General features: G+C 37.4%; 5 protein-coding genes across 8 annotated transcripts in view; 3 read left to right on the forward strand and 2 right to left on the reverse strand.

The window, feature by feature from the left end:
- Positions 1-763: 763 nt before the first annotated feature.
- Positions 764-74635, reverse strand: med10 (mediator complex subunit 10). 2 transcript variants are annotated; one of them, XM_066690981.1, is made up of 4 exons: positions 74369-74635; positions 73995-74078; positions 73526-73628; positions 764-2461 (listed from the first exon to the last, which is right to left on the reverse strand). In XM_066690981.1, exons 1-4 carry the CDS (start codon positions 74488-74490, stop codon positions 2396-2398), a joined length of 375 nt encoding a protein of 124 aa, XP_066547078.1. In that variant the 5' UTR covers positions 74491-74635; the 3' UTR covers positions 764-2395. The 2 variants fall into 2 exon arrangements, with proteins under 2 accessions (XP_066547078.1, XP_066547077.1); XM_066690980.1 differs by lacking the exon at positions 764-2461 and adding an exon at positions 71726-72147 and having other exon boundaries at positions 74369-74633.
- Positions 74636-77271: 2636 nt separating this feature from the next.
- On the forward strand, positions 77272-90723 carry ube2ql1 (ubiquitin conjugating enzyme E2 QL1). The gene is made up of 2 exons (XM_066690934.1): positions 77272-78787; positions 87237-90723. Exons 1-2 carry the CDS (start codon positions 78089-78091, stop codon positions 87366-87368), a joined length of 831 nt encoding a protein of 276 aa, XP_066547031.1. The 5' UTR covers positions 77272-78088; the 3' UTR covers positions 87369-90723.
- A 6994-nt stretch (positions 90724-97717) lies between these two features.
- Positions 97718-114800, reverse strand: nsun2 (NOP2/Sun RNA methyltransferase 2). Its single transcript, XM_066690582.1, has 19 exons — positions 114532-114800; positions 113905-114062; positions 113565-113669; positions 113314-113419; positions 112943-113014; positions 112480-112564; positions 110542-110734; positions 109373-109447; positions 108999-109129; positions 108772-108845; positions 108381-108511; positions 106965-107061; positions 106226-106374; positions 104010-104102; positions 103565-103700; positions 102951-103031; positions 102415-102553; positions 102140-102179; positions 97718-100693 (listed from the first exon to the last, which is right to left on the reverse strand). The coding sequence occupies exons 1-19, from the start codon at positions 114607-114609 to the stop codon at positions 100327-100329; spliced, it is 2310 nt and encodes a 769-aa protein (XP_066546679.1). The 5' UTR covers positions 114610-114800; the 3' UTR covers positions 97718-100326.
- A 743-nt stretch (positions 114801-115543) lies between these two features.
- On the forward strand, positions 115544-126253 carry srd5a1 (steroid-5-alpha-reductase, alpha polypeptide 1 (3-oxo-5 alpha-steroid delta 4-dehydrogenase alpha 1)). Its single transcript, XM_066690901.1, has 5 exons — positions 115544-116010; positions 116439-116605; positions 116936-117037; positions 119446-119596; positions 122746-126253. The coding sequence occupies exons 1-5, from the start codon at positions 115700-115702 to the stop codon at positions 122810-122812; spliced, it is 798 nt and encodes a 265-aa protein (XP_066546998.1). The 5' UTR covers positions 115544-115699; the 3' UTR covers positions 122813-126253.
- A 3659-nt stretch (positions 126254-129912) lies between these two features.
- tent4a (terminal nucleotidyltransferase 4A) overlaps positions 129913-144179 on the forward strand; it is an 18109-nt gene continuing 3842 nt past the window's right edge. Inside the window, exons 1-12 of one of the 3 annotated variants that reach the window (XM_066690624.1) lie at positions 129914-130920; positions 135032-135155; positions 135836-135882; positions 136125-136245; positions 137120-137227; positions 138292-138420; positions 140232-140445; positions 141482-141608; positions 142090-142193; positions 142772-142962; positions 143562-143702; positions 144068-144179. The exon at positions 144068-144179 is cut by the window's right edge and continues 47 nt beyond it. In XM_066690624.1, coding sequence (XP_066546721.1) covers positions 130139-130920; positions 135032-135155; positions 135836-135882; positions 136125-136245; positions 137120-137227; positions 138292-138420; positions 140232-140445; positions 141482-141608; positions 142090-142193; positions 142772-142962; positions 143562-143702; positions 144068-144179 — 2200 coding nt within the window. In that variant the 5' untranslated portion in view covers positions 129914-130138. Of the gene's footprint in view, positions 130921-135031; positions 135156-135835; positions 135883-136124; positions 136246-137119; positions 137228-138291; positions 138421-140231; positions 140446-141481; positions 141609-142089; positions 142194-142771; positions 142963-143561; positions 143703-144067 lie in introns of all 3 variants that reach the window. The other 2 variants (XM_066690625.1, XM_066690626.1) reach the window with 2 other exon arrangements.

Consider the following 144179-nt stretch of genomic DNA (forward strand, 5'->3'; position numbering starts at 1 on the left):
GGGTCGCTATATACATACTTTTGTGATTTTACAGTTGATCTAGTGTGCATTTGTTGAATCTGATTTTTAATTGTTCCCCTAATGAGATAATATATGCTATATCATCAACCACTGCTGGATGAAGGACTCCCCAAGATGTGGCCACTTGTTTCGATGTACTGGGTCTCTTTTCCAGGTCTTGCCAGCAAAGCTTCAAATTTCATCTTCCCATCTTTTATCTGGTCCTCTTCTGGCTCCGTTTTAATCTCTTGAGATGCATTCTACAGCTTCTTTTGTCCATCTTGGGTCTGTTCTTCTTGCAATGTCTCTGGCCCATTACAATTAAAAAGGTGTGTGTGTGTGTATACATGGATGATATTTTAATATTGTTACATTACTTATAGCCAAATGCTATGTGACTACTGATATGACATTCTCTACAGTTTGACTGAATTCACAGGTCCGCAGACATTCAGCCCTGGAGTCATGACCTCATGTGACCCATTGCATCACGGAAGCTTCCTGGAATCATGCCCGACTGCGAGGAAGGGGAAAAGCGCAAGGTAATTGGTTTCAGATTCTCATTTTTCTTTGGGTGGCTTCCATGCTTTTCTAAATCTGCATGCAGAGATTACATAGTATTTATTCATTTATTTTTATGAGCAATTATTGAACACATGAGGCATTAATTTAATTGTAGTCAACTGGCAAAATGGGGAATTGCAAAGCTATCAAAAAAAAATAATAATAATAATAACATTTATCTTCCAGCTGACATATCAGAATTCTTCTCTTTATTTAAACATTGGGAAAGGAATGCACTACAGACATTAATCTAGCAAGACAATATGACAAATTAGAACTATAAATCAAATCTGTTTTTCAGTGTTGCACGTTTTCAAACCCTGTATGTATTAGGTTTTAGATACTACTGGTGCCATATTTAAGAAACATACGCAAGAAGATGGAAGAACCTTGAGGGGAAATTGAGTGTTTCTATATTTCAAATGAATATTTATGTTTCCCCTCATTTTTCAATTCATCCCAGGGAATAGGAAAGGAAATGAGGCCCAACCAAATATATGAATTTGTCCACTAGATCTGCAATACCGCAAAGTGAATACTATACAGTGTCTGCTTCTGAAGTCATTATGTGGTCTCTCCTCTGGATCTCAGACACTAATATTGCAATAAGACGACACACGAGATACTCTGTACTGAGATTAGATTAGATCTGTTGTAATTTGTTGTTTTCCTCAGAGGTGGCTGTTTATATTAGTCTGTTCAAATATATCCTATGAAAACCAATGAGTTGCAAAATACACTTGGATAATGTCTTTCTTTGTAAGAAAATGGTGGACCTTTGAATAATGTTTGATATAAAAAACAATGTAAGAATGATTGCATAATCAATAATAAATGCATACATAATGTAATATTTATATTCCAAGTGAAGAACCAGGTTAAAAACTGTATATTGCCTGGTTCTTAGATGTTAGTCATGGCATTGCTAAACATTTAGGAAATCTGGAATTAAACTTCTTCCCATAGAAATATATATAATTTCAGCATAATATTGACATAATCGTTTAATGGCTTTTATTCGTTTTCTACTAAATGTAGTCAATTATTGTACCCAAAAACCTTGCCTAAAAAGTCTTGCCTTCAGTGAATTGCATCAATAATGTGATTATGATGCATAAACCTGCGTATGTAGATATATGAATGAAGTGGTCTTTACATAGCATGCAGATTTTATGCTTGCAGACTAATCCCCTATATGAAATCAGTGAAAGATACACAAGACCTCACTCGGGCACACCTGCAACAACACTATTGTTTCTCCGTGTTGTCTGATCCATTTAAAGTACATTTAAAAAGCTGAAAGTCAGTCATAAAACAAATGGAAACCTGTACAATTTGTCTTTTGCATCATTGGAAAACTGCCAGAGCATCTTAAATTAAAAACCAGCAGCAACATTGTCATTATCTTAAATACTGCTGCAGCATTTTGGTATTTGTATTCAGAAAATAAGCACTAAGTGGATACCTAGACTTTATTAATCGAGCAATGGAAGTGAGTTCGGTCTTACTTGCTGATACAACTGTCACCCCTGATCTAGCTGACTTTAATTCCTCTCATTTTGTCCAACTATATTAAACTAGTATGTGTGAACAAAGTTTATTGGGGTGAATGTTACTTTAGTTCATAGAATACAAGTATAATAATACTATACTGAGAAAGAGGGAGAATAATTTTGGAAATAGTATGTGATTTTATGACTAGCAATACCTGTACAGAGCAGTATAAAAAATATATATTGTTTTCAAAGGATGGCTGTGGACCGGGAATCATCTGTCAGAGAAGGCTGTAGTGTGTTTGAGCTGGCTGGGCTGGCAGGGTGCCATCAATAATTCAGCACGCAGGGAATACGTTTTCTTTGCTGCTTCTGCTGCTATCGCCCCCATGAGAATTGTGGGTCTAGGGAGAAGAGGAACACAGCGCACTCAGCTTAATTCCTGACAGCATGGCATTTTTGTGCAATTGCACTGTAGATCCTTCCAAACACTGCAACACCAAATACAACAATTTTCTTTTTTTTTTAATATATATATTAAATCTGAACTGCTGTTTCATACATAAATAGAAAGAAAATTGGGGACATGCATGAAATTACTGGCGTACACCATGGAACTTGATTAGTTAGCCATCATGTTATGCTCTTGATTGAATCTAACAACGCGATTCAATGCAGACGTGCTTGTGGCTGTAGACTAGCAACAGGAAAACGTCTAATTTAATAACTCTGTCATAACATTCGTGTCAGAAGTTGAGATAGAATTGTACTTGTTCCAATTTTGAATTGTATAATTACAGCGATGTTCATTTTTTCTGGGTAATAGGCTAGTGATTTAAATCGGCCTGTGTGAGAAAGCTGGGGTCATACACACTGAGGACAGGCTGTTGTCTGTCGTGCTTCCTTAGTCTTTTTATAATTTGAACACAACTATATATATCTGCTGAATGACAGATTGTTGACGATTTTTAAAGATCTCTCAACTGTATGATGGCTACGAGAAGCTAAACGTTTCTCCACGCTCAAGTGGGTCAGCCTCACCCTAGACAGACAGAATAAGGAATTATGTGGTAGTTGGGCGATCTCTATCCGTCTTTCCTGTGGTGTCCTGACTGGGGATTGGGTAGTTGTTCAGGTCCTTCGATATCTGGTTTCTTTACCACACAATACTCACGGGACTAGAGCAAAGACTTCCCAGCACTTACCACCGCAGTAACCAGCAGCTCTTCTCGAACAAAAGTGCAATTGAATACCCCGGGCCTTCATTCATTCATTCAGTCAACCAGACTGCGCTGTATGCCCTGGAACTGCCTCGACCAAGTGTCACATATGGTTTGTGGCTGTTACGCACTGTACTTTTGAGGTCTCCAATAAAGGCCAGTCACAGTTGAGCAGCGTTTATTGTGGCATCAATTTTCCAAATGGTTATATGTGTATTACAGACCGTTACAGTCATGTGTGAGGTGTTTTGTGTCATTTTAAACCATGGGTGCCATTTTTCAGGTTGGGCTGTATATGTCAGTCTTTCTCCGAATATGATAGACAGCAGTTTCTTAGGTTTTTGGAGTTAAACCTATTATGGTTTCAGTTTACACACCCTGGCCTCCCCACCAGGTGAGAAATGGAAGAATAAATAAGCATAAATCCATACATAACCTGTTCTTCACCAGTGAGTTTTGAAGCAGTATCTGACCTTCAGTGTGTAGTGCCTGGGTTGTTTATGATTGATATGTAGTCATTAGAGGCTGTGCAGTAGGGGCATAGTCCATGGGATGAAAACCATGATCTAAGGACGAGGCTATGGATTGGAATTGTACAGTAATTGAAAGCATATGGGGATGTGCCATCAAGGCCTGAATTTTAATATCATCTTCAATCTTCCACAGGGCTCCAGACTGGTAATTTATTTAAAGATATCACCATGGCTACCTTACTGTGGAAAGTGAAAGTGATTTTTGAAAAATCGATGACAATTGGCACTTAGTGCAGTACTTATTGTACACAATTGCATGCACTTTACTCAAATATTGATTACAGCTTACACACAAATACGAGAAATACCTTTATTATTCTACACTGTAATCACCTTTCAAGATCTTTAGTCATTAAAAACAATAATGATTTTAAGATTACAGTGTTAATTTTACTACCATGCACAAATTAAGCAGTTTTTTTCCCATTTAGTACCCACAGTTGAGTAAACACATTGTTATACAATACTCCACATATTTGTTTGGCTATTAAATTAACAGGCAGTTAGTTATTTAGTTCCAGCTTTAGTTTTTATGGTTAGGCTTGGGAATAACAAGCTATTCATATGTTTAAAATATGTTGCTGTTAACCAGTAATAAATAAAAACACTGCAAAAAAGTGTGACCAAATAATATATACTTGTGCATATTCCCAAAGGCATATAAGTCATGTTTACAGGAGTAAACTTGGGCTGTGCTTTTGAATCTATATTTCCAGAGAAAAAAAATATTTTGACTACTCATGAGAGCCTCTGAACATAGATAAGTGTGGTTTGGCCTGCTACTTCAATGCATACTTTAACTGAGGAGATATTTTTATTTATTTGGCATTCTATTGGCTGTGACCTGTTCTAACAGCCTTGTTAATCATGTGAACTACAACACTCAAGCCTTCAGTATGAATCATGTATACAAGCAGATAATAACGCTATTTGCTGCAGGAAAAAAAAAAAAAAAATCCTGTGTGTGATTTATATGTGCCATGTCAACATATTTCCAATCTGTTCACATTTAAATAATCCATAACCCAAGTTAAGTCAAATTCACGGTGGCAACCTGTAGATTTGTGTGCAATTGATGAATGTGCTCATGTCAAGTTGTGAGGATAATACAGACCCTGCATAATTGCAACAGCTGACTTTTTTCCTGCTGATTAGTTGAGTTGTTTTTGTTTCATTTTGTAAATGTTTGGATATCAGCTTTGCCACGTTAAAGCCTATTCTTCTCAGAGCTCACATGCTATCTGAGGCTGTTCTGTTTAAAGAAAAGAAATGACTCACCGATGGCCTTGTGCGAAATTTGATAAAGTATAAGAAATGACATATACTGATGCTGATGGATGCTGAATAAGATGTTGGAGAATACGTGTTCTTCTGACTCATTCAGAGTTCACAGCGCACACAACTATCTTTCGACCTTTTTAGAAACTCCACTTAAGCATTGGGGCAGTAAAATACAGTTGCCTTATTGGAGTTGCAAAACACCTACAAATGGGATTCATTTACATTGTCAAACATTCAAAGGGCCGGCCTGAAACATATTGAAACTATACATGAAGTAACCAGGTGTGTCTCCCCTGAAATGGAAGCAGACATGCAGACACATTTCCAAAATCTCGATCTCCTATATCTGTAAGAACATTTTCGGCTACAAATACAGAAATGAATCTACAGGCTCCTGGTCTGTTGGATCAGGCTGTCCTGTGGGTTGCCTTGGCAACACTGGTGAAGTTGTTTTGTTACTGCGGCATCTTCAGAAACCAACGCCTACTGAGATACACGGCAGGGTTTTGATATTAAAGTTAGTATTGCCGGTGCAGAAAGAACAACAACAAAAGCAGACACAGCAAATGTTGACTATCCTTTCAATTAGTGTATTCTGCCTTTCAAAGACAACAGCGCAATGCATCGATGTTTCTATTGCTGAAGTCTAAGTACACAAGGTCACAGTTCAGGGAATGCAGTTCATACACTTCCTCAGGCTACTGTTTCATAATCGGTTCACCTCAAAAGTAGGAGGGCTTCATGCCTCTCTTGTATATATGATACATACAGTTCTCAGTTGGGTAATAATACATGTTTCTGGTCCTCCATAAGACCTATGAGAGGCATTCTTGTAATTATAAGGATTTCCACAGTTACACATAACAAAATATGAAGTTGATGGGCACTTTAAATGGTCTTTATTTACAATGCATATCCATTAGCACCCACTATAACGTGATTCATTTAAAACTTCATTTTCTGCAGTGTGTCCACAACGACAACCTTTCGAGTCCTGTATGACATTGTTTTGGTCGTGATTGTTATTTTATGGGATTTTGTGCTCGTGAGTGACACTTTTCGATGTCTGTACCTCATTCTGTCTTTTACTTATTGGGCTTGTATTTGCATGTTAAAGAGCTGTGGGAGCTGTAATCTCAGGAGCTATTTACATGATACGATCAATTATGATCAGTTAAATAATAAATGTTTGTTGATACAGCACTTTCTTGGCTGAGGTTAGGTAGGACATTTGGGATCTTCATTCTATATATATTGTAGTGTAAGTGTAAGACCTTGTTGGGAAATCACCCTGTAACAACAAATGCAGAGAGGATAAGCATTAGGTTGATAGGGAATGCACAGGAGGTGTTATAGTACAAACCACACAATTTGCAGTAATAGTTAATATAACAGATGCAATTTAAATCTTAAATATTTAGTTTTACAGACTGCATAAGGTCTGTAAGGGACAGTGGGCTAATCCCACCCTAATAATAATACAATTAGTAACTAAAGCAAATGTCTGAAATTTAGACATGCTTTAGTTATTAGATTTATTATTAGTAGTAGTAGTATAAGGGTGGGATTATCCCACAGTTCCTTGCTCAGACCTGTCAATACACTCACACATGTATGCAATCACACAGAGATGCATCTGTTTGATATCACAATGCTGCCAACCTGAAGTTATGGGAGCCAGGTTCATTTGTTAGAAACATTAAAAGTGGAAGCATATGATTGTATCTGTGTCCAACAAAATGAAGGAAAAAATGAGGAAGAGAATAAAGTGAAGAGAAGAGAGGAAGAGAATGTGAGTAACATTTATAATTTAATTTGTCAATTTTCTCTTTCATATATTTTTAAAGTAATTTACATAGATATATTTAATACAATTGTGTGCAGGTCTGTCCATATTTCCAATACTGTGTTTGAACGTGCATCACAATTTACCTAGTGACCCGGTGTGCGGCCATGTTGGAGGCATACGGAGAGTAAACAAAGTAAGCGTGATGTATACAGAACCTTAGATGTCACTGAAGAAACTCAGTATTTGAACTAATTTTAGTGGTATAGTAATGCAAATACAAATATTTTTGAGGAAAAACACTCTTAATAAAATACATGTACCCAACATGTATGATTACTATAATCCTTATCAACAGCATTCTGTATACAGATTAGCAGTTATGTTAATTAAATTGTAAAAAAGAAAAGCCAATTTAACAAAGTATAAAAATACATTTTTACTGAGTTATAGATTGACTTACATGTTGAGAATGTTACTTTTGTACCTGTATACAAATCCATTTCAAGACTTGTATTTATAAAAATGCAGTTCTGACATGAAGGGAAAACATAATACATTTTGCTGAAGTTGTCACGATCTGATCTGTTGGGACAACCCATCACTTGACAATAGCTGACCATGATTTAAACGCCTGGGCTACAGGTAGAAAATGTTCGTATGTATTGATGTGTGTGCAAAATCAATATCTCCAATATGGCCGACTTCCGGATTAGTGACGTCACGTGAAAACACTGTGTTGACTGTGGTTTGAGAATTGTAAAATAAATGTATTTGATTAACAAAATAATTTACCTTTCCTCCTGAGTAGGAAAACACAAAGTTCTCTGCCATGACGGGAGCTGATCCAGGGCTGGACTCTCCCTCTCAGCACAGTGGGAGATCTTTGTCTGGGGACAGGGTTTGACAGAAGTGCTCCTCCTCCTCCTCCTCCATAGGACGGACTGGAGCCGAAACCCCCACAGCCTGCTCCACCTCCTCCTCTGGGGTGTCTCTGGCTGCACCCACAGCCACGAAGGGTGTCAGTAGCAGGGTCTATATTATGCTGCCTCCTTTCATTGTTGATACCGTCAACTCCTCCAATCTGATCAAGGCTCCGGTCCGCCATGTGGGAAGGGACAGGAGAAGGACACAGAGCGAGAGAAGGAGACCAACTCCAGCTCAGCGTCCTCCTCTTCTGTCAAGGGCGTCTTGCTCTACACATTGGTACCCAGCACCGGAGAAGCAGAGACACTGGAGGAGGACACAGAGGGACAGGAGGAGAATGACTCCTGTCCAATGTGTCCTGCCTTCCAGATTGGTGATGGAAGTAAGCCACACATTCCTTCTTAAGCAGCAGATTGACCTGGAGGAACAGTGTAGCATCTTCCCCCAGCCATCCAGCACTGGAGCAGCAGAGACGCTGGAGGAGGAGACCGAGTCACCGGGCTGGAGGAGACGGCCAATGTGGTGCGTACGTTCATGAGCCGTGCGCGCACACCGTCCTCTCGAGAGGATAGAGTTTAAATGGGATACAATACAAAATCCATTGTAAAATGATCCACCCATAATTGATTCTTGCCCAAACGGGAATCTTGTGTTCTTATGCGTTATGAAAATCTTCTGTCTGTTGTTCGTAACGTGGTGTTCTTGCTTCACGTTCACAGGACTTTGAGATGGCAGTCAAATCAACAGACAGAACTGACAAGAGCAAGTGTGCGGCCCTGCCTATAGGTAAGATCTAAACAGAAAAAAGTGGTATAGCTGAGGGTGGGGGGTAGATTTATGGAAAAGCCTGAGAGCATTGTTGTGGTTAATATTGGGGAGGGGGCTGAGGGGAAGTGGATTAATACAAGTAACTTATTTCATACAGAGCCCATAAATGTAATAGTTCCTCAACAAGATGTGTTTTTATTTCATGATAAACTGCTTAGTCTTTAAAAAAGTGGCAAACTGGAAGCGGAAAACAAGGAGGAAATGTGACTTCTGTATTTCAGGTGCTGTAACACCAGAGACTTGGAAAAAGAAATCCATGAGGAAACGCATCCAACGTTTCTTCTCCAGGATCGGCCTGACTGATGTCTGACTTGATGTGCCCTTCCCATCCCAGCGCTCAGCTGTGACACAGTGTGGGGCAGGTTTAGAGAGGATCGCTATATACCTGCCTGTGTATTCAAATTCCTTGCTGCTAAGCCTACAAGACCAGGGAGAAAAACTAGTGCCAGGATGCATGGAGGTGGGCAGTAAAGTGGCTGAGGTTGCTCTTTACCTCAGAGTCTTTTTCCTTCTATGAAAAAGTTGGTCTTGGTTTTGAAGAGCAGTTGTTTTTAATTGATTTCCATAACCTCAATCAGGCCGGGTTGGCAGTGTTTTCTAAGGAGATGCTTTAGGGTTCAGTGGGATGTGACCAGTTTGGGGCTCTGCTGGATCTTACAGGAGCCTTTGATTTAAAATGACACATTAACCTGTCATGTGCTTGACTCTGACAGTTTTAATAAGATTGTAATTGCTGGCAGGGTATTAAAAGTGTCTCACCTTTTGCACCTAGATAAAGGAGCGTTGAAAAGCCCCGAGTCGGTTTGTCGAGGACAGTCAGGTGGACTGGTGTGTTTATAATGCAACTTTGTCAGGGAAGGGGCTTTCTGATCTGAAGGATTTATTTTCATGGACGCTGTTTTTTTTCCTACACACCATCTGAAAAAAAAAAACTTTGTTCCTCTTGTTTGTTAAGACCCAAACTGATTATACTCTCAAATATATTCCTGGCTCTCTGGAAAATTATAGGTAGATGAGGCCATAATTCCAGTCTGGAGGTCTCTGTATAAACCAGCACTGCAGAATCGTTTTGGAGATTTACAACAGAGAGTGTAGCACACTGTATGGCCCCTGAATCCTTTCTGTCAGTATTTCAACCGGGCACTACGTGTGGATTTTGCAATAGTTCAGAAACAATGTCAATGTCTTTGAAAAGTACCGAAATAAAAGGGTTTTGAAAATTGAAATCTATCTGTCAATCTACACTCACCTAAAGGATTATTAGGAACACCATACTAATACTGTGTTTGACCCCCTTTCGCCTTCAGAACTGCCTTAATTCTACGTGGCATTGATTCAACAAGGTGCTGAAAGCATTCTTTAGAAATGTTGGCCCATATTGATAGGATAGCATCTTGCAGTTGATGGACATTTGTGGGATGCACATCCAGGGCACGAAGCTCCCGTTCCACCACATCCCAAAGATGCTCTATTGGGTTGAGATCTGGTGACTGTGGGGGCCAGTTTAGTACAGTGAACTCATTGTCATGTTCAAGAAACCAATTTGAAATGATTCGACCTTTGTGACATGGTGCATTATCCTGCTGGAAGTAGCCATCAGAGGATGGACATGGTCAGAAACAATGCTCAGGTAGGCCGTGGCATTTAAACGATGCCCAATTGGCACTAAGGGGCCTAAAGTGTGCCAAGAAAACATCCCCCACACCATTACACCACCACCACCAGCCTGCACAGTGGTAACAAGGCATGATGGATCCATGTTCTCATTCTGTTTACGCCAAATTCTGACTCTACCATCTGAATGTCTCAACAGAAATCGAGACTCATCAGACCAGGCAACATTTTTCCAGTCTTCAACTGTCCAATTTTGGTGAGCTTGTGCAAATTGTAGCCTCTTTTTCCTATTTGTAGTGGAGATGAGTGGTACCCGATGGGGTCTTCTGCTGTTGTAGCCCATCCGCCTCAAGGTTGTACGTGTTGTGGCTTCACAAATGCTTTGCTGCATACCTCGGTTGTAACGAGTGGTTATTTCAGTCAAAGTTGCTCTTCTATCAGCTTGAATGAGTCGGCCCATTCTCCTCTGACCTCTAGCATCAACAAGGCATTTTCGCCCACAGGACTGCCGCATACTGGATGTTTTTCCCTTTTCACACCATTCTTTGTAAACCCTAGAATTGGTTGTGCGTGAAAATCCCAGTAACTGAGCAGATTGTGAAATACTCAGACCGGCCCGTCTGGCACCAACAACCATGCCACGCTCAAAATTGCTTAAATCACCTTTCTTTCCCATTCAGACATTCAGTTTGGAGTTCAGGAGATTGTCTTGACCAGGACCACACCCCTAAATGCATTGAAGCAACTGCCATGTGATTGGTTGGTTAGAAAATTGCATTAATGAGAAATTGAACAGGTGTTCCTAATAATCCTTTAGGTGAGTGTATGTATTTCTTATCTAGTTGGTTGCAGATTAATCATATTAAATTAAAATAGCTTAATTTAATCGGATTCATATTTTTTGTCCAAATTCTATAACTGGTTCTCCCAATACACAGGTAATATTGTATTTCTGAGTCAAAAATCAATTGTAATAGACTGAAAAGCATTCACCTGACAAGTCTCCAGAGATCCATATTGCTAGCTAACACACTCATAGAAATCGGAGGCAGGGCCATAAGGAAAGTGTAGGCCATTCCCTGATCCATCTTACAGCATCTGACACCTGATCAATAATGTATTAGTCATTATAGAAAATGGATTACATAAACATGTTGAGCCGCCTTCTGGTTTTCCATTTGTTCATAGTCAGGCTATGTTATGCTTTACATACTAAAGGCTTTATTTAATTTAAAAAAAAAGTCTTCATAATTACAGCTGACCAAATGCGATGACTTAAGCTTTCAAATGAAGTTTTTAAAGCTGCCTGTATCATCAATCTAGATGTTATCAAACAAAAGAAAACTATATATTTTTTAATCTGCTCTTCCTTTATAAGACTGAATTATACTTTGAGGTCAAAATGTTAACCAACCATATGCGAGTCTCCTTGTTATGCAAGGTGTAGGACTTTAAATATTAAAGGAATGCAGCAGACTCCTATGTTCCCTCCTAGGATTTTTGTTAATGAGATTTGCAGAATGCAGAAGTAGGAGAATGTGCTAAGAAAGTTATTTTTACACTGTAATTGTAGCGTGGTTTAGTTTTGGTCTGTACTGTGTCTTTGAATTGAGTACGAGTTTGGTTTGTCAAGATGTTTTGGGCCTGCAGGAATGTCATGCACCCTTGGAGAAGTTGTTAGTGGCCAAATGAATGTGTTAATGCAGACGAACGGCATTACCAGACAGATGTATTGATTATAGTGGCTTGTTCAGGTCATGACCAGAGGTGATTCTAGGGTATGTGGGGGCCCCAGGCAGAGGTGATTCTAGGGTAACCGGGGGCCCCCCCTGCATGGGGGGTGGTGGAGTTTTCTCCCGTGAGAGCTGGGGGGGGGGGTCCCTCAGCCTGGGGCCCCAGGCAATTGCCTAGGATGCCTACCCCCTTGCAACAGCCCTAGTCATGACCAAATAAAAATAGTTTTTGTTACGCCATGACCACAACATAATTTACCTCAAAATATATGATCTTATTAACATGAGATAACGGAATTGAAGTATCGAGATCATGACATATTGACATAATAATCAAGATCCTCATGATCCTGTTCAACCACACGAATGCTTTGGGGAAAAAAAAACATCCTTGAACCCTAAGGTTATCCAAGGAATGGAAAGAACCCTTAATTTTATATTGTAATAAAGAGAATTTCTAAAATGATTTGGTCATAGCCTGAAGGACCCACTATAACCGATAGAGAATATGATACGATCGGGTGGGAATCTGCAATAAATTAATCATAAACTACCATTTATCTTGTATATTTCAACGCATATTGTGTTTATAGATTTTCAAGGAAGAAGTAAACCAGGGACAACTTTATTGTTCTCTTTGAAAAGAACAGTTTATTTTAAACCCAAGGAGACCCCAATAATTAGACAAGGTCAACGGTGGAGTAGAAGGGTGTTTTTAAACATATTTTCTAATGCCCTACATGGCTTTGGCACTGCTGAATTTGATCAACTAGGCATGAAAATGTGTAATAATATGAAAAGGTCATTAGTACATGCAAAGTCGGTGGGATCAATCGCACTGTTTTGCTGCACAGTTAACTGTGAAAGTTGGAACTCAATTCAATTGGGTGAAACTCAATTTATAATTTATCCAAAGCCCAGCTGGAATCCAATTTCATGCACTAAAAATATGGTACAAAATCCATTTTGGTTTGTACCTATCTATACCGAAAGAAGGTAAATTGCATTTTAACCTCACAACCAAATATACATTCTTTATATAAGTCCATGGTTATAACTGTAGTTGCCATTTTGCCATATGATATCACTTGCTACAGAAAGCGAACGATTTTAATTTCAGCTAGAAAACCATGACAGAATATTATTGCTTTACATTCTAACAACTGCAGATAGTATAATTGTAAACAACAGTTATTTCAAAGAGTTACCCAGAGCTGTTTTTCTGTATTTTTTCATTTTTGTAGATTTGCTCTGCACTTCACTGACTTCTTCCATTAATCATTCCCCCAGTGTTCAACTGCTCAAAGCATAAATAAACAGTGAAGTAGAGCACTACATCAAAACTACACACTAGCAGACATTTTTATATTAATAATAAAGATCTTGTTTTGCAGCTCCTTCTGCACACTACTATGACGCTCTGACTGGTGTCTAATGCCTGATTTCAAATGAAAATTAATAATCAGGAATTGCCTTTTAAATACCAACTCATTCACATGAGGAGATGACTCCAAAGGGAAATTATATAACTAACAGCATCATTTTTAAAGGGGGCATAATAAGAAGTTGGCTGCACAATCTTCAGATTACTTAATAAACTTACCCACTTTCTTAATTAAGAGCATAATGCACATATTACCAATTACACATCACTGTAACATTGCTTTCTTTCTTTAATTTATACACTTTTAACTATAGATCTTATTCACATTTTCTTCTTTCATGTGGAGACTGGCAATAGTCCAAGACAATCTAAGCAAAGGAAGAGATTTTTTTCTTTTTTTTTAATTATTATTATTTTTTTAATTATGCATTAGTATGATAAGAATGACGTTATAGACTAAAAAGAGAAATTATGTAATGAAACAAGAACTCCTGGACCTTGACTTGAACAGAATTCATTAGTGGGCAGATGTGAGGAGTTTAACATTGGACAAGTTCAAGCAGATAACCTTGTCAAGACATAGAAAAAGCACTGTCAAGCTCCAAGCAATTGCAGGGTTCTCGCCATTACTTATTTATCAGCTACACAGGCTGTTGACAACACATGCAATCATACAAGTATTTCCCAAAGCTGCCAAGAGCTTTCAATAAGCTTTTTTTCCTGCATGTAGCAATGACAATCCTTGGTGGACTAAATGCAGGAATGTTATAATATGTCGGTAAATGTTTAGTTTGGAGAGGATTGATGGGAAATAAACAAGCATTTACCTATACATTACATGCAAAAGCTTACTTCTGTAAAAGCAATGTTTATAATCTAGTTAAAAGGATCTAGTCATATGCATGCAGTTGCACATTTTCAGCAAAGAGAAATACATTTGTATAGATGTTGATATAGATTTCAGTGTCAAATTTCTATTTGATATAATGTATATAATCTACACGGACTGGAATTCAAATTCCCATTATGACCAGACTATCGCATGCATCCCAGACAAGTCAGAGACCCAAGGGCTTCCGATTTCATAAGGCAGCAGATGTGAGATTAAATTCAATTAACAGCTTATCTTACATGAAATGACATCAGGGACTATGGGGTCTTTTTACAAAATCCCTATGGTGGCACCTTAGTGAGGACCAGAAGGACAGCTCTGGTCTTTTTTCGGCAGCTCTGTTTACATCACTGTGTAGCACTCACTGGTGTAGTAATAATATTATTGACACCCACCCGTGACTTCAAACCCCTTTAACCAGCATTGCCATATAACCCAAAAACGTTGGAAAACTTCGGTTTAAAGTTTATATTTATAAAGCAAACTGAAGGGCAAAATAACAACTAAAAGAGCCCACCCGATACAACACTCAAAATGCCATCACTGTTACCTTCACACGCAAACTAAGCGGAGATCAGTGGCCTTGGCCATGAAGCAACCATGCTAAGGGTTTGAATGATAATGTTATATATTAAGAAACTGCCCACTGTGTTTATCTCACGGGTGGAAAGTGCTGCTGACGTCATCAGTGCGAGCCCCTCACTGCCCCGATTGCGTCACACCTGCACGCATGACGTCACCGCCGTCTGCCTCTGCACAGACACGCCCACGGTGAGACGTCAGAGGCACGGGGCCGCCTGCGCTGCTGTCTGGCGGGTGCGCCAATTAGAGGCCGATGAAGGCGAGCTTGACACGGGGAAAGAGGCGCCGGGCTAAACTTAGCTTCCAACCCAGAAGACTCGCAGTTAGAGCCCCTAGTCCCTGTGGCCCCTGGCCCCTCCATGAGAATCCAGATCCAGTCCCAGGCAGGTTCTGGCTTCTGAAGGGGGGAGATTCAGTGGCGGTCGTTCTCTCCCACGTCGGCTGATTTTGGGGGATCGCCGTTTTCGGGTAGTTCACCAAAAGCTGGGTTTAAAATGGGTTTTCAAAAGTGGGTTCTAAAAATCTGAACGATGAATTGTAAGAACTGACCCCTTTCATCACTGGGGAAGTGGATTGCCGGTGTGAGATGCGTTCTTGTCAGAGCTAAGGACTGCATGAAATGTATGTGTAGTATTTAAAAAAAAAAAAAGAAAAAGATATATCTATTTATATTTATAACTTGCTATATAATAACATTTTACTGAAACACCTTCATGTTGGCAGAGCTGAGATCAGCCAGACCTGCAGTGCCCCCGGGGTAGTGTCAGACGCATGCCAGGTGGGATAAAGGGAATATGAAGTCTCTGGCTTTTTTGTTTTTGTTTTAGTATGTTTTTTAAACACAAAAATGTCATAAACGTAAATGTGCATCTTATAGCTGTTGAAAATATTGTGTTTAAATCACAGTACCATCATTTTTTTGTATTAAAGTACACCTGAAGACATTATATTACTTTGTCACAGATAATATATTTATTTTCTTCGGGGTCGTTTATTTATGGTTCTGGACTTTGGCATTGAACATTACCGGAAAGGGAATTTTATAATAGAGTTAAAATTCCTTTCATATGGCAGGGTGTTGCTGTTGCGGAAAATGTGGCAGCACTGTGGGACTCTGGTTTATCTCGACTGGTTTGCAACAGCTGGAGCTGCAGTGTTTCCTGTAAGGAGCTGCATATGGCAGCTTGCAGTCAGATGGGGAATCTTTACAGGAATATGAATTGAAGCATATTAAGATCAGTTTCAGAGCTTCCGGGCAGGGCTGCAAATACATGTTTAAATGAAAATAAACTGCTGTGCTGTACTTTCAGATGGTGCCAATTATGAGAAGGTACTAATGGCCTTCTCCAAGTAAAACAATGCAGGCAAAAATCATGTATTACAAAGTACTTTTTTAAAGACACTTACAATCGGAAAAAAAATGAATGTAATTTATCCATGATAGACCAAATAAATACACTAGTTTTATAGTTTGTTTCATTGTTTATTTAACTATCTTCTCCTTGCATGGCAATACATCTTTGATGCATTTCCTTTTGTCAGTGAAGTTAAATTATAATTACCAATGTGTCATACAGTCATAGCTGGGAGTAAACATAATGCCTTATTCTTAATAATTTATTTACATAGAGGAAGATGCTTGTCTGACTAAGCCTACTTTAGAATGTTTTTTCTTCTTTAAAATCTGCAGTTCAATAGACCAATCATAAATAATTATTGGGTGTGAAACTATTTTTGAAACTAGTACTATTATCAGTAGCAGTAATACTTTCTTATTGATGTCTGGTGATCATTTCATGTAAAGATAATCATCTGATGTTGTATTAGTCATAAGTAAGGATAGGGAATAGAAGGTATGCAGTCATAGTGTAAAGACTGAGGTTATTTTGTGCACAGGCTCATGTACACTATGGTTACATAATAGCTGGACAGGGTGAAGGAGAGCATGTTTATCATCTACAGCAAGTTTGTGATGTAACACAAAACAATGACCTTTGAGCTTTTGAACCTTCCACAAGAATTTAGCTGTATGGATTTACGTGAATATCTATCTATCTATTATATATTTTCTGATTTTGTTGAAGACTGATTGAGCCTAGAGAAAATGGCAAACATTGCAGTAATTGAACAGATCAATTAACTAGAATCAGTCTTCGGCAAACTCTGGAAATATATAATTTGTTGAGTGTTGTTATATTTAAATTGTTATATATTTGAATTATATATGATTAAATATTGTTGTTATATGGAACTACATAATTCACTGAATAACAGGGGAGGGTGTGAAGAATTTCACATGACAACTATGTATATAAATAGATAAAAGAAAGGTAAGGTTAAGGTATCATATCTTCTCAATTAATTAATTAATTTCATTCCTCACTAGATTCGTCTTCCTTGTTCTTAATATTCCTAAAATGGAAGTGGAAAAGAAAAGCTAAACACAAATCAGTTCCATGAAAACTCATCTGTGTTTTGGAAACAACTCCACACTTTTACCCCAACTAAAACACAGACAAGGTCAAGAGGTATTTGCCAGTGCATGGTGCACCAGCAATACAGCTGTAATGAGATTAGCATGTTTATTCTGAGACTGACAGTCTGATCCATAATTCTTCATTGAGTAATTAGATCACATGCTCTAGATTGTCTTCAAAGCAAATGAGAATACTTGGAATGGCCATTTATACATCTCTATATGTAGCAGGCCTGTGTTCGGTGCAAGATTTACCTTCACATTAATGCAGTCATTAAAGGCAGACTACAAGATTTAATCGGCCTTATTTATCGATGCAAATGTTCATGTTTTGATTACCCGTCAAAGTCATATCAAAGTCATTGCGGATTCATCCGTTAGCGTGTAATGGCCTGCATTAAGTGGAAACATATTGTGGAACCCTACTTTGTAATCATCAGGAAGTTTCTCAAATCTAAAGTGAGCCCATCACGTTGACACTGATAAATGATTATGTTTACAGAACAATCACATCTGTTGGCATCATCTTACTCCAAATGACTGATATGTCTAATGCCGTGCGTGCTAAAGGGCTATGAATCACTTTAATTAAACAATCGCCCCAGAAAAGAGTTGAATTCTCAGTTGCTGGAATCCTGCGTTGTGTATAAATCATACACATAAATGCACTACAGTGTTTCCTTATGTAGATGTCAATATGCACAATATGAATGTGGATAATGCACATTTCTCCCACTATTAATATTATATGAAAGCATGTAAACAAGATACAAGACATTCATGGCCTGCAATTGTGAAATTAGCTGAGCAAAAACAAATATTTTAAGTGGTATAATAATGCTTAATGATAAACTTCTGCCTATAGTATTATAAATATCAACCATGTCAAGATGATCCTCATTCTGTTGCCTTCTGTGCAGTCGAATATGATATCACTTCAATAAATTAGATGCATTAAGAAGGTATTCTTGTTTGCCCTTTCAATGGACCTCAGTCACATGACAATATTACAGCCTAGCGATGGAGGAGGATGGGAGGGGGGAGAAAAATCACCAGAGGATGAGTCTGAAATGCACTTGCACTTCATCCTCGATGTATGTCAGACACCTGTTCTGCGTGGCTGTGTCTTTGTGGCTGTCTTGACGTATTAAGGTGGTGAAAGTAGGTCTCTCCACGAACAGTTGTGTTCTGTAAGCTCTTGAAATCAAGCTAGCAAGCGGCAGGCTTCCGAGATAGGAGCAACACCTTTTTGAGAAGCCTTTTCTGTAACGGTGTCGCTCTATTTATATTTTCCAAAACTCCAGGCCATCTTACACATTGCCTTGACTGTCAGTCCCTGGCGTTGCTTGCCTTATGCTGTATTATGATTTGAACACACATGAACACCTTCTGGAAATGAGCATAGTGTTAATGAAAGACATCATTTGAAATCAGAAATTTGACTACGATGTCAATCTTATTGGAAGTCATGGCAACTGGTGATGATGATTATTGTTATGATATGTATTCATGAGAGTCTAAAACTTTAAATTAGACCCCTGTGGCAATTGCACTAATACAACAGCGCAACGCAGAATAATTAAGCAGAGAATTATGTCACCATCGGAAGCTTAGTCTCACTCTTCTGCAGTGTTGACCTTTCTCCAAGATTACTGCTTAGAATATTTCCATTAATAGCAGGCCTAAAAGAAAAGCTCTTTACTGAGTCTTGAAGTTATATAGAGAATACAGTACTGTTTGTCTTTGGCTCCCAAAGCTGCATGCTGGTAAACAAAGGGCCCTTTGGCTCTTCAGTATGAAATTAGGGGCCCCACAATAATTACCCAGGGTGCATTAGAGTTAACAATCACAGATTAAACTTTCTTTTTGTACTATTACAATAAAATGTACTAACTTTCTCCAATGGAAAACCAATAGATTTATATTGGTCTACAATGGTTTTTGATAATAATTCTAATAATTATTAAACAAGAAAATAATACATTGTATTACTGTAATGATTGGTTTAGAAAATACAATTAATTTATATACACAACAGTCATAGTTCAGAACAGAACCTAGATTACTTAAGAAAGAGGAAAGGGTTAGAAAACAGTGATTAGTAAATATTTTCAATATTGCCCCATCTTTCTGGGTTGGGGAGCTATTTAATCAGCATATCTAATCTGATTGTTTAGTCTTTCAACACTTTTAACCTTGACAGATCATTTAAATGGTTTAATCCTCTCTCTGTGTTTATGCAATACCAGGTGGCCAATTTTGCTTTATATTACCTGGAGCCAAGAAGCTGCAATATGGTGATACAGACAATTTACCATTGGAATTATGTTTGTTGTCCTTGGTGTTAATTTGCTGTTTGTAAATTGTTAAACAAAAATGCATCCCATGGAGTGGTACTTATAAGGCACATTTGCAAAAATATACTGTATGAGTGAAATATTATATTATCTATTGGGCCATCAGAGGATTTACATTTTGCAAACTCAGTCAGTTTTGTTTACTGTTTGAACAATAAGTGACTAAACGACAACATGCATAAATATAAAATTGATTTGTTACTATAATACCCTTCAGAGAGCACAGACGCGAATCGATCGTAAAATATTTTGAAATGTAATCTGACCGGGTTGGCAGTCAGAAGTTTGAAGCAGCGGCTGAGATCATTCCACTGAAGCAGATGTAAAGAATCATTATGTAAAGTAAGTAAAGTAATTAGGTGAACTAATCAACACAGAAGCTGCAGATGATAATTATGAAATATCCTCTAACTCTGAAGGAAATGTAAGTATCTCCAGCTGTAGGTTTTCACAATTCATTCATGAATTTCACAGAGCAATGTTAACATAAACCACTGAAGTGCAATATATAAGAGTAGTGCAGAGTCAACTATTTGCTGAATTGGACCGATATAAAACTTCTCCCAGGCATTAACCTTTTTCGACCAAGGCTTATTAAAGCGCCTGGATTGTGGCCTTCAAAGAATCAATTACTTAATCACTTTTTATAACTTTAAAGGAAATTAAAATGTAAAGGCTTTTGTCCCTCAGATTTATGAACCCTCACATTCCTATGGTGACAGTATGGGATAAGATTTAAAGATTATGGCGACATTTTAACATTTTAAACTTAATAAAAGATTATTCCTCAGACAGTTCAACCTTGCAGTTTTATATTGAGTCAAGTAGTTCCAAAAATGACTCCGATATGTGGGTTGGAAAGCTCAATCTTTGATAGCTTAATGTTGCAGGATGTATTTTCCCTGTCAAAATCAGGACCTAAGAAGTAGATTACGTTACGACTACTATAGCCCCCCTTGAGTTATGTCTACAACTTCACTTTGCAGATTGAATTAGCCGTAGCTTTGTTTCATGGTACTGTCAGAGAGAAATACAGTAGAACATTCTTGGCGCCAGGGAGAATTCAGGGTGACAATATAGGCAGTAGTGCAATTCCTGCTTTGATATCAACTTTTAAAGGAAACTAAATCGCATGTAATTAAAGACATTGTGTCAGGTGGTTTCCAAGAACCACATCAGTCGTTTAATTCACTTCATTAAGACAGGATCTGTCATCTTCCAGTAATTCTCATGCATAAGAAACCTGCTGTTCCATAAAGATGTGAGGTGGATAAAAGGGTAAAACATAGATTAAAAGTTTATTGAGCATGAAACCCAGACATTATATTGTATTGTTTCACCTCAGCGCACAATGTGATTACTCCGGTCAGCCAAATATTGGTGGATATGCAAATGCTTGATATTAATGGAAAATTAAATGCATGTAAATAGTGTTGCTCTAGAGAAGGGCTCATAATACTGAATATACAAGCAGCCAATATGAACTTGGCAATGGACTAGTACCAGCACCCACTAGCCTGCAAACGGCACAGAACAGCACACTTTGTGCTTAACCAGATTGCATAAGGATGACAGAAAAGTCAAAGACACCATATATAGTACCTTGCAAGAAATGTTTTGTACTGTTTGTGCTTTATTATGTAAAGTTTCTCAGGCTGGGATTAATGGTTAAAATTAGTCCACAGAGAAATAAGAGTCCCATGCATGTACAGCCTTGTTTGCATTTGTTTTATAAATTACATCCGACTGATACAAGGTGATGAAAATTAAAATGCAACTGCAGTTTTGCTGTATGAGACTAAAACTAGAATATTACTGTAGTAATGAAATGTGATGAAAACAGAAATGTGGAGCAAATATATACATTTATATACTTTAGTATTATTTGAAAATGTTGATCTCTCCTCTTGACATTCTGGTGTTTTAGTTTCTAATTTCTATTAGTTAAAATTAATTTCATTTCAGCATTTGTGTCACTATTTGCACAGGATTTGTTTTTCTTTTTAACTTTATATCTATATGTAAATCTATATATGTGTATACAACGCTCTCCCCATACACACACACATACACAATATATACAAAAACAAGTATGTGTGTGTTTGTAATAGTTCACCAGCTTTCTGGAAATACTCCCCATAGAGATGACCTTTTCAATTCGATGCTGTTCCTTGCGATCTGTGTTTCTGTGCTTGGCATTATGACGTACAGTACCTGCACATATTCTTGCACCTGGTATAGATCACTTTAGCGTTTGGACAGAGAGGGGATTACCAAGTTCTTTTAATTTTAGCAATGTGTAATTATCTGCCAGTCAATGTACCTTCTGGATGTTACAACACAGGATTAGAGGGTTTTATCCCATGCTGAACTTGAAAAAAGCCATCTGAGCAAATGACGTAGAAATGGCAGCGCCTGCCTGGGGATGGCGTGCTGACAGGCAACACCGAGACCCTGTTAGTTCATCAGCATCATCTTTATTTTTAAACAAGAGCTGCTAATAATAGCAGATGTGTTTTCTTACCAATATAATCAATGGCAAGAACTGATGGAAAAGCAGATGCAACGTTATAATTGCAAGTATGCAGTTATTGTCATTACCTACGAATACAATTATTATTATTATTATTATTATTATTATTATTATTTGGGATATACATGAGTAGGATCCTGCAATAATATATAATTATATTGTTTCAATGAAAATATATTTTCAAACATGAATTAAAAATACCAAACATGGGATCTGTAGAAATATTGTATAATAAACTGACAAAGTAAACAATGTACACCTCCTGTACCTGTTATACATATATACTTTACCAAACACGTTCAAATTAACTTCAGAAATCACACATCACAGACACTGTGCCGGCACATCTCCTAAGTATGAGTCATCTGCCTATAATTCTGATTTGTGTTTAGTTTTTAAACTCTATGTATGCCGTGATAATGGAAACATAGTGTTCCTCTCAGGTTCCTAGTCAAATGAATGGAGACTAATTACTAGAGCAAGGACAAGCTACTTACATAAGAGTTTGAGCTGTAGTCCTTCCATGCGACACAGACATGTGTGATCAGTATATTTTATAAGGGTAATACATTTTGTTTAATATCTCAATGGGCTCCAAATGATTGTTTTGTAAAAACAAAAGTAATGACCTCACAAACATTTGCTACTCATATCCGTTGATGGGAATCCGTATTACGTCCCAGAAGGTTTACCATGAGTCATGCCTTTGTGCAAGCACCAGGACATCATGAAAGCAGGGGTACTTTATGTTCGTTTTTTTCTTTTTCCATAATTGATCTGTTTCCTGTTGATGTCAATTTATTCACAACAGATACCAAAAAAGAAAAACAGAGATATCCAAATCATGTTATGAAACCATTTCTCTATTATTTCACATTGATTGTAGGAAGAAACCAAATGCATGCAGCAAACATGAGTAACTGATATGAGAGGCATCAGCTTCTGAGATCAAAATAACGATACAATTATCTAAAAAACGTATTTATATTTAAGATACACAAGGCTGACAAGGGAGTTGGAGAAAAAGATGCAGAAGAACTTCAGAAGCCAAATGACTTGAGAAGGAAGGCCTGATGTCAAACCAAGGTGAAACTGTTCAGAAGCAGAGAGATAATAACATGCATGTGTATCAGCCATTATTGCACCTGTATCCCATTGCTTTGCCATAAAAAATGCTAAGTAGCTTGTTCCGTTGAGAATAATCAGGTGACTTCAGAAAGATGGGAGAATGAAATGCCGCCTTAGTGAACCGTGATGTCTCACACGGCTCATTTTGAATGACAAGGTGAAACGTAAAGAGAGCATGGGTCAGAAACTCCATCTATCCCCCACCCCCACCACTGTATCTCCTGTGGGATAGAGAGGTCACCCCCTTCTGATGTCACATGACAGAGAATAAACAGTTGACATTCCACTGTGTCAGAAACACATCTCAGGGCTGTTGCTGTGCCCACTGGCAGGTCCCAACACTGCGATTTGACATGCGTATCGCTCCCTCCATAGGGGTAAGGAAGAAAAAAAAAACAGATGAGTGTATCAACCATACCAGGGAGCTGAGACTACTGTTTGCAAAAGAGGAAAACAAGTTAATGATGCATAATACTAGGAAATAGAACTGCACCCAAATGTAGACAGTTATAACTACATGAATGCATTACCGCGTTTTGCATATGCAGTTAGAGTGACATGTCCCATTATATTAATTGAAAGTGAGCGCTTTTTAATTGAGCGAGTCGCAGGAGGTCTACCGGATTAGCAGCAACACAGTCCACTTATAAAAAATGTAAATATCCTTTATTTGTAATTAACCTATCAGTGGGGTTCTTGCATGTGTGTTTGCGATTGTCGTCTGGTGTGGAAACAGGCTATTCTATTTGACCAGTTTCAGCTTCCTATCTATTAGTGCCCAATCCATTCAAAATATTTCCTTAATCAGTAGATGTGTGTTCCATATGGTTTTACAAAAGAATACTGCAAATCTTAACTTGCTATTAAACCCAATCACTCATTATTTGCCTAAATGACAAACACTTTGTATTCAGCATTAAGCTTCAATTAAAATATGCACACAATATGCTCCACAATTCTCTCTCTTTGTACAAATGAGATTTTAATTGTCAGTCAAGGTCATGTGAATGTGCGTTTGTTTTTCCCATGTTACCTTGAAGTCATTTTTCTTTGGAAAGGAGACTGGAAACTTTTTTTTTTAAAGTAGCTTGTCAGCAGCTATAATTCTTATAAAAAGATACACAGCAAACTTTTACATGATACATAATTAGGAATTGAACACTGGCTGTTCATTAAGGTATCAGTACATGCAAGGCAATAAAAACTTCCCTTGTGGCAATGCAATCAATAGTCACATTTTAAACTATGCGTTATCTGATGTAAAATCATCATTGTCTAAGTGGTAGTAGTGGGAAGGAGGTATCATTTTCTCTGTGCTGTACATCTTTCTCTTGACACATCACTCCAAGTAAGTACTGTTTATACTGCCTTTTCAAAAAGCCTGTACCGTTTGAATGAGCTGTAGTCTCACAATCTAATCTTCTCGGGTGCATCTTGAAAGGATTGTTAGACATTGTAAAAATAAGCTCAAAGACAGTTATGCTTTCATCTTGCCATTATTATAATGGGATGATAATAATGCGTTCTCATTACCCACTCAAAAAATCCAAAATGGGACTGTTAACACAGATCACACCGAGGCTTCAACGAATGCAGGTGACATTTCGTGATAACGTACAACTTAGGATCCACAGCGTGTTAGTTTCGTTAATCATACATGACTAACACTTTCTTGGACTTCGATTAATGACTATAGGTTGATTGAACTCAATGGGCAGCAGACGTAACCTCTCACTCAGAACAGAATCAGACCACAGTGCCCATCAACAATCTCCATAACCTTGTTTTCTTAACTGTAATTGCAGAGTCACTATGGTAACAGCTAGAAAGAGAGAGAGCCAGAGCAAGTTCGGTATTAATCACAAGAAATTAGAATACATAGCACACTAAGTGGGTTTCTAAAGCCGAAAAAATACAACAAACAAGAAACTCTTTTTTACTTGTAAAAATGCAGGTGTAATGCAGTTTAAGCCATAATAAAAGGTTTGTCGTGTAATTATATCTTTGATTTGTACTTCTACTTACTATAAATGCTGTTTCCTGAAAGTATTAGTATTGTCTTAGTAGTATTCACATGTCATAAAATGATTACATTAATATACTAGACCTTTTTCATTATACAATTGTTTGAGTAAAAAAATATATATCTTTAAATATCCCTGACAATCAAACAATTTGTAGCATTTCTATAAAAAATATCTATAAAATAAAACCACACCACAGTGGGCCCATGTCAGATTTGTAAGTCTCTCTTTTTGAATTGAAACTTTGCTGCATATTCATGTGCAGAATTGACTCACAATGTAGCATTACGTCACAGACAGTCCACCATCTGCATTTAGATGCATTATACTCCCATTAGCAATAACGTCTATTTGGAGCGGCCAGACAGAATGTCAATGTGACTGGATGAGACGCGACAGCTCCACACCTCAGGATAGGATCTGTAACTGGTGGACAGGCTGTCACCACAAGCTTGAAAGCCTTTATTCTTAGGCGAAGATATAGACAAAAGCCAGAGTGGAACCTTTGGCCTTTTACAGACAAGTCGTAAAATCAGAGCTGTGACTCCTTTGAGTCCACAGCCCACTGACTCAGCTATCATCAAAGCTGTATCAAACCAGCTGTCACCCACTGAAGGGCATTTGCAGGGGTGGGTTCCAGATATTGAACTACTGAAGCTTTGAATAGTGCCTTTATCTCAGGGACCATTAAGGCTTTTGTTTTGATGTAATTATTAAATATTCGAAGCCCTATCCCCTCCGCCTCCTGCTTCGGTTTTGCAATAAAGACGAGTTCACCTAGCGGGGAACAAAGGTCATTTGTGCTAACATCCCCCCCCAGGCTCAATAATTAAGATTTTTTTTTGTAGGAAGGGGGTTGTGCGCCAAGACAAAAATAAACTATCGATTTGACAGTTACATCACTCTTCCCTAGATTAAATATGCTTCCAAATCTTTCGATAGACTGTCATTTCCATCGAATGACTGGTGGTGACAGTCTGTTCTCGTCCTCTGCTTGACCTGAAATGCATCCGTTCAGTGGAGTGTAAGTTCCCTATACACAGTGTTGCAGAATGAACCAGAAAACCTGAATGGCTTTGTTCCATGCACTGGTTTGGTAGTAACAACAGTTAAATCTGTGTTTTTGACCACCTTAGACGTTTTTAAGGATATTTTTTATAAATTTGGTTTGATCTATAATTCTGATACTTCAAAATCTAATTATGTATATGTCATCATCATCATCATCATCATCAGTAGCAGCCTATATCGATCCACTGCTGGATGAAGGCTCCCCAAAATGTCTCCACTTGCTTCGATCTACAGCTTCTCTTTTCCATGTCACACCCGCAAAGTTTATGATTTCATCTTGCCATATGGTCATCTTCTTGGTCTTTGTTCACCTCTTGGGATCCATTTGATAGCTTCCTTTGTCCATCTTTGATCTGTTCTTGCAATGTTTCCGGCCCATTGCCATTTTAACATTTTCACTCTTTTCATGTCACATATTTCTGTTTGTTCTCGGATCCATTAGTTCCTTTTTCATTCTCTTCTTGTTAGTCCAAGCAGACATCTTTCCACGCTCATTTTCTTCATCCACACTCTCATATATATCAATGGAATCCTCGAAGAAACCATCATTCTAGAAGTTGTACCCATTGAATTTAGCCGTTTTAATGTCTAAATTACGGCTACAAAGGCTACAAATTTATTGTATTGCTGAGAATGACTTAAATAACGTGATGATTTTGACAGACCATCACCTACACAAATCAAAAACATGGTGATACTAGGTTGAGCTGGAGAGTAATGAGATTGAGAGTCCCATAGCTCTTCACTCAAGCACATCTTATGACATTTTGTTCGGGTTGAGGTCAAGGGACGCCTGAGACCATTTCAAAGCCTGTTGTTGTTCCTTCTGATATCAGTCATTCAGCCATGATCTGGTTGTTGGCTTGTGGTTATTATCATATTGGAAAGCACAATCCTCACAGACATGTTGCTTTTTTAAAGTACTGAATGACAAAGCAACCATGATTTATCCCATTTCACATTCGGAAAATTCCTGGATATTTCAATTGATGCTTTATTTTTATCTGATATCTAAGTTTCTGTGAAATACCAATGTTTACTTTTATTTGTTTGCATTCAGAAACAGTACAAAGCCAAACTGTACCAAACCGTACAACACAATAATTCGACCCCATTGTATTGAGATTGCCAATATCTCTTGCAATGGCATTAGTATAATTCAGAAAAAGAGACAGAAAAGCAAGGAAAGCTTGTTAGATAGAAACAAGAGGCAGCCATTTAAGCTCTTGCTTTGACCTGCCTGGTATTAGAAGACAGGGTCACACAGAGGTAAGCCTGTCTTTAAGAAAGTAATATTGAGAACTGCACACTGGAATAGCAATAACAATGCTTTAGAGAGCAGGCGCCTAGACTCGTAGGATTTTTCACTGTATGTGTCTCAGATAACACAGTGGCATACACAGCCTTACTGGAAATTGACTACACTACATACGTTAAGGCTACTGTGTTTTTTTCTTATTATAGACAGTGCATATAATACACTAATGCATAATATTTATTCAGGTTTAATGCTGTTTTCATGAGGATGGTGATAGTGATAATAATTAATACTATTATTATTAATATTACCATTCAATCCTTCATCCCAAAAAATTCCATCTAAAATAAAAATCTCTTAATTTGCTATAGTCTAACAAATACTCTTCCACTTGTAGTATCAAATCAAGAAGGCCTTGACAGACAGCAAGTGCTTCCCTGGGAGTTTTCAGATGGACGTTTTGATTTAATCTGGGCCTAAACGTACGTTCTTTAACATTCCCCTCACATGGAAGCCCAACTTGCTGACTGAGAAACTCATACGATAGATAAAACATTGTACGCGTGTGATGATTTTCACTCCCGAGTAAAATCTTTTATGCGATATGGATAATTAAACTGGATGTCGACGGCATGACATACGTCCTATTAATTATTCTACTCTTTTATTTTTTTTCTTCTTCCACACAATAAAACAAATCAGGCCATTAATCTAGCATGAATGAATGTTATTACACGCGTCACTAAAACTACAAGACGAATGTGTTGTGACACAAAGACATTCTGTCCCAGAGCTGCCATATGAGATGTGTTGTGCTCTCTGAAGGGGTACTCACACAACTCACACAGACCGACAATCTACAGGGCAAGATGAGTCAAGACATGACAATACCAGAATCAACATACAGTGATAAAGAAAGAAGGAAAAGGTGTGAATGCATATCAATTTGTTTTAGGGGTTAGGTTAGGTAAAGGGAGAGACTATTTTGACAATACTTTATTATTGAAATCCCTAATTCTGGAATCATAAAACCCATAACACATTAAAGACAATCAGGAAATCAAGAAAAATCCTTCAACATACATATGTGTGTGCGTGTGCGTGTCTGATTTTACTATTGTGACATTCGGGAACACCAATCTTGGAAATGAGGCAGTGGTGCTTATTTAAAGATTAATCTTCCCATGAGCCTTTGTGAACTTATCAGTAATATTGCACCACATAACACGAAACACTATCCTTAGAAGAATAATGAGGTGTCAAACGCCCATGGTGAGCTGATAGCAGTTTGCCCTTTGACCCTGTATGAATAATTACAGCTGGAGCTTCCGAACAGACATCACTGAACACTGGCACACTGAAACCTCCGCAAGTGCTACTAAAAGCTAAAACCCATTGTTTTACACCTTTTGCATGCCACAGAATATAGAAATACAAACAGTTAATGTGTCACCCATATCATTGACATACATACTGTATATTACAGGAGTAATACATTCAATAATATAATATAATTCATATTTACTAGAGCAAGAAGCAGATCAGTAAATGTGAAAATAAAATGTAGTGTTTGAACTAAAAACAATAGTATTTCATAATACAAAATTACTGCTACACTATGCATCACCAACAATGGGTAAATTATATAATAAATATGGATTAGAGAGAGAGAGAGAGAGAGAAATAAGTGTTCTCTGCTCTCTGTGTTCTTGACTATAAAGTATTTCCCACATCTAATATCTGAAGATCAAAGGAATCCAATTTCATTGCAATTTCAGTGTATATGAGTTCATGTATCCAGGGGGGAAAGGTATATTTTAAATGGCTGGATACCACGTTGTCAGGATATTTGATCAGAGGGAAGGACAGAGACTGGCGCTAATGGTAGGGATGCCATGTTTCCCTACCAGGATGCTCAATAATATACGAAAACTAGGTCACGGTGAGCCTTGTATTGGTGCCAGATTACCAAGGTGATGAAAAGCCGTGGGCCCCGCTCATCTCTGTTGTGTTGTTTCAGTTTCTTTGAGGAGATTTCCCCTAAACCTAAACGTTTTGTTTTCTTGTTTTTTTATGTGTATTGCCTCTGTGTCTTGGGCTCAGTTTCCCATGACATGCCCTGCACTTTATTCCGCTTCAAAGTAAATAATTTAAACAAGCTAGAAACAGCACAATCTTGTATAGATAGCATGCCCTTCAGCTGCCTTCTTTCTTCTCCTCAAGAATTTATAAACGTTAAAACCTTTTTTTCTTTAACCTTTTCGCACAGTTTTTAGCTACTGGAATCTGTATTTGTTTTTGCTAGTCCAATTTTAAAAGACTAACTATTACAATGGATGGACTAAAATCAGATAGAGACCCCCCCAGTATCACGATGTATGTCTAACGTCTTTCCTTTGCAGGTCGGGGGGAGATACGCTGGTGGGAGAGATTCCATTTATGATTACAGATTCCATTTATGACCCAGATTACATAAAATCTTTGACCCATCTGTCAATTGCAAATGAATACCCCAGGTTTCCATTCAGTCAAAGCGAGAAGCCTCTGGCAAACATAAAATGACTGTGAAATATAGGGTTTATAATTTACAGTTGGCAGGTGGGTCAAAATTCTGATTTAATTCTGACCTATGTCTGGAAAGAAGAGAGATAGGCACTGTCAATTTTCACTATACCGTGCCCACAATCTCATACTCTCTCTGAATTATATTGTTCTTTGTTTTGTATGGGAATAATTACAACATCAGTCCTGACAATATTAAGAGGTTTGCCTCTAAATAAACCAACAAAAAAATTGGCTAAGTTAATCAATACATAAATAAAGTATGAGGTGGCAACAACACCAATCTTCCCAGTTGGAACAGATATGGTTGGTAATGTCCTGACAGCACTTTATTATATCAGTAATAGCCATGTTTCTTTTTCCCTCTCTTTACTGACAGCAGATATGGGATAGCAGAAGAAGAACCTAAAGCAGACAGAATGTAATCAGAGTGTGATGGCTTTCCTTAGATATCAGACAGAAGCTTCCTATATGTGAAACTGCCCGAATATAAATGGCAGGACATTTTCATTTTAAAAATTGTATTGGTTAGACACTATTGACATCATCACATAACAGTGTCTAAGATACAGTTGATTATTATTATAGCTATCACTGAAGAAATTATTGCTTTCAAAATGTTTCTACTTCATAAACATTACAAACAAGCCAAAAAAGTAGATTTGTCCGAATACTTGAAATGAAAAATTAAGAGACTAGTGGTGACACCACACTTTGAATACACACCAAAAGAGATATCAATAATGAACCCTCTATATAACCTCTGCTAATAACTAATTTCCTACACTTCAAACTATTATAAAAACGTTCAACATTTACATTTACTAATTTGTGAAATCCCACAGGGCCATCTATCACTGTCTCTTCAGCTTTGCATTCTCAATATCTTGAAGAGGCCTTAGGCTTCTTCAGATAACAGGAACAATTAAGATTTTGCCAAACTGGCGGTACTGAATATATATGAACGTGATTAATACCAAGTACACTGGCAAGAAATGAATAAGCTTCGGTTTCCAATAAAATTGTTAATCATTATGTTTCTATTTGAAGGTGAAGGCACGCTGGTAATGTATGTAATAAAGCCTTCAATGTTGGAGATCATACATTCCTTTCCAAAACAGATTTCCGTAGTAGTTTACACAGTTAAGTTGAGATGTAAAAGTGACTTCATTAAAGTTTAAAAAGTGGGAGATCACTGCTGTAGCAAGTTGTATACCATACTGCATGTATAGAAACCCAGTCCTTTCAGAAGTGAATCTGATTTCCACAGAGTAACACGAGCTCATAAGCAGGTCTGGGCTGGTGGTTTAGGAGACTGAAAATCTGGTTAGAAAACCTACAGGATCTTCAGAGAAAAAGTAATTACCGTCTGCACTCTTCGTATTCACCGGTATCTGGAAACATACAACAATTACTGAGACTTTAAGAGGAAAAAGTCCCGGGCTTGAAACCTAATATATTTTCATGGCCGTATTTGGTTTAACTCTGTTTTCTTCTAAGACAAATGTAATCTAGAGCTGAATGTATCTCATGAAGAGTTGTTTAAACCTCTCTCAAACACAATGTAGTAGCAGCTGTCTTACCTCAGATGGTACATGAGGTGAACACACACATGCATGCGTGGTCTTTACTGCAGCACATGGCGGCTTAAACCGAGCTCTGCCAGAACTGTATCCAGCGTATTTCACCTTCACGATGCTAGTGCTGAAACCAACCGAATATCTACATGAATGGCCAGAGACTAAAGTACGATCCCACCACACTATATCTGACACTAGACAGGGCTTCGACCATCTGGGAACATCTGAAGAGAACAGCAGCAAAGGTCAAGTCTAGAAACAACCTGCTAGCTTAGCTCAATGTGGTGCAACACTGAGGCAGCCACAAGCTGGTTGACAACATCTCTAATGCACCACACCTACCACTCCTATTAACTATTAACCCTGAATTCGGCAGAGCAGGAAGCTTTTGCTGGGCTTAAGGGATTTGCATTCGCTAAACAAATAAATAAATCATTTCCAAATCTGTATCTGGTTGTGTTTTTAAGTAGAACAAATAGAGTCAGACTGGGCTGTTTCAAATAGCACAGTACATCTACTAATCAGTACACCCAAAGTTCTTTGGATATGTGGAGAGTTTCCTAACTGAATGAAATAGATTTTGTGAGTTATAGTCACACTTTCTTAGTGTCTAATCATTAAAGTGTGACAACTTATTGGAGTGTTCCAAATATGCCAAACATAAATCCTCTCTGGCCTCAAATTATGAAGAATATGGTCACCCAAATTAAGGAGATTTTCAGCTCTCCCATTTTGTGGAAATCTAATGAGTGACTTTTGAGGCAAAAGGCAAGTTATACGTGTTTCGTAATGCATGCCAGAAAGTAGAAGGCTTGGTACATATTCCTCCACCACAACCTTGTCCTGTGGGTTTGTCAGGAACACAAGTTGCAGCTGAGAAATGAAACCTCAGTGAAGTGGTCTAATTCAACACTGTACTTTAACCTTTTGCCAGAAAGAGCAGTAAGATGTATGAAAGGGAAAGAAACATAAAGCAGATTAATAGGCTTCAGTACAAAGGTACAGATCACTGTCATCTGTAATAAAATACTTGGTGCATGTCAACATGCTACACAAGTTAGGCAAAACACACTGCCTTGTGTTTACATTTTGTTAATTGTTTGTATTTAAAAAAAATAATAATCTCAAAATAATTAATCATTCATGTTCAGCTTTATAACATTTGCAGAAAATACTACACAAAAAATAAAATATGTTGTAGGGTTTGTAAAAGATAGGTAGATAGACAGCATGGGTCTGAATCTAGGCCATGGCCAACTGTGACGGGGATTCCCCGAGGGGCACTGTGCCATCGGCCGAGCAGTGCCAGGGCTTCCTCAACTTGCCACTCATCATTGACCCCCGTGGCTCTCTGTGCACCTGTGATCTCCGCAATGTTAACACCGAGGGCTGCATCTGTCCGGAATCCAAAGCTACAGCTCCACTGCTTGTGACGGTGGACTCGCAATGTGAGAAGATGCAGGCGGTTTGCAGTGGATGTATCATTTTCATTTTGAATCGTATATAAACAGAAAAAAACAACATTGCACTTTCACTGTCATCAGTCACAATTCATGGCTGCATTTGATATATATTTTCTTTGGCTCCCAGATAGCTTCATAAAGAAGCGATCTTCAGCAGAGGTTACAAACAAAAGCCTTGCTCTGCCTTGTATTAATTCATAACATTTTACCAACATTAGGGAATTAATCCATAAATTAATCTACCAATCATTAATGAATATGGAAATGCTGAACTGGAGTAGAATCTGCTAAATGTGCATTCAATGGGCATAAACAGAGGCACTACATGCCAAATATACAATAATATAATAATGGGGGAAAAATCATAATATTAAAAATAAAACCATTAAGAGATATACAGATATTTCCTTGTTTGGGGAGGGGAACACTTTACATATAATGGTTAAAAAAATGAAAATCAAGAAATGTAAAGATGCCAAGTTATTTGTAAGAGGAGGAATTGTGATGGTAATTGTTGGAAATCTATGGATTAATACAGCAATGTTGTAATAAATCATAATTACCAACAAATATCAGTCTAAGTTATGAGCATTATTCACTATATTGAAATAAAAATACAATAATGAAGAATTAAACAAAAGAGCTATCTATATAAATGGTACCAGACACAAACCGACAAACAGCTGTGAGTCAAAGAACATATGGGAGAGACCACATGACGTCTGGCACGCGGTCAGATGAGTGCAAATCTAATCACGCCAGAATACCAGTCCTGCACAAACGTATGGAACAATCGTGTCGAAGACGAGGCTTAGAAATGTCTGCAGGCGATGGTGAAATACATCCTATATGGTGTCGTGGTGAGGAAGCACTTTGGTTCTCTGGGAGCTTCATGTTAACTTTCCCAGAAGAATGCGTTGTGTGTGTGGGCACCAAGAATGGAGAATGTGTGTTTGTGCCAGGTCACAAGACAGGGTTCAGTCTACCAGTATTAGGTTTGCATCAGTTCAGGTATTGTCAGTTTTTTATTACTATACCCCCATGAAATTAGAGGTTTTAAACTTGTCTGTTTCCCTGTAATGTTGTCCTGGACAAGACCAGGACAATCATTACATTCACCATACAGTCGTGATCTCATTAAAACTGCATTTTTGAAGAGTGAGAAACACAATTTAATTTGAAAGGACAATATCACAAAGCTTAAAAAGTCTGATTTTGTTACAATATACGTGAAACCGTATACCGGTTAAACGTTTTAGAACAACCCAATTTTTTCAGTTTATATTGAAATGTAAGTAGTTCAAGTCCAGTGAATAACCTGAAATGGTACAAAGGTAAGCAGTGACCTGCCAAAGGTTTTAAAAAAAGTTTAGGTTACCAAAAACTGAAAAAGAATGTACATTTCAAAGATATATACTGTGTTACTACACCCTCTTAAGCATTATTTGTCAGTGTTACGCACAGCTCCTGTGCATAGAAGTTACACTGTATTCCTACAATGCGCACATCGTTTGAAAGCTTATTCTCTTGGATACCAGCGCGTTTCATTCTCAAACACATCCGATTTACAATTTCCATGTCGCCTGACGTTATTCAGAGCCTGGGGGGTAAATGTGCAGTCTGTTTCGGGGTGGTCTCATTCAGACAGTCACAGATCACTCAGTTTCGATCGGATTTCTTTGCTTGTTTTGTTCAGAACAACATAACGAATAATCCAGTATATATTATTTGATTTTCTATCAAATACAGAGAAGTTCAGATCCAATTATGAAAAATTGTACCAGCGACATAGTAAAGGGCGGAAAGGTGATGACGATTCAGGGGGCCCTGTGCGTCTTGTTGGTGTGGCCCATGCAGCAGGGATGTGCTTATTTGTCAGGATCTGCCCTCCCCCTATCCATGCCGCAATCCACAACTTGGAACTTGGACAGCACCTCGGCAGCAGTCATCCCCCCGGACCGAACTTGGCCAAGGGGACCACACCTCCCATGCACCCCCACCTCACGCCCCGCGGACTGCACTTTGCCAGCAACCCCCACCTCAAACTGCTCTTTCATGGGGCCGTGAAATCCTGGATATGCCCCTGATTAGTACACTGTAGACAGAGTTTCCATTCTGACATTTTGAGCTCTCTACGGGTGTGTGTTGCTTCTAACAAAACGTGGATGGTCTTGTTTTGATCAGTAGACTGTCCGGTTCCAGAGTATGTCATAATTGTCAATATTTTCTGAGATTTTGTATTCCTACTCAGACCAAGTATCTCCAGCCCCCCCATTTCAGAATGCAGGATACCAAACACTTGACAAACAACACAACAGTAAAGAGTACACATGGGATTAAAGAGAAGTACATGGATTTGGTGCCCTTTTAAGGTACCAGAGGGGTTTGTCAGCTTAGGGGGTTACATTTTGATATCAAACGTTTTTTATCTCCAATTGTTTATTTGTTCTATTCTTTAATTTCAGAGTACATTGAAACAATAAACTGTAAATTTCAATAAAAACTGAAAAAATGTAGGTGTTCTAAAACTTTTGACCGGTAGTGTATATTAATTAATTACCATCACTATTTATTAAGGAGTAGGCCTATATTATCCACTAGTAGTTTATTCAGCGTTCACTCTGTAGATCTCAGCTCTCCTTGTATTTTTTCATTACCTCAACTACTAACATTTTAAACTATTCCTTCTGACTGCTGTTGTTTTTCTTGTCCTTCTTCTTTTCTTCTAATTAAGCAACCACCTTGACTCAGATGGATTTTGCGAGCGAGGGCTTTGTGTAAACATGTTCCATCAAAACAGTAATTTCGAATCACACAGACAGTAGTGTAGTCTTAAGTGATCATCATTGGACCTTTAATTTAATCTCGGTGCTCGAGAAAATGTATGTTTGTATTTACAAAACCTGGCTGATGCTATGTCATGGGAACATATTGTCCGGGGCTGGATGCTTCAAAACGCCTCAAGGCATCCATATTGTGTTGGCCATTAATCAGAAACACTAAGAGATTGAATTCACCTTCAGACTAAATGATGTGTACTGTTCTTGGCCAGCTAAATTACTGGAAGGCTTCCAGGTATAAAAAGAGAGAGAAAATAATACCACATATAAAAATAAAGATAGGTGGGTGGTGTGTTTTCCAATTCCTGTATCGTTTACATAATCTATATTTTATTTACTATGGAAACGGCCACTACATTAGGCAAAAGTATATCCCATGCAGTAAATGCACCTGTAAAGATCTCAAACCTAACCATGCATTAGTTTCAGGTTATCTTGATTGTTTAATTTTACTATAACCCTCAGGGGGAATCATGGAAAATAGTAAATATTAGTTGTCAATATTCCCCCTTTGGATTATAGTACATTCTACAGTAGTAAATATTAGTTATCGTAAAATACTCTGACTTTTTATTTAGACAGCAACAACACAAGCTGAAGTAATTGTCACAATATAAACCATGTGCACAGGTTCAATTGTAATTAATAGCTCAGCAAATGCAAAAAATACATTAAAACAAACTACTAATATTTTGTTGGTATGGGTAAAATGCAGGAGTTGCTGAGGTAAGGAATCCGTAGCTGCCAAATGTTAATTGGAGGCAGTGTTTACTGAAGGCAAATTCAAATTAGAAATCATTTGTATCAATACTCAATTATATGTGCATATTTTTACAATTAAAGAGACAAGATTGTAGTGGGCAAGGACTTGGGAAAACTATTAATTAATTTGATTTGTATTTAATTTAATGTTTATTGGAAATAAGGATAGAGAGATATTAATCTTAGAATTAATTCATTTTTATTGAGTGAAGTGTTTTTATACAATATGATGACTAAACACATATTTTTTCTGCATTTATAGTTCATCTGAAGGCCAAAAAAATATCCTTTTATTAGGCTTGCATTGCAAGGGACTTAATCTGTCAGTTTCATCTGATGCATGTTTTTTTTATATATAAATATGTTCCTGAGTCATATGTTCTAGATTTTAAAATGAAGCATGAGCCTATTCACCCCCTTAGCAATGAAATAAATTACTTCACTGATTTATAATGATTATTTTCCTCAAATATGAATCAGGTTTTACTAGTTTGAATGTTTTCAGTGCAAGCATTTGGCAAGTTCAAATACATTTCAGAGGTCCTATTCCTGAAAGGCAATGGTTGGGGGAAAAAAACGATTTATTTCAACAATATTATAGTAAAACTGAAACATATAACAGTAATGTTCAGCTACCTGAAACACCTAATTTATTTCCAAAGACTGTTTTAGGGCAAGACCAAATCAAAACTTTGTCATACCCCTGAATCGCAAAGTACAAATCTGCACCCTGTGGTGGTATAATGTATTGTTAGAAGTAACTTTATACTACTTATAAATCAAAATGTGACAGGGTACAACTTGTATTACAAATCCAACTACCCAATTGTATTTCAACACTCTCTCACATTCACAGAAGCATATATATGTCTTAAATGTTTATGGAAAAAGCTTTGAACTACTGTTTTCAGAAAGATCTAAATAATGTTTAGTCATGTGACTAATTCATGAATTGTTTCCTCCTGCAGCACTTACCCTGATAAAGAGAGCACAGTTTGCAAAAAGGTATCTTTTTATTTTTTGTCCTTGGCATATTGATACATTGATACCATGCTCCTGGATCTCATTTACTTTAATGATAAAGCTTCAATTGGATTGTAGGATTTACCTACAACAACTTGGATATCCTGTAGTAAATCCTCTTAAACTCACCCTCTTCAGCCAAAAACAACTTTAATACATAAAAAATGAATGTGCTGTGGAGACGTTAAAAAAAAAATTAACTAATAAACTATACTGTATTTGTTGACTACACCTTTCTACAACTGCAATAATATAATGGTATGTTACTTAAAGACCCCCTTTATCGATTGTCTTCATTCCAAACTAATGCAGGTTTTACATTTATTGGATTAACAGCTTTCTTGCTTAATATATTCTCATTTCAGGGGGCAATCTATATGTGCTAATTTTTCTGGCAGTTTAGCCTTGAGTCGCTGCTGGTTGTGGCCATTAATAGCTTCTCTATATAATTCATGCACTGTATGTTTCTAGGCATGGCTGAATGGCAGGTCACTGAAGTTGTCTGCCGGAGAGATCCCATTAGAGTGTGCAGTTACACACTCCTCAGACCCCAGAGACGGATGTGATACAGAACGGCAGTCCCCACAATGCCATTCTATAAAGCAGACAAATGAAAACTGATACCTTTACAATTATTTATTCATGTATGTATAAAAAAATAAGAAAAACCCTTATGCAGGAAATATAAAAAAAAAAAATCATAAGAAAAAGCATCTGAGATATCTGACAAAAGTATTATTGCTGTACATTCATGAACATGCACACTGAAATAAAGATATATTGTGAACGTGTAGAATCTGCAGGCAGATTCATAATTTGACACCAATGAAAGTCACACAACCATGCACCCAATCGTCATATCCCTACCAAATGTTAAAACAAATTTGAAGCACAAGCATGATGTTGTTTCTTGTACACTCTTGAGCACTCTGAGGACTGATGACTCTTTTACACAATGGTTGCTGTTACAAAATGCATACCCCATAAGACCCCATAGAGTCAAGACCTCAAGCTAAAACATGTGTTGTAGTCTTCAAATTGGACAGTACTGTATGCATCACATCCAAAGTGATATATTGAATGCTGCTCACAACTACACAATAATAATATAGGTTATTGGGTATATGCCACCCTGAAAAGGATATATATATATATATGTATATATATATATATATATATATATATGTATATATATATATATATATATATATATATATATACACACTCACCTAAAGGATTATTAGGAACACCATACTAATACTGTGTTTGACCCCCTTTCGCCTTCAGAACTGCCTTAATTCTACGTGGCATTGATTCAACAAGGTGCTGAAAGCATTCTTTAGAAATGTTGGCCCATATTGATAGGATAGCATCTTGCAGTTGATGGAGATTTGTGGGATGCACATCCAGGGCACGAAGCTCCCGTTCCACCACATCCCAAAGATGCTCTATTGGGTTGAGATCTGGTGACTGTGGGGGCCAGTTTAGTACAGTGAACTCATTGTCATGTTCAAGAAACCAATTTGAAATGATTCGACCTTTGTGACATGGTGCATTATCCTGCTGGAAGTAGCCATCAGAGGATGGGTACATGGTGGTCATAAAGGGATGGACATGGTCAGAAACAATGCTCAGGTAGGCCTCATCAGACCAGGCAACATTTTTCCAGTCTTCAACTGTCCAATTTTGGTGAGCTTGTGCAAATTGTAGCCTCTTTTTCCTATTTGTAGTGGAGATGAGTGGTACCCGGTGGGGTCTTCTGCTGTTGTAGCCCATCCGCCTCAAGGTTGTACGTGTTGTGGCTTCACAAATGCTTTGCTGCATACCTCGGTTGTAACGAGTGGTTATTTCAGTCAAAGTTGCTCTTCTATCAGCTTGAATCAGTCGGCCCATTCTCCTCTGACCTCTAGCATCAACAAGGCATTTTCGCCCACAGGACTGCCGCATACTGGATGTTTTTCCCTTTTCACACCATTCTTTGTAAACCCTAGAAATGGTTGTGCGTGAAAATCCCAGTAACTGAGCAGATTGTGAAATACTCAGACCGGCCCGTCTGGCACCAACAACCATGCCACGCTCAAAATTGCTTAAATCACCTTTCTTTCCCATTCAGACAGGTGAGTGTATATATATATATATATATATATATATATATATATATATATATATATATATATATATATATATATATATATATATATATATATGAAAAGGAAAACACTACCCAAAGGGGGGGAGGTTAAGCTAGTTTCTGTGCAGTACCAATGAAACTGGCATAATCCCTCTCCCTTTGGGTAGTGTTCTCAAATTGAAAGACAACTTAGTTGTAGTTGAACTGGGATTTGCCACATGTTGGTGTTAACACGTCGAGAGCTGTGCCAAACCCAACCCCATTCCTATCACAAAAGCACAGCAGGCTTACGAACCCTTTACTTCTGTAATTTTGTGACCAGACCCTTGCCTTTTCTTTTTACTTTACATAAACTTTCTGCATGGCATCTCAAATTTTACAAACAATTATAGATTTATGTATATTAATAAATGAACAACTGATTTTTGAACAAAGTCTTATACTGTAAGTGTATCTGCGAAAAGTAAATGATAGGTAGGTCAGTATCGCTGCTGGAGATGAATTCTTAGAGACAAAGCATTGTACACTTTATATGCGACTGCTGATAATTGTGGCAATTTATCCACGATGAGACATTTCCCTGCTCATTCTGGAATCCTGCTTTACATTTCTAGGTGCTGTTTTCTGAAAGGACAGGAGTTTTGCACTAGGCTATATAATTATATCCCCATTTTCACACATTGAAAAAAATAATATAGGATAGTGTTAAAGATATACTTCAACTGCAGCAACAAATTACAGTCTGAAAAGAGACTTTCTAACACTGCAACTTTACAGCTCACATCCCACTGCTAAATTGGATGTTAATTTATTTTGAAAACATCCTCTAAACAATAGCACAGCATTAATATACAGGGAGAGAGGTGAAACTGTCTCCTGCATTATTATTATTATCATTATTATTATGATTATTATTTTGTTAGTACTAAGATAATTGGCTTGACCTTTTAAATAAATAAACAGAGAACAAGGGACAAGCTTATGCAAATGTAATTTATTCCAGATACGATCTTCATTTCCATTAAGCCAAAAGTCCATAAACATGTTCCTATCATTAATTTTATCTGCAAAAAAATCATACATTTGTCCTTAATCTTTGGCATTTTAGAACTGTAATTTATAATCATTACTCTTCCCATCAGTATGTTGAAATCCTTATGATTCTGCAAAGTTGATCTGTCCTGACGTTATTCTTTCCTAGATTGTATTCAATTGTGGAGAAATGTTGTGTTTGCCAAAAATATATATATATTTTCAAAAAAGACAAAGAACATCTTGGGGCTTAATTACGTCATGGTAGCCAACTACCTTAATGTGGAAACATGGCATTTCACACTAAGGATAAAAGAGAATATATGAAACTTGATTCTTTGAATTATAAAAAGTTCTGCTATATATTGTATTGGGACCCTTCAAATATTTTTTACTCATCACTACGATCAAAACTAAAACCTGACAAAGCTCTGTCATATATTTTATTAATTTGTGCCAAAATAAATAAACATAACAGTGATTTATTTTACGGTTTGGCTTCTGTCCCTCATGGTTAAGTTAGTAGGGGAAAAAAAAGGTGATAATAAAATAATTCTACAAACTAAGAATTTAATGAAGATCAAAATCACACTATTCTGTTAAAACATGGAGCAAAGTATAGTGATATAGTAATAATATGACATAATACATTGCTTACAAATATTTTTCTGATAAATGTATGACATTTTAAGTACATAAACGTTCAAAATGACCTCCATTTTCTGGTGAACATTTGTCAACCAACTGATACAAGAGTCTCTTGACAATCAGCAGTGTGGAAGCATCAATAAAATCCAATTTTATCATTGGAAATTGACTGCTCAGGCTTACTTCAAGGGTTCCCAGAAAGCAGAGGCTCTGCTGCCTATAAAATGCAATAGGATCTTGTCTATATATTTTGTCCTGTTAATTTGTTGCCTAACAAAGATGATGCCTGGGCAGAAGAAGAATGCCCCATGCTGGAAGCCAGCAGGTAGGCAGGTTAGTGACGTTGTGCTGATTTGTTTTCCAGGACAGGTATAGCACTGCGCTCACTGAAGCCTGAAGCAACATGGCTGACTAATTGTGTTGATCTGGATGGCACACCATGCCATGACCTGGGGGTTGATTTTCAGGTAGTGTCTCTTTTTCTTCTCTCTCAGACCAATAACACACAATATTTTGGAGCTTGGTTCTGCTCAACAGAGAAAAAAAAAACAGCCTTATCTAAGAAGCTGATATTATCTCTTATACAGCCAGTGGGTTCTTTTACCAATTTCCAAAATCCCTTCCAGCAACACCCTATCTGCTACTCCAGATGACTGATCATTACTGGCCACCTGTGCCATTTTGCCATTAGCCTGTCAGCAGAAGATCACCAACACATCAGTTTGTGACTTCATCAGCGGTGACAGATGTGGGACATCTGCTTCTCATATGATCTGGAATACTTCTAGTGGGCAGAAAGCATTCCCCTAACCAGGTTAGGACTGATCTTGGAACGGTGCCTCAGTCAGAGAGCTTTCTGGTGCCACAGTGTTCAGTTCGGCATCCTTGTAAAGCACCATCAAATCTGTGTGCTTTGTTTTGATATTCCATTCAGCACACATGAACAACAAATTGTGAAGATTCTTTGTTTTAAAGTGGAAGAACAAATCAAGACTGTATCCTAGGCTTATTGTTCTCCATTTTGTTACCATTTACTGTTATTTTTATATGGTAAATAATATACTGGAGTCAAATGTCCATTTTCCAAGAGAAGGTGGTGGACTAAATAGCAAAGCTGGAGTGCAATGGGTCTTCGAAGGTTAAAACCATAATGCCCTAAGAGTAGCAGTCGGGGAAATGAGTAGAACATACATGATTTATAAATGTGCAAGTCATCAATGCTCCGGCTAAGAGGCCTGGGTAAAATGCTTCACAGCACTTCAGTGCCGTACCGCTTTGTCTGAATGTCAATCCCGGGGTTCAGCTCTGGCACTCACTTAGACAATGAAAACCATTAGCATCGTTACTGATTATACTACTCAAGATTAATCTGCATATTTATAACTCCTGCAGAAGTGTGCCCCCAGAACACGATGCTTCCCAGAACTGACACAGGATACTTGAAAACTAAGACAGGATTCGTTTATAGAAAGAAAAAATGTTCACACCTTCACCTTAGCAAGAAACCTGATATTTTACTGGTTTCCCATTTTACTCTGAAAAGATCATGTAGTTAAATCAGCTTGGTTTAATTAACAATATTTAATAAACTAAAGGGATAATTGAATGACCTATCAATTCAGTGTTGGGAATACTTTTTAACTAGACCTGTATATCTATGTTAATGTTTTATGTTTAATATTTTCTTGATTTTTTTTAATTTTGTATATAAAGTAGTTCTCTTTATGTGCCTTATTATTGGTATTTTGGAGCATTTTAATTCCTTGAATGATAATTCATTGAAGACAGAGAAAAAGCATTTGATCCCTGTTATTTTCCCTGATTAAGAGGAATACATGCCCCAGGGAATAAACAGCTTACAGGCATTGAGAAAGAAGAAATAATGATCTCTAAATTATAGTAAAATGTGCCCTACACTGCTTTAGATTGCAGATTATTTAAATTATTTTTATAGTGTCTTTATTATTATATACTGCAAGAGAGAATATAATAACCATTGAAAGAGCTTACTATCAGGCGCCATCTGGATGATTAATTATAAGGGGTTAGCCACATATGCTCCCTGCCTAATACACTATCCATGGCACTTCTAAATATAGCACATGCAAATTCTGACATTTCTCCAAATTAAGTCTGTTTCTGCAGCACTCATCTGCGCGTCTTCTTATATATTATTTTTTAATTTATGTCCGGGAATACTCTTTCAATAAAATGTCATATTTTCATTTAACCTTCATTACAACATTTAATATTTCAACATTGTAGGCAGGCATATAGATAGATTAATACATATATATCTTAATAAATAAATACATAAATAGATAGACCGAGAGAGAGAGAGAGATTTTTTTGTGGCTCAGAATAAATGGAACAACGTGATCATCATTCTCCTTCACGAGAAAGGCGCCTGAAGATCTGAAGAACTATAGGCCCATTAGTCAGCTTCCCATCCCAACAAAATATTTACACAGATATTAAGATATTGCCTTCAAGAAACCCTGGACTTGTTTGAGATGCAGACAATATGAGCTTCCTCTGTGCCTGGGCTTCATTGACTACAAGGAAGCATTTGATTCAATATATACAAACTCAGTCACCAGGGCTCTAAGAAATCAAAACATTGAAGAAACATTTGTAACTCTTATTAAATATCTACAACAATGCTACATCAACAATCCGACTCAGCAAGACACTGACCAGATCAAGATCAAAAGGAGTATGTGAAGGAAACACAATCTCTCCAAACGTCCTCATGGTGAGTCTTGAAGAATGGGTCAAGACATTGGAATGGGAAGAAAAAGGATTCAAGTTAAATGGAGCTTATTAAAACCAAAGTAATGTTTAACAGCTTTGTTAAATCTAAGAAAATGTAAGTAGATCAATGGATATTTGAAGAAGTCAAACGTTATGTCTACGTCTGGCAAATAATCAGTGCAGATGGAGATATTATGGAAGAGATCAAAAGAATAGTGAACAGCACTCTACTGAAAGGAAATCTACCCATTTGCCTGGAAAGAAAATAATGTAATCAATGCATATTACCAGTGCTCACTTATGGCTGTGAAACCTGGTCACTAAACAAAAATGTTACAGAAACTGCAGACGACACAAAGAAGCATGGAAAGACGTCTGCTTGGAATAACAAGAAGAGATAGAAAAATAAACAATGATATATGACATAATAGAAAGAGTGAAAATGTGAAAATGGCAATGGGCCGGACACACTGCAAGAACAGATCAAAGATGCATGACATGGAAAAGGGAAGCTATAGATCGAAGCAAGTTTAAACATTTGGGGGAACCTTCATACAGCAGTATATCGATGTGATGTTGAATATATACACTCACCTAAAGGATTATTAGGAACACCTGTTCAATTTCTCATTAATGCAATTATCTAACCAACCAATCACAAGGCAGTTGCTTCAATGCATTTAGGGGTGTGGTCCTGGTCAAGACAATCTCCTGAACTCCAAACTGAATGTCTGAATGGGAAAGAAAGGTGATTTAAGCAATTTTGAGCGTGGCATGGTTGTTGGTGCCAGACGGGCCGGTCTGAGTATTTCACAATCTGCTCAGTTACTGGGATTTTCACGCACAACCATTTCTAGGGTTTACAAAGAATGGTGTGAAAAGGGAAAAACATCCAGTATGCGGCAGTCCTGTGGGCGAAAATGCCTTGTTGATGCTAGAGGTCAGAGGAGAATGGGCCGACTGATTCAAGCTGATAGAAGAGCAACTTTGACTGAAATAACCACTCGTTACAACCGAGGTATGCAGCAAAGCATTTGTGAAGCCACAACACGTACAACCTTGAGGCGGATGGGCTACAACAGCAGAAGACCCCACCGGGTACCACTCATCTCCACTACAAATAGGAAAAAGAGGCTACAGTTTGCACAAGTTCACCAAAATTGGACAGTTGAAGACTGGAAAAATGTTGCCTGGTCTGATGAGTCTCGATTTCTGTTGAGACATTCAGATGGTAGAGTCAGAATTTGGCGTAAACAGAATGAGAACATGGATCCATCATGCCTTGTTACCACTGTGCAGGCTGGTGGTGGTGGTGTAATGGTGTGGGGGATGTTTTCTTGGCACACTTTAGGCCCCTTAGTGCCAATTGGGCATCGTTTAAATGCCACGGCCTACCTGAGCATTGTTTCTGACCATGTCCATCCCTTTATGACCACCATGTACCCATCCTCTGATGACTACTTCCAGCAGGATAATGCACCATGTCACAAAGGTCGAATCATTTCAAATTGGTTTCTTGAACATGACAATGAGTTCACTGTACTAAACTGGCCCCCACAGTCACCAGATCTCAACCCAATAGAGCATCTTTGGGATGTGGTGGAACGGGAGCGTCGTGCCCTGGATGTGCATCCCACAAATCTCCATCAACTGCAAGATGCTATCCTATCAATATGGGCCAACATTTCTAAAGAATGCTTTCAGCACCTTGTTGAATCAATGCCACGTAGAATTAAGGCAGTTCTGAAGGCGAAAGGGGGGCAAACACAGTATTAGTATGGTGTTCCTAATAATCCTTTAGGTGAGTATATATATATATATATATATATATATATAACTTGCACATTGTAATTGCTTCTTGTGGGAGTTAAATGTTTTGTTTTGAAGTATAGCTCATAATTTTCTGTATACTAATTTTGCCTTGAAATATTTCTCAAGCATAAGTTAATTATGCAGTCTTCAACAAATATATGCATCTTGTTTGGAAAAAAGATGTTAATTTGAATCTGTATTCCCACTTCACAGAAGCCAAAATTAGCAGAACCCATTTACAATCACAGTACACCTCCTATTTTATTAAAGTATATTATATTCATGCATGTAAAGATGTACTGAAATAGTTCATAATAATCCACTGCTTAAAAGAGAGATTTTAGTGTGTTTTTGGAGGGGTTAGGAAAAAATATTTTACATAATGGATCTCATTCAGTTTCTTGTTAGAACTGTAATTAGTACATTTCTATTCTGTCAGCATTTCTGTGAACATAGCAAAGGCATAAGAATAGCCTAATTGAAAAACAGCTCTTTCCAGCTTGTGAGATATACATAACATGTGCCAGGAGAGAGGAATGGCATGCCACACGTCTTTCTCCACATTCATATCCAGAGGAACAAGACGCATTGGAGTTTAATGAACTGACAAGGTACCACAAGTTGGACTCTGAATAATGACCTGGACAATACAATATACAATAGGATCTGCAGACAAAGCAGAAACACAGCTGAGCCAAACTATTACAACTGCATGGCGGTGCAGAAAAACATCACAGAGGTTTGGTTCCTCTAAAATGACCTAAGACATCAATTAGTCACTCATGATACTTTAAACCCCAGATGTGATGGTCACTTGACAGAGAGATTAACCAAAAAGACAATATTTGTAAGACCCTCATTTGTGAATAAACTAATACAATTATTATTAGAAAGGAAATAAGGAACAGCTTGAGCTGGTCAACATGATGTGCTTGAAAATCAGAAAGGTCAAACACATTAGCAAAGGGATTGGAGAGTCTAATTACTGACTCTTTTTTTATTATTACCCAATACAGATGGTAGGCCATGATATAAATACTCTGTGACAATGAGCTGACATAATAATACAACTAACAAAGACACTGCCTTTTATAGTAAAACTGTGTATCTTTAATCTGTATATTGTAAATATATATTGTATTGTATATATTATATAGTAAATACTAAAATAAACACTTGAAACTATTTACAGGAGGAATGTTGTGTAAAATTATTGTTCTTTATTTGTTCCCCCAATTGAATTCAAATTTAAATAACATGTGCTATGTCCTTAATGTTGAATGAAATAGGTATTGGTACTTTCTAATAAATCAGATGCAAGTGAATGCTATTCGTGTTATAAGTTAATGGGAATTTGAAGCTATGTAAGAAAGCCATCTCATTCAAATTAAAGACAAAATTGATCATCCTATGAGAATTCTTTGTAAATAAAACATTTAAAATGGCTAGAATTACCGAATCCCTAAACGCTAACAATTTTCGAAAACCTATTTAAAATTAATCACACACACACAAATTAAATGTACCACATTTTACAATAATACATCAGCATATTTATTCTAAATCAATTTTCCTAATATTTTAGTGCAAAGCTTGTTCATCTGTGCTAAGTAAATATGAAGTATGGTACACTTTATTTATATATATATATATATATATATATATATATATATATATATATATATATTTGAATGTATGAGCAGATAATAAAGTTCTTAATGGGAAAGAGTGTGTTCCATTTAAACTCCGTTGAGGCTTTTTTAAATAGCACTGTTACATATTACTAGGAATATAACACCAAATGCCATGGTGATAATAGGAAAGCTAAATAAATAAATTGAAGGAGATTAGAGCCGTTTCTAAATGCTAAACCAATGGATATTGCTTTTAAAGTGGTCCCCAGTCTTTTCTGCTGTATGTGATTTACATAAATTATCATGGGGAGGCCCATAGCAGGGAGAGATCTCTTTGTTGCAAGACAGGGGGAAACGTGTTACAATTAAAACTAAGGATCTTAGGCAAGAGAGATTTAGGTTGTGGAATATTTCTAGCTGGGGTGCAAAGAAGCTTCCTAATTTCAATAGACCTTTTGTTGAATTTGAGAGGAGGATGTTAGAAGAGACGCAACACAGTTGTGTCACCTAAAATAACAAATTGATTGTGATGTGTCAAATTTTACATGAATGAGATTACAATCTACAGACAACTGCATGATTACTGCGTGTTATTTTCCAATTTGAGAGGAGAGCTGTCCTACACAAACGGGTAGATCACATCATTTTCAGAAGGAGTTGTTTACAAGCCACTTCTACTCACTTCATTCGGACTCTCAAATTTACTTTCTTGTGCACGGAGATCTACTTATTTTAGTCTCAGGGATGAAAAATGAATGTGATTTCAATTCATGTGTCTTTCAGGCAAAACAACATGGATGTCAAACCAACACCTCAGAGTAAAGCGAATCTGAAAAGAATAATACTAATAATAAAGTTAAGCAATGTATGAGGGCAGTTCTGCCTAAAGCGTGCAATAAAAGTGGACTTTGATAGACTGTAGGCTAGATCCCTCTCTCCACATGTCAATCATAGATGTTAGCACAGGCATGATTCATATTTCAAGAAATGAAGTTACTTCTAAAACAAAATCTGCCCCTACACAAATGTGCAATGCAGCAATGCCAGTATCTTTGTCTCAACAAGGCTGGCTGTTGTTGTTGTTGTTGTTTATTACTCAAATACTTACAGAATAAGTCTTGGTCCTTATGTATTATCCCAATGTGGGATTACAGTGCATAAACTGCCTAATATACACATCTTCAAATATCTCTTCGGTTCTTGGAGCAGAGCCATTGTTGAGACTGCTTTGAAACCATTTAAACTAGGACAAACTCTACAGCTACTTATTCTTATACAGACTATATATATATAAATCATTAGTGGCCATTAAAGGCATTAGAGGGTTACATCTGACTAATGGTATAGCTCCTGGGTCTGTTTGCAGTCTGATCTTTATGTTGATGCTTTATAATGGATTATACCTGTCCACTTTAGGTGAAACCAGCTCCATTGTTAAAGCCTATAGCAGGTGTCAGTTCTTGAGTAACACAGAGAGGTGGTTCTGTTTATATTAAATACAATCCCATTGAAATGTCTCCTGGTTTCCCTTTATTAGTAACTGTTAGGAATGCATTTGGGTTAATGAATGGCAGCGCCAGCAAGTTAGAGCTATGGAATGTGAGTGGAAAAAAACGAGAGGAAATGTTTTTTGGTTGGAGGAAAAATTAAAGGGCTTAGGTACGGCTAAGAATAGATTTCCAGTGACCCTAATTTTCACCCTTATACTAAATATGGAAGAAAATTGTCACTGCTTTGTGAGCATGCATAATTTGTATTACGCAATGGCTTATGTCTAAGTGTCGCTTCACATGGAAAAAGGTCTGCAGACGTTAACGTTTATGGACAAAAATGGTCCGTTAGAGCTGGGAAAACAAGGAGAGAAAGGGCAGAGAGGGATCACTTTTAGCAACAGGTAGGCAGCAATACTGATGCTTCTTCATGTAATTTGCATTTCCTCAGCAGACATTGTCACTGTGTGAACTTTACAGTTCTGTACGTATGTGGCCCACTGTTCAAAATTGAACTTTATATCGTAGTAAAAAGCTATTGATAAGACAGCCATTATCAAAAGAAAACTTAATGATGCTTATTTTATTCATAGTGAATTAACTCACAGCCAAAGTAGCCCTGCAATATTAAATTAAGAACAGAATAAAACAAATTCACAAAATAATCCACATAGCCTTTGCACAGTTCTGTGTGGTACCATTCACTTCTAGCTTTTTTAGAGTTTTTTATCCTCAGAATTAGCTACTGTCTCAACATCATTTGGGTCCAGCTTTAGACTTGCCATCTGTAACCTAAGTTAACATATATACAAACACACAAACACACAAAAACAAGCACTAAAAAAAAGGCTTGATAGCTAAGTAAAAACCAATTACCTTTTGTACTCATACCAACTGAGAGTAAAGTAACAATAAAGCTTATTAGTATTACCATAATAATGTTTGCAAAGTACTACACAGTTCAGCTACTTTCTCTTTTTCATTCTTATCTTCTTTTTAATATTGTTATCACACACTTCCAGCTCTATTTTAAAGCATTACCGTGCCAAATGTCCAAATGTATCTGTCTAATAAATGGTCTATTACAGATAAGTGACAACACTCATCAAGTTTTGTGTTCCAGAACTGACCAAAACAATTTCCCAAATCATTAACAGAACACTTAATGATACCTGTTATAAGCAAAGGCGTCATAGTCACCTTACATATATCCGTAGAGACAAATAGAGTATATGAACTGAAATGAGCTCCAATTTCTCTTCCGATAGTAAAAGCCTGACCTTATAGTCTGTATTTTAAATTACAACATGACAAATGACAGCCCTGAAGAAGCACTTTAACCACTTAATGTGCTGTATCATTAATAAACCCTAATGGAAGTATAACTTCTGCAAAAACATACACAGCTCAAAGTCCTTGAGTGCAAACGATGAATATGCTCAACAGGAAGATTCCCTATTTATTTCTCATTTTCATTTTCTTTCATCCAATGGGATTTAGCAATGGACAATGTCAGCCAGGGTCCTAAGATATGCATGTGCTGCAGGAGGCTTTTTCCAGAATCAAACAGGCTTTCTCCTTTGTATGCGTTTCAAAGTTGAAATGATTACAGTTGACATAATAACATTACCTTTCACCAAGAAGCAACCTGTCAGCATTGTAGTCCAAATTGTGGTTCCATGGAGGACAGAGTAGTTGTAAGTGTATTAGCAACCCTTTTGTAACAATCTGGGAATAATGTGTGCAGCATAGCCAAGATAAATCCATCAGTTCTTTACATTTTGTCCTCAAGGAGTGTGACTCAAAAGGTCACCAAGGTCTTTCTATAATTGAATATGTTGCATATGTACTTTGGGAAGATTTCTATTTCAGTAACATATTTAATTATTTTGTTCTACGGGGCTTAGGTAGATGCCAGGTAGTGAAGAATGAAGAATGCGAGTGCCATTGCTTTTAATGAGTCTATTCGTCTCCAGTTCTGCCCTGAACCACTTCAGACTTAATCTCATTTCCCTTTGTAAATGATTAACTAAACCAAGATGTCTTAGAAAAAAGAAAAGAAATCACAGTCTGTGTTTGGAATTACCATGGATATTCAGCAAGCAATAAAAAAATAAAAAATAAAATAACAAATCAGATCTGAGTGTTGAACTGCAAACATTGGCAGAAACCACTTATTTTATCCATAATTAGAAACACAAAAACAAACTGCAGTGGAAATGCACCAGCATTCATTTATTTCATCTTCTTTCAGCCGCTCATAGTTGATTTTATTTTCCCAACAGAAGTTTGACTACTCCTTGATTGATGTGTATGGATTCCCAATCACTTCTGGATGATGAGTGACAGTGGACGTCGGGCAGATGTAACTGTTTTTAGCCGCCAAATGTCCCGGGTATATGCTGAGGCAGAAAGTCACTCATTGATAATTACAGGACATTCGCTTTCTTGTTTTTAAGCCACTCCAGTGTCGCTTTGACTGTGTGCTTGGGGTCATAGTCCTGCTCAAAGGTGAATCTCTTATGTCTCTTGCAGACTAAAGCAGGTTTTCCTCAAGGATTTGCCTATATTTAGCTCCATCTATTTTGCCCTTTACCCTGACAAGCTTCCCAGTCCGTGCTGATGCAAAGCATTCCCATATCATGATGCTGCCACCAAAAATGCTTCACAGTATAGATGGTGTTATCTGGGTGATGTGTGGTGTTGGGTTTTCACCAAGACATAATGCTTTGAATTTAGACCAAGTAGTTTTATCGGACTACTGAATTTTGCCACATCTTTTAGCAAAGTCAAAGCAGGATTTGACATGGGCTTTTTTCAGAAATCTCAGTTTGGGAGGACGGTCTGCTCTAAGCAGATTCTGGGTGCTGCTGTATACCGTCACCTTCTTAATGATCGACTTGACTGTACTGCAAAGGATATTCAATGCCTTTGAAATCTTTTTATAGCCCTCCCCTGATCTGTGCCTTTCCACAACTTAATCTCTTTATGTGTCCTTACAGAGACAGGTGTATTTAATCTGAAATGAGAACCACACAGATAGACTCTGAAGCCAATGGGAGTGTCCTAGCAAAGGGGGTGCATACTTATATAATGAAAACCTTTTCCGGTTTGTATTTCTAATTAAATTTTACCCAATTGTGACACATTGAAAGTGTGGAGCACTTTGTCCAAATCAAATCCCATTTAAATGCATCACAAATTGAGGTTGTAACACAACACGATGTGAAAAAGTCCAAAGGGGGTGAATACTTCCTATAGTCTCTGTGTATATGTATATATATATAAATAAATTGCTACTTCCAGTTAGTTTCCTAGCAACACTCCCACATTCTTTTAAATTCAATGTTTCAAAGAACGGATTTTGTGTGGCGTTTCCAGCACTGTTAAAAATCATACGGGCTGGTTCTGTCGGGGTTTCTTGCACAGGTCATTCACATGAGGTTCAAGGCTTCTGCGACCCAGTGCACCCACAGCCTGAACCTTTAACCATTTAATTAAACAGGACTAATCATAATGAGCTCTTACAGAGTTAAAATCTGATTACCTTGTGTAGCCTGTAAGAATTGGCTATCCTTAGGAGTAGTGTTACACACAACAGAAATACACAATCTAGTGCTCTCTTGCTCTATAAAACAGCTAAAAGCAACTTGTTTTTTGCACCTGTAAAGTGCATTGCTAGTCTAGCCCTGGGAACGTATATATTTAATGTGATACCATTCAATAAATGAGCACTTAATTAATTAATTGTATGAATCATAAAATCACCATACCTTGTTAAATTGGGAAAGAGAGAAGCGCACTGGCTGTTTCTGATATACTGTGCACAATTCCATTATAACAGTAGGATGTGATTATTAAAAATAATTCACAGGAGTCAAAGACCCGGAGCAGAACTGGTATGAGCTCTCAGCAGGCGTAAAATGATGTGTAAATTGTTAAACACGCAGACGTGTTGGATAGTTAACAGAATTTAAAGAACAATCTACGGGAGAGATTTGAAAGTTTAAAAGCAGTTCGGCACACCAGGAAGAGGAGGAATATTTTATTTATAATTCATTAGGTTTCGGTACACTCCTAGGACCTTTCTGAAGATACAGACACTATATTAAAGCCCCTCTCCATCATTCATCACATCATAAACTGTCATACACGACATAACCTGGGAAATATGATTTATTTATATTTTTGTGTGAAGTTTTTTGATGTTTTTTTGCAAACCTCATATCAGTCAACCCTAATCATTAATGTAATGCCTCAGTGAGTTATTGTCAGAGAATATGGGAAGTTAAACGGTCTGCAATTGTCTGAAGTACCCAAAATATAAAAAACAAACTAGTTGACATGCACATTGTGTATTGCTCTGAACTGGCATACTCTGAACAGTAACAGGTTTCAGTTTTAAAATGAAAGTTAAATACACCTCTGCTTGCAGCTGTTGTGAGAAGATTGAATGCACGCCTTAACCTAAAACCTCTACCTATCAGTTTACTTGTTGTAGACACCTTGTGAAGTTTGAATACACGCCTTAAACTAAAACTTCTAGCTATCAGTTTACATGTTGTGGACTCCTCATGTTTACTATCTGACCTTTAACCTCTGCAGCTGGATCATCACTGTCAACTCAGTGGCTGTGAGAAGCCAAAGAATTTCCAAACAGAATTAAAAGATCGAAACATCTCCGAATTGACACACTCACTGCTTCATTTTGTGGGCATTACATTTCAGAGGTCACAGGTTCCTACCCTTAGCTTGCGTAGGTCATTACTAATACCATTCACCCTTCAACATGACTGGCAATTATGTTTTCTCAAGGGTTTTAAGGCTGTCAAATATGTCCATAACATGTGTGCTGTGTTTTCGAGGCAGAATTTTAAATATATGGGTCTCTGACATCTAAAATGGATGGCTGTGTACCAAATACTTTACCTACTGTTCTAGAAAATGTAATATAATTACCCAGAAACCTTCTCATATAATTTGTTAATGTCTTGTTAAAGGTCAAAATAAAATCTATTTGACTGCCAGTGTGTTTGTGTGTATAGAAATACAATTTTTTATTATTTCTTTTTATTATTATATTAAGACTATAGGGCCAAGAAAATATATACAAAAATATATGACAATAGAACTTAATCTACAGCTGACCTATCTACATGTAATTACTATTACGTTTAAAAATAAAAAAGGTAAATCATATCAAAATGTAAAAGAAAAGAGCAAACGCTTCTTTACACAAAGAGTGGTGGGAGTGTGAAACAATGTTCCCCGTCAAAAGCCATTGAAAGCATACACCCTTGGATTCTTCAGAAAACATCTAATTTGTGACCTTTCCTCTTGTCCTTTATGTAATACTGAGAATTGTATTTCTTTCTCTATTCTTCACTTTCTCACATGCCCTACTAAACACACACATATCCTCTAAGGTCACCTCTTTTCACGACACAACGCGGAGCCGAAACAATGCAACTCAAGTTAGGCATGAGCCAGAAGCGAGACCCATAACTCACTGAACACTGCAGGTACCGGCAAATGTATTACCTCCCTCTTTTCACTCTTTGTGATTTATGGGATTACCTCGGTTTCTATGGCAGAGACATTCAAACCAAGAAGACTGCAGCAAAGAGTGTGCTCCCTTTGTGGCAGAGGCACCTTTTTCTGCTTTGTGTGAGGGCTGTTCTACACCAAGCAGAAAAGCAGCATTTAGGAGTACTACCACATTGGGAGGGCAATTTTCTCTGTGTACAAATCAGCAAGCTTATGTCCCTCCCACACAGTATCTAATCCATGTGAGTTTTTATGTCCTTTGATCTACATTAGAGAATACTGCTGCTCACTCAGATGACTGGCAGCGTGACAGCCCTTTTATGCAAGGTGAGAGTCTCAGCCTGGAAATGGATACATGTGACTCCACGACTGCAGTTTCATTTCAAACTCGACTAAGACATGGGGCCTCTCATTAGCCTTATGTGTCGCTCCCCCAGATCAAGGAAGGGGGGATGCAATACTTTATATAGCAGCGATAATAGTGTACAAAAATGGCTAGATATCACGGCTAGACTGTGTGTATTAAATAGGACATGACAGCAAAGATTTAACCATTACCTTCAATAAAGAACTTGTCTAAAAAGCTCCAATAGGGTCATTTGAAGATAAAATAATTTCTGTTAACCTCAATTTGTGAAAAGTAGTTAATTTCAATGTAACAGATCAGGAGTCAACATTAGAAAAACAAATGTAGCTTTGTAGTTTTCTCTAATCGAGGATGTGAATTTTCAACTACAACTCTATAAATTGTATTCAAATGATTAATTTATTTGAATTCAAAATTAAGATGTTAAGATCAACCTGTACTATATGATATGCACTATATAGTGATATGTTCACTTGCAACTGGTATCAAAACCTGTGAGACTTTCCTTTTTTTAAATAATCTTACTTTTTTTTTCAGCACAAGTTTGGTGATAAAACGGCTATTTCTTATTTGAATCAGTCGGGCCTTTCATGTATTAACAAGCAGTCTCTCCATTTTGTCTTGTAACTATAATTACCATGGTTTCTACTTGCAGTTAAAACAAGGCCAGGTTATACTTATTCTTTCCACACACACAAATCATAAAAAATATATATCAATATAAAACTGGAAAGGAGCTTGTTTTCCAGAAGAAAAATAAAAATGTCCCTAGTTGCCTGACAATCTTCCTGGGTTAGTTGTTCAATTGGTTATTTGAAAGAACAGAACTGAGTTTCTAACCCTACCCTTAAGGGATCCTTCATCTTCAAAGAAGGCAGTAATTCAATCCTTGAGCTGCTGTATATTGGATTCCCAGGGGTGTTGTTATATATGATTGTGTTTGCGAGTGAAAGACCAAAATCTGTGGGTTCTCAGCACTAACAGCCACCACAGCTGGAACCAGTAGCACCTGCTCATTATTGTGGTGTTCCTCTAGTTTAGCAATAACAAAACTGCTAACATGGTAAAAGATGTTGTACTGCCAAAAAAGGCAATTTCTGCAAACACATCCCTTGCGGCACAATAATGCTAAAGGAAACTTGTATGTATAGGAGAGGAAGAATTTGTCAACGCCTTTATGCCATGGAATTGAATTTTAGAAACCAGAATTTAAAAATGTCAATTCAGTATTCAGTAGATAGAAATAGAAACTCAAAACAAATCCATACCATATACATAGTAAGAAGCTAGGAATGCACTGCAAATATTGTCTTTTGATAGCCCTTATTTATTTTAAACAGTATGGGAAATCAAGTCATAAAACAGCCATGTGTTAAGACCACACAAAGAAAGTGGTGTGTTTTTAGAACATGCCGTTAGTAAATCTCAGGAATAACCTTCTAACGGTAAATTAAAGACTCCCTTCACCTGGTATTCAAGATTTGATTGAATAAGCATTCATCGGTACTATGAACAAAGAGAATATGCTAATGTGCTCTCATATCATGACTAGCAATGAAACACAGGTTTTGTTCAATACAATTAGAATCATATTGAATGTTAGCTTGTAAGTTGTCAAACTACTTTGTCGTGTTGGATGGACGGCGAAGGCAATAACAGCGTCAGTGTAGCGAATTTCACACGTGAGCTGAGGCCAGCTTGGCACACTGTCTCGCTGAAAGCACTGCCAACCATTTTAAAATTGACACGTTTTGTTGAGGTCTAACAATAATTCCCATTGCCAAAATAAGACATTTGAGAGAAAATACAGACAATAGTACTCACATCTTCATTTGTGTCTGCCTTCTCACAAAGAGAAAATCTTCTTTGCAGCCATGTCTAAATTTGGCAGATTTATATAGTAGGCATGAAGATAACCCTGCAGCAACTGATCATTTAGGCAACTATACAGATTTGATTCAAAATAATAATTTATTTTAAAAATCCATTTATATACATGAAGCCAGTCATTAAAATTTAAAATACAATAAGGCCTTAATTATTCAAAACAATATATTACTATAATATTATCACTGAAGAAATACAGATACCAATGAGTTATTTTTCAAAGTATCAAATACAACATGCTTTTCCCTCCACACATATACACAGTTGCATCACACAGATCAGTAGATAAAATACAAGCCGATGTTGGTTGTGTACTTGACTCAATTATTCATATTCATGTGTACTGGGGTGCCTGTGAGAATACAATTTCTAACAATAGAAATGCTAGCAGCAGTAAGTTCAACGTTATATCCTCCAGCTAACAGGATTTGTATTTATTCTAGGTTGATGATGACATTTGGGACTCCCAGCTGACGTCTATTACCACTTTAGCCAGTGACATCACTGACATAATGATTTTCTTTATCCGATGCCAGAGGAAGTTATCATAAGGTGAACATCTTTTGATATAGAATACTTAATCCTGGACCAAATCAAAACTTTAACCCACTTGCCATAGTACTGAGATTCAATAGTGGCTTTGTATAAAGTATCCTCTTTCAAACAAAGAGCCACCATTGAGTACTGGAACTGTAATTCGCTATTGGCATGTGGGCAAAAGATCAATTAGTCTTCATTTAATACAAAACATGTAACCCATGCAACTGTTGCAACAAAAATGGACTGCCAAAGTGTAGGAGTTCATTTCTGTTAATTAGTCAGATTTAAACGTTGTCGAGAATTTACGTCATGACAGTTCTAACACTGACACGTCACTCTGTTGACTAAACCTAGATAATTTCAGATAGACTCAAGTTCTATTAGATTTAAGAAAATAAATTAAAGAACATTAATATTGCCCAAGAAAAAGGGTCACTTTGGAGTTTACAGAAAAATAAATAAATCTAGCAAATGTTCCATTGCTTTTTTTCCACAATTGAAGTCAATTTCAATATTTAATTCACCATAATTTTCCCGTTTTGATCATTATTCATATTGAACATGAACATCAGCACATATCGCTTTATTCGTACGGCAACACGTAACACAAAAATATGGTTAGATATCCTTAAACATTTGCATTAATCTCCATTATAATTAACTTAGTGTAACAGGGCTGACATATACATGAATGTGTATTAAGATTAATGAATATCAGGTTGGCGTGCAAAGCTCAGCTTGCACATATGTCCTTAAGAAATCACATACTGAAAAGTGTTTCAGACTGAGTTGCTCTGTTGATACTCCTGCAGGCATGGCTTATTTTAGACTCTATGGGGGTTAGGCAAACTGTTATGTAATGTTATGTAACTATCCTTAAACAGAAGCAGTAACCTCTCTCTGGTCAGAGCTGGCAATAGCATTCATCAGTCTTAGTCTGCCAGCTAATTGGTTGTATGTGTAAGAGCTTTAAGTGTACCAGAAGCACGGCACAGAGCAAGCTGATTGTTTAATCTACAGACTCTTTATTTCTGGTAAGTGGCCCAAGGGCATTTTTAAATTGAAAAGGAGAAAAAGAAAGAGATGTATCCTGTGCAAGTTTTCACCCCCCGTTTAAACTCATCTCTCCTGTTGTTTCTTTTGTTTGTTTGTTTGTTTTCTCTCTAGCTCTTGGTTCAACCATATTTTTGTATTATTTCTCAAGCAGGAGAGCACACACTACACCCACTCATCCCAGGCACGAGAAGAAACAGCTGACAACGAGATGCAGCGTGTCCTTGAACACCACCCAAATGCTTTCATAGTGCTCTCACGTTTGTGTATTATGCACTCCTAGAAATAATAACACAAATTAATGTAAAGTGTTTCTCATAAACACTGTTAAAGACCTGAACAATTTGGGTCTTTATAAATATTGCCTTCAAAGCTATTGGGCTACAAGGTGTAACAATTCTCTCATGTCGTTTTTGATTAAGTCAAACCTTCCTAAAGTGGACCAGAAGTGTGATGCTTCAGTGCCTTACATTAATATTGAAAATATACTCTGATCTCTTAATGGAATCTTACCAGACAACAAAAATCAATACTCATTACACCGATTGGGGCTAACGTTATCATTCACAATAATTAACAGGGTGGCCATGAAAATTCTGAGACTGAAAATGAATAAATAAAGCATCCATTCTCCATCTATTTGACAATCACAATTCCGTCTTTATAATATGTATTTGCTGTATAAAGAATGATCATATTGTTATTTTAACCTACGAGAGGAGAAAGCCTATCAATCCACTGATCTTTACCTTTTGGAAGAAAAATAAGCTGTGTAATGATTCTATATGTAAATTGGACCATCACGTTATTATCAATTTGAAGTGCACAACCGGTCGAACTGCACCCTTTGGTATACACACATGGATGTGAGGGGTAATTATCATTTGCGGCACTGCCGGTAAGAGACAGTGATTAATTATGTTAAAATGATTCTGGCTAACTTGGCATCTGGTACGAAAAGCTCAGCACGAGCCAGTAACAATACGTCCCATGTTATGCAATTAGTTTGGGGGCACTGGTGTCTTTTTGATTAATGGAAAGGTTCCCCATCTCATCCCCAGCAACTGTGCTGGTTTTGGGCCAAATGAATACAAACCTCTTTTCCAGTGTCTCAGAGACACAGGAGAGGGAGGGTTTGGGGATGTTGCTCCTCAGAGGAAAGAAAAGAAGTTTGAAAAAAGGAGCAAATGGCCAGACAAAGGTTTTATTCAGGAGACAGATCTTGGGGTTTGAAGGCTTGGTTGTGGATGTCCTATTGTTTTTCCTATAAAGGCATACGATGGCGTAACAATGACCCTGTTCCTTGATCATATGCAACTATTCATAAGACATATTAACATTTTATTCAGCTGTTTGGCATGCTAATGTTAACCCTTATGCCTGGCTTCTGGTACAGAACGTCATTAAACTTTGTATGTCCTTGTCTGTGATCTTATCTTAAATCGAGGCATACACAAAATGAGTTTCTTATCTTTGATTTTGTAAACTATAAAGATATTAAATACATCAGCCTATAAAAGACACTTTCATTCTAGGGGCAAATCAAAAGCGTAAATAACTCTACCGTAACTGTGGGGTTTTCTTCTATGGTAACCAGTATACTGAGCCGTTGAACATGGTAAATAGTGCTACAGAAGCATGGAATTGACTCTAATAAACTAGAAACTATATATCTTGAACAGATGTATTTTGCATGAAATTCTATAGTGCAAGCTAATAAACTAGTAATTACACAGGTATAATCATGAAATTGTTGTGGTTTTTATATGGAATTTTCATATAAAACAAAATACTTTACCTATAAACATTATATATATATATATATATATATATATATATATAGTATTAGCTTTTAACTGACTTTGGTCTTGAACCAACCACCACTTACGATACTTGATAGTGACTTTATGTAACAAAGCCCAAAATCCAAACCATACCAGAGGTTCTGACTTTTTTTTTTATGATCGGCAACAGCAGAAAAAGGGATTAGACTGATTAATTTAGTCAGTTTCTTCAACTTTAAATGTATACTTAATTATTTTACAATGACAATGAAATGTATGCTTGCAGTTTCTATGAAAATGTCACGCAAAGTGAGCACTGGACATATTTAACAGAGGTAATTAAACCTGTGGGACCACCAACAGCTTTTGCAGTTTCTCTGTTCCAACTCATTGCAATATAAATTGGCTTCTAATTGTCAGTAGAGCATGGTGTGAAACACAGCTGAGGTTGTTGTGGATAGAATCTGCACTCTGAGGATTGTTTGCGAGCTTTAAAAACAGAAAAAACTGTAACTGATTTAAATGCAGATTGTATGGATGCAGTCTAAATCCAAAATCTTAATTTAAATGCAGCGAGAATTTTTTGTTTATGGCACAACCATTCTTGACAAAAACATTTATTTCAAATATTCATTCAGTGCTTTTTTGAAGATCAGAAACAGATAGGGCTACATATTTGAGCTTCACATCTAACATGTAAGGAGGTTAGCAGAGATTTGAAAACATGTCCATTATCACCTTCAGAATTTCCTAGCTTTCAATGAATCCATCAGCCAGCATTTGCACGTAAATGCAATGTATGTACAGTACATCAAATAAGGTGCTGCCAGAGTATTTTAAGACGGCTGACAAAACCTTTAGTTCTGGCATTGCAAACTGCAGTATATCAGGCTAAGAGTGACAAGATATGTGTACTAAAGCACTGGTATCCATGGAGACCTTAGTCAACTTTTGTGCCTGCAAATGCAAGTGTAGAGTCACAGAGTTTATGAAAGGCTAGAAACTTCAATTTAATATTCATTGTAGATTATATATGGTCATTTTGGGACAATTTATTAATGTGTGCGTGTCATTATATATTTGTAAGACGTTAATTAGCATCAATAGCAGATGTACACGTGTGGACGTTTGGACGTATGCCACTAAGATAGGCCACACTTCTATTTGAATACAAATGGTGTAAATGGAGCAAAACTGGTAGAAGGTTAGCCCTTCTGCCTTTTAAGCCTGCGTCATGAAGGTTGATTTGTGAAGTGTAGGTCACTGGATTTGTTGTTCAGTCCAGACTATGAATAATAAAATTGAGCAGCTGGGCAGTCTCACCTTCTAGTCCAGACATGAATATTTATTATTAGATACACAGCTTCAGCTCCGGCCTTTTCTGATTTCTCCACGTAGCCCATTGTTTCTTGAAAGTATCCATGGCAACTAGGGTGGCAGAAGGCAGAGGCCTTGACAGCCACACTTCCAAGACAGACTGTAAGTGAGACTGAAATTAAAACAGCTTCTAAAGAAAGTGTTAAAGACCATCAGATACTGTCTGCCCAGTTGTACTTCTCAACGCAGGTTCAAACGGTGAGCATTAGCATCACAAAACCAGAAAGGAAAATGAGTGCAGGCAGGATTCGATTTTTACCCTTTACAAAATAATTACTTAAACCACATTGTTTCATCTATGGATATAAAAGTAAACATATATAAAATAAATATGTACAAACATGAAACGCAAAGCAATATAGAGAGACATAACTGGTTTTATTTTAATTATGCACAATACAATTTTAATTTATATTTTATATAAAATTATTATATAAAAATAATCAGTCTACCAAACTGAATTTATATATATATATATATTCACAGTCTTTGTTGGAAAAAGTATTTCAACCTCTAGGATAATCTATCCAGGGAGTAATTTGGGTCAGATGTTCCTCAATGAGATGACAATCATGTGTGAGTTTGAGGGCCCCTTCCCTATAAAACAAACACTTCATGACACAGGTGTGTGAAGTGGATCAAAAGAGATTTTGGAGGACCTCAGAAAAAGAGTTGTTGGTGCCCATGAGGCCCTTTGCTAAAGACTTTGGCTGCATCATTCCACAGTCAGGCAAATGGACGAAATTCAACACCTTTGTTAACCTTCCTAAAAGTGGTCGTCCATCTAAAATCACAAGAGTATGGCATACAATACTCCAGGAGGTCATAAAGAACCCCAGGGTAAAGGCTAAAGATCTGTAGACATCTCTTACATTGGCTAATATCAGTGTTCATGAGTCCACCATAAGGAAATCACTGAACAAGAGTGGTGTGCATGGGAGGTACCAAGGAGGAAACCACTGCTCTTCAGAAAGAACATTGCCACCCATATCAAGTGTGCCAAAGACCACCTGGTTGATCTAGATGGCTACTGGAAGAAATAACTGTGGACAGATGATATTAAAGTGGAACATTTCAGGATCAAAGAGAAACGTTCCGTTTGGTGAAAACAAAACGCTCCATTCCAACAAAAGAACCTCATCCCAACCATGAAGCATGGTGGTGGCAGTATCATAGTTTGGGGCGGCTTTGTGGGCTCAGGACCTGGACGGCTTGCAATCATTGAACGATGAAGACTGGATTGTACCAGCAAACTCTACAGGAGAATCAGAGGGTGTCCACCCGTGAGTTGTAGCTTAAAGGAGTGTGGGTCTTGCAGCATGACAACGATCCTTAACACTCAAGTAAACCTGCAACTGAATGGCTGTAGCAGGAGAAATTTGGGGGTTTGGAATGGCGGAGTTAAAGTCCTGACCTTCATCCGACTGAAATGTTGTAGCATGATGCGAAGCGAGCAGTTCATGCAAGACAGCCCAAACATATGAATGACTTGAAGCAGTTCTGTAAAGAGGAATGGGCCAAAATACCTCCAAACCGACTGAGCAAGGTCTACAGGAAATGTTTGGTTGAAGTCATTGCTGATAAAGGAGGTGCCACCAGTTACTAAATCTAAACGTTCAAATACTTTGTCCAACAAAGATAGATGGATCGATGTGTTCAATAAAGACATGAAAAAGTATGATGTTTTGTGTATATTTATTTAATCAGATTGTTTTTATCTATTATTAGGACCTAAATGAAGATCAGATCACATTTTAGGTTGCATTAATGCAGGAATACAGATAATTCTAAAGGGTTCACACCACTGTATATATATTTATTTCAGCCAGCATTTATGTCTTTTGTATCCCTTAACTAAAAGTGTTCACTTTATGTGGAGCATACAAATATTTAGTTAGCTGATTTGTGTGCCAGGTCTTTATATTGAAACAATGCTTTATGGCCGAACAATTTAAGCAGAGGCCATCAAAAACTGTATGGCTGTTTTTTTTTAATCTACCTTGACATAGCTGAATTGCATTAAAAACATCAGGTCTTTTAAGTTAGCTAGCAAATAAAGAAAACAATATGGAAATGCAAGCTGTACATTTTCCAATGATTATGCAGTGGTTGGAAGTAGACATTTGTACACATTAAATTCACATTATATATATATATATATATATATATATATATATATATATATATATATATATATATATATATATATATATATATATATATTCAAGCATATGCTGCTGCTATTTAGATAAAAGCAGTAAAGAGATGGTCACAGAAAAAAAAAACAATGAAAGGGATATAGGTAACCAAGGTAACAGACGAGGAGGCTGGTACTAGAGTCATCTGCATGAAAATACTTGAATGCTAGAAAACCAAGCTGAGTACCCAGAAATACTATTACATAACTGTTGTTGAGAGGAAGAAAGGGTGTATATATCTCTATTATTTACAAACAAAATGTATGCTGTTTTAAAGGAAAAGAAAGATAAATAGCAGACATAAAAACTCTTAACACTCTTAACATGTTAAGAGTCCAAATTCCGAACTGTGTTTGTGTCAAAGCCTCTCCAACACAACATAGTATTGATACAATCAATGTTACAAAATACAGTACTTTGACACAATCACCGCCTTTACACGGCCTCTAATGTTTGCCAGATCAAGACTCGACCCTAGACTAAAAAAATAAAAATTAAGAACTAAACAATTAAAAATAGACTGTGATTTCTTACATTTATTTGAAATGATAGATTTTTCAACTGTGGCAGTTTTCAAGTTTGGGTGGCATCATTGACAGTGATCAATCCAGAGCAAGTCGTAATTCATAGTGTCTTCGGTTATTGTAACCCTGCGTGTGAACAGTGTGGGTGCCGTGAATGGGAAGAGCTGATCACGGGGACAAAGAGATATATAGGGGTGCCCCGATTACCATGAGGGAGAGAAAGTTTAAAGGGAGAGCGTTCCTTAAAAGCATTAACCCTGATTCACCTCTCTCATTATTTGTTGTGTTAGTAACCAGTGAATCCAGCTAGCTAGCGTAAATGCTCTACAATATAACCCAACTTCTTATAATATAAAAGTTTTGGCTCTGAAATGATTGCTGATAGCATTATATAAGCATTGTAGGTATTTGGTTTTCCATATTCTCAAACTTACCCATTTTGTTTGCCCTTTAATCTGTTCCACTGAAACAATTCCACGTGAAGATAACAGTGAATGTCTTAGAATTGCCAGATTTGTTTAAATGATAGACTTCTCTCTTTTTTTAAACAAACTATCAGCGAAAATTAGTATTCATCTAAATACCTGGGACAGCAAACCCAACTATACACTGTTATTGAAAAGAAATGGAGCAGAAAGCAAGTAAGTAAGAAGATAGTCCCAGTGGCTTTATGTTGATATTAGTAACCTTCCCCATATCACTACGACAAGCTCCTTGTGTGGAACGCATGTGTCTGCTAGTGACGTCTTTGTCTCAGCAGAGCACCAAAGTCTCTGAAGTGAATGTGTTTGTCAATTACATTTACCCTAAGACTGCTTAAGAAGTGAAACCATTACAGGGCATTTCCTATGGAAAAATAAACAAAAAAAAAAGAAAACCAGAAGTGAACAAACAATAATGACTTGCTTATTGTACATTGGGTGTTGGAGTTAAGATCCATATATATGTTTGTGTGATTTAAGTGCTCCCTTATAAATAAATAAAATGACATTCATAGAATTGGGTCATGTGGAAGAAAATACTGGATTGCTCCGTACAAGCAAATATTTTCAAAGATATGTAGATAGGTAGGTATGTAGATACTATAGATAGATACGATTATCAAAAAATAATAAAAGTGAGATTTTACCATGAAGGCCACAGAAGTAATAAAACTAAAACCAGTAGAGGGTTTAAAATGTGCTCCCGCCATGCATGGCTTAATTTATACTTTATTCTAGATGAATGCTGCGCTAGTCAGCCAAAAAATGTAAATGAGGCAATAAAACCAGCTTAATACATCATTTTTATTTCTACGTTGATTGAAATAACTGTCATATTCAATTATCTTTTTTTTTATTCGAGGAATGAGTGTATTCCTCAGACAAAATGCCAAAAAACATTAGCTGGCACACAAGACTCACAGCTAAATTATGTGCTCCTGTCCGGCGAGGTGTACAGCAATCCCCACCCATGCCCTTGGAAAAATACATTAAACCTCATGAATATCGCACCCGCACTATATATTTCCTAGAAACTTGTGTCATCCCATATTTCCTTTACATATTGAACGTCACGTGTCAGAATGCTCTGGGCATTGCTGCTGGATAACCCGGATTCTGACCGATTGTGATGGATTGAACTTATATTGTGATGGATAACATAAATGTAACTGATTTTCCATTCAAGTACTTTTTCTAATGCTTTCCCACAGCAGTCAGACTGGTAAAGCCTTCATGGGTAAACAACTTGTTTTGACTCAATGCCCTCAGGAAAGAGGCACCTGTTGGGATTGTGTAGCTGAAGCACAGGGGCATAGCAAACAAATGTGCTTAACTTCATGACCCAATGAGCATTATGTAATGAATCAGTAATTATTATTATTATTATGTCATTTAGAAGACTTGTATGGTCTTACAATGCTAGCATACAATGTTCTGGATATACAGTGAGGGAAAAAAGTATTTGATCCCCTGCTGATTTTGTACGTTTGCCCACTGACAAAGAAATGATCAGTCTATAATTTTAATGGTAGGTGTATTTTAACAGTGAGAGACAGAATAACAACAAAAAAATCCAGAAAAACGCATTTCAAAAAAGTTATAAATTGATTTGCATGTTAATGAGGGAAATAAGTATTTGATCCCCTATCAATCAACAAGATTTCTGGCTCCCAGGTGTCTTTTATACAGGTAATGAGCTGAGATTAGGAGCACTCTCTTAAAGGGAGTGCTGCTAATCTCAGCTCGTTACCTGTATAAAAGACACCTGTCCACAGAAGCAATCAATCAATCAGATTCCAAACTCTCCACCATGGCCAAGACCAAAGAGCTGTCCAAGGATGTCAGGGACAAGATTGTAGACCTACACAAGGCTGGAATGGGCTACAAGACCATCGCCAAGCAGCTTGGTGAGAAGGTGACAACAGTTGGTGCGATTATTCGCAAATGGAAGAAACACAAAATAACTGTCAGTCTCCCTCAGTCGGGGGCTCCATGCAAGATCTCACCTCATGGAGTTTCAATGATCATGAGAACGGTGAGGAATCAGCCCAGAACTACACGGGAGGATCTTGTTAATGATCTCAAGGCAGCTGGGACCATAGTCACCAAGAAAACAATTGGTAACACACTACGCCGTGAAGGACTGAAATCCTGCAGCGCCCGCAAGGTCCCCCTGCTCAAGAAAGCACATGTACAGGCCCGTCTGAAGTTTGCCAATGAACATCTGAATGATTCAGAGGAGAACTGGGTGAAAGTGTTGTGGTCAGATGAGACCAAAATCGAGCTCTTTGGCATCAATTCAACTCGCCATGTTTGGAGGAGAAGGAATGACTCCAAGAACACCATCCCCACCGTCAAACATGGAGGTGGAAACATTATGCTTTGGGGGTGTTTTTCTGCTAAGGGGACAGGACAACTGCACCGCATCAAAGGGACGATGGACGGGGCCATGTACCGTCAAATCTTGGGTGAGAACCTCCTTCCCTCAGCCAGGGCATTGAAAATGGGTTGTGGATGGGTATTCCATCATGACAATGACCCAAAACACACAGCCAAGGCAACAAAGGAGTGGCTCAAGAAGAAGCACATTAAGGTCCTGGAGTGGCCTAGCCAGTCTCCAGACCTTAATCCCATAGAAAATCTGTGGAGGGAGCTGAAGGTTCGAGTTGCCAAACGTCAGCCTCGAAACCTTAATGACTTGGAGAGGATCTGCAAAGAGGAGTGGGACAAAATCCCTCCTGAGATGTGTGCAAACCTGGTGGCCAACTACAAGAAATGTCTGACCTCTGTGATTGCCAACAAGGGTTTTGCCACCAAGTACTAAGTCGAAGGGGTCAAATACTTATTTCCCTCATTAACATGCAAATCAATTTATAACTTTTTTGAAATGCGTTTTTCTGGATTTTTTTGTTGTTATTCTGTCTCTCACTGTTAAAATACACCTACCATTAAAATTATAGACTAATCATTTCTTTGTCAGTGGGCAAACGTACAAAATCAGCAGGGGATCAAATACTTGTTTCCCTCACTGTAGTTGCGCTAATAAATTGATCAGCAATCCTGAGGCCCAGGAGGTGGCTTTTCTGGGACTTCTTTCAGAGTCCCTTTTCAATTACAAAACTGCCCTCTGTATAGGGGAGTGTCTGAGACAGTCAGAAGTCCCTTATGGGAACATCTGGGCAGAAGTATCAGTTCATTTCTAGATCATCAGCTGCTAATGTTCAGCAGCCTCACAATGTACCCCTCAGATTCACAGCACCAACACTCTGCCATGGTCTTGTGTCTCCAGAGAGATACTCTAACAAGCACAGACAGCCTAGACTTAACTGAACCTGGGAAAAAGCATAGCAGTTCACTTCCTGCACCTGTATTGATATCATCAGTCGTGGTCTGTATGATTAATATTTTGCACATGGTACCATAACTCCTTCTTATTGTAGATTATTTTAATATGTTTAATTTGTGTATGGTCTCGGTTTAAAGTCTTCCTTAGTTGTGGCAGCACTGTATTTAATATAGAATATTTAGCTATTGCTTGCCTTTCTCTCAGACATTTAATAATTTAAGATCACCTTGGTTTGCTGTTTCTTGTGCTACACGTCTCAGGCAAGGTGGAGACATAAATACATGTCACATTGTGAGCACACGATTTCAAATAAACATGATATTGCCTCAGAGAAATACATGTGATACACAGTTCAAATAACCTCAACCTGGAATATTTGTTTCTAAAAGTAATTTCATGTATTACTGATTAAGTATTCACCATGCACTGCATTAATTAACATAATCTGGTAGTTTACTTGAAAATAAAAGTCGTGGCATCTGAACATTACCAAGTGCTTCCTTGGTAATTACCCCAAAGTCCATCAGCTAGTTGTGAAATACATCTGTGCTTCAATGAAATTAGGTAGATTTGTGTGCCGTTACAATATTTCTTGGGAGTTGGTTATGAATTACGGAGTAAATAATCAGGAAGCAGGGTGAATTGATCAAAAATGTCAAAGGCCGGGGGAATATATATATTTTTTAAATATTTGGTTATCATTTATTAAAAAAGAAAATCTGTGTTTTGTCCTGCCATCTCTAAATGAGACATTGTTACCCTTATACCCTTTGAGGATCTTAATAAGACTTTATAATTATGAGTATGTATTTGGCCTACAGTACACCAGTAGCGCTTAATTCTGTTTACAAACAACAACAACAAAATCATGAATAAATACTTCAATACACTGGAAGAGGATGCATGTATAGGGGGGCTGGCCATCTGTGCTAAGTGTTGATAATGTTGCTGTGGCCTCAGCCGACCCCGAGTTGGTGGCAAAGGCTTAAATTCACTGGAGCACTCTGTCCAAGAGAATATATTTTTTATGTGCAAAAAAAGAAAATATTCAACAGGGAAATAAATCAGGAGTAAAGAAGCTGACAAATTGTCTGTTTGTTTAAGCCTAAGTCACATTTCACAACAAACATGGGAGAAAATAAAATACTGGTTGACACACCTAGTTTAGTTTTTAATACATGGTACCTCTGTTTAAATAGAATAATACCCCTACTATTCCTAGCATTATGGGGAACAAAACATGTTAAAAGTTTGTCACAAATGCTGATAAAGTAATACATAAATTCTAGAAGCATATGCTGATTAACCTTTAATGAATTAGTTCATGCATCATTGTTTTCCACACCTCATTAACTGAAGTCAGTGCACCCGGTTTTAATTTTTAAGAACTGCACAAATACACTTTCTCCAGATCCCTAGGAACCACAACACAATGTGTGTTCATGTGTTTTACTTCCCTGGATTCACACACTACAGCAATTTAAAAGACACTGTATTCCTTGATCAAGATAAAAATCTCTAGGGAACATTTCTTGTAATGCTGCTCACACATAGAATTCTTCATTTTAATCTTGCAGACATTGCAGCATATGTTCTTTATTTCTACAGTCTTTAAGATTTGACTAATGTTTCTCATTTCTTTGTAACATCCTGGTTTTATTGGACAAAGCTTTTCTGGCTTTCTAAAGTACAGCAAACTACTGCATTACAGTTTACTGCATAACATCTTCACAAACACTAAACTGTACAGATTTCTTCCCCCCTCAACCAGCAGATTGAATACATCATTTCTTTGGGGATCATGGTTTACATATCCAACCAAAGAAAACAGATTTGTATTTCTGCTTTTTGGGTCTTCCACAACTAAACAACTTGCATGACAAGCAATAATGCCTTTGGCAAATTGTTTCTCGTTATGACATTGCACTTTGAACAACATTTTCAAAATTACATTTTTAGATCTTCCTTTCGTTAGCAATCAGGAAGTGCCGTTTGTATTGGAGTTGATATTTGTATCCTTATATGCTATTATACCCTGCGGTGAAGGCACATTTCTGAAAAATATAATTCAAAAGGATAATTTCATGGCTTGCGTTATGTTCCTTACATCAGACAATAAATGAGTTTCCTCTGAATTTTATTTAAAATGTATTTGTACTCCTATAATAAAGCATGCAGAGAACTACACTGTATGTTAGACTATATACTCCACAGCTCTATGTACAGGCCTAATAGAAAACGGTTTTACTTGGTTATTGAATCAATGTAACTATCAATACCACCATTCTGAATAGACACTGCAGTTACTCTCTTTTTGTTAAGATATCATTAAATAAATTGATCCTGCTTTGGCCATCAGTAATTTACCACATTCTGTTTTTTGTATCATTTTTCATCATATATGGTCTCCTTATTTGTGAAATAAAAGTGTTCTTAATTCAATATGCTACAGTCTCTTAAGAGGAAAAATAAGAGAATAGTCTGTTTTTCCACCACAAGCTCATTATCTCTAGAGATGATAACCTAGCCAGATAAGAAGGCAATTTCCTCTCATAATCTCTATACAGATTCTCCAAGGTCAGCAGACAGTCGAGACTCACGTATTCACCACATTCACAGAGGTGCACCTTTTCTCCAGCCTGCTATATCGTACAAAGGCGTTGTTATTGGACAGTGGGACATTCTCTCTATATTCATCAATGCTAGCCACCGAGTCAGGGTTCATAAGTTGACCAGAAAGCTCAGGGGCAAAGGAAGACAGAAGCCACAATGCCAGAATACAGGTAATGGATAAATAACTTTCATTATTTCAAGTTGTTCACATAGCTTGCCTGTGCAATATAACAGTCTTCAGACAGGACTCCTATATGTTCGCACACAAACACAAAACCAATGAATATACTGCATAATCAACGCAAAACAAGAATTGAAATGCACTGAAAAACAAAAAACACATTCTTATCAGCCAACTGAAGAAATGCAATGTATTTTTCATAGAACTATGCTGTAGAAACATATTTCACTTTCTTACAGGAATACAACTTTCTTGCCACCTTTGGATAGATCTTACCTTCTCCAGACTATATATTAAAAACTGAACCCAAGGATGTTTTTTAAAGAACGTATGTTACAGATGCAATGCCTTTTGAGGGATGGAGTGCCAGTGAAAGTCCAAATAAAATGAATAATGCATTATTCAAAGAAAAACATTTCCAGCATTAGCAAAATTTATTATAAAAATGTGCAGTGGTAAAATGGTACAAAAGGGTTTAGCTCTTTCAGAGTAGGTCACTAGAATAGCCTTTATCTGCAGTGATTTGCTTCATAGTGTTGACATTTTTAACACAGCTTCCTTGTTACAGAGTAGGAGATTACATTTTCATTGTTAACACAAAAAGATCAATTTTGTACAAAAATCTGAAAATCCATAAGAAGATTCAATACCCCTTTGTAGAAAACAAAACAAAAGTTTAAATATATTTACACCTGACATTTCATCCAACAAATGACAGTTCCATGTCTGAAGAAGCATTATGAAGGTGGATCGTCACCATGAATTGCTTTATACTTGACCATCTCCTCTGGGAAAACTTTCCCCAGTTCCAGGATAAGAAGACTTTTAAATTTCTGAAAGGGAAGGAGATGACATAAGCATGTGGCCATTCACCTTCATTTATTTTTCATACAAACTATTCACAGCAAACATTTAAAATGTAAACTACAAAAGTAAGAAGGTCACTGAAGTGGATATATTGAAAGTGGAACATTAAAAAAAAAAAAAAAAAAAACTTATTCAGTTCAGTTTTATACTCAGCAAACAAAAATGTAACACTCATAGCGTGTTAGAGAGCACTATGGGTAATCTTGGCAAAATAGTGCCAATAAACAAATTACTTTGGTTTGCAGTCAGTGACAATTAATGCTTTAAATGGAAGAAAAAGTGGCGAGACATTCTTAACAAAACTGTCCCTGTTAACTGTTATTTGCCTTTAACATTTTTTTGTTGGCAGATGTCTGCTTCATTTAAATATTTTTACAACTATTAAGAACCTTCAATAAGTCATTTGTGTGATTCTTCTAAATTAATTTAAAATATTATAATTACAAATCTCTTAAGACATCCAGCCAACTGTACCTAAATTAATGATAGTTACATCCTATTCACATCACTGAAAAGCAGTTTTCTTGTCATCTGGGTGAATTTCATTTTAATATTTTACCAGGCCAAATAAGAGAGGTCAAAATAGTATTACACTACCAACGGAAATGATACAGGTTTCATAAAACCTTATCTATGAGTTGCAAGCATTAATACTTAAATCCACTCTGAACCAGTATAAAAATGCATTTGTCATTCTTTCACGGGTGAATTCGATTTTGATTAAAATATAAAAGTGTAATTTATCAACAATGGAACAGCGGAGACACCAGAAAACAGTCATATGTCATTTATAAACTCTTTTTCATGTTATGCAAGTATGGAAACATGCAATTTACAGAGTTTAGGAAACAGCACTTTCACAAATGTGTGTGGTTCATTTATAATTTGTTTTTTTATGATAAAAGGTTTCTGTAGTGTTTATTACAATAGTTTTTCAGCCTCTGTCCAGAGCATAAAGAAATACAAGCCGAGAACAAAACAACTCAATCTCACTCCAGGCTAGTTGTTAATAATTCATGTCACTCATACCACCAATATTAATAAATAATACAGACATTACATAGCATGGACGGAAATGCAGCTAACGGCCACTTAAACACTTAAGAGAATATATGTTGTGCACAAATAAAAATAAACGTACATTTTAGAAGTATAAACAGATTTCACTGGAATGATAGGTCTACATCATAAATATGAGCATATGCCATCACACAAGTTCCCTCACTTTGAGTTCAATCCTTCCTATTGTCATTGTGAGAGGCAATTTCTGGATACAGATTAACATAAACTGTCTGGAAGATATATAACTTTAGCTAGAATTCAAGTCTCATGTAATGTCCTTACCTTCATGGTATCAATCTTTCCCTTTACTTGCTCATTTTTTGCTAAGGCTCTCTCCAAGCACTCTTTAGTGTATAGTTGTGGATTCCGGCCCTGGTCGATGTACCTGATTAAATAAAATAGTTAAAAAACAAAATTAAAAAGTCTATATTTACAGTTATATGTATGAACACAAATGTCTGTGTTGTAAATATAAACAGCATTTAAAGAGTACAAATGTCTGATAGGCTTACCTGCAATAGCTCAAAAATAGGAATATGTAAAGATGTATACAAAAAATAAAGCAAATAAGAGATTGATCTAGGAATAAGGTTTCAAACATACCAAAACTGTATTGTATATGCACTGTGGGTAGTTTTGGGCTCTTACCAGACCTAAAACACACGTCTGCTTGATGGCTTTAGTACACTTAGGTTTAATCCTCACTTGTGTTTAATGAAATCAGACATTAATTCAGATATGTAAAACTTACTCAAATGCTTCCAGTGGCACATTGATGTCGTGAAGCTGCTGACGGCATTTATCAATATCCTGTAATCCTGTAATCATGAAATTCCTGAAAGAAAATAAATACGTCAACTGACCACTTACAATACAGCTCTATAAACTCTGCCCACATGTTGGACAGATGTATCATTTTAGTTTACGTAGGCCTAATAACTTAGCCCATCTTAATTTTAATAGCCTAGATACATGTTGTAGTAGCTGTTCACTACCTTATACTATAATATGCTTAATACAATTATGCATGCTTTAACCAGGGAATAAAATATAACAATATATGTAAAAAGAGAGAGGCTACACATACAAAAATAAAGCACTTTACACATGGGGAGAAACACTCACAATTTCTGATTAAGTCCAGTCTGGCTACTCGGCTGAAAATCACTGACGATGATGCCCAGCTGTCGGATGTTTTCCACGAATTTCTCCAAATGTTCCTCAAGATTATCAAATTTTTCAGCCATGTCCAAACATAAACCCTACGCCGCTAAACACAACACAACAAAACAAAACAAAAAGTGGCTATTATGAAAACCAAAACAGGACGGCAACCATCAACACATTTCTACTCCATTCTCTCAACACCATTATTAATCTGGTTTACGGCAGCGCTGCAGCCAATCAGACATAAGAACAGGGCGGTTACTCATAGCAACTACTCGATCGCTCTGCAATGAGCTGCCATAAAGGAAGTCGGTTGCTGAAAAGAATCGGTGCGACTAGAAACAGGAAGATGTAGCTTCTCGCTGCCGGAAAGTGCCCCTGTTCCTAGCCGATATATGGTGTAATGCTGATTTTATGTTGGGATATTGTCCATTTGAGACATGTAATTGGGCATGATGTTTGCATCTCTTTTAAATTGTTATACATTTGAATACGCTCTCCTCTCCTCATATAAAAATAAGTCATACCGAAGTATCGGGCTACATTTTCTCACACACCAAATACACTATATCATCCCATAATGTATAGGTCACAATTGGTGACACATCAGTTGTTATTTTATTAGTGGTAGGCCTAGTGTTTGCAATAGCACAAATTGATATGTGTATCTCGTTCAGTGAAATGGTGCATGGCCTCCAATACATATGCAAATGCAATATTTAGTGATGAAACACTGTTTTCCAGTTACCTTTGTCATTTGAAACAGTGTTGGTCCAGGTGTATGGTGACAATAGGGTTAGGGTTAGAAAACAGATATTTTACAAGTACAGTCATTCTGATTAAATACTTGTAAAAAGCCCATACATTCAGTTAATTTCATATTATCATTACAGCTAAAATCACATTATAGGAGAGATATTGAACATGTAGTATCTATTCATTTACTAAAACTGTTCTAGCTGTGGTGTCATGTGAAATGGTTTATTGTTCAAGGGAAAATGCTTCCAGCAGCCCTTTTCCACGCATTTGTGGTGACTCAGATAACACATCTGTTAGACTTAGCACTTTCATAGAAAGAGTGGATGCTCTTTTACATAAGCAAATAAGTCGTGCTGACAGTAAGCATTGGGGACCTTAAAACGGGCGGTGTGCACTTTTAGAAACCCACAAGCTCGCCTGGACTCGCCTCCTCCACTAGGTGTTCACATTTACTGAAGTAGGCTACAAACACACACAACAATTAAATGCATGTTAATTACTGAGGATGAGGGTACTGTGTGTGAAATGATGATCAGATAATGTATTAGTATTATTATTATGCAGTATCATTATGCGACTATCAGTGTTTTCCACATTCAAGAATTATCTGGATTTTTTTTTTTAATATAATGTGGTTATTACTAAGCATATACAATAATTGCACAACAAACAATCCTTGCACCTGCTCATGCTCATTATCAGATTTCCTTGTGTGCATCTTGTCTAGCCAATGCCGGCGTAATTAGAGCTGCAGATGGTAAACCTTCAGTTTCTCTGCCTGGTAAATGTTAAAATTGGTCTATACAGAATTTGCTTTGCAAGTTACATTTTGTTTTGTTGAACGCATATTAAGTGACCCACCCAAGCAGAAAATACAAATGTTCCTTTGCCTTTTGTCTTCAGGGATTGTGAAATTGGCAGGGGTTTCTCTTTCATACTAATTGAGCCAAGAACCCAGCAGGTGAAACAGGAAGACTTCTGTCTCAAGCTGAGCCTTAAGAAACTACAATGTTTGCTGTTTGCGCCTTTGGGTTGGAAAGGCTCTTTTATATGTTATTGAATGGATTGTATTAAAGTTTTTATGGCTAGGAGCTGGAATAGGGATTCACATTTTCAGTTTATTGTGAACATGTCCTCCTCTGACTATAGAGAAGCACTTCATTATTGATCTCTGGAGGAGCTGAAGCTGATTCATTCTGGAGGAAATGATGTGATTAATCTTGGAGGCAGATGGAAAGAAACAGTCAGCTGTTGCTGGAATGGTATCTCCCTAATTATGGGAGATCAGCCTACAGACTAGCCTATTTCCAAGCATAAAGCATGTGCATCATGCGCATTTTGCTACCCTGCTTCCTACTTGTATTATATCATCCTATTGTCATGCAGCTCTCACTTTCACTCACGACCCCGTACTCCGTTATTATTGAAGACATAGGCAAAGTTCATTTGATTTGCAAAGTGTTTGGATGGCATGCGGAAACTAGCCTGCTCGCTTTGCCATTGCTGTTATGACCACACACTCCGCACTTAAACATGATGTGTCTGTTGCTCACATTTGCAATTAATATTCTGACGCAGCTACATTTTAAATAATTAAAATAATGAAAATCGTTTGAAGGTTGCCGGCGTATATATAATCAATCCTGCATTTGCTTTAATTCTAGCAGCAATCGTGCTCACTGTTATACTGTTATACTTCATATCAATGATGTCACACTCCTCTTGATTAGTGTGATCATGTAAAAATAAATAAAAATGCATATGATTACCCCCCCGAAAAAAAGTATGTTATGTAACGAAGCGAATTGAGCTCCTGAAAACGTTGGACAGCGACTGCAGTGCCAGAGCTGCCCCCCTAATTTCTAGGTTAATTGGATCACCTCCCTAATAGACTCTGAGCTTCCCATTGGTTGAACTGGGGGGGCTGTTTAGAAACAAAACAAACAAACAAACAACAAAACCTCCTATTTAAGCCTTATTCAAACAACACAGCTGATGCACACAACACCCTGCCCCCTTTTGCATGTGACTCCCTGCCTGGGCCATGTTTATTCATGCGGGCCAGGTACAGCAGCGGCCAGTGACGTCGTGCGTCTCAGACGTGCCTGTGCGCCTCCACAGCTCCGGATTAGCACATTGGTTCAGTCCGAGCAGCATTAGTGCTGGAGCTGCCGCAGCTGCAGTCACATCAAAGGTCTACCTCTGCAATGTCACATCGCTGGGAGACCGTGGATTAAGGAGAAGCATCTTTCCCCACCCCTTATACCTATTTCGTGTGTGTTTTCCTAAGCCTGATCTTCCCGGATAAGCAAGACAAAAGACGTTTGTATCCCAAATAGGACGTATGGTTATCATCAAGGGGTAAGTTCTTTTGCAAAACCGCATCTGGGACAAAGAAATCGAGTACCATGAGATGTGATTGATTTTTTTTTTGTTTTGTTGTTGTTGTTGTTGGCTTGCATCGGGACAGCTGAATAAGTCTTGTTTTAGCCCAGGATTGCATGCAAAGCGGCGACTGGAGCAAGTGAGTGGGATCCGCAGCCTCAAAACTGCAGCTGCAAAAACCGACCCTGTCCACATTGCTGCAACCACCAAGAGCAGAGGATTGCATCGCGCTGGTTGTGGCATTTAGTAGCTGAACATCTCGATTGTGTGAGGGAGCACATTTGTTACAATTTGCATGAGTACAGACACAGACCGTGTGCCTTGCGTTTCCCAAAGATGGCACTGGTGCTTTCCTTCGGATCCCATTGTTAAACGATGCACCCAGTCCCAAAAGGCTGAATGAAATCGCACAGTGGTCATCTCCAGAGGCTGCAGTAGGCAACGGCACTTCACTTGTCTTCCCCCCCCCCCCACCCCTCCCCCAGATCGACTAAAGTAGTCATTTTGTGTAGCCCCACACCAGCAAACGTGATCATGGCTACTCTTCTCCGGAAAATAGGTCTGATCCGGCTGCACGACCGAGACACGGAGGACCCCAAACACCACCAGGGCTCGTTCAAGGGGAGCAAGGGCAACCAGAAAAACAACAACATCAAATACTGCAACACCAGCAACGACAGCAGCAACATCCTCAACCCCCCCGAGATCAAGGCCAAGAAAACGGAGCCATCCAGTAAGGACAAGCCAGTTGGCAAGGACAAGCAGGGCAAGGACCTCAAGGAGAAGCAACCAGTAGGAGGCAGCAAGGCGAGCAGCACCTCGTTGCCACCCCTGGTGCCCCACCGGCAGCACTGCACCCAGGTCAGGACGAGGAGGTTGATGAAGGAGCTGCAGGAGATCAAGAGGCTGGCTGACCACTTCATCACGGTGGAGCTGGCCGACGACAACCTTTTCGAGTGGAATGTCAAATTGCACCAGGTGGACAAGGACTCGGCGCTCTGGCAGGACATGAAGGAGACCAACACCGAGTATATATTGCTGAACATCTCTTTCCCCGACAATTTCCCCTTCTCCCCGCCTTTCATGCGGGTGCTGACCCCCAGGCTGGAGAACGGCTACGTCCTGGACGGAGGGGCCATCTGCATGGAGCTGCTGACCCCCCGCGGCTGGTCCAGCGCCTACACGGTGGAGGCGGTGATGAGACAGTTCGCCGCCAGTCTCGTCAAAGGACAGGTGAGACCCGCTGGTGCTTTGCGCCGTCTTTGCGTGCCAACTTGGCCGACGCTTAAGCTGCCATCTGCCGTGCTGGTGAGGTGAGGAAGCCCGTTCATTGGTCGTGCAATTATGTGCTTGCCCGGCTGCCCGAACTCGGTCCGGGATCAATTAAACAGAGTATCAGCTTGTTAACCCGCTTACCTTCAGCACTGGGGGACTTTCTAAGAGGTTATTTTACATGCAGGCCATTGAGAGTCTTCACAGAATAGAGAACGAGCCCGAATGTCATATTATCAGTGACACAATTGCAATTGGACAGGTGTTTTAGAAAACATACACAGAAATCATCTCTCTCTCTCTCTCTCTCTCTCTCTCTCTCTCTCTCTCTCTCTCTCTCTCTCTCTCTCTCTCTCTGTCTGTCTCTCTGTCTCTCGAGATGATTTCTGTGTATGTTTTCTTAAAGAGAGATAGAGAGAGAAATAGATAAATAGGCAGATAGCTTGTTTACCAGTTAACAGGGGACGTTTTTTCTCATGACCCTAATGAATATTAAATGGCATTCCTGGAGTAAGTACAGGTACCTAAAGTACACAGATTTATTACAGTGTTTCCAGGGTACTGTTGAATATTAATACTCACAGAAAGTCTGGCTCATACCAGCACAGGACCAGCTTATTTCAGGCAACTCCAAAGGAAAAAAAAAAAAAAGATCCCAGATAAAGGTCTCTCTCTCTCTCTCTCTCTCTCTCTCTCTCTCTCTCTCTCTCTCTCTCTCTCATTTAATTTTCTATTTTCTAAATGCCATGTTCTTTCATTCTATTTCATTTATTTATGTCAAAATAGACAGATTTCCAGTGTGCATGTACAATGTTCCACCTAAAGCTGCAGTTTGACCATTTTTGAACATATCGGTTGGGTGCCAGCTGGAAGTAAATCAAATACATTATTGCTCTCTCTAATTATATTGAGTGAAGGTTGTATAATAACGTTTGACCTCCTAATACTACAGCGACCCCTACTGTGCAAGAAGAATGTTAAGTCAGGTGGTTAATGCTCAAATTAATCTGTATATATATATATATATATATATATATATATATATATATATATATATATATACAAATACATACATACATGTATATACATGCATATATATATATATATATACATATATGTAAACATATGTATGTATATATATTCAGATTAATTTGAGCATATATATATATATTATTCAAATTTAATACATTTATTTTAAAACTGTACTTTAAAATCACAGCTTTCATCTCACAGCCATGAGTTGAGAGTTCGCTTCTCTGAATTTGTTGGCCTTTAATGTGAAGGTTTGAGAGAAGGGAACTATTTCATCGCCACTGTTAATAAGAGAGACAGAGAGGGCAAGACACATCAATCCTTAGGGAGCAAAAAGATTGACCCTTCACTTTCACATTTTATATAGATGCAAGGTTAGAAAACATCCGCCAAATGTATCCCATCGCCACTGCTCTCTCCTAATCAGGGCTTCAGTGCAACAGCAATTTATTTTCCATCTTTCACTGTCAAAGACTAACCAGTGATTTATTAAAATAAGCAGCTGGAGCTCTGTCTCTAAACCCTTTCAGGTTGGCGGCATTGCTTCATCTTGATATGCTATATAATTTATTTTCTATCCAAACAGAAAACAGTATATTAAAATGCAGCGAGAGACTGGTGAAACAATGAAAGTGCAAGGGCCTTCTCACTAATTGAAACGGTTTTTCTCATTCAATATTATGAAAGCAGGCTAAATTAAATTGGTGTGTGTTTTGGTATTTTTAGGGCCTTTTTGCAGTAAGCTTCCTAGAAGAGATGTTGATGGAATATTATAGTGTATGTGAAGTGCTTTAAATAACTTTGTTCACATCTAATAAAGCATAGTGAGGCAGGTATTTAAACGTATTAAATGCTATATTATTTATTTTAAGCATTTACTGCCTAACATGATTAAAACAATGTATTGCACTTTCAGTTATGTCAGAGAATGTGTACAGGCTTGACTCCTGTAGTAACAGCATATGTGACTGATGAATACGGTATCTTTTTCAACACAAAATAATATTCCTTGTCTTTATCTAAATACGTTTGCAGATCAAGTAGATATTTAATTTTGTTACAAAGGATTATACCATCTCCAGTCCCAAGAATTCACTATGATACAAGAGTTTTCATGAAGATTAGTGTGTTACACTGATAATGCTGAGAAATGATTTTAATTCAAGCCTGCCGTGAGCAAAGCATTTTTTGTTTTGTATATAAATATGTATATTTTTGTGTTTTGCATGATCATGTAAATCAAGCTGTTTATGTCAGTAATGCAGATAAAGGCAAGCATGTCCACACATTGGTCCACACAGGTCTCTTGGGACTGTTATTGGACAGAATATGCATAACTGAAATAACAAAATATTGACATTGACATTGCCTCTGCAGATATCACTATCCTTTTAACTTCAATTACTTGTGCAACATTATACATGTAGCAATATGTATTGATTTTGTACAGTGTACAGTTAAATACCTGTGCAGGTTAATATTTCACTATTCCACTTGGGTTATCAAAGCAAATGTATTATTTTAATGATAAAAAAAAAAAGTTGCACTCACCTTTGACCAAATAAATTACTTTTCAGACTGTAAATGCACTGCAATGTTACTGTATTTTTTTCACCACTCTATTTATTAACTAGTCTTATATAGTATTTATTTAGATGATTTGGAATTAGAATCTTCTCATCTTAACAAGTGAAGGTTGAAAGATTCATTTAAAACCGGGACCAGAATTTGTGCATTCCTATTGTAAATGCTCTACAGTCAACAGTGAATATTTTAAAAGTTAAAGTTGGCCATTTCTAAATGTTTATTATAAACATATTCTTTACATTAGGTAGTCATTCACATAATTATGTTATGGGTGAAATGTTATGCTGTACATCCCTTTAAGGTAAACATAAGTCTGGAAAGAGACATTTATTATATTTAAAAATGACTTAACAACCACTGCCTAACAGCAATAATGTCATCCTGGGTGATTTATTACATATTTTAGAGATATTGGTTTAGTTAAGACAAATAAATAAAGACATCCTGATGGATAATGTATGTTTTCCTGTTCTGTCCAGTTCATGTGAACCCTATGAACTGGTCTAAACTGACACCTGGATATAGAGTACCCACAATGCACCTCAAACTGCAGGATTTTATGATAACACACCACCTGTCCTTTACTAGTGCTTTCATAACACTACATGGAGTTTTCCATCATGTCAGAAACACCTACATTGTAACCATTAATATACAGAAAACAGCAACAACAAAATCTCAATTAACATGCAATCCAAACATCACAGCCTTCAAAATGGTAACTAGACCCAGCAATACATGTGACTGAACACAGACATTATTTCTGGCTGAATTAATTGCTGCATGATCTGACAGCACCTGGGGCATCAACTGGCTATTTTTGTCTTTCTAACATTCACATTGAAACAACAACAGTTCTTTGATATTCCTACCCTGAGGAGGAGGGAAATTGCTTCTGTTAAGGAATATCTTTTCATAGATATTTTGTTTATAGGAAAAGACTACGAATCCTGACTGATTTATTTATATTTGTATGTTTTGATACATGTATTGTACACACTGTAAAAGCAACAATAAATGTATGAATTGTCAGATGGTAGCAAAATCCATTTGAAAGGTATTTTCTCCATTACAGATTATTAGAATAGATTATTATTATTATTATTATTAATAATAATATTATTTATTTATTAGCAGATGCCCTTGTCCAAAATATTACAAAATATAAGAGCATTGGTAATAAGGTTTAGATTGAAATAAGAAGCCCTGTAAAGCTATAGAAGTACTAGTAAAGGAACTGTGCAGTGTAACTCTTTGTGCTTTCTTAATAATCTGCCTGATTTTCAGAACAGCACCTGCAAAGCCATTTTTAGAAACCTCTTGCAGGACACTAAGTAAACGTCCGTCCACAGGGTTTATGTAAATCGTATTGAGTAGGTCTTGCATCTCTAAAAACAGAAACGAACTGATAACATTACATAAGGTGAGCTTTAAAAGTCACAGTCTGAGCCACTCTTCAAAATCATGCAGATTGTGGCCGTGGCCGGGGATGATTGAACTCTGCTTTACTGGGTTACCTTGCGGGACAATTGGGAGAGGCATCGGGGAGGAAAGCTCTGGTATATTGTGTTTCTCCGGGAAACAAAAGCCATCAGAAATAGCGAATAAATTGAATCCAGCATGGTCACTTAGGTGATGTAAAAACCCGCTTGTGTCATCCCGAAACCTGAGAGCTGCTATTGTCCGAAGCGGGCAAGGGTTTCACCCCCAATTAGGGGTCCGAATTATATTGGGGAGTGGGAGGTCTGCAAAGGAGACCCTCCAGAGTTAAAATACAATATCATCTAATTAAAACCATGTCACTCTCAGGAATGGGAAATCTCAGAATTAGATTCGATAAATTATATTCAATACGTGTCAGTGGTTAAAAGTACCAACAAGTTCCCTGTTAAGGTCAAATAATAATCTCATCTATAAGGCCAACCCCCTTCATATACAGGTCAGCTGACACAGGGGGTTACATTGTTCACATTGTCAGGTTCTATAATGTTGATTCTTATTTGTAGACACCATAAATTCATCAGTTCAATTCCCTGCAATTAATTATTTATTTATGCATTTGGTTAACTAGAAAATGCAATCCAGAGTGTGTGGGACAGTTTCTTGAAATTCAATCCACTAAAATCCACGTTCATTATATTCAAAGCTTTATAACAGTGTATATTCGTACCTAAAGCGTAACTGGTTAACTTTAGTTTAGTATATTCTCTAATAGTTTATCCTCAGGAGAAAAGCACAGTGAATTGTGAACATAAAGTAATAGACTCTAAAAGTATATTTTCACAAATAAAACAGGAAAACTATACTTTCATTTATACCAAAATCCCTGTCTTTGTTCTCCTGCCTCCCTGCACTTCCTTGAGCAAAGTAGTCGCTTCTTCAAAAATTCCCAGTGCATTACAATGCATACAAAAATATGTTGCTTAGATTTTGCTTCTTTAAAGTCGTCTTCGTATTGAAGGGAGGTCTTAGAATGAAAGGCATTTTCACGAGTTGATTAGATTGTAATTGGCTTTTTGTGAAACCCATTAGTATGAGTGTTTCAGCACAACTTAAAAAAGGAGAATCAAAAAGCAAAGCATCAGGTTTGATTTTATGCCTGGCAGAATGAAATGATGCTTGATTTGTTTTCGTTACAAGGCAAGAGAACAGCGGTGATGTGGTGGTTAAAAGATCTTAAGATATCTTACAAATATATTTGTACATATCTCTATATATATATAGAGTATTGTTTCAGTTTGGTCATGTTTATTCAGTTTTTGTCTCAATTTCACCACTTTACCTTCACTGAAAATTGTTCTTGTTCTGTTCCTGTTTAAATATTTATTTATTTTTTGGTTTGTTTGTTCTCAGTTCAATTTAATTTGACATATTCTATTCATTTTCTCCTTTGCATTGTCTTGTCTTGTAGAGCTTGCAGCAATATGTGCTAATTTAAGAGAAGCGTATGAACTTATATTACAAGAGTATGCCAATTAGGTTAAACACAGCCCCCACAAAAACTGGAAAAGTGTTTTTTGACATAAAAAAAATAACTTTCAATCATATGTCCTGAGAATATATATCTGTGGAGATAAAATATTCACTGCACTGTTGAAATTTCAGTGCTTCTAAACAAGTACCTGCTGTTTCTTATGGGGAAAATACAGCTTACCTGAGTCTATCTATTTAAAAATCAATTAAGTAATACATCACAGTTTATATAACATGTACATTTAATTTTGGCAATGTGTGAAATTCAATATGTATTTATTTTCAGGGAGTCCTTTTAGTGTTTTTAATTTTTAACAGCCAATCTTTGAGGTAGCTGGGAAATTATACCGTGGTTGTATCTCATTTGAAAATGTCCTGTTATTTAAATAGGATGTAATTATCAATAGAATGTAGGAAGATCGAAATATGATATGTCATCTTTAAAATAGTATTATCAATCCAAATGAAAGCAAAAATAAATAAAAACACATTGTGTATGTGAGGAAAAATAATGCACACACTTTCTAATGTATTATTTAATGTTGTTCCACACACATCCCTAGTTTCAAATCTGAAATACAAAATCCCAGTTCAGAAAATGGTTTTATTTAGTCTGTTCAGTCCTGCTGTGCTCCTAAGTCCCATTCTTTCATTGTACACGGTCAGGGTAAATCAGTAGATATTGATTATCAGTACAAGCACTTTTAGCATTCTTTTACACTGTACTTATAAAAGTAGTCTGTCGAAGAAAGAATGTAATTTAGTGCCCAGAAAAAGAGAATGATTTATCTGCCATTTTATAGGCACTGCAATTCGAGAAGAGGGATTTACGCTCCCCGATCTACACCGTTTCTTTTCGTATAGCTTTAATCCAACTAATGCATACCATTTACTTGGCAATTTCAGATAAGAAATAGCAGCAATCAATTTCAAATGAAGACCCTTCTTAAGATAACATGCTTTCTTTTTGTGCCAAAACCACAATGATAAGAAATTGCATCGATCAATACAGGCCTGTCACAGTCTCACATGAAGAGGCTGACATGAAAGCGCAAACTTTTTAATTAGTGTGCCAGATTTCTGCAGCATGTTTTTAAAGCTCCTAATTTACTGTACATTTCGTTTAGTTTTTTTTATCACCGTAAGAATGAACATTCGCTTTTTAATTTCAATTTTGCATTTATCAAACCCTCGTCAGCTTATTCACAGCTGATAAATTGTCTTTCTTGTTTTGTTCGTGACATGACATTTGATTTGGCTAAAGAAATTCCAAATAACACTCCTCTCCTCTGAGCTACCTGTCATTTCTGAATTTAATGCATCTTGTCTTAGATTTATGTTACATAAGAGGCTTGTTTCTCTTTTCTTTTCCACTGTTCTTTTTGATAAGCATAAGGAAGACACAATTAATTCATTTTACAATGTCAATACCTTTTATTTTGAGGGTAATGTAATGTAGTGGCTGCAATCACCTTAATGTTCATAGAGGTGTCATGAAAATGTGGAGAGAAAGCAACAATGTACAAAAGGGAAAGGTTTTGGTGTCTTTAATGCAAATCTAATGCAGAATCGGTGTAAAACTGTGTGTAAAACTAATAAACACAATCACAAACCCTGTGTCCACAAAAGCAACTGTAGTTTACTAGATGTTAAACCTCAGGGAATGTTATTAAGTCTGTATCGTGTTCATGTTTAAGGAAAGACATTTCTCACCACATTGCCATGGTAAGTCTCTTTGTTAAGTCTCTGCTAAAATCTGTCACACATCCTTCTTATGTGAAAGTGTTGTGCCGGAGAAACAGTTTTATTTATAGTTTCAGTTCACAAGAATTATGTCATTTCCTTAGAAACTTCATTTTGTCTGTGCAGCTTTACCATAGGCTTGTGAACTGGCCGCTGTCCCAGACCGACCTCGTAACAAATTGCTTTTCTCAAGTCCATCAATTCTAGCTGTTCTGCACAAGAGTAGCACGACAAGTTTACATAATGATTCTGTTCAATCTTGCCCAAACCAAGTTATTGTTGTGTTCAATTTCAAGACAAATTGGAGGAATGCCTCTCAATGGAGTGTACTGTTTCAGTTTGAAAGTAAACCCTTCAACAAAAGTAGTGTTCAATGTCCATTTTCATCTACGAGAACATTTCGAGTTCAAATGTGCATACACTATCTTCCTTTGTATAAATAAATTCAACTGTCAGTCTTCACTCGTACCTGGTGTTTTACAGTAACTATTTACATAACAAATCAGTTGTCAGTAAAAATACAAAATATCCAGAAAGACAGCCTGTGACAAACTATATCCGAATGATGTGATATTGTTGCAGTTTCACCATAGTTTATATTAGAAAGCAAAATCATTTGTCAGAAGCACTTTAGTTGAGAGATTCTTTTAGAGCGTCCAGGTTAGGAATCACAATGCTGGTCGATTTAAACCTCATGAATTGCATTCAGAACTTCTAAGCTCTAGTCAGCTATGCTTATGGTAATAAGGCTTAACAAGTCATGGGAATGCAGTACCAAAGTACAACAAAGTAAAACAAACAAGAGAAAGAGGCAGCAAAGTCTGCTATAATTACACAAAAGGTATGTTTAATGGAAAAGAAAAACAGCCAATAGCAGGAGATGGATAAGAAAGAGGAATATTAGTGTCCATTAACTAGTTGTCTGGATAATTATATTAAACAGCAGCATTTATTCCATTCCAATTTCAGCGTGTCCACCAAAATGGTGACACCTCAAAAGAAATACACCTTAAGCGATGTTTTTGTGCAAGGGTCGCCCCTGACATGCCTTTATTGTTATTCTCTGTTCCCACAGGGCCGCATCTGCAGGAAAGCTGGCAAATCGAAGAAAGCCTTCAGTCGCAAAGAAGCGGAGGCCACCTTCAAGAGCCTGGTGAAGACCCACGAGAAATACGGCTGGGTGTCCCCTCCCGTGTCCGACGGCTGACGTGGCCCTGCTCCCTTTGTGCGCGTTCCCACCAGACTCTAAAAAAAAAAAAAAAAAAAAAAAAAAAACTACCATCCTGTCCTCAATGCTGTGCATCTCCCATCCTTTGTTCTTTTAGTGCTCTCTCATCTAGGTGCTGCGGAGCACGTGGTGACATTTAACTTATTCATGAGCAGATGTGTTTACAGCTAAATATCGCCTTTAGTGGATTGTGTTTCAAAACTGGATACGGCTCTCCGGAAACAGATAGCTCTGCTGATGTCAAGTTGTTGCCCCTTACCTTTCACCTGCCCCACTTCATCTTGTGTGTGCTCTCGCCCGCCTCTCTCCCTCTATGCCAGCAATGCACTGCACTAAATGGCATCAAAATTTCCATCCACCCCTGCGCCTCTCATTTAAATGCAAATTAAGCCGTTAATATTTAATAGACAGGCAGTGCGTCTGAGGTTCACTTTTTTTTTTTTCTTTTTTTTTTTTTTTTTTTGCTGTGCTGTTTTTCACAGGTCAATGCAACTTGAAGATTGTAATTTATGTGGAGCTGTGCTCTCTCTCTCTCTCTCTCTCTCTCTCTCTCTCTCTCTCTCTCTCTCTCTCTCGTGTGGCTAAATTTAGACATCACCATGTTGTGTAGATGGCCATTGATTTCCAGTGAAGAAAAAAAAAAAAAAAAAACAATCACACAAAATGTTGCTTATGCTGCGGTACTGTAAAGACAAAACCCAATGGCGATTATCTATGGTTCTTTGTTGATACTATCATGTATTTGGAGAAAGACCTGTGCTATATAATGCTGATCATTTGGATACCAGATGGCAGAGTTTTTGTGAGGCCTCCCCTGTGTGTGAGTGTGTGTGTGAGGGGGTGGTTATAAATCACAAATTCAGTTCTCTGTATAATCATTCTCAGAGGCAAGGTTAAGAAGGGATGCGTTTTGGCGGCAATAAGGTGTTAAAGTTTTTTTTATTTGTTTCGCATTCAACAACTATATGGAGAACTGACATTTAATAGGTGTATGAAACCATGTCTTTATACTTTTACGGAACACAGATTTGTTATTTATTGCTCCACATAATTTGTTTTTTGGGCTGTTCACGGTTTCCTTGACTTGTGTCTCTGTGTAAATTATCTCCCGACTGTGCTTGCATTAAAGAGAGAGCTGACGAGCATGTGACTAATTTGCGGAGTGATACTCATTTCAAGCAAGTACTAAAATGGAACGTTCGAATAAGAATTCCCTCTACATGTGATAAGACAAAGGCAATTAAGGTGTAGATATCATTTAATATCATGAATGCAGCTCATTTGACTTGAATCTCAAACTGGTTTGCTGCTTTTGCTCAATTTAATAGCATTAAGAGGCGAAAATCACTTTGGGTGGCCATTCTGAAGTCCTGTTTGTTAGTGAACTCTACATCCAGTTGTACAACAGATTAAACCACAAATATACATTTACAATTCTGTCCATCAGTGTATAGGTTTACGAAAGTGGCATTTAGGTCTTATGTGGACCTACTGGTTCATGTTTTAAAGGGAATGTTGCATTTTTACCACTTTCCAGATTTGTATAGTTTTAGTTAATGGCAGAACACATATGTAATGCACTTCACAGGCTACTAAGCAATCTGTTGGTAGGGATATAGCTTATTTTGCATTTTTAAACTGGATTTACAAGAAGTTGAATAGCATGCACCCGTTTGTACCATCCCTCCTTGCAGAACGAAATTATGTAATCAGTCATTTACAGTTAAAAGGAAAGGTCAAAAGTACATGATTTGTTTTTGAGAAAGAGACTAAAAACGTGGCAGCACATTTTGTAACATTTTTAACTGTTAATATTGATTTTGTTCCCTGTATGGAGAGAAAAAAAAAAAAAAAAAAAGCATAATTGGATTAATCTCTACCAGAATCTTATTCCATAACTAGAAAAAGAAAAAATGTCTTTCAGCGAATGTTATTTAGAATGGTAACCAATTACTGATTATGTTTCCAACAGTAGGTTTCATGTTTAGTGATAATAAGCCCGCTAACGATCTGAACAGAAAGAATATGAAAACAGATCTCAGCTAGCATGGGCAATACCAAAGAGGAGAGGGGATATCTTTCCCTTCCCCAAATAATCCCAGGATCTTTAGGAGAAACCTTCCCAGGGAAACATCAGTGACCCCAAACTCTCTTATCAAAGCCATTCCCCCATTTCATGTTATGCGTTTTCCTCTCCCCTAGGTGAGCACCCACTAATGAGGTCCACTTTCTTTACTCATTTACCCATCCTGATCTAGATTGTGTTACTGTACTAGATAACGGACTGATTTGAGATAAAGGACGAAGGAATCCTATTCATTTATATTAAAATTAAGGCTGGGATTAAACGTTTCCCTTACGACGCATACAGAGAACATTAGATCATCTTTCTTTTTAGTGGAAACATCCACTCTTGATGTTACAGTTAAAAAGCCTGTGTAGAAATTAAAACCATCCCCCCACCAGACTTTGAATGAGAAATAAGTAATGTCTCTCGCCTATACAAACCTCAGACTGAACTACTGTTTTTCATTTTTTTAATACCCTGAAGAGTGTCTTACCATGAGCATAATTTTGTCATGGGAATAGAATGTAGAATTCCAGTTTTATTAGGTTTGCCGCGGAGCAGAAAATAGCCAATTTTCAGGCAGCATCTGGTATCTAAATATACAGCAGGTCTTTTTCAGATTCTGTATGAAACCTGTCATTCCAAAAGTGGTTGTATGTGTTTCTAAGGACCTATGTTAGGGAATATTATAATACAATTCATTATAATAAAAAGACAAAATATCAGAAAATTGGGTGTTTGTTGGATTAGGAGCATAACTTTTGTGATAGACTTTAGAATGGTAGTTTGCAGAAACAAATTAAACTAATTGTCTGAAACAAGTGAGATGATTCTGTTACCTTATATCTGCATGTAATCAGTGATTGTTAGTTTTCTTGTTTTTTAAAAAGGAGAAGAAAAAAAAATGCTTCTTATTTTTATTTATTTGATTTTTCTGGGGGTGGGTGGGGGGTGTTCTTTGTTTTAATGTCCTATGCTGTGTTCTGTCATGTTGTATTATATGAATTTTTTTGTGTTTAATTTATTTGTGGTTTGCCAAAATGAACTTTTTGGAGCATGTCACGGGTATTCTCACAGAAAACAAAATGAATGAAATGTACCTGAACCAAATGAAGTCTGGTGTCTGGGTGATTTAGAACTCTGTCTTCATTGTAAGAAATAAACTGTAAGTTATAAGGGGTGTTATATTTGCCTCACAACATCACAGGTTTAGATTAGAGCAAAAATCAAACAGGAATGTGCAATAAAGTTACAGGCTTATATAAATCTACAGTTAAGTATTTCATTGTTTCAATTATTTTCCATAATTTCTTCAAAATGTTCTGGCTATATTAATTAATGTAATTCATGACAATTAATGACAAAGCTACTTGCAGAGATAAAATCAGTGGTTTGCTGTACTTTCTAAGTGGCCAATTTTATGTTTGATGTATTTTAAGTACATATTTCCCAAGAAGGATCTATTAGCATTATAATTTATTCATTGTTAGTTGTAAGTATATATTGATTCTGAATTTATTTGAGTTGAGATGCCAGTAATCCATTCTTCCAAAAATGACACTATTACTAACAACAACAATCATGAAATTCGATATAGAAAATAGTTCACTATAGAGCAGAAACATCATTGTTGAGGCTCCTAAAATGGATTAAGCTTTTTCAAAAGGGGACAATATGAAGTTGGTCACAACATTTTAAAGCAATGAATTTATGAATGTATTTATGCAATCAATCTTCATTTAGACTTGATGCAGAAAAGGTACAGAAAGCTGACACACATTTTTAAATAAACCACCTGAAAGGAGGTGTTGGCAAATTATTCTGCAACCAACTTATTTTTCCCCTTTTGAAAATCACGCTGTTACTGTATCTCTTACTCTTGCCGAAGACCTGTCAAAGGTGAAAGAAATTGTGATTAAAACCTGCCCATCTTTTTTTTCATTTAAAATCCATTGTGCAGTTACTGGACTGTGTAATGATTTGTTCTTTTTTTAACTACAAATTATAGGAAAATCAGTCTAAAGGCACATTCATACATAACAATTTCACATACACAATTTCAGGGTGTAGAAGAGGACGTTTTGGAGTATTTAAAACAGCTCTTCCCTGATCTTACACTGAAATTGCGGCTACACTTGACACTTGATGCTGTTTGAATCACATTCTAAATAACTGAAATAATATATTGAAAAGGGTATATATCAATTTATCAGGAATGATTATAGAACAAGAGAATAAAGTTGCTTAGGCATCACCAGTGAATTACTTTGGCGGGCATTGTTTAATTTGGGATCTTGACTATTTTTATGCAGATGGTGAGGTTTATCCAGATACGCGTTGTGACATTTTGGATATTGCCATGTTGCTTTGTATGTCAAAATCCAAGACTTACGATCTGGAATCTAAAATGACAAGCCTATAACGGAGAGATATGTGATGTTCAGAGCATCAAGGGAAGAGGCACTTATTAGATAAAACCAATCTGCCGTTGCCCTTTAAGGAAAGAAGAGAAAAATAAAACCAGAGATTAACATTCACAAATATAGATCTCAATAACCACAGGTATAACCACTAAAATACTGAAGAGAAAACCTCCACTGATTTGTTTATGATTATTTTGAACATGCAATCATTTTTCTCAGGCTAATTTCAGTATATTTGCAAGCCCAGAGCAAATATTTAGTAATTTCCTCTCCCCTGCCCCCCACACAATTTTGTTCTAGTTAATTTCATTATGTGTGGTGAATTCTTCTTTTAATTAGTCCTTTTGATTGGGTTCCCAATCTTTTATAATTGCTCTTAGTCATTACTGAACAAATTGAGTCTAATTAATCAAGGGACAAATTCTCATCTTAACCAGGTTAGACGCTGTCTCTTAATTAAAGGACCTTGAGCACCGATCAGGGACATGTTCCAGTCCCTATCACACAAATAGAACAGAATATCCACGAAATACAAATTCAGAACCAAACGTACTTCAGGTCTCCTCGCTGCAATTAGCATTTGAGGTGTTAACTGTGAGAGTATCCGAAGCGTCCTGTGAATGTAAAAAGCAGCAGAAAGCTAAACGTAAAGCTAATTATTTAATGTGCATTTTGACATATAAAATATAAAATATAACAAAGGAAATGCAGGTTTCTGATCTGACCTCATAGCTTCACACCCACAAGAGTGCATTTTACTAATAAATTCCATAAACGAGCATTTGCTCAATGAGCTAAGAGGGTTACACACAAAAAATAAAACTAATACTTTTCAACCATGACTATATATTTCCTGACGGCTCCCGACATTGAGATCCACTTTAAGATCGATGGAAAAATCAATACGTAATTTCTCTTGACCAGCCCTGCTGATTGCTCTGGTGACCTAGACCTTATATCTCTATTGGTGGAACATGTGATAACCGCTGTAGCTGAAGCTTGGTAGAAAGTACCACATCGTCAGGTTATAGGCAGGCATAAAATACAAAATAAACCAGACAGGAGCCGGGCACAGCTCAGCTTCTTTCAATAGCAAGGGGGCCAATATGTAATTAAAATGATCGTGGGTGCTTGTGAAACGAGACATTTGGGAAGACTCGGAGAGCACTAAAGAGCTGCTGTGTGAAGCAAACATTTCACAGGAATTTGCACATCACCCTGGTAACCCAGACTTCAACACCACCACCAAAAAAGGCAAAGAACAACAATAAAAAATAACTGCAAATGTTCTTTCAGTGTCCAATTCAATGACTCAGGTCGTTTGGCTCCATTTGTGGTTTTGACATTCATGAAAACACAGCACAATGCAATCCCACAATTCCCCTTGTGACCCTTGACACCCAACAGGAATGCCAAGGGTCATAAGGGTTGGAGAAGAATTCTGGAACACTGTTGAAATACATTTGGGATCCTTGCATTTAGTGATTCAAATCTTCTTGCTTGTATTCATCAATATAAAGAATGGCCTTGAATATAGTATAAACTACATTTAGTCACCCTTTTGCCTTTATGCTTGCTCTATTTTACATATATTTATGGATACATTTAATATATTTGTTCAGCAGATATAGCTCTGATACTGAGAATTGTATTGAGACTCTGTGAAAGAGATAGCCAGGCTAGACTGCTGTGCCAGAGGCAAGAACATAAGGAATAAAGTGCTATTTGTTAAAAGACCAGGGTAAGCCAAGAACACAGGGAGACACATAAGCCACAAAAACTGATTTGGCACCCAATGCTAGATCTGAAGGAAATATATCTGCTACTTAACTGCAGATGGTGTTTTTCTCACATTTGTTGCATTAGTGGCAACCATCTAGAGAGCAAATGCCTTAGTTTGTAAAGAATACAGAAAATAAAACATCTGCACTGCACATCTGTCAATTGGAACAAGCTGGAAGTCAAACTAAAAAATACTGGATCAAAGAACCTGGCTGACGAATACAGGCAATTCACGAAATTAAAGGCCTAAATATGTACACAGTTGGGGTGGTTATTTATCTTTTAAGCAGCGCACTAAATATTTCACTCCGGAGCACTTGGTTCACGAAAACCTCTGGATTAAGGACGACGTGCCGGCGCTCTTCAGTGTGTGGATGAGTTACGTAAGTCCATGTCTTATGCTGGAGGGCTGAGAAGTCTGTTCCATTGGACATCTTTGAGCCAGGATTCATTAATATTGAAAGTGTGTTGCATGAATGCCAATGTAGCAGATTGTAGTAAACTATAAATATTTTATAGCACAGTGCATGTGGGAAAAAGGGATATATTTAGACATTTTGAGGCTTCTGAAAATCAAGTGAAATCTCCCTAGGTAGAACTCCAAGCTGCTAGGAGAGTAAAGGGCCTAAATAAATTGCAGCATCAGCCTCCCTTTGCACATTTTCTTTTATTTACTTTTTATATATTATTAATTTTTTTAACGAGTGAAATCCACATTGTCCAAATCGATTAAAGGTGGAAAAACCTCATGAAGCCTTTCTTGCCTTTCTTCATTAAGAAAACTGAGAGTGAAATTCTTTAAAGGCATGGTTTTCTTCATTACTATCTTGAAAGCAAATCAACTAAATGAAAAGTACTGCGTGAATAGAGGTATCTACTGCCTTCCTTATTATCGTACTTTGAAATATTATCCCTGGCTTTAGGAACTGTAATCTACCTGCTTGTCAATCAACACAAACAAGCCATGTACATACCTAAATAAATCATAAACATATTCTTCTTTATAATTTACATTTACTTTAAAAAGAGATTATTGAACAAGTGAATGGATACAAAATTCCCTACATGACCAAGACCTTTAGCTTTTTTTAAACAGCTAATCACACTTCTCGGCAGCTTTCTGATCGCGATAGCTAGCAGGCTTTTCTGTGGCTTAAAAGAAGCTGTGAAACAACATCAAGGACTATCACTTTTCACTGGGGCATTGTGCAATCTTCTGCATATTTCATGAGACATGCCAGGCATTGTAGTACATCAGATTGTTTGCAAGCAGTGGACAGCTTTAAATTTTCATTGTATGTTACATTACATTACTCAAGACGATGATGAAAATCATCATCATCTTCAATCATAATACATTTTATTGTGAGAATCCTTTACTATACATATATATAATGTACATGGATGATATTTGTATGAATGCACTGTGATTATGTAACAGTAAATCAGTTTACACTATAGCAATGCTTATGTGGAAGATAAATTAAATGATTTAAAAATTATGTATCTGTACACTTGTATTGATCCCAGAATGCACTTTTCAGAATACCTACAGTGCAATGTCATCATAGCAAAGATGGGGAATGCTCTTATATCAGAATTATACTCTTGTATATAAATCACCATTTCCCATCCTTGCTTTGCTTTTTTAAGTTATTTATTTAATTGGTTTTACTACCATTCCCCATTTGCTATGAGGAGCACAATCAACATCTTACTATTTCAAAAGGAATTTGTATTTAACAGGTATTTACAATTGCACCCTAAGATAATGGGGACCCATACAACATGCAAGGCCTTTCCCATGGAAGAGCAATAAGAAAATGGTAACCATAGCTAATTGGGTTTGCTTCCAGGTTAAGTGGCCGACATAAACAAATAGCCTGTAATGCGGATGGGAAGCCATTAAAAGTACACAAACTGCAGCGAGGGCTGGTGCCTCTTTGTCCCTGTGTTTCCTTTCTGTTACTAGGCAACACCTGCAGGCATCCGCTAAATAAAGCCGTGCAATAGCTGTAGAGCAGCACAGCAGCCGTGACGCACAGACGCCATGCACCTAGTACTCATTTACCTAGAACAGCTGCAGTCATAAGCCTGAATAGCTGAAGTCTGTAAATATTTAAGCTTGAACTGGGATTATTATAAGTGGCAGCATAAACAGTTACGGCAGGATATTTTTTAGCACCATAACACGGCTTAAAAAAAAATCTCTCTATATATAGTGTTTGTGCATTCGAGAAAGGATAGCAAGTAAGAAAAATGCAAATCTTCCTAAATCTCCTTTATGGGGGAGCATACTAAACAGTAGAGTAGAGGTAGGGATTTAAAAAAAATAAATAAAAGCAATGCTATAATGAATTTCTTTCCAACCTAGGACAGATCCAATTTACAGTACCTTGGAGAGAATCCCCCCTGCTTCCTAACGTCTTCAAAGTCAGATACAAAGGGGCCTTTTCAAGTCAGTGCAGATCCTTCACTCTTGACAAACAGTTTAGTGTTTAATTGCAGCCGACTCGTGTCGTTTCATTCCCGCTGAATCGAGAGATTGTCGGGATGCCAGTCAGGACGGTGTGTCAGTACTGGCTTCATGTTCTGCACACAACAAACCCCCTTTCACAATACACACATTAACATACGAGCCCCTGGCATACACCTTTAAAAATTGCAACTGGAACACGGTTTAAATGTACCCCGTCATTGTTTTTAATGAGGATGACTGGAAACTGCTCTGCGCTTCTCAGTAGCTCCTAGTCTCGATATAAAAGAATGGGAGAGTTTCATATCGTAAAAGAGACTGCTGCAGGCCTCTGTATGTACCAAAGACAAATGGCACCTTTCACTGAGCAGGTTCCTTAGAAATCCCAATGCTAAGACAGGGGTCTAAATTTAGTTGCAGTTTAGTCATGTCAACTCACACAACCTTTAAATCAATCCCACTGAATGTCCACATCATACTTCCATTAAATATCTCAGTGTACGTCAATGGTTTTGCATTTGTTGTCACAACAAATACATATACGCCCAAATATTACCTTGTTGGTCCATTATTGACAACTACATTTGACATTTTATGGTATTCTTATCCTACCACTCTGGTAGACTATTTTTATTCTTCTCTACAGTCTGTCGAAAGATACATAACCTGCTCGCTCTCTGGTTTCTGTAGTTTAAAATGAAACTGTCGATAATTTATCGCTGAGGTCACTAAACACAGCCATCGATTGCCCATGTGCTTACATCAACAATAGTAAATCTTAATTAAGTGATGGAAAAAAATGGCTAGAGGGCACAGATATTAATACAGTGGAACAGAGTCTGAAATGCTGCTAAGCACTCATGTAAAGCAGCCATGAACCCAACTCAAGGTACATCGTGTTATTTGAAATCTGCTACATTGTCAGCTTTAAGAAACTCCATGGCACTTTTGTCGATTCGCATAAATAGATTTGTAAAAAAGTTTAGCTCCTATAACACCTGGAATCTGTTCTACTAATAGCCTAGTACACTACACATGCTAAAATGCTTTGTCAACTTTCTAATTTTGTGTTGTGTATATAGCAAACATAAATTCAGTGTGAGGTTTCCTGCAACTACCTTGTTTTTTCAAATGATGTAGCGAATTCCTGCCCATGTAGTTAAGGCATGAAGTTAACCGTTTCAGACTTTGGTCAAATTAATCTTCATTAGAATATTATAGCTCATAATATTATGAATACCTGGAGTCTTGACCATTTAAAAACAGAAACCGCACATGCCCAGCTATTAAGCACATTTTTAACACTTGAACATTCATTTGTATCTTCCTCTTCCCCTTCAACTGAAGTTAGTTTGATATAGATTATGGATTTTCATTCTAGCATTTGCAACAAACCAACACCTGAGAATCATGCTTGAACATAACTGGCAACACAGGTTCTGACACACTGCAGTACTTAAACATTTGCTGAGCAGGCCTAAGAGACATGCACAATCACAGAGATTTATTAAAAGGTTTCCGAATCCCAAATATTTAGCGGCAGCATTTGCCTAATCCAGAAATAAAATTCAAGATCATCCCCGTTACATCTGGTCCCTTTTATTATTGGCATTGCGTAACAGTTTACATTACATAATCCAAAATGTATATTCAAATCCAAGAAGCTTAGAGCTAAATTGCATGAAGCATGCATAAGCACTTTACTGTGAGGGGAAAGGCCTGCAGAATGCATTTATTGATGTCTTTATCACAGATGGCTGCTTATATGACTCAGAAGTGGCTTTCTAATATGTTTTGTCCCGACGAAAACCAAGGTCATGACTGGATGCCTGCAAAAGCCTGTCTGCCCCTTTTAAAAGAAAACCGAGCAATAGAACTAAACCAAGTGTGACGGAGGGAAGTTATTTTTGCTTACAACAAAAATACAGTAATGTTGAATGCTTAGAGCAATTATAAAATAACTTACCCTCTTTAAATATCATCAAATATAAGCGATTTTGAGATCTGAGCAAGCTCAGAAAGAGGCACTGAATCTATCCATTCATTTGAAGAGTGACTGACAGGTGCAATTGGACTCATTGGCCTATGCACGCATGAAAATAAATTTCTGAGCCACATTACTGAACAATCTCAAACAGTAGCATTTAGCTTTGCAGTGTTTCCTACTTTTAATGACAACACATGTACAATATTGTTTCATGGTGTCAATAAAAATAACTCTACAAAGGCACAGTGGCATATTAAAAAAAAAAAAAAAAAAAAAAAAAACAACAACTGAGGAACTCATAGCAAGTGGAATACCCCACAGACCTTATCTGAACATGAAAGAACAGAAAACTCATTCTGGATTTAATCAAAGATGGGTTGATGCTGAAATGTGTGGCATTTCAGAAAATCAAATGTATCAATGTGCAATTATCTGAGCATCCGCTACAACTAAATACATTTAAATTGGCTGTTAGGATTATTTTTCAAAGGGTTGCCATTTTAATTAAAGCTACCAGAAAAATAAGGTTTGAAGAATTGGAGAGAAATGGAAAAACTCCCATAATGGTTTTCACAGAATACTATTCATTGCAACATTTTCACACTTTCTACAAATGCCACAAGACAAAAAATGTGATGCATTAGGCTGTTGTGACCCAGACAGACCATCGCTAATCTCCCACTACACTGCTGTTAGCCTTTAGCATCATTTTTGTTCTGGTACAATACAATAAATACACCTGGCTAATGTGCAGTGTGTGTTTTATGGTGCCTGAGCAAAATAAAACGTTCGTTACCAGATTTAAAGATCACACAATGAAACAACTTGGAATGCAATCAGTATGGGCTTCCTCCACTGTTTAAGCAGAAGATTGCTTTCCTCACAGATTCTCCCACTGATTTACATCTTAAAAACCTTGAGCAAACATGGGCCACGGAATTGGAGAGAAGAGAATGCCGAAAATGTAACTTGAGACAGACAAGACTGCAATCGGCATAGTATCAAAAACAAATAAAAACTTTCACTATGAAAATGAGTTGTAGGTTTCATAAACAACTTTGCAAATTAGTCACATTCATATGCAGAATGGGAATCTCAGAGTTAATTAAATCTACCATTTACAGTAACGTTTTCTTTAGAAAGATGGATTTATCTGATAGGAGACCATATTTAAAATTACATCTTGGAAACCAGAAAGTAAGGATTTGATCAGTGAATTATATCACAGCTTTAAATGTTAACATTTGAATCACCTTATTGATGTGGATGCCCCCTGCTGCTTCCTCATTCCCCCTTTGTTGTTGAGAGCTACTGCTAGGAGGGAAGACAAGGTCTTCTTGCCATTTGTATACAGTAGGTGCTTACGGAGATATCTAATTATTTGTACATCGCTTCATATGAAAAATCATGGCCTGGCCTGTAATTATAATTTAATATTACCAAGTATTGCCCCATTCAAAATGTCATTCCTTTCACTGATTACATGGCAACATATCCGTATCACCAAGCTTTCCACACAATACTCAATACAGACAACTCAACGTTACGAATATAGCAATTCTGCACTAAAGGTGTAAAACATTTGCGGGGATGATTTCTGCATCAAGAAACTTTCTGTGCTTGAGAAGTCTTTCCTCAATTTGTTCCGGTGATTTACAGGACTATGCAAATGCTTCCGTTTTATCAATGGAAATGGGTTATTTAATCGAGCAATGTAAAAACAGCGTACAAAAGCACAGCTCTGTTACATTTCATGATAATAAACAGCTACAATTTTAGCAGCCTCGTCTTACTGAGAGTGAAACTGAATTACATTTCCAAAACTTGTTAAAAAAAAAAAAAAAAAGAGGCATTATGAAGGGTTAACTAATGATCTTTACTTTTGAAACAGTGGATGACAGTGACCTCCCACACACTTTAAAAGAACAATTAATTAAAAAACTAAAAGGAAAATAAAAATCTAAATGTTTCTTCACTGGATTTGGGAATACTGTCCTCTCTGAACAGATTTAGCTTAAACAGTCAATGTTAGAAATGCAATTTTGTATACACTCGTTCCTTCAAAAGGCTAAAGTGCAATAAAAAAAAATGCATATAATATATAAATATAAAAAAGGGGGATTTCAAATAAAGCTCTTTAAGCTAGACTTCAGAGTAAAACCTGATGGCACTAGTTTCAGTATAAAAGGGTGTCTCCCTTTTTACACAGTTTCAGGAGTGACCACTTTTTCATTGTTTTCTGCAGTACATTCAGCAGGAGAGTCTTCCGCTTCCATAACCTCCTCCCCATCCAGCTCCGGTGCTTCGGGCTTCGCTTCCGCCCCCTTGTCCCCCTCGCACTCCACCTCTCCAGAGTCCTCGACGGTGGGCATCTCACCCGGCTCCCCAATCTCCGGCTCCCCTGCAGTTTTCCCATCCACGGGGCCCCCTCGGATCTTCTCCCGGAACACCTCCACCCCCAGCATCCTCAGATAGTGAAAGCGCTCGTTCTTGGGGACAAAAGCGCGAATAGAGGTTTTCCCTCTCCAGCCACACAGTTCAATGGGACACTGCGGAGATGCTGCGTTCCTTGAGGGAGGAGGAAATGCTGTGATTTAAAGTTGAGCACATCTAGAGTAAAATATATTTCTCCCAACTCCACCACTAATGCTGCATAAAAAACTAAATCAGTGTCAGACAACAATGCTAAAGTTGTGTTTTATTCCTCTTCCTTTCAGTCCCATGATCCACCAGTATAAATAGCCATTCCAAAAAACAGCAAATTAAGGCTGGTGCCAAAGCATAATCAGCTTTACTTTCAAAGCTTTGTGCTTTAAAATTCTCAATCTGAAGCAGAACACGCTTGCCATTAAGAATTAATAACAGGACAATGAAACACATAGGAGTTTACAAAGGCACATGTGAAGCGAGTAGTACTGCACTTTGATTCACTGGTTAAAACAGACAGAAGGTTAGTCAAAGTTCGGCAATAAGCAGTCTGCAGTCTTTACAGAAAACCACATTAAAATTTAAATTTATAAACAAAAAGATCAAAAATGTTTTTTGATATCTATGATCGTCATTGCTTTTTACATTTGTTTTTTTTATACGACAATGCATTTGACTTACTGGTGATTATAATGGAAAACTATGTTTTTTGTTTTTTTTTTTTAAATATGAACACTTTTTTTTTTTTCCACGTTAAGCATCCATCTGCTGGCAGGTGTCCGTCACAGCTCACTGGTTTTGACCAGTTATGGAAAAATACTTTGAAATCTGCATAATTTCCTCCATTGGTGGGACCTGCCAGCGGCCCATTGGCAGAGACTTTAGCCATGGGGCTCTATTCATTGAGAGCCAAGTGTTCTGTTACACAGTGTGATTTTGTGGCCAGAAGCAGTTTGACTTGCAGGGTTTCAAACAGAAAACAAATTGTTAACAAATTGGAATTCATCTCTTCGTTGAAACTGCAAATTATCTGCCACTTAATAAACAGTAACAATTCTCAGATCCACTGCAAATTCAACTTTTTGGCTTGTGATGCTGAAAAATGCACTTCCATAGACATTTACAGGGATGAATACACCTGCCAAACACACTTTCCAGCAGTTTTTTTTTCATAAAGCAAACTGCTAAATTTAAATTGACAAAAACTGCAAAGAATTACATTTACCCAACCTCTAATTTAAATGCAGTGGTTATCATATAGCATATCACTGAAGTTCAACCCAAAAATAGGCATCATAAGCAATATGAATTCCTGCATTCATTTTGTTTTTATATTTCATAAGGAACTAGACTTTTGTTTACTTTTACGGTGAAATCTGTTCTCTTGCTTCAGAGAGACCAATTGTATTAATAAATAAAAGTTAGTCAAAGCAAAAGCCTGAGATTCAATGAATGGTCAGAAATGACAATGCATTAGAACAGTACAGAAACTGTGGCTGCTTGATCTATACAAGATTATTTTCTGAAACTTGATCTCTTGCAACATCAAATTTGTTTTATATTCAGTTAACAAAATAAATAACTTACTGTGTGTCGGGTTGGTATCTTAGAACAAGGCTGCCCATTGCTGGAAATCAAAACATTTAAGTGAGTTCAAATTCATGTTAGGTCAGTCGAACCAAAGTTACATAGACACACTTGAAACCATCTCAAATGTAATAACATTGCTCACATTTTAAAACACTTTCATTAACATGTACACAATTAAATGTTATCCCAGTAAATAATTATTTATTAATTTTCTTAGCATGATGAAATACAGTTTGCATTTCAAATCTCACGAGTATTAAAGTAAAACTTACACAACTTCTTGGCTTGTTCGTGCGCTTCATTTTCCAGTTTGCTAAGGAAGGGATTCTCTTGCGTTAACAGTACCTTGATATCTTCAACAGAAATGTTAATGATTCTGGCATTAATGTAAGGAAAGAGTGTATAAATGCCCTGTTGAGAAAATTGAAAAAACAAAAAATAAGGCACAATGATTGTAATGGCCTCAGGAAAAAAAAAAAACTAGTAAATGACAAATGAAGCAAAGCCAACCAATGTTGGTAGGGATATCCTCAAACTTCAATTGAATATTTAAGACTTCTAAAATAAGATTTCCAAAGCCATCTTTACATATGTAGCCACAGCAATAACATCAAAATCTTAGTTGCTTCAGGCAAAAACTAGGCTTTCATTCCTTTAGTATTTCTCAGCAGATGCCCTTGCAATGGAGAAATTCTTAGAGGATTTGCTTGCCTTCATTTGCTTACGCTGCTCCAAACAGACTAGTCCCAGCACGGCCACCCCCTCCAAACAAACATTTCTATATCCAACACATCAAAAACTGTTCTACCTCCTGGGCTAGCCTGAAGGCACAGCCAAACTGTTCTCCGTCATTATTGCGAGACCAAACTTTCACTCCTGTGTTAATAACCTGCAAAAAACCAACAAGGTTCCAATCACTCCCTGGCATTTGAGAAGCCAAGTAAAGCAAACCTTTAAAAATGTAAATAAAAGGCCATCCTATGATTTCTTAAAGGTACCATAACATGTCCAGCTTCAATGTCATTTTGACAATAGGCTTTTAGTTTTATTGTGAATCTTCAAGGCATTTTCTAAAAGGAAAACAAATAAGATGCAAAGTACATCCCAGAGTACCATTTAAATATTTTATAACCCCTGCTGCGTTTCAATGTGGACTGGACCCTTGCAAGAAAACGGCTATACAACATTTTTAATTGGAAGTCTGTGGACACTTTAGTGTTTGGTAAGTATTTCTCTGATGAACTCTCATTTGAATGTTCATTTACACAGAGAAAAATGTACTGTACTCAATTTCAATAAGCTTTTTACAGGGAGATAATCAATCTAACAGTAATCAAGCACAGAAGTCCCATTTATAAAAGATTCATTATACACAAAGAAATATATACATATTTTTTAAGTTGACAAGTGAGAGAACATTACCTTCATGCGTTCACTGTTGTTGAGCAGGACATTTCGGAGCTCTTTGGAGACCATGTACAGATGTCTCTTCTTACCCTCATGGGTCCTGGTCAGTACATTGAACTTCGGGAAGGTTGGGGAAAGGTTGTAGAATTTCCTGTAAGCAATCAATCACTCTGGTCTTTTAACAGAAGTACATTAGGGAAGCCACAAAGCACACACGTCAGAACATCTTGTTTATCCAATAGCTACAGACTTCTTGCTACCAGAACCTTGTGATTTTCTACACAACCACCAATGATCTTGTTTTAATTTTAAAATTAAAACAAATTAGTTACATATACTAAAGAATACTTTACAAACCATGATCTGCAAGACGGCGCGGGAAGAAACCAAACTAAAAGACTGATTTGTAGTGTGAAACATCGGATTTATCTGCATGGTATAAATCCAGAGCAGTACTCACTGGATTGGGGAGAACACGGGATCATCCTCAGACAGAAACACAAAGGGATCTTCTTTGAAGCCAAACAGCTTCATCTTTTTTGATGGTGGAGGACTGGAAATAGAAAGTGTTGCATGTGAACTGGGAAGTCTCAGACTGCATTGCAGGAAAGCTGCCAACAGGTTAGGATTACTTTTTAAAAAGATATATACACATCTAATAACTGGAGCAAACAGGAAATATCTATTTAGTAAATTCTTGAAGATGAAATGCAAGTTATTGGAAAATAACATATGTACACTTCTCAGCAGGGTGAACAAAAACACACTGCTTTGAACATTATAGTTTAAATCTTCAAATATCACTTTCACTTATGCATTTTTATTCTACCTAATGACGTGTGAACTGTCTCTTAAATGGATCTGAACTTCAGAGTGAGAGCCATTGAGGAAATCTGGAGTGGCACTTGTGAAGAGTAGTGACACTAATAGCTCTACTGAGGCACTCGGTAGAAAACACACTGCGCTGTACTCCTGGAAACAGATATCGAGGCACAAAGGTCTTTTCAAAATCACGACCTAGAGGACCATTTTGCAAAATCAATACAGGAAATAAAACTCATAGAAAATGACAAAAACATTAATATTTAAGCAATTTCCACTTTGCAGCAATTTTGTAGAAGGCCGGGGGGGGGGGGGGGGGCAAGTAAATATTACATGATATGAAGTTTAAGTGATAGAGTGGATTGGGGTATTAATCTTTTCTGTAACGCTTTCTTAAAAAGCCAAAATCATATTAAGCAATGAGACACCCTGACGGCTGGTGTATGGAATGCAGTAGACAAGCTCTTATTGGCCGATCGATCAGTATGTTAAATATTTGATGCTGGTCTTGTTGCCTGCCTCATGTACAGTAAACCAATCCTTCCTGACAAACCACAACAAAAGGTATGTGTCACTTTGCAATATGATGAGCCACAAACCAGAGAGTATTTGATGCACCTTGCTGGCTACATTTTCAATACCCTAACACCAATTACACACTTACTGTGAAAGAATCTCGAGGCTCACAAATCACTTTAGCACACTGAACATTTTGAAAACAATTACTGCTTTCCTCCTGTCCCAGCCCACTCATAACTACAACAGAGGGGCTACTCTTAGAAGAAAATCCTGTAGCAATAACAAAGCCTGCTGTGGAGCTCTAGGGCACTAGTACCAGGGATACATTTCTGAACCAATTACATGCCTTACATTTATAATAAACAACCAGCTATGCCACATATTATATATAAATGAGGGAAAGGGAGAGGGAATGGTGGAAATGGAGTGGAACCAGATAATATCCATCTTGCATTATCCAACTTCATCAGCGATTACTCTATTAAACTGGACACAATCTGCCCCACCCTCATTTACTAATTGGATGAGAACCAACACAGAATCTTAAACTTGAGAAAGTAAGATGTGTTACAAGGCTCTACTGATGGTATTTATGTAGATTGGCAACCTTTCCTGAATTACTTAGGGGAACTGGAGGTCCCTAACTCTGTATAACTGACCCCAATTAGCTTTTATCTCGTATACTATGGATAATATTTTTGAGGCAAGGGAGTCTCTTCACCCCCACCGTCTCCCTCCTTCCTTCTTTTCTCTCTCTACTCCTTTTATGTTAATGTTTAAGATTATGCTGTATAATAGATTATGACAATGGTTGTTAAAACTCAAACCATAAAACAAAAACTGCTCCTTTAAATATAGGTTAAACATAAACAAAAGCCAAAAATGAAATGTCTATGTCAGTGCTGAGTACATTCGCAGAATTTCTTAAGCCCTTTCAAATCAGGAAAAGCTCAATATTGAACATTTATGGCCAAAAGTAAATTAGTAAATCTTTGAAAAGGCTGCAACAGGGAGAGTACACAAAAAGCAGCAGCCCATCACGAATCAGTCACACCAACCAGATTCATCTGCAAAGCGTGCGAGAGCTGGTCAAGGGCTGGCCTTCAATAACACACACAGAAAACATCCAGCCTGCTCCTTCCCCCTCCCTCCTCGACTGGGACTGCTGCCCAACAGTGGCACACAATTGAAGGAGGCTGGGGAGTGGGCGGGGGGGCAGGGATGGAGAGACAATGGTCCTGCATTCTTAACCTTTCAGCGAACCCCCGCGCCCCCCAAAAAAATCTGTTCCATCTTTTTTAACGCGAGTGCAAAGCGGTGACGCAGCCTCCTCACCCACACACTCCATCTTTTTTGACAGAGCTCTCCTGGGAGTCCTCAAGGTCTTTGGGTTTGTCCTCTGCAGCCGCCTCTCCTCCTTCATCAGCAGTTTCGGCAGGAATCTCCTCGGCTGCACCGACCGCTTCTGCTGCTTTGCCACGGAGCTGGTGAGGATATGCAAAACGGGGGCGCAGGGATGAGCACAGGACAGGGCCCGACAACAAAGAGAAGGTTTTGTGATGATATTCCTTTGTTATGAACCCCCTCAGGACTCTGGAACGCAAATTCAACATTCTGCACATATTCATAAACGTATTGTGTGTTCTGCAACTTTTAAACGTAAGGACAGGCTTCTCAACAGCTGGCTTTTTCAACATTTTCCATTTCTGATTTGTTGGGGTTATTTTATTGGTTGAGATCAATTTGGGAAGATAATTTTCTAATATTGTCAAAACCTGCATTTCATTTTCAACCAAACAAAGCAGTGTCAGAAAACTCAAAATGCTGCAAATTATATTGGGTATTTTTTTTATTTCTTTTTTATGAAACCATTAAGGTTCATTTTTCATCAGCAAACATATTGCTTGTCTGTTGGTTTTACGAAACTGATTATTATGGATCAATTTTCTAATCATAACTCCAAGTGAATATCAAAGAATATAAGTGAGATTTAACATATTTTTCAAACAGTCCCTTCAAAAAATACATTGCTTAACTAAATGCATTTGGATGTTAAAACCAGCCGTTACTCTACCTTGGGAAACCGGCGATTCCAAGGCATGGGATCTTTCTTCACAAGTACCGCCACAAAAAACCCACCCGTATTCTGGTGATGGGGCAATATCCTCATACTAGGAGAGATTAAATCGGAGGTTATGAATTTCGACAACCAAGGTGAATTGAAAAATCGAAAGCACTGACATTTCTGCCATTCGTAAGCAAATTACACAGATTGAAAAGCTGTGGAAGTCATGCTGGTTAGCAATGGATCAGCATTTGTATTGTATGCATGATTTTGGTTTTGGTTTGAGGTGGAAGATTTTGATGTATAATAACCTTGCACAGTCCTTGATGCACACCTAAAATTGTGTTGAAAAAAAATCTTCACAGTCCACTGCACCTTTCGTAACACTCCCACCATGCCCCTTACATCCGAGCCTGGCAAATCAACAGCTTACCAGATATGATACAATTTTCCATCTTGAATTCACATACAAAATATTCCTTCCGAAAAGGGAAGGAATGAGGAGAGGTACAGATATCCGTCTGCACTTTGATCAATCTGCATGGATTCATGAGAGCTCTCTCTCTCCCAGATCCCAAGTCTTGTGTTTTTAACCCAGCTGATTTCAATCACACCAGAACTCACAACTGACTTCACAAACATAACTAACTCCTCCACAGAATGGCTTGCAAACTAAGCTACTGTAAACCCATTTGTACCTTGGCAGTTATCAAATGCATTTTTGCTTTGCTCAGCACCTTCAGGACCATTGGGTGGATAAATCTTTTCCACATTCACACATTCTACTAGTTCCCTTCAAGATTACTTTTCATATCCTATTGTAATTGGTTAATGAACTAGTGTATATCTTCTCAAACTACAGTATTTTTTTCCCCAATTAAAATCTGAGAAATGTGCACAAACACTTGATCTCATCTCAGCTATGGAGAAACTTTAATTCTATTCCTCTGGGACTCTTAAGGATGCAGTTTTGATCCAACGAATAGCTAGTCGTTTAAATTGAATTCTACACTGCATACATGTCCTAGATATTATATTAATAAATAAAAAAAACATCTACACTCAGCATAAAGCAGTGTCAATTTCAAAATAAATGATGAGATACTGGTTCAGTCAAAAGTGCAACAGTGAGGGTCTCTAAGGATTGGAGTTAAGAAACCTTGCATTTAAGCATCCTTTCTTCTTTATCTCAAAAGACAGCAATTATGCCCTCTGGTGGTTCAATATGATAAACATTTTATCAGCCTAGCTCGGATGTTGGAAACCCAGTGCTGAACAATAATTCACATGCATTAATACTTCATACCACACAGGTTTCTCCTAAAGTCACTTGGACACCGAATATAAACATTTGAAACCTAGATATTTGCCTTGATTACAAACTACTGTAAAGATTTGAAGAAGCACACAATAAAGAAAACGTACCATCTCTCTAGATTCATTGCTTTCAATTTCTCTGCGTCTGCAGGAGGAAACATCGTTGGTCGAATTTGTGTGTGCCGACTTTGAGGAACTTCAGACCAATCTGCGTACCACTCCCCCGCTCTCGTCATTACCTGCAAAGAAACCATCCTCAAATCAAAAACGTGTGCCATAATGTCAATGTTCACTTTAATATCTCGTACAGACACACAAATATAAACACCTACAGCAACTAAGTAGCAGCCCATTCAGTTCACACACTTCTATAATCCGAGCCATTTAGCCAATTTTGTTTTCTACTCCTAGTTCCATAGCAAAGATATCGGAGAATAGATGGCGGAATACAAAAATAAAAGAGAAACAAAGAGAAAAATGAATATATTAGGAACAATACCTTCCAGGATGTCATCCCTGGCATCCACTTCAACCCTGGCAAGTCACTGGAGGCATCTGCAAGTTCCAAGGCACCTGAGAGAGTTCGGTAAATCTCAGTATTAGACAGACCATTACAATTTGTGCACAACATTAAATCCTGTAAGAATATGTGGAAAACAAACATGGTAAATTAGTGGCACTAACACACACAACTTCGCAACTCTAAATAACGCTAATTAAGCACACCTTCACTCTTCTCCAGCAGTGATGCAATTACAGCTTCATCCTCAACAGGGTTCAGGGAGCAAGTGGAGTAGACCATCCTTCCTCCAACAGCCAGCTGCTCCACACCGCGGACTGCGATCCTCAACTGCAGTCTATTAAGAATAATAAAGGGCAGCACTACTGAAACTGAGAAAGTCACTGGGACACTTGAAACAGTGCATCTGCACAAAACAAGCTGATAAAAGACACACTGTGGACCACTGTCTGGAGAAGCTTACAGCTCCAAACAATGTCACGCTTGATAAAATGTTACATATGTAAAGGCAGGACTTGGACATTTATCATTTGAACTTGGCTGTAGTTCCTTTACATTTCACTGCGTTTTATTGACCTACCCGTGAAGCTGAAGGCTGTTGCTCGTTGACCACTTCTTCCACACGTCAATATTCTTTCTCATCGTCCCATCGCCACTGTGGAGATGCAGAATACAGGATTAGATGAGTAATAAAAAGGAATATCAAAGCAGGTCTTCTGCATTTCCAAACAGGCAGATTGAACCACACTTTTAAATATCCATTTTTAGAGGTTTGTGTAAGCAGAAAAGTTGGTTGATGGGTTGAAAACGTTATGGTTAGAAGAACAGTGTGGCTTGAATTTACTTCAATGAGTGAATTTCCTCCATTACTAGTTTGTACTTTGTAATAGTGAGTATCAGAAAGTTAGCAGAACCATATGGCATAGCAATAGTAAGATCAGACTAAATGCCATTTTAAGACTTTCCACATTTGTACATATATTCAAAATAAATCATTTAAATAATGTATCTAAAGGGAAACATTTCATTTTGTATAAGACAGGTCAAATATAAATAATTCTTGAGGTTAACCTATATTTTGGAGACCAGTGCTTTTTAAATGAAAGTGCCACATTTGCCAGCGCTAAGCATTCACTGTTGTCTTTGGAACAACTTTTGAACCCAGAAAATGTCAAGTTAGCAAAGACTTGATCTTTGTATAAAACCACAAAAGAACATGTTTTATAGTAGAGGCAGTCTGATGTGGTGAGAAGAGCTGAATTGGAAAAACAGGAGTGAAAGGGTTCCAATTCGAAAAGTACATTTTCATAATCCCAGCTGATCTCAAAAAAAATATAGCATGGATGTAAAATCTTGGAAAATTATGGCAATTACAGGAAAGAAACACATTATACTTTTGCTATATAAATTGACATAACTATCTGCATAGAGGTGGAAAACTTATAATGTGAAGAACATACAAACAAAAATACATATACAATGACAGTAAAAAGCAATGAAGTAGCCAAGCAAGGCTTAATTGTTAAACCAATTAAATATAGTAAATTCTATGTAAAGGTTAAGAGAGTTGAATACTAAAAGACATAGTTTTTAGACCTAAACCACAAAAGTATCTGAAATGACAAAGTAGGTCTTCCGATGAAGCCTGTTATTTTAAAATAAGATATCGTGCAATGTCTGATACCGATCTGAGAAACGCGGGTTCTTGACTTCCCTACATTTAACAAATCTACATGAAAAATACTTTACCTGCAAGGAACATCACAAAGAATTCGGTCATAAAACAAAATATCCTTTTTGCCCCCACACTCAATTTGAAGTCGGGGAATGCTGGAGGCATCATGATTCACAACCATAATGCAAGGGCTGTTTAATCTCTTTGCCTGGTGAACCAGCAGGTAGCAGCGCTTGTTGTCCACATCATTGGCAATGACAAACCCCTCTAGAAAACAAGGATTGTTGGTTTTATTCATGTGCACAAACAATACATCAATTTAATGCAGTTTAGAGAAGAAAAAAAGACCAAACCATGACTCCAAAAAAGAGTTGTAAGTAAATCTAAAAAAGCTACAAATGCTGAAATTATACAAAACATCTTTATGCTTAAGTCACTGTTCATGGGAAAGGGTTGTTTATAGTGCTATTTGGTTCTGGTAAAGTTTACATAAAATCCTTAAAGAACTGACTTCACATCTTGTCTGCAATTAGCAGCTCACAAATCTAGGATGTAGTACTTGTAGTAACTGTATTTCTGTTATGCAATTATGTAATTTTAAAAATTGTAATTTGTACTGTTTGATCTGTAATTCTAGACTGTATTGCACTTTTAAAATGCTCTTATGTTTTGTATGTCACCCTGAATAAGGGAGTCTGCTAATAAATAATAATAAATGATATCAATAATATCAACTTATTTAACTTGCTATTATTCACACACACTCACCTAAAGGATTATTAGGAACACCATACTAATACTGTGTTTGACCCCCTTTCACCTTCAGAACTGCCTTAATTCTATGTGGCATTGATTCAACAAGGTGCTGAAAGCATTCTTTAGAAATGTTGGCCCATATTGATAGGATAGCATCTTGCAGTTGATGGACATTTGTGGGATGCACATCCAGGGCACGAAGCTCCTATTCCACCACATCCCAAAGATGCTCTATTGGGTTGAGATCTGGTGACTGTGGGGGCCAGTTTAGTACAGTGAACTCATTGTCATGTTCAAGAAACCAATTTGAAATGATTCGACCTTTGTGACATGGTGCATTATCCTGCTGGAAGTAGCCATCAGAGGATGGGTACATGGTGGTCATAAAGGGATGGACATGGTCAGAAACAATGCTCAGGTAGGCCGTGGCATTTAAACGATGCCCAATTGGCACTAAGGGGCCTAAAGTGTGCCAAGAAAACATCCCCCACACCATTACACCACCACCACCAGCCTGCACAGTGGTAACAAGGCATGATGGATCCATGTTCTCATTCTGTTTACGCCAAATTCTGACTCTACCATCTGAATGTCTCAACAGAAATCGAGACTCATCAGACCAGGCAACATTTTTCCAGTCTTCAACTGTCCAATTTTGGTGAGCTTGTGCAAATTGTAGCCTCTTTTTCCTATTTGTAGTGGAGATGAGTGGTACCCGGTGGGGTCTTCTGCTGTTGTAGCCCATCCGCCTCAAGGTTGTACGTGTTGTGGCTTCACAAATGCTTTGCTGCATACCTCGGTTGTAACGAGTGCTTATTTCAGTCAAAGTTGCTCTTCTATCAGCTTGAATCAGTCGGCCCATTCTCCTCTGACCTCTAGCATCAACAAGGCATTTTCGCCCACAGGACTGCCGCATACTGGATGTTTTTCCCTTTTCACACCATTCTTTGTAAACCCTAGAAATGGTTGTGCGTGAAAATCCCAGTAACTGAGCAGATTGTGAAATACTCAGACCGGCCCGTCTGGCACCAACAACCATGCCACGCTCAAAATTGCTTAAATCACCTTTCTTTCCCATTCAGACATTCAGTTTGGAGTTCAGGAGATTGTCTTGACCAGGACCACACCCCTAAATGCATTGAAGCAACTGCCATGTGATTGGTTGGTTAGATAATTGCATTAATGAGCAATTGAACAGGTGTTCCTAATAATCCTTTAGGCGAGTGTACATATTGTTAGAACATAGACTTAATTACCTGGAAAGGGAACATCCATATCAGAGTGCAACATTTCAATCAGCTGAGCAGTCTTGGAGCCAGGAGCTGCACACATGTCCAGAATCTAAGCAAAGAGCAGAGGTTAGCATGGTCTCCTGTTCACTCAGCAGATAAGTCTTAACTATATATACATCTGGTATTAAGGGACTGTAACAAGGATGAGTAGATGCAAGTTATCCTGAAAAACAAAGTACAATTTAGCACGCATTTTCAATAAGCTTTATGCACTTGTTCTTCATACGTTCAGAACATTTGTGAACCGTTGATGTCAAGAGAGCTGCCCACCATAACTCCCCCAACTCAAATATAAAAAAAAATTTACCAGACCTTCTTTTTGGGTCTCAACTTAGATGATGTTGATTGCATTAAAATGTTGCACAGAAAGATAGTGAAGCATAAAAGGATTTTATTATAAACTTGACAATGAGACACTACATCTTACCTTATGATGAGGTTCAATTTTCAGGAGAAGAGGAGGAATCATGCTGACAGCCTCTTGACGACTAATATTACCCTTAAATAAAAAAGAAGATTGTTTTTTGATGCCAACATCAGTCTTCCAGAAACAGCTTCTGATATTACTATTGAAAATTGCATTCCATAAGACAGTTCAGAGAAATATGATTACAAAGAAAGAAAGATGCAGACATATATATCATTACATGCATCACTTTTTTGGAACAAAATATTGAATTACAGTAGTGGCAGTTCAGTTTATTTAACCACGGCAACATAAAATGCTGGGCCAAGTACATTCAAGTAAAAAATATCTTAAATGAGAAAAGGTGCATAAAGGTTTACACAAAAACTTACAGATTCTGTTTCGCTAACCAGGAACTGGTGAAACTTTTCCAGCAAAGGGGACTTGCGCAGAATCTTTCTGCTCATGTTTGTATGCCACGCAAGCTCGTCGGGGTACCTGAAGGCAACCAAAGGAAACATTCAAACACCATAGACAATGCAATGTAACCTTCCCATGTGCAGCTAGTAGGGAAAAATGTATGCTAAAGGAGCTTTCTAGGATAAGATGACAATTCTTTAGAAATGCTATTAATTCTTCTTACCAGCTCAGTGCTTGAGGAGCTTCTAATTTCTGGCCGTCCACTTCAAGATCTTGTATTTCCTTGAAATACTTCTCCTTTAAACAATGGAGGATTTCTTTGGCATGGCTGAATGAACAAAATAAAGGTGTTAATAAGGAGAATATTGCAGAAAAGCTAAATTGCAAACTTACTTTGGCATCAGATATGTTACGAATACAGCCGTAGAAGTCAGAAGGTAATATCACCTTTAAACATGTTTCATTAGTCAGAAATGCTAATAGCCAATACAATTTCACTTAAGATTGGTGACATTGAAGCAATCCACTTCTTTTCAGCACCTTACATTATAAATATGACTTACCTTTTGTATCCTGTTATTCTTATAGTTGCTGGCAAGGGTTCCCTCAGTGCCTCCATAAACTGCTCCCATTCTCCCTCGGGAACAATCTTAAGCTCTTGGTAATACTGTTCAAACAGTTTGTTTTCCTTGTTGATTTCTGTATACCCAGCACCCCAACCCTGATGAGAGACAGACCATTAGAACAAGTGTATTAGGAAATTAGACAGGGTTATGCCAGCTTAGTTTTCAATGTTTTGGTTCCAGCAGTATTTTAAATCACTCCAAGCTGTCACAGGCGAGACCTGGGTACACAAATAAAAAAAGGAAACTATATTATAAGATTAAGTGGTATGTTAAGAAAAAAAAAAAAAAAACTCAAGACACATAATAATCGAGTACTTATTCGGTGTGTAAAAACATGCATGAGTTCCGCTTCATTAGGTGAAACAACATTCAAAATTCGATGAAAAAAAGATTTGTTTTAATGCAACGTGTTTAAAAAAGCTGCAACTGCAGTCCTGCACTTTGGCGTACATTCAAATAAGATGCATGCCATCAATAAATACGCAATAACGAAAAGTCAACATAATCCATCAAAACCCAAATATGAATGCTAAAACAGTACACGTAAAAAAGAAAATAACTTACAGCATCGTCTCTGCTTCTTCCTGCAGGGTTTCCATTCTTGTCTTGATTTCTCTGCTTGTTTCTGTTCCTTTTCCCCATGTTGGATACGCAGACAACTCTGGAAATAAACCTACGCAACGTATTGACTGGACTAAAAAAATATACAAATTTGCAGTCTGTTTGACACACTTACTGCGTGGCAAAGACACACGTTATGTACGAAGCGATACCAGTGCAGACCCGACTGAACAACGCTGCCAAACTCACGTGTTGAACGCAGCCACTGAGACGCAGCACACACAGATAAGAAGACCAGTCGGTGACTATAACATTGCCTGTTATCTAAAACTCACACATTATAAGTGGCTGCTTTGTATTACACATATCCCAAACTATTATCAACCTGATTTATTGAAATTGAAATGATTTATTAGATTAAGTCTATATACCGTATTTATGTGTATCTGTGTTACATTTTGAAACAGGCAATCGCAGAGACAGTCATAGGTGGTGAGATTAGTTTGCTTGCTGAGTAGCTGTACTGAACTATGGTCGCGTTCGTGCCGCGCAGATGTGCGCAGTTCTGCGCGGCTCCACCAATGGAATGGTTGGTTTCTGCAGATCTGAGCAGAACTGCGGAAATCTGCGCTACAAGAACGGCATCTGTACTTCGGGTCCAATCAGAAAATTGTGAAATTAAAAAAAAAAAAGAAATTAACTTGACAATAAGTGACTTTTAAAGAAGAGTTAGCTATATTATTCATTGTGCACTTCTTAAAAAAACGCTGATTGTCATTTATTTTATCTTAATTAACATTGTTGTCAAACTGCCAGATTGTACATTTGCCATTACTCAAAAACGTAATAAACAGACTCCCGGAAACAGTGTTTAATGTGAATAATACAACCAGCTTTTATTGGTTCTGTTATTACAAATGAGGCCCACCTTACACTCTATTGGTCTTTACGTATATCGAGGCCCGCCCCCGATGTTTCTGATTGGCCCCCCAGTCCTGGGCATATGTGAGCCCATTGAATGAGTTACTAAATAGGATACATTGTAGCTTGCAGGGAGCTCGCTATTGTATCGGTTCTTTTAACTTGACGGATTGAAAGTCCACCTTGCAACTCATGGTTAAGTTCATAATGTTGCTTATTTTGTAGTTTGATTGTATTATCTTATTGTGCAATGACGAATATATTGTTCTACCTCTTTGGCTCCGAGACAAACGAGCAAAGCATCCTAGAGAACATGTCTTATGTGATGCTCTTGATGGGGGGTGTAACGTTTTTAATTTTACTCTTTGAAAACGTGCCCTATGGCAGGTATGCTTCAAAGAGGTACGGCTTCCCGGTTAATGTCAAATTCGCCTGGTTTGTGCAAGAGATGCCTGCCTTGGTCGTTCCGCTCTTGCTATTATTGACTACCTCTGCTGCAAGAGCCTCTTATTTACCCAACCGGCTGCTCATCGCAATGTATCTGTGCCACTACCTTCAAAGGTAAGTACACCTGAAGTGGATGGTAAATGAATCTAATAGGCCGATACTGAATGGATTATCAACTGGTATAATTCAGTTACATTCAAAAGTGTTATTGGCATGACAAGGGTAGAGAAGTATTGCCAGCGAATTTACAGCAGACAACTAAAGATAACATAGAATAAGTACAAATCCAAATGTGCATTTCCAAGAATAATCATTAAAAATGTGGCACCAGAGTTTTGCACTACTCATGCTAATCTGGGTCTATGAAACCAACCTGTAAGCTTGTGGCTGTCAGTCATGTTTGTATTGGTTCAATACTTTGCAATTGACCAGTTTCATAGCACCTGCTTTTAATTAATACAGTATCCTTATTAATATTGCAATCGGTTTTTTATAGTGTTGGTGCGATTATGATAAAGAAATCATACTATTATTTTTTTCAGGTCGCTGATTTACCCCTTCTTAATACGAGGAGGAAAACCGACCCCCTTTCTTTCTTTTGCAAGTGCATTTGTTTTCTGTGTGTTCAATGGATATCTACAAGTAAGATACTTGAGCCACTTTGCAATGTACCCTGCAGAATGGATAACACAGCCATGCTTTATCCTAGGTAAACTCCTTTTTTACATTTCATTTAGACCAACACTGCATGAGCTTTAGCTATTTAAATTAAATACAAGCACAATGCTGTTCAATCTTCGGGAAACCATAATTATTACATGTTGGATGTGCAGTACAAGAAACTGTTTAATTGCTATATAATGGTAGAAGAGCTAAAACTGTTTGTACATCATAATTATTCAGCATCCACCTGCTTTAAGAAAGCTGGGTTCCCTGTTAATTTTTCTGTCTTAAGTACTATAAAGCATCATGCTTCTCTTCATTAAAACAAACCAATTATGTTTTGAGTGCTTTACTTTATCTCTTGATTTGCTTTTAGGATTCATAATGTGGTTAATGGGGATGCTGATAAATATACACTCGGATCATATTCTTAGAAATCTCAGAAAACCTGGAGAAACGGACTACAAAATACCAAAGGGTAAATATCCAAGCAAGAGAAGTCTTATTAATTGTATTTGGTTACAACTTACTTTGATGTGTTCTATTAATAATAATAATAATAATAATAATAATAATAATAATAACAACAATGAATTAGTGGTAGTAGTATTGTTTTCATTGTTATAATTTTCCAGTATACCACTATGTTAAAAACCTAATTTCAACAAACCACATAAAATATGTATTCAGTGTAATTGATAGCCTACACAGTGGCAAGAAATCTACACAAACTTTGAATGGATGGCTTGTCACACAATATAAGAAAATGTCCAGTAGATGGAACCATTTTTTGAGTAGTTTACTTTGGTTGTTCACTTCTTGAATGATACCATTCTAAATGAGATGCCCAAAGATCCCTTTTTGAGATAATATTGCTAGTCATCCTGTAAAAATATGGTTTAGAACAATTCTTACTTTCCACCCCAGTTTGGACAATTAAGCAATTGATGATGATGTTAAAACATTCACAAATATTGAGAGAGAGAGAGAGAGAGAGAGAGAGAGAGAGAGAGAGAGAGAGAGAGAGAGAGAGAGAGAGAGAGAGAGAGAGAGAGAGAGAGAGAGAGAGAGAAGGGGGGGGGCACAGAGAAGCCTAGAATACTCATTTTTGATGGCTTATATCGAGGTCAGGGAAAGATCAATGAATCAAATAAAGGTGGCCGTTTAAGCAAACCACAGATGCATACATTAAAACATCAATGAGCATAGTGACTGCAGGCCTTCTCTTCATTAATATTAACATTCATAATATATGTAAATACATAACAGAACCATTGTGGGCAAAAAAACTAAACGCTGGCCTCACAGGAAATCTGAAATATTTACATTCCAGTCGTCTGCTAACTGTTAGCGCTTTGCTCAAGCCTTCATACAGCTGGGGAAGTTCCCCTAGGTGTTTCATTGGCTCTTTGACCTAGCAATGACAGCATGGAGTTGCAACTGCATTCTCATGTCTGTCAGGCCGATCTCCCTGGGAAACAGCACTCCAGCCATTTACTAATTGAAAGTGGGGCAGCTGTCTGCAATACTGCAAGGCCAGATAGAGTTGCATATGGTTGCAGCGAAAACCAAACAAACCGGGAGAGTACATACCGAAATGAGACAACTCTTGCCATAAAGGTTACATGACAGCCAGTTCAGGACAATGGATATTTGCATTAATTAATCTGTATCTGTTCAGTGATAGTGGTAGAGTTGGTTATTCTTATTGACCTGTGAATTTTACATGGCATTATTTTTATATATATATATATATATATATATATAATACACATAGTAAATTTGTGAGTCATTGCATTTGCACCTGTTCAATGCATTAAGAATGTTAATTGTAGATGGCAGTTTAAAATAACATCCTGTGATCTATGCTCACTGATTTGTAAGAAAGCTATTCATATATGGAGGCTTAGACCATTTCTAAACTTGTAGTTATGAGCAAATAATGGAAAGTTAATTTGATGAAGCACCACACATCAGTACACGGAGTCTGTGACAAGTCTAATTTACTGAGACATCTGTCTGCTGTGTTGTGAATACGCCGATGGCAGACACATATTAAATCAGGCATGCCAGAAAACAGTCAATTACAATAATCTAACCTCGAAGTGATAAAAGCATAGATAAGAATGGGGTCAGCAAACTGTTGACAGCTTTAGCCTACACCTTGCAATAATAGGGTTTGGACAAATTGAATAAGATGTTTAAAATGTTTACTGGGTATTCACAACCTTAGTTTTGGCCAAAAAGAAACTATGAATAATTTAATAAACACCTGCATATTTATGTGCTCTACTGATCAAACCTGTATTCTGCCCTTGGTATCAGTGTTTTACGGTGTTTACCCTAAAAAGGAAAGAAAGAAATGCATCTTCTGGGTGTTCCTGCAATGACAATATCCACATAAGTCTGCCATCAGAATCCATAAAATCCCAGCAAGCTATGACAGATGAAGCCTATAGACATGTTGCAACATATTCGGTACAAAAATGTGCACAACTGATTGCCCACACCTAAACGTCATCTCCAACAATCTACCAGAGGCATGTGATTACTACACATATATAATTCAAACAGTGTAGCCTACTGTTGGTGGTGTTATGACATTGGGCTCATTTAGCTGCCATGTCTGTGATCAATTGAATCCATTGGGTTTGTGGCGGGCCAGAATCATTGCCCAGTGCTCCTCCCAGATGGCAAGGATTTAAGAAGACCACACTCCTAACAGACACAGATTCTGCGCAACTTCTTAATAAACAATGAAATAACACCTAACACATACTTTGGCTAATGTAGTGGAGTCTGTGTGATACCATAATGTGCCGGAGCCTTGGATCTTCTGTTATGTTTAACATTGACATTTCACATTTGTGTTATTTTGTCTTTCAGGTGGCTTGTTTAGATATGTATCTGGTGCAAATTTTCTTGGCGAGATTATGGAGTGGGCTGGGTTTGCTGTGGCCTCTTGGTCAATTCAGAGTGCTTCCTTTGCCATTTTTACCTTGGTGGTGCTCTCCAGTCGGGCTGTTTCCCATCATCGGTAAGAGATGCATATTTGTCTGCCTATAATGGGTTATATTTAAAGTGGTTTTGGAAAGCCTAAATTAATTGTAGGAGGCACATGAAGGTGCCAGCTGCATTTGGCACAACTACCATATAATTAATTGTGGCAGCAGGCAAATTCCCATCAGAAGGACATAATACCATAAACAGTGTGTCTGGATTTCCTAAAATGGTGGAATTTTCTTTGCTTAAATGGGAAAATTTAAGTACAATAGAAATCACTCGGAAAAGGGGTAATGCATGCACAATCTAGATTGTGTTAAAGGTGAGCTGTACAAACGAGGAGCACTGTCTTAAACCAGTGGAAATGCACAAAACATTAAGTCTAAGCTCAATTGGATATTTTTCTTCACTTTATTTGGTTGGCTTTACTCTTCCAAAATTAATACAATGAAAAAGTAATGTAAAATGGCACACAGAAGATATACCATTATCTTTGAGTTGCACTTACAGTGAGGGGAAAAAAGTATTTGATCCCCTGCTGATTTTGTACGTTTGCCCACTGATAAAGAAATGATCAGTCTATAATTTTAATGGTAGGTGTATTTTAACAGTGAGAGACAGAATAATAACAAAAAAATCCTGAAAAACGCATTTCAAAAAAGTTATAAATTGTTTTGCAATTTATAATCGGCAAGATTTCTGGCTCCCAGGTGTCTTTTATACAGGTAACGAGCTGAGATTAGGAGCACTCTCTTAAAGGGAGTGCTCCTAATCTCAGCTCGTTACCTGTATAAAAGACACCTGTCCACAGAAGCAATCAATCAATCAGATTCCAAACTCTCCACCATGGCCAAGACCAAAGAGCTGTCCAAGGATGTCAGGGACAAGATTGTAGACCTACACAAGGCTGGAATGGGCTACAAGACCATCGCCAAGCAGCTTGGTGAGAAGGTGACAACAGTTGGTGCGATTATTTGCAAATGGAAGAAACACAAAATAACTGTCAGTCTCCCTCGGTCTGGGGCTCCATGCAAGATCTCACCTCGTGGAGTTTCAACGATCATGAGAACGGTGAGGAATCAGCCCAGAACTACACGGGAGGATCTTGTTAATGATCTCAAGGCAGCTGGGACCATAGTCACCAAGAAAACAGTTGGTAACACACTACGCTGTGAAGGACTGAAATCCTGCAGCGCCCACAAGGTCCCCCTGCTGAAGAAAGCACATGTACAGGCCCGTCTGAAGTTTGCCAATGAACATCTGAATGATTCAGAGGAGAACTGGGTGACAGTGTTGTGGTCAGATGAGACCAAAATCGAGCTCTTTGGCATCAACTCAACTCGCCGTGTTTGGAGGAGGAGGAATGACCCCAAGAACACCATACCCACCGTCAAAAATGGAGGTGGAAACATTATGCTTTGGGGGTGTTTTTCTGCTAAGGGGACAGGACAACTGCACCGCATCAAAGGGACGATGGACGGGGCCATGTACCGTCAAATCTTGGGTGAGAACCTCCTTCCCTCAGCCAGGGCATTGAAAATGGGTCGTGGATGGGTATTCCAGCATGACAATGACCCAAAACACACAGCCAAGGCAACAAAGGAGTGGCTCAAGAAGAAGCACATTAAGGTCCTGGAGTGGCCTAGCCAGTCTCCAGACCTTAATCCCATAGAAAATCTGTGGAGGGAGCTGAAGGTTCGAGTTGCCATACGTCAGCCTCGAAACCTTAATGACTTGGAGAGGATCTGCAAAGAGGAGTGGGACAAAATCCCTCCTGAGATGTGTGCAAACCTGGTGGCCAACTACAAGAAACGTCTGACCTCTGTGATTGCCAACAAGGGTTTTGCCACCAAGTACTAAGTCGAAGGGGTCAAATACTTATTTCCCTCATTAACATGCAAATAAATGTATAACTTTTTTGAAATGCGTTTTTCTGGATTTTTTTGTTGTTATTCTGTCTCTCACTGTTAAAATACACCTACCATTAAAATTATAGACTGATCATTTCTTTGTCAGTGGGCAAACGTACAAAATCAGCAGGGGATCAAATACTTTTTTCCCTCACTGTATGTGAAGCCATGCAATGTAGAGTCCCATCTTCATACTATCATAATCTGCATGCTAATAAATGTTAAATAGAATCAATTTGATTTTGATCAAGGACTGCCAAGAGTATTGTTATATTGATTGGCATTCATTATGGCTACTGCATGAAAGCATCACAGTTAAAGATGAAAGATTTCTCGTTTCCATTGATCAAGTGCTCAAACATTGAAGAGTTGCACTCTTCCAATATGGACAATGCTTTTGGCCCTGATGTGAGGGTTTCTTTTAATGTTCAGCTCATATTTTAATGCAAATATATTAGTTTTTTTAAATGTACCATTGAGAATCCTTTTTCAATGGCCTACTAATATGATCCTGGCTTCTAGGGCCGCCGCAGCTGTCTTTGAAAAATATTTTGTTTTAATTTCCTGTTTCTGAAGTAAAATCAGTTTCATAGTTCTCAGTAAGGATATTATCTGTGGTCAAAAGCAGCAGTTTTATAACCAACAAAAAACTAATTTAAAGCAGGTGTACCAGCCTCATCTCTAAAATTATGTAATCCACTGTAGTAGTAGTGTATTTTTATTAAACTTAATATACATTTAGTAACTCTTAAATGCATATAGCATTCGGGAATTCAATTGTATCATTTAAACTGGAATCATGACTGATTTATGAGGATAATTATTGTGTTGAACCTTTTCAGATTAAATAATTTAATAATAAGACCGCTCAGGGTTTATTTATATCCAATAAGTTTATATGAGTTTAAACAGAGAAACAGACGGAATAATCAAAGACAGAATATCAACCTTGAAATGTTTACACTTAATGAGGTCTAGTGCTAAACATTGCCATGACCAATAGATTTTTTGTATTAATTCATATATTACCAGAGGATTGTAGAAGTTATTACATATTTACATGATGGAAGTTCTATGTTGTGGTGAATCCAGAGTTTAAGTTAATTAAATGTTATTTGAAGAATTGAAAATAATTTGGTTATAAACATATTTATATGATGTTCAATTTGTGTACTATATATATATATATATATATATATATATATATATGTTTTTTTTATGTGAACCAAGTTCATTCTGATCATCTAATTGTATACTAATTATTTTCTTACAGGTGGTATCTTGAAAAGTTTGATGACTATCCAAAATCAAGAACAGCTTTGATACCTTTCCTGTTCTGATGGGCAAGCACATCTGCAATGACAGAAAGGGGTAGAAAACTCTGGGCTGGAGGGTTTCTGGTTTTAATTCCACCTCAGGTTTTACTTATAGTGATTACTAACTGATTATTAAGATAGGATGTCATTTCACCTGTTCATTACAGTTCTACGTCAGTGGCTAATTGGAAGGTACCTATAAACCTATAGGAATCCAGCCCTCGAGGACTGGAATTGCCCACCTCTGATGTAAATTATTCAACAACATTTGAAAATCTGACCCGAAATATTTAATGTTAAAAAACGGCTTAGAAACAGAGGTCTGTCAAATCTGATAGCACTCAAAAAGGCAAGGTCAGTCCTATAAGGATGTGGTTTAAAATCACTTACTATAGATAGTTTAGACTGACGATCCTTGTTTTATTCAAAACTCATACTTGAACTTCAATGTATTTAAAGGAGGGGTTGTTATGAGAAACACTTCATCTCTTAGATTAAGAAAAGTATGCACAGTTTTCCTATGATATACCGTTATATTTGTATGTATTGCTTTTATTCATTTCTTAGCAGATGCCCTTACCTGGACACTCTTTTTTAATTCATATTTTCTGAATCATAAATGTTCTTTAAATTGGTAGTATTATAAAGGGCCTCAGAATAAGGATACTTATTCAAGATCAGACATTGATAAAATATTGTGAATAACTGGGGATTTTCACAATTCATTTAATTTTACAGTGAAAGAAGAGTTATAGATGGTTAAATATAGGTTTCACATATGAATTGTATATATTTATAGAATGCATAGGGTGTTGAAAATGTATCTCAACAGAAGAGAGATGTTGGAACAGAAATGAACACATGGTTTCAAATGGGATTAAACCTGAGGCCAAAACATGACGACAGAGTTCACTGTATTCCCTTTACAACATACTGTATCAAGAACTTGCAGACATTTTCTTGGGAAGGATACATTGAATTATAGGTTATCTAAAACTCTAGGTCATTCAAGCCATCAGGGGCTTTAGAAGGGAAAAAAGGAAATTGCATTTTTTTGCCGTCATCACACTCAGGGGCATTAACTGTATTAATCAGACGTCACATTATCTGAAATAGAAAGGGCTCTACCGAGACACGAATGTAGAAGGAAATAAAAATCATCTCTAATACCCCAATCACTTATTTGTCTTCAGGTGCTCTTGCTTGGCTAGGCCATTTTTAGTAGTGCAGCAGGTTGTTTTACAGCTGTGGTGTAATTACAACTCTATTCGATAAGGTCAGTTTTATAATTCAAATGGCTACGTTTACATGAACAATGTTACGTACTTCACATGTTAAAATTATCACTTTACTAATGCAGTATATACACCGATCAGCCATTACATTATGACCACCTGCCTAATATTGTGTAGGTCCCCCTTTTGTCGCCAAAACAGCCCTGACCTGTCGAGGCATGGACTCCACTAGACCTCTGAAGGTGTGCTGTGGTATCTGGCACCAAGACGTTAGCAGCAGATCCTTTAAGTCCTGTACGTTGCGAGGTGGGGCCTCCATGGATCGGACCTGTTTGTCCAGCACATCCCACAGATGCTCTATTGGATTGAGATCAGGGGAATTTGGAAGCCAAGTCAACACTTTGAACTCGTGATTCATCAGACCAGGCCACCTTCTTCCATTGCTCCATGGTCCAGTTCTGATGCTCACGTGCCCATTGTAGTCACTTTCGGCAGTGGACAGGGGTCAGCATCGGCACCCTGACTGGTCTGTGGATACGCAGCCCCATACGCAACAAACTGCACTGCACTGTGTGTTCTGACACCTTTCTATCAGAACCAGCATTCACTTTTTCAGCAATTTGAGCTACTGTAGCTCGTCTGTTGGATCGGACCACACGGGACAGCCTTCACTCCCCACGTGCATCAATGAGCCTTGGCCGCCCATAACCCTGTCGCCGGTTCACCGCTTTTCCTTCCTTGGACCACTTTTGATAGGTACTGACCACTGCAGACCAGGAACACCCCACAAGAGCTGCAGTTTTGGAGATGCTCTGACCCAGTCGCCTAGCCATCACAATTTGGCCCTTGTCAAAGTCGCTCAGATCCTTACGCTTGCCCATTTTTCCTGCTTCTAACACATCAACTTTGAGGACAAAATGTTCACTTGCTGCCCAGTATATCCCACCCACTGACAGGTGCCATGATAACGAGATTATCAGTGTTATTCACTTCACCTGTCAGTGGTCATAATGTTATGGCTGATCGGTGTGTGTGTGTGTGTGTGTGTGTGTGTGTGTGTGTGTATATATATATATGTATATATATATATATGTGTGTATATATATATATATGTGTGTATATATATATATATATATATATATATATGTGTGTATATGTGTGTATATATATATATGTATATGTATATGTGTGTGTATATATATATATATATATATATATATATATAGATATAGATATAGATATATCTTTACAACTATGCAAATTAATCTCATAGGTGAGTCCCCCCCACCTCTATCTCTCTTTGATTGAATTCTCTGTTTACTAAAATGTATAAACAAGGTTTTAAAAACATGTCAAAAAGTATGAATGTCCAAAATGTAGTGCACCACTTTACTGATTGTTTTTCAAGTCTGCACACCCCTCGCGGATCTGCTGTAATTTGAGTGGATCTGTAGTCCTGTTCAGATATGATGTAAAGCAGGTTTGCAGGAGCTGTATTTTCCACATTTCCAAATCATGACATACTGAGCACAAAAATATGAAATAGTTACAAAACAAACAAAAAAATAATCCTCTTATGTATCATGAAAGTTACAAGCAAAGTTTGGATTTTGTTTTTCTCTGATTGGGTTTTTGTAAGACAGCTTTAAAGTCTACTAACAATCTCATTCAAATGTTTTTCTTAAAGTATAATTTGTAATCTTGTCAAAGGGAAAAAACATAACATTTGTTTTTGAAACAATGTTTTTGGCAGATTTGACTGTTAACAAATTTGTAAATAAAATAAAATGACTGGTCACTGTTTTTACTTCTAACATGCCTTTTTAAAATTGGTCATGTGGTGAAATAAAAACATCTTCTAAAGGCACATTAACATATCATCTTCTCCCAAGTCAAGTTTTTCCCTTTTTATGCATGAGTTACACTAATATAAATCAATCTGATCCGATTGGTCACTTAAAGTAAGTTAAGTGCTGGTTCCGCTGTGAAAAACTCCTTATGTTATCTGCAAGCATCACAAACTGTGCCTATGACAAATGTATTGCTAAGCTGAAATTGTTCATGCTTGCTTTGTCAGTATTAAGAGCAGTGCGTTGGGAGCAGATGACTAGAAAGAAACTATAAAGCAAAATAACATTTCTCTCACCATGAGGTATGTTTTCATTAAAGATGCTTCATAATTCAAGGTCATTATTTTGTCTGGAGCTTTTTCCATTTTTCTTTGCTTCTTCTTTTTAACAAGCAAACACAAAGCAATGAAATGCACCTTATCTTTTTTACTGAAAGGTTACTTGGATTTATTTTTCTCTACTACAGCAATAAATCATGTTTACCTATCCTCATGCTCTCTCTTTTTTTTTTTTTTTTTTTTCTCTTTTCTTCTTTTTCTTATTTTCTTCATAACCTCTACTAGTGTGTTAAAAACATTTGATTAACAATAATTATCTTCATTTAACCAATATACATATAAATTAATGTATACATTACCAAACCATACAATTCAGAAATGTTATAGTCCTACATGTAATACTCTGCTAATATATTTGGAATCGTAAGATCTTTTGGAATAATCCTATTATTCACCATGCTATTCTTTCAAATAAATTAAAGGAATTTACTTTGTTATTGAAAAACTAATCCAGAATAACTTTTCTTAAAATGTATGACTTATTCTGGTCTGGTGTTTCAGAATGAATCTTTCATACAGCAATGCTTGAAAGCTTTATGTACATGTGTGCATGTAATAGTTATTACTATATAGACCTGAACCAAGGACTGTTGTGAAGATAAACCAAACCATTTCTCAAGCGTAAATATTCAATATTCCTCTGTCATGAAACTGCAAAATGGACTTTACCGAATGTACCAAACAGTTTCTGGGACCCAAATGCTGTCGTTGTGCAGTTGTTTGTTTGCAATACTATAAGGATGTATGTGGATGTCATATTTATGATCCCTGTGTTTTATGGTCTCTTGAAGTCAATTCAATTAATCAGTTTCTGTCCCTTATAGAACATCACGAATATGTCCTGAGTGCAGATGACTGGAACTAGGTTTCAGGTCATGAAAGTAATAAATAGGGTTTCAAGGAATGTTTATTTCACAACTTGCTCTCCTAAAACTCTAACCAGCATCATTTATTTCAAGTTTTTTTCTGTCAACCTGTACCTTTAGCACTGTACTACCACACTCACTGAATGGATTATCAGAATGTAAAGTTTATTGAAAGGAAAACACAACCCTTGTACTGAATTGAAAAGATTTTTTCATGTTTATACGTCACATTTAATTCTGGATATGTGCTGCCCTGTAACCTGAATATAATTAATATTGTGATATCACTCTGCCCTACTGCACTAAATACTCAGTGAGGAGCTTCCAGTTTCACTGTTAAAACCAAATGTCATGCACAGTGGCACTGTGACTTCATAATGCTTCAAAAGAGAACAAGATCTAACCTAGAATTAGCAACAGTTCAATGACACAAGTCCTATTCACAAACATAATCAGGATGTGCAGTTAAGCACTTTACTTTACTTACAACTAAATGTTGTTTTTGTAGTAGGCTGCAAATAATTTGCCCTTTGGGATTTATTAATAAATAAATACAGAATACTGTATAAATACAATACATTTTCTCACTTGGTAGTATCCCTCATCCAAAAAACAAACAAGGCTACATAACATAAATGATACAGACAATATGAAAAATATTTGCCTGCTCTTTTGATGCCTAAAGGTACTTTTGATTAAATATTCTGCTGTGAGTCATACCAAGAAAGGCACAGATTACATTGCTGTGCTAGGTCTGTTTAAACAGTCTGATTATGTTAGAAACATATGAAAATATATAGAAACTTGTTTGCAATTAATGGAAAATCTACAGTGAAAACCTGCACAGTTCTGAGCAAGAGGAAATAGAAAGACACCAGTCAGCCACAGGGAAGCTGGGCTTGGGATTTTCAACATCACAAAGCAGTGAGATTTTGTATTTTATCTTCACTTGTGGTTTTAATTAGGGCAGCCAGATGGGTTTGAGAGAACCTTGAACCTTTGCTGGTCGAATCCTTTTTTCCAGTACCCTCTTTTGTAGGCCATCTGCACTGAACCATAACTGTGATTTACTACTGGATAACAAAAAGAGACACTTAACCTTCTTCACAGTCTGATTAAAATTACGTTGTAGCAGAGGAAAAAGAGCTTCTGTTATCAGTTTGCATGTCCTTCCTCAGGGAAGCTTAATCGTAGAAAGAGATCAGGTAGCTATGTTTCTATAAAACCTACAAAACCTAACATTATAATCAAAAACATTACGGTCAACGCATTGTATTAGATTTGTAATCCTACTACACATTGTGCACAACATTCGGTCATGTTTTGAACAAATAACGTGGTTTAAAAGTGTTTCTTTCAAGCACTGGAAGAATTTTTGAAGTAATTTTTGAAAATGTGTTTTACTTTTATTGGAGCATGTGGCACATGTGTTATAAGTGTTATGGTTTATTGTGTCAGTGTGTTGGGTAGCCACTTTTTTGAAGATTAATGACTTTGGATTTGAAATACAATTAAATTAATTTAGGACAAATTGACGTGAAAGCCTCATATTTTACCAACCCATACAATTCCCAAACACTTTCCAACCCATCAACTGGAAACAATCAGAAGCCTGCATTGAACTCCAATAATAATAATGAATAGATAAATTGTATCAATATAACACAAAAGCAGTTCTGACAGCAATCACATCTTCGTGTAATACACAAAACATTGACTCTGTCACCAGCCTTCACATCGTCCCTCATTACAAACCAAAGACAACCTGTCATTACTAACCTTAAAGTAAAGACCAACCCAAACTCAATAATCCATGATTCCCACACACTACCTAATTACCACAAGTGCTAATATGCTAAGTTTCTGCTTCCAAATTAATGTTTCAGTGTCATTTTAAACTAATATGATTTGTATTTAATTAATTAAAATAAATATGATAAATATGTTTGTATTAAATTTGCAAAATATTATGTGTATTCCAAAGCATACTCAATTTCCTGCTAACTTAAACAAATTGACGTTTATGTGTGTGTGTGTGTGTGTGTGCATAAGCTATTATTTTTATAGTAGGGTATTGAATTGCAGAAAATAAACATTTTTGGAAATGCGCATGCGCATCTGCATAACGCCGATGCATCTAACATGTGTTAGTGGCAATTTTATAGTTACTTTGATCCCTAACAACACACTAATTTCAGTGTAACATTTCATAACTAATACATCTAATTTCGTTGTAATGCTGAAAAATATGATGATGTTTAACTCATTTGGATGACAGGGTATTTGAAGCACTTGTCAAATCAACATGTTTTAGTTAATACTAGAATGACATTCGTTTGATTAAACACGTGCTTTTACGTATATTGCAATACTCGTGGAACTCTTAAGTATATTCGAGATAATATTATTCGAAATGTTGGTTTATCTTGCGACATGACATGTGCAAACAATATATCTGAGCAGCTTTCCTAGACGTGCACACGTCACAGAAACACTCTGGTCGCGTTCGTGTAGCGCAGATGTCCGCAGTTCTGCGCGGATCTGCACTGCTCCGCCAATGACATCGGTGGAATTCTGCAGCTCTGTGCAGAACTGCGGACATCTGCACATATCTGCGCTTTGGTTGTGATATAATTGGTTCAAATGAGCAAATCTGCGCACAACTGCGGAAACCTGCGCTAGACGAACGCGAGGGCAAGGACAGAACAATTTCACTTCCCAGATTTCAAACGCAGAGGTTTGCTCCAGGACGCGTCGACGCCTGCGCCTGCGCGTAGCCTAGACCAGGGGGTGGGTTCAGGCCGAGAGTTTAAAATCCAACACGCATGCGCACTACAGGTTTGGGTTCAAGAGAAGGCGCCATATTGGATCGCTGTAGTGTTTCACAGTTTAGAGTCTTTAGGATTAGCAGTCCCCGGTTCCCTTTGGGTTTTAGCGCTTACTTTCTGGGTTTATTTTTTTAAATGGGGTTGACTCGCGAACGCTAAAGGACCCTGCACGCGTGGATTTTAACAGACAAAGGGGATTTGGAGAAGAAAGGGGTTGTTGAAACAGAAGTTGAATGGATCCGAGGGTAGCTTGGATTCAGCCCGAACAGAAAGGACCTGCTAATGCCTTGTGGATGCATATCTGGGAGACCTCTCAGGCACCTCGGACAAACTCCCACCACCGCCACCATCACCATCACCTATGTGTCAACTCGCCGGCTGTGGACCCCAGCCCTTTTAACAATGTAGCAGCCGCGGTTCCCAGCAAAAGCATGGGCAGCCATCACAGTGCTGGAAGCAGTAGGACCAGTGGGGTTATCTCTCCTGCCAGTCTCTCTCGCAGCAGCACCCACCCAGCCCTGCTCTCCTCCACCGGTGCCGGATTACAGGTAGGCGTGGGAGAGGGAAACCCACGGTTGCAAAAGACCCCCTCCGTGTCGTCCTCTTCCTCGGTGGAGTCGGGGACGGAGAGCCCTTCTTCCAACTCCTCTTCGGGAAGGACTAGTTGTGGTGTTAGTGGTCCTGCTAACATTAATAAACCCGCCGGCGGTGGCAACCTGTTTTTCAGTTTCGGCGAGAACTTGTACAATGTCAATCATCACAGCAATCGGCAGCATCAGCAGCAAGAGCAACTCCAGCACCACCTCCAACAAAACTACTACAGGCGCCACCATGATCACAACAGCACTACCACATCGATCAACAACCATCACAACCACCATCCAGGCCGGAGGAAAAGTGACAACAAGGCGAGCACATATGGGATCAACTATCTGCTCTCGAACTGTTGGAATGGGAACTATGTCTGCTCTGGGACTCCGTGGAAAACCCGAAAATATAGTCCGGGAGTCAATGGGTGAGATGCATTTTTTCAAACATGAAAAAGGTGCCGTCCTCCTGTGTTTCGGCTTTATTTAAAATCAAAATGCATTGATGAGCTGGGCGTTTGATTACGATATGAAGTTCCACCCCATGGTGACTCGCGTTCAATTCCCGATCCATGTGCTGAGATTTGCCGAGTCTTTGCCGAGTTCTCCCGAGTAGCCGAAACTCTTGAGTTCCTCATGCATTTAAAAGTAAATCTGTCACACACGCCTGCAGGGATAAACCCGTGCGAACACACTAAATTGCTCATGTTAAAACGTGTAATGACTTTTACAGGCCTGCATGTTTGCCCCTATACTCTGTAATGGGGTTGGTTTCGTGATAGGGCCATTTTACATGCATTATTCATACATGGAAGCCACTGTCTTTTTTTTTTTTTTAATCTATTCGTGAAAATACTGTTTTTCAGGTTTGCGCACACAAGTCCGTCGATTTAAAGACGTGTATTAATTTTCTGCAAACAATTACATGGGTGTGTTGGATTTGCAAAGTGAAGCCCCATTGGTTCTAGTGGGCGTGTGCAGAACTAACTTCCACTTTTTTTTCTTCTCCTGAGTGGGTTGGGTAAATTAAGGAATGCAAGGGTGATGATAATGCGTGTCGATCGAGGGGAAATTGAAGTATTTAGCCCATGCACAATTGTCGTTTTCAAAAGGATATCTGCTGAAATCACCCCAGTGGGGTAATGGGTCGGGATATTTGTTTGCATGCATGTGAGGATTGTTAGTTTGGGTTATGACCGATGCGAGTTGAAATCGAGGCTTTTATTTGATATGTTGGTGTCATTAACACGTTGCCGTACGGAGGCCTCCTTGTGTACCTTACACCATTTAAATAATGTATAATCTATATACACGCACACGCATGCATTTATACATATAAATGGCCCCATTCTCCTCATCCTGCCTATTGAAATATAACGCCTAATGTCTGAGCCACAAACTCGAAACTTACCGTGTCCTGACGTTTTTAACACCAGGGGATTTATATTTAGCCAGTGGTTTGTTCGTTATGGATTTTGCTTTATTTGTCTAAATGTACGGCGTAAGCATAAATTAATGCGATTTTCTTTGATCGTGCCTTGGCAGAGCTACTTGCATGTTTTTGCGGGCAGGGCGATAGTAACCCTAGGCATTTTGTTTCTATTAAATATACAATAGAAATGGGTGTGATTTTCCTGCAGTCGTATGTAGTATCTTGCAGAAAACGCGGCCCTTCCTTTACAAATCAAAAGGACTAATATGCATGAATTAATATTTGGCTATTTCACATGAACAGCTGCAAAACAATACCCAGAAGAAAATGCTTGCATATCGCCACTGTCACCTGAGAGTACCGCTGTGATAAGTGAACCGTTGGTGTGATGCAGTAGTTGTAAATGGTCGAGCATATGGGACTGAAAGGTTCAAGGCCTAATTCAAATAATTGCTTTTATTTTACACGTTTAAAATGGGCTTCTCAATCACCTATAAGAAAGATCCCTTTCTTCACTTATTTCTGTTGCATGAACTTGTAATATTTGTAATAGTTGCTTGCACTCATGTGGGATATTTCTGTCTATGAATTCTGGGTACTTGGAATAAGTAATGGTTTCCTAAAATTACTGACTGGTATTTCAGATAAACCGAAATGGTTAAACTGCATTGTAGAGCAGTAAATCTGCATCTTAATTATTATTATTCTGTATGAAAAGGCTCTATTGGGTAACACAAGATGTTTGAAAAGTGCCAACATGGGTTCAATTCTTTAGTTTGACAGTGAAGGCTGTCATAATATTGCAATTTATGAATTGACATAATCAATGGGATTTATTTTATTACAGAACATTTGCATATTCTAGTATTTTGTTCCTAATTTTAATAAATCTGCCATTGTAGCTTAACATACCTGTGTACAAAAATAACTTGTAGCAAAATGTTTTGAAGAATTTGTAGTTTATGAAAACGTAGAAAAATCATGGAAATAATCTTTGAGCATAAGTTTGTCTAGTTTTTTCTCAACAAAACAAAGTGTATGGATCAGTTTTCACTACAGTTAATCTGTGCTGTATATCTGTGTGTGTACATGCAAACTTTCTCTGGCTTTCTATTAATTTTGACTGCTGCTGTCACCTATTGCTTTTTCCACAGGGTGTATTACCACCTCTTTCTTTTAGGGGGAACTAAAAGTACAGGACATGTATTCATTTATTGTCACCTCACTTTTTTTTTTTTTCCGAAGAGACATTTTCAAGAATAATGGTACCCACAATGCATTTTGTTTATAAGGTTCAGGAGAGTTAAACTTTGAAATCGCATGACATCAAACTCAAAAGGATAATAGTTGTGATGTATAATGAATCCCTTTTTGTAGCCTAGGATTTCTGGTATTAGGCCAAAGAAAGATGGATGATTTTACTTACTGGCTCAAGCAGTCTGTAGTTGAGAAGTGGAAGTCAATTTTGAGTCAGAACTTCTCTGAATCTTAGTTGGGCGTTTTAAACTGTGGCTTTATGCTCACTAGTCAATCACTCTTTATCTTCTCATGGGCCAATCATAAACTGAGCATCAGAATAGTAAAACCAAAAAAAAGTGTATATAAAGATCCTCACAATTTGGAATCTGCAGCTGTTAATCAACTTGGTTTCCTGCTACAATCTACATACAAGCACAGGTGAGATGCAGGCAGATGCACGTGTGCTGCAAAATATGCTCTGTTAATCTTGTGTGGCAAGCCAAGGAAACCTTGGCAGACTTCAAACTTTAAAACCTTTTTTTTTTTTTATTATTATTATTGATCATCATCATTGATCAGCCTACCTTCCTATATTTAGGTATGCAATGCAAACTTCCCTCTGAAATACAGCAAAGAAAGCTGGTTCCCTATTTTTAAAGCAGATGTACTTCCAGACAAATATTAACTTGCACTGCATCCATTTGCTTTAAAGGGGGGAGGCGCCCATTTTCTTAAATCTCTGCATCTTATGGTTTCGTTCTCTGGGCTTCAGTAATTATGAATAAATATTTGTGCATTGACTGCACGATTAAAACGTATAGTCTTATCAAAAAAGGCCCTGACACCAGTGTCTTTCACGCATGAGTCGAGTGGCTGCTGAGGTATGTAGTCATTGGTTGGGCAGTTTGATGTCAGGAAGGCAAGCATTGGTTAGCTTTGTATTCACATAGGATTACATGGACCTGTTCCTGCAGTTGCTGACTTTGGGCCTATTTAGAGATGAACTGAGGCCAGCTGAGTTTAAAACAGAGGTCATTGTGTCACATTTAACCCATCTAATTGAAAGACATTCAGATATTTTAGTTAATACACTAAATATAGAACAGTATGAATAGTAATGACTCAGAACTGGGACCTGAATTCAGCGTCTGATATAATCTGGTTGCCCAGCAAAAAAATACACCTGCCCAACTTTTGGTGCAAATTGTATTCAGAGTTATGAGCAGTGGTGGTGTATTGGTATTTAAAACCATACTAGCATGATTCAAATTAAACATCCACTTGTACCTGGTTCTACAGGTATTTGTACATCTTTAAATTATGCATTCATTTACAGTCCATCTGTTTCTGATGGAAGGTGGAAGGCATTGTGGCATTTATTTTCCAGAAAGTTAACCAGTTGCCATCTAGTGGACGAAAAACGACTAAATTACTCTGAGAATGTTAAGTTTTGTTATAAAACATTTACCCAGTAACTGGTGCTGAAAGCATTTGTAAAGAAATACAATATTAATAACTTTTGTGATATAGGCCTATATGCTATTGTAGTGTTTGACGTAACTGCATGTAAAATGTCTTTTACTAAAAGGAATAGTATACAACTTTGTAAATACAGAAATAACTGTTTAAATTGTTTTAAACCAAGTGCAAAATTGTCATGATGTATGTTTTAGGTGTGCCCTTGTTCCATGTACAATTGTGAACTGTGTTCTGTAAAATTATATACTTTTAATTTTAGTTTGCATGAATAGAACAGTTTTGAAAACTGCATTTATGGCATTATCACTTTAATTTTGTGATGGGACGGTTTCCTCGGTCTCGGTTTTAAAAATCCCCATTGCCGCAACAACTTTTTCCTTATTCAACAGCCTCCACGAAGAGATAGTGGAGTTCTATGATTTCATGTCTCCCCGTCCTGAAGAAGCAGCGATGCGGAAAGAAGTGGTGAACAGAATAGAAACGGTTATCAAAGATCTGTGGCCTACAGCTGATGTAAGTACAGAAACTTTCAGCACACAAATACAGCGTTGGTTCAGTAGTCTGAAACAAAACCTCCCTGCGGTGTGAAAGGGACTGAACACCTGGTTTCCTGTCAGGGTCCTCGCCAGCTTTATAATCTCTGTGACTATCGGTTAGGAGGACTAAATATTATACAATTATGCCAAACATTCAATTTGGTGTATAGTAACACAGAAGGTGCTGTTGTGGTGTAGAGAGAGGCGGTTTTAAATTCAGAAGTAGGACATCCATGACATTAGTTCTATACTACATGTGTTGACGTGATGGGAATTATTTGTATATTAGAGGGCAAGGCCTTGATGTTTCTAAAATGTTGCATTTGATGGATTGTAGCATTTGCGCTGAATAAATTACCATACTTTTCTGTTTGGTTTGATTTTTGAAACCAAAGTTTTAATATTGCTGACTGGAATAGTTCTGCTGTCACTGGAGTAATATATAATATATCTTCTATTATGTCATGCTATCCACAGTTTAATGGGGGGGGGGGGGGGGGGGGAGTGCTTTCAAAATTGCAAATTATGCCTTCATATCTTAATAGAAATATTATAACGCTTCAGTACAAAGTAGTGTGATCCTGGAAGGTTACTGTTACAAGCATGACATTTGTCTGGACACTATTTGACAGTCTTGAGTTATTCTTTTCTTTTCAGGTTCAGATTTTTGGCAGCTTTAGTACTGGACTTTATCTCCCAACAAGGTAAGATTGTCAATTACAGAAGCACAGCAATGTTTTATGGTCTCCCGTATTCGTTTGATATGTTCCTTTTAGGGTGTTGCTGTTGCTATTAAATAAACAGTTTCTTCCTGCTCGTAGTTAAATGGTTGTCTGAATGTTGTTTTATGAATTTTTCATAGTTTAGTCTGGCGTTTGAACATGTTTTTGTAATAAAATGTATTGTGGGATGTTGGTAAAATTTATACAACAAACTTTTCTTGCAGTGACATTGACTTGGTGGTCTTCGGGAAATGGGAACGTCCCCCTCTGCCCCAGCTGGAACAAGCACTACGGAAACACAATGTGGCTGAGCCTTACTCCATTAAAGTACTTGACAAAGCAACGGTAGGTTAACTCAATCTTTACCGCACAATGCACTTAAAATGTCCCTTTCTATATTAAATGTTAAACTTCATCCCTGAGAAAATTGGGTAATTGTTTATAGAGACCTAAAAACCCCTTGGGTTTGGCCCTCTGACTGATTCAGTCTGTTACTGTGTGTGGTATGGTTAATGATGTGTGTTGCCCAGTGTAATTGAAAGGGTTCAGTTTGGTTTGGACTAATTGTTGCTTCTGGAGGCCCTGTGTGTTATCAGTGCATAACATATATTCCTTAAATACTATTTTCCTAGGATTGTTCATTTGTAGTCCATAATCTTTTGTATAAACTTGTCACTGGGGAAATGCATTACTCGGTGACCACTAATCACTTTCTAAGATGTGCTTGGTTTTGGGTCTTTTATTTCAATTCCTCCTGTACTTTAAATTGGTACGCAACTGGAGAAATGTTCTCGTTTCATCTAATTTAACTGACTATTTAAAGTTGTATAAACTTTCATAAACGCACCTAAATGAAATGAAATGAAATCATTCAAGTACAGTTTTTATTTTGTACCAGGGCCCACAGTACTGAGTTAATGTTAAACCTAAGGAGATTGACTTATTCTAGTATTAGTGCTATCCCACTCTGTGGTTTCTTATAGCATGGAAACGCAGATTAAAGATTTCCTTGATGAATTTGTACATTTCTGGGGCTGTTCCTCACAAAGGTGTGGGGATGGTTAATGGAAAATGCACACACAACCACATGGCTCAAATGTGGGACTAAACAATTTTTGCTCTGTTTTAGTCATTTTCAATATAGGTGCTCAACAGTTTAAGATGTTTTATTTTTCTGCTGATTAAAAATCGAATACTAGCTTTATGTAATTTTCTTTAGGTACCAATAATAAAGCTCACTGACCAAGAAACAGAAGTCAAAGTGGATATCAGTTTCAACGTAGAAACTGGTGTGAAAGCAGCTCGGTTCATTTCGGAGTACCTTAAGGTTTGTCCTGTTCTTGTTTTTTTCTGAATCTTTTCTTAGGTTTATCAATTGGACATGAAGAGAACATTTTTACTGCATGTGTTTAATTGTGCACTATCCCCTGTCTCATGTCTGGCCTATTCCCTCCATTAATTTCTGTGAAGGAATAGTACGTTTCTCTCGCATCTGAGTCAGTGTTCCACAAACGCTGAAGAGATCAAATCTAGAAGCAGTTTAATGAACACAATATATTCAAGGAATCTTGGAATCTGTTTTTAATGAAAGGTGTGAATTTCTACAGTTAATTTTATTCTGTGCTTTACCTTTGAAACCACTTCAGATATTGAGGCAGTTTAATTTTTGCCTGGAGTCTGGTTATCTGAGCTGTCATTAAAACTCAGACTGACTTTCCTTTTAAAGCTGCAAGAAATGGAAGTTGGGAGTCATTCATGCCTTTAAATAAGGAGAATAATGTCCCTTAAGATGTGGAAAATGAACCCTATAGTTAATGTAACAGTATCTTGTTTGCATCTATATGCACCAATTCCTGCCATTTCACATTTTTAGTCATTCAGATTTTGTGTGGCTATCTCTTCCACATAGGTTCTGCAAAATAGAGACTGGAAATTATGTACGCCCACAGGGGTCCTTGGATAGGAGATTCGTCGGTGAGGAATTAGATTTAAAAAAATCTATTTCTGAGAGAGTCTGATGAAATGGGGAAAGCCATAGCACGGAACATGAGGGGAACATTTTGGCATGCATTTGTATGTGAATAGCCGGGACTACAATCAGTCAGGACCTTCTCTTGTATATTAAATCCTAATGCAGAGTGCAAGAATACGTTTTCTTCCTCGTGCAATGCAGATTTTTTTGGAACATTATTTTCTTCACCCATTTCATTCACCTGCTGCCATTCGATGTATAAAATTTAAAGGTGCATCTCCATTTTCCCCTCAAGAAATCTGACCTTGATTAATTTATTTCCCAAAATTGGGCTTTTGTATTTGAAAAATGTAGTTATGAGTTCCCATTTAGTTTAAATAGCTGAGACTGAATAACGTGCTTTGCTTTTTTCTCCACAGAAATATACAGTGCTGCCTTATTTGATTTTTGTACTGAAGCAGTTCCTGCTACAGAGGGATTTGAATGAGGTTTTTACGGGTGGGATTAGTTCTTACAGCCTCATTTTAATGGCCATTAGCTTCCTACAGGTAAGGGAACACCAAGATGTGGAATAGTTTAGCCCAGCATCCTTGTATGTTTTTGTCTCCATTTAAAAAACAATATATATACACATACAGGGCCTAAAATGAACAACCACCACGTGGGTAAATTTTGGCCATGGTGGGTAAGTTTCACAATCCTGTTGGCCGCACTGGTGGGTAGAAGCTACTGCTTTTTTATTACGTAGATTTAGAACAAAATGTTTAATCTGCTAGGGCTCCCGTGTCAATAGAGCTAATGTCAAACCAGAAAAATAGTGCATAGAAATATCGCAATAGCGCAATAAATTAAACATTTTACAGGCATTTCTAAGCCTACCAAAAGAAGAAAGTGCTCGTTTTTTTTTTTTAGGAAGTATCGCAGTTGACCCATTTTTGACAGTGCAGATTAAAGCACTTGTAGATTTTACGCCCTGGAGAAGAACAAAAAATTTTACCAGTACAAAAAAAAAAAAAAAAATTCTTAAATTAAAATCCATAAAATCTTGCAGCATCGAAATGGCCCCAACGTTACATGGCGATCTCTGTAGCAAAGGCTACATCCCCAGGATATACAGCAGGGAGAGAGCTAACCTCACTGAAACCAACGCCGCCAGTATTGAAAAGTAAATAATGTTCATGCAATCGGAAAGTAAGAGATCATTCTCATACTTGTATTTGAATCTGTGATTATGATTTTCGATTTGTATAATGCTTTATAAAAAAAGATTGGTTTAATATTATTAGTATTTATAAAAACTGTGCAATTCTCCAAAGAGTTAATTTTAGGCCCTGTGTGTGTTTATATAAAATGATGCCATTGGTTTATCCTTCCTTACTCTTAAGGATTACATCACGTTTTAAATTTCACAAATGTTTCCCAGCTAAAACCTATGAACTGTGAGCAATTTAATTAAATATTGCTTGAACACTGCAGAATAATAACTAGTAGTAAATGTTACACTTCTATTTCAGTGTAAACCTAAACATTTAATGCTACGTAATGTTAGCAAAATCTCTTCAAGAGGAGCCACTTCAAAGCTCCTGTAGAAGCCTTGGCTTGGAGAGCGAGGAGATCGCGGGGTTCATATCTGGGCTATGACATATGTTGGGACTGCCTGGGGACTGGCACACAATTGTCCGAGCACCACTGTGGTTGGGTGACCTGAAGTGGCAGGAGGAATCCTCAGGTTGCCATGCACTAGCAACTTCTGCTGATGGGCTGGCCTCTTGGGGTTTGTGGTGATTATAAGTAAGAGCTGTCAAATCTGTTTTCTGCTCTCTGCCCGCAGCTCAGAAAGCAGCAGCCAGTTTGCCAATGTACTTTTCAGAGGCCTCTTATGCTGCCAGTATCATAGGAATGAACAGCAGTCGGTTGAATTAAGGCTCACTGTTGCAAATCTTGAGCTGATTGCTTTGTGGCCTGCTGCTTTACTGTGCAAAACCTATAGATTGTAAACTGATTCTCCAGTGATATTTTAAAATGTATATTTTTAAATCATTTTAGTTTTTTTTGTTTTCCCATTGGCAGTCTAAATTGTTTCCTACCATGTTGTAATAATACAAATCACCTGTTTTCCAATATGTGCCTCTCCCCATGAAAACAGTTGAAAATCTGTTCCAGAAATAATTGAAATGAGCTTGGATGTATTCAGAAATTGATTAAAATGCTTTCCCTGTTAAATGTCTCCGCTCCATCTGTGTGGGGAGATGTAATCATGAAATTGTTGAAAATGTTGATTTGTCATTACAGTAAGATGTAGGATACAGTCTAGTTTTATTTTGATTGAACTTTGTATACATTTTTTTTTCTTTTGTAGTTGCACCCAAGAATTGATGCCAGAAGTCCCAATGTGAATCTTGGCATTCTTCTCATTGAATTCTTTGAGCTGTACGGAAGGCATTTTAACTACTTAAAAACTGGTATTCGTATCAAAAATGGAGGTGCTTATGTTGCCAAAGAAGAAATCATGAAAGCCATGACCAACGGGTATAGGCCGTCAACGTTGTGCATTGAAGATCCTCTCTTGCCAGGTAATTGTGTAAGAAGAATGTGTTCTCTAAGTCTAGTCAATATTGGCCTATATTCAGGCTTAACCCCCATACATCCATCTATTTAATCTCTGGTCAGTAGTCTTGGAAAATTACAGATTTCTTGTGATTTGTTTCTATGTACTTCATTTAAAAAAAAAAAAAAAAAAAAAAAGTATAGATACAGAGCTCTAAGTTTCCAAGTGAAAACCTTTTTGGTCCATTTAGCATGTAGTGATCTTTTTATTAAATAAAACCAATATATATTCTAAATCAGAAATGTATTGCATTAAGATTTTCTTCCCTGTAGTTTGAAGCCTTCTGGTCTCTGCTGTGAAAATGATGTAGCACAGTTTCATGGTTATTTTGTTTTGTCTTCTCTGTACTCTGTGGGATTTAGAAAGTATTGGTCAAATCTCTTTGAAGTCTATTTTTAACTAGGTTCCTTGACTTTTAACTCCATTTTCATAGTTTATATTTCTTCTATAACCAAATCCGTCTCGTCAGCCTCCTGTGGAAGCCTTCTAGTGTTACAATGTCCTGTTTTATAATGTGAAGATAAAAGCTGAGTGGTTACTGTTGGTTCACCACAGCATGACGCTGTATTATCATTACCTGACTATTTCAATTTAAAGTTTTATCTGGCTTTTTTGCTTGTGGCCTCACACTGGTTAGATTAGGCTATTCATTTACAGCACAAGCATTCAGTCGTTCAAAATGCTAGACAGCTAGTATTGCCATGCATTAGGAAGAACCTTAAAAACCTTTTCCTTGAATTTTCACTTGTCAGTTCCTGTTTTTTTGTTTTGTATTTTAAGCTGAAATCATCCATGAGATTGTTGCATTTTTCAAATCCATTTACACACTGGATCTGATGATGCACATTATATTTATGTGTGTGAAAAGAGAAGAAAAAGAAAAATTGTACACAGTGATGTAACAGATTCAGTGCGTCTTAACTTCATCTGAATTGAGGAGTGTTATTGTAAATGCACTCCTTATTCACTCTTACCTTGGCCTGCTATTTGTGTTGTTTTAGGAAATGATGTGGGCAGAAGTTCCTATGGTGCCATGCAAGTGAAACAAGTCTTCGATTATGCTTATATCGTGCTTGGTCATGCCGTTTCCCCACTTGCAAGGTCGTACCCCAACAAAGAGTCTGAGAGGTAAGCCCACCTATAACTATTGATGTCTTCCACAATCTATATCTATATCTATATCTATATCTATATCTATATCTATATCTATATATATATCTATATCTTATATATATATATGAAACCCCCTTGATCTAAACCATGAATCAGTCTTGTATTCGGGCCAATACAGTAAACTATCTTGCTGCTTATTTGACTATTGTTCGATCTACTGTTTTACACAATCACTGCAGGAAGGTTTATCAATTTCCAGTAGTACATTTTCATGTTCATATGTTCATAATACAGTTTTGTAATATTAGCAACAGCCTTGAACACAATCCAAAGATATTGCACAAATTTTGTATTTTTAAAATGTGTATTTTCTTAATAAAAATATATTTGGACCAGTAGGTTTAATTAGTCTTCACAACAGTAGAAGATGAAATTTTAATTTTACTTGGATGCAAAATAAGGTAGAAACTGACATTTACCTTTTGTGCCCTCCTAGCACTTTAGGTCGGATAATTAAAGTCACCCAGGAAGTGATTGATTATAGGGAATGGATCATTAAGAAATGGGGTGTGAGGAACTGCCCAAGGCCAGATTCATACGGTAAGCAAACCAAGTCACAAGTCTCCAGCAGTTGTCCAGAATTAAATTGCAATTGTCCTGACCATTAAACAGTCTGAGCTAACGTTTACTAATTCAGTTTAAATCGTTATGCATGTAACTCGCAGTCCTGCTAAAACCTAAACACTTGGAAACTGTGCCTCTGCCTTTGCTCTAAGCACTTATGGAAGTGTGTTGCAAGTTAATGGGTTTCACCAGCATGTAAATGTCAAACGTTTTAATTTAAATGGTTTTCATTTAGATTATTCTTACTTTCTTAATCCATTAGCAAAGGAATTCCACTAAAACCAGTCACTTATGAAATGGCCATCTTTAATATGGAACATAGTATCCGTAATAGTGGAGATTAATGCATAATTTAAAATTGTAGTGTTTTGGCAATTCTGAAGCAGAATTCCCATTTTGAGCCTGAAATGTCAATTTACCTTATGACTGCAATGACACTTTCTTCAGAGTTACTTGTTACGCTTAGAAAATGTGGAAGCAAATTAAGGCAAAGTAGAGAACTATACTTTGTATACATTTATATACATTTAGTGTTGTGCTTAAAATCTTCAAAGGTCCCAGAATGATCCAGGGCCCAGAGCCGACCGAACACGGCAGCCTGACTCTGCTTGGAGAGCAGCAACAGCATCAGCGTGATTCAGTTTCCCCCAATAGCGTGGACTCCCCCATGTCTTTCTCCAGCCCCCAGCAGCACTCGTCCGGCTCCTCGGCATCCTCCGTCTCCTCTCTCTCGGGCAGTGACATCGTAAGTGCCAAGGAACTCCTGACCGATGGGTTTAAATGCATGTATGAAAGGCATTTTCCAAGAGTAGGTCATCGTGTTTGTATATATGGGTCACTCCCAAAACATGGAGCACTAGTGTTACACGAGAGTAAAACATTTAACATTGTCCATTATATTCTTGTTTATTTATTAAATGCCTTATCTAAAGACATCTGTACCTACATATAGACCTACATACTTGACTGCAGACAAGTCAAATTTCTCTCTCAAATAGTTAAAGAAGCAAAACAAACTACATTTTATGCTCAAATAAATATCTTTCTGTAAGAATGACCCATATGCACAGACACTGTTATCTATGAAGACAAATTGTAATTATTATGTGTTACTCAAGAGACCAATTTTGGTGGTTTATGACCGTTCTTTGGACCCAACAAGTCAACGTATGGGTTGGGATCCTTGCTGCAGGTGCATGTCACTGATCCACAATGTTGGTGTAGAGCTCAAATGTCTGTTCTTGAATGGCACTGCCTTGGAAGAGGAAGAATCTGTGATCTTGCTTAATGTTAGAAATCATTTTGTAATTGGATATATAAGCCTTTGCATTTTGTTTTTGAAAGGATTCGGACTCAACTCCTTGTCCAGCCACAAACATTCCCCCATTTCCAATCCCAGCACTAACATTGGCCACACCTGCACTTCAGTTGCCCAATGGGAAGCCAAATCTTACTGGGGCTTTGATAATTTCTTCCGGCTCCCAGGTAAGTGCTAACTAGTTAAAAGCACAAGTATGAATGCTTATTCCCCAGTAGTTTTTTATTTTTTATATCTAATAGAAATGATTGGTGTATACAAATCTGCAATACCCTTTGAGAAGTATTAAATAAGCAGATCCTTATTTACTGTAAAGTTTTAACTTTTTAAAATGTCTGCAATGTTGACAGTTGTAAATCATGAAGACCACTGGTTGTTAAAACAGACTAACTAAAACACCAGTGATGCACAAGTGCTAGTAATTATTAGCCCATTGGAAAAAAAAATTGTTCACGTAAATTTTATTTACAAAGGATTTGAAAACCTACTCAACCCCGCATCCCCCCCACCCCCTCCCCTTTTACTCTTAAAGGCCAGACTGTCCCTTTCTGGAAACCTAGGTGTTCCTTCACTGCCTGGCAGACAGGTTTGTATAGAAGGGACACCTTTGAATGCTGTCCTACACATGCCCCCTCCTGCTGTCC

Source organism: Amia ocellicauda, chromosome 18, assembly GCF_036373705.1.
Source record: "Amia ocellicauda isolate fAmiCal2 chromosome 18, fAmiCal2.hap1, whole genome shotgun sequence".
NCBI classification, from domain to species: Eukaryota; Metazoa; Chordata; class Actinopteri; order Amiiformes; family Amiidae; genus Amia; species Amia ocellicauda.

Excerpts from the sequence above, each read along its gene's own strand:
- nsun2 (XM_066690582.1), bottom strand. The coding sequence starts at position 114,609 with ATGGGGAAAAGGAACAGAAACAAGCAGAGAAATCAAGACAAGAATGGA. Across the intron at positions 114,063-114,531 it reads GAAGAAGCAGAGACGATGCT|GGTTGGGGTGCTGGGTATAC; the intron begins GTAAGTTATTTT and ends GTCTCTCATCAG. Across the intron at positions 107,062-108,380 it reads GCAATGAATCTAGAGAGATG|TATGAGGATATTGCCCCATC; the intron begins GTACGTTTTCTT and ends AATCTCTCCTAG.
- med10 (XM_066690980.1), bottom strand. The coding sequence starts at position 74,490 with ATGGCTGAAAAATTTGATAATCTTGAGGAACATTTGGAGAAATTCGTG. Across the intron at positions 73,629-73,994 it reads GTGCCACTGGAAGCATTTGA|GTACATCGACCAGGGCCGGA; the intron begins GTAAGTTTTACA and ends TTATTTAATCAG. Across the intron at positions 72,148-73,525 it reads GAAAGATTGATACCATGAAG|AAATTTAAAAGTCTTCTTAT; the intron begins GTAAGGACATTA and ends CTTCCCTTTCAG.
- ube2ql1 (XM_066690934.1), top strand. The coding sequence starts at position 78,089 with ATGGCTACTCTTCTCCGGAAAATAGGTCTGATCCGGCTGCACGACCGA. Across the intron at positions 78,788-87,236 it reads CCAGTCTCGTCAAAGGACAG|GGCCGCATCTGCAGGAAAGC; the intron begins GTGAGACCCGCT and ends CTGTTCCCACAG.
- srd5a1 (XM_066690901.1), top strand. The coding sequence starts at position 115,700 with ATGACGAATATATTGTTCTACCTCTTTGGCTCCGAGACAAACGAGCAA. Across the intron at positions 116,011-116,438 it reads CTGTGCCACTACCTTCAAAG|GTCGCTGATTTACCCCTTCT; the intron begins GTAAGTACACCT and ends TATTTTTTTCAG. Across the intron at positions 117,038-119,445 it reads GGACTACAAAATACCAAAGG|GTGGCTTGTTTAGATATGTA; the intron begins GTAAATATCCAA and ends TTTGTCTTTCAG.